Raw genomic sequence first — 144,179 nt, forward strand, 5'->3', positions numbered from 1 at the left:
ATTGGCGCAAGGCCTAATTGATACTGGAAGGCACCGTGTTGAGGATAAGCATGTGTACCACTTTTGCTCGCCTACCTCGATCACCAAGACCTATACGGAGGAGCTAGACAACGCAATGGGGACTGATTACTTTGCTTCAACTTCCCCTCTTGAGTCGCCTACTAACTCCCCAATGAATACTACAATGGTTGCTGCTTTCTTTGCTATTTTTAGTTTTCCCTTTTAGTTTTATTTTCAGTCTTTGATGTGGGTTAATCCACTTTTAGATGTCATGAGAGCAAATTTTTCACTATGCATATGTTATCCATGGTGCCTAATATGGTTTTGTTTGCACCAAAACATTCTTTTGCAGGATGTTTTGTACTGTTAATCATCCTCATGTAACATAAGTTCTTTTTGTTGATTAAAAAAAACATATAAAGGTCACAATGCAATAGTCATTATTAGTAGTATATACATGAGTATATGATAACTTGGGTAGTAATTTGGGCCTAAAAACTTGTTATTTTAGTTGAATTATAATTTGATGTATAAACATAAGAGAATGAATAGGATGGTTGTTATTAAAAAAATATTTAAAAAGATATGAATTTAAAAGCAAAATAGTATACTAACTATAGTTGCAACTTGCAAGTGATATTAACACATACCACCATCATAATCTAGATGTGCGACTTGAAATTGATTTGGATGTAACTGGGTTTTTTTGGTGAATTAGGTGAAAAATCTTCTGCAAGTGACATACAAGGACTTTTATTTTCTTCCAACGAATTCATGGCAAATTCCAAGAAGTCACTAACAAAATTCTTAATAACATATACATTGATGCTTGTATTTTGATGGATGGATAAGTTAAAAATCCAAATTTAAACAACATCTACCACCGATGTTGGTTGCTAGGCTGTAGTACTAATTATATAGCTACATAGGAGAATGATATCAAATTAAACTAGTCAAAATAGTATATAAATAGGTAGTGAATCTCTTATATAAGACAAATATTTCAAAATAATTTAATTAATTAATAAATTTATTTACTAATAGTCTTATCACTCGAAATGTAGGGGAAAATGATTTTCTACAAATCCAAAAAGAATGTAGTAGCCATTTTTTTCATCCTTGCTCTAGGTAAGTAATTTCTTTGTAATCACATATGATGCAATTAATGAGTCCATTATATTTTTGTGGGTGTTTTGATCATTATTAGATGAACTTTATCATCTAAGTACTAATGGTCCATTTGATACAGTATTTGATAATTGATGGTGGTAACAAAAATGAATTTGAGTGTAATTTGAAAAGAAATAAAGTAGCATCATAATAAATGTGTTTTTTTTTTAAATCATAAATTAAGGTCAATTGGCATTATGTACCATGGACCTTAGTGTCTGAATTGAATCTCATATAAATTTACAACACAAATTCATGTTCATTGACTTGATTTATTATTACACTCGTATACTAAATAGATCGTAAGGTTATTAACCCTACAAATTGATGCTATATGTGAAACTTTTACAGTGCAAATCATGGTTGATAAATCTGAAAGTTGCGGTATTACCGGAGAAAAATGTTCATCTTTCTTATTTTTTAATAATCGTTGTCCGGGATATAGGTGCAGCAAAGGTGCTGGTCACAAATGTGTAGAAGGTAAGTGGCAAATTATGTCATTATTTTCATATAATAATAATTAAAATTGTGATAATTTGGTTTAGATCAAATTGTTTTGAGTGAAGCTAAGTCATATTTTGACATTTTTACTCCTAATGTAATATGATTTGTAAAACTTTGTTTGTAGACCCCAAGCAACATTGCATGCTCGTGGGGGAATACTGCAACGATTACAACCCCTGCTGTGGAAAAAACAAATGTGTAGGGCCTTTAGGCGGTGTTTATGATGGCCATTGTCAACAACCATGAGTATCACCAGACTCGTTTATGTGGAGCTTTATTTCATTTGAGCTAATAAATAAGAAGTACTACAAATATAAAGTGCGTACTCCTTTATCATTGTAACACTAATTTACAAAATCAATATTGTATTACACTTGAATTTTTTCATGTAGGATTTGGAAAATATATATAAGAGTATAAACATTCGAACTAATTACTTAATGTAAGATATTGTTCAAATTTTATCAATCTATATACTATACTAAAACAAGGTACATTAGCTCCAAAGCTGATACGTGTCCCTATTTTAGGTTTTTTTTTTTTTAATAGACTATATAACTGTCAAAGGATCTTATTATTAAATATAGGAAAATTTGTCTAGAAGGGACTTATATATTCACTATTTTGTCTGGAAGGACCTTATATGTTCAAAGTGGTCTAAAAGGACCTTATAAGTTTGTTTTGTTGTCTAGAGGGATCTTGACGCCGGATTCCGACGTTTGACTTTTTTACTCCGGCGTTAACTAGTCATGTGACTCTCACATGACTTAAAAAATTACCCTCCCTCTTATTTTTTTCCCTTTTTCCGCTCCATTTCCCATTATTTGCCCAGATTTTTTCCCCAAATTGCTTCTCTCTCCTCACGAACTGGGGTTCATCAATTTAATCCATTGTGTTCCTTAAGTTTTTGAAGAAATTCAAGCAAGCATCTTTCAATTAATTCCTTTTTGCATCAGGTAAGAACATTTCTTACGGGTTTTTTTTCCCCAATCCCAATTTTTTAATATTATATTAAGTTGATTAAAAAATTAGGGTTTATAATTTAATTGGTTCTGAAATCATGTTGTTTTGGCTGTTGAAGCATGTTTTCGACTAAACGGAAGTTATCAAAGTGCAATTGTGGCCTTCCTCTTGCGCAAAGGACTTCATGGACTCTGTAATTGTATTACAGTAGCGAGTGAATGAAAATATGATGTAATAATTCCAATATTTGGATGAATTAATGAAGATTAATTTGCTTTGAATTTGTTGTGTTTTTTATTTTGTAACATTATTATAGCAATAGACAAATTCATAGTATACAAATTCATGAAACTGGAAACATATATTTTAGTAGACAAATTCATGACTAAATCCAAAACAAAGTTGACTACATTATATCAAACCTGGGCCAAGTAAGTCATATCTTCTCTGATTCGAATTCAATTAGGTATATGAGAGCAATGAATTATGGACTTCATCTTCACTCTTTCGAATTCAATTAGGTAGATGAGAGCAATTTGGGGAAAAAGTCTGGGCAAATAAGGGGAAATGGAGGAAAAAGGGAAAAAAAAAAAAAAAAAAAAAAGAGGGAGGGTAATTTTTTAAGACACGTGAGAGTCGCGTGACTAGTCAACGCCATAGTAAAAAAGTCAAACGTCGGAATCCGGCGCCAAGGTCCTTCTAGACAACAAAACAAACTTATAAGGTCCTTTTAAACCACTTTGAACATATAAGGTCCTTGCAGACAAAGTAGTGAATATATAAGTCCCTTCTAGACAAATTTTCCTTAAATATACTCCAAAGATAATATCCTTGACTTCTTAATATATTGTTTCTTAATCAATATTATTCACGGATATTCAGCATATATTTAGTCCATATTAGTTGACTTTAAATTGCTTAATTCAAAGAGAGTATATGCTCTTATTGTAGAGTATATTTTTGCTATTCTTATTAGCACATGTACAACTATTGTATATGCTCTAAACTTTTTTTTTTTTTCCAAATGAGGCTACAAATAACCAAGAAAAGGAAAAATCAAACAAGCAAAAACAAGAAAACTAAAAGAAAACAGAAACCTAAACACCTAATTACGGATGAATAACACCCTTTCATGGTACTAGAGTAGATTTTTCCTTCAACCTACTTTTTTTTATTCCTCCCCACATTATTCCTATGGCTGCCAACACCATTTCTTATGATGTTGAACCCTTTTTTTTTTTTTTTTTGAAACCATGATGTAGAACCTAATTGTGCTCTCATTGTTGTCAATCTCACTAATATTATCAAACTCAATTCAACCAATTATTTATCTAGTAAGTAAAGAAATATTCTCAAAAAAAAAAAAAGTTGAATCCTAAAAAAAAACCCTGAAATTTTCTCTGTTCTCTATTTCTTCAAACCTAGCCACCATAATAAAACTTAGGGGCTGCCATCAATTTTTAATTTTTTATCGATGGTAAGTCCCAATTTCTTCTTTAATTTAATGCTTTTAGCCTATAAAAATCACCAATAATATGGTGATTATAGTCGATCCCTCCGGGTAGGGTTTAGTTAGTCCCTCCATGTAAAGTTTAGTATTGTTTGCTAGTTTGCTTTTAGTGTGTGCAGGGATACAAATTTTGAAGATTCGTCTTGTAAATTTGTGGAAAATTGTGGGTCTATTGGTATAGGGGTACAAATTTAAAGGATTCGTCTTGCAAATTTGCATATTTTGATGACCAATCAAGTTTTATCACTTTTGCGACTATACATCAATAGAGCTTTGTCAAGAACGATGCAAGGACATCTAAAATTATCTAGGAGCAATTCTAAAGTGATGACATTAGTTTAGGGGTGTTAATTATTGTATTGAGAATTTAAATATCTTAAGGGATGATTGTAAGTGCCGAATAATTATTATTATTTAATGAAATCACCCCTCCTTATTCCATTCAAAAAAAAAATATTTATCCAGTAAAAAAAATATGTTAATTGTAACACGTTATCAAATGTTTTTTTATCCTCCACAAGTGAAAAAAAATTAGAAATAATATTTATATACATAATAAAAATATCATATGTTTATTAAATGATATGACTTTTATTCATGCTATATGGGAATATTAGAAATTTCAAGTGTATTTAGAGGTTATAGAGGAGAAAAAAGATATGATATTATTTGTGATATACGAAGTACAATATTATATATACAATGATCACGTTGGTATTATAATAGTAAATGTTTCCAAATATATATGAAGTTTACAAAGTTTCATATGTGGTTGTCCAAACTGTATGGCTGAGATTACTTGGTCAGGGGTTACTCGGTTGGTCAGGAGTTACTTTGTGAAGAGTTACTCGGTTGGTCAGGGGTTACTTGGTCAAGGGTTACTTAGTTATTATAGGGTACTTAGTTAGTACAGGGTACTCAGTTAAGGATTACTCAGTTGTTAGGGTTTACTCATGCTAAATTTGGTGTGTGTCAAAAAAAAAAAAAAAAAAAAAAAAAAAAAAAAAATCCCTTTTGTATTGAGTTATTAGTGGACATAGTTTAACCATTTTTAAAATGAGGTGGCCAGTGATACAAATAGAAATGAGAAAAAAAAAGTGCCTTATTGTAGGTATTGATTATCAATTATCGAGTTGAATTATATTTAATAACTTTACATTCAATTTAAGATTAAAAAGTTATTTTAAAGCACAATTTTTATATGTGGTTGGCCACACCGTGTGGCCAGGGTTACCTAAATTACTTGGTCAGGGGTTACGCGGTGGCCAAGGTTACACCGTGTGATCAGGGTTACCTGAGTAACTCGAGTTACACGGTCAGGGTTTACTTGAGGGGTTTGGTAAGGATTTTGGTCAAGGGTTAATTAGTTAGGGGTTATACACTTGAGGGGTTACTCGCTCAGGGGTCACTCGAGGGTTTATCTAGTCAAGGCCAGGGTTACTTGAGGGGTTCGGTCAAGGGTTGCTAAGTAAGAGGTTACTTGAGGGGTTACTTGGTCAGGGTCGGCGTTACTTGATGGGTCACTCGGTTAGGGATTACTCAAGGGTTTACTCGGTTAGGGGTTACTCGAGGGTTTACTCGGTCAGGGGTAACTCAAGGGGTTCGATCAGGGGTTACTAAGCCAGGACTAAGTAACTCGAGTAACCCCAGCCACACGATGTGGATAGCCACACAGAAAAATCCCCCATTTTAAAGTTGTATATCATTATTTTGAGAGGTGAAAAATGTATGATTAAGGGCTTGTTTTGATTTACTGAATTGGGCTGAACCTGAACAAAATTGATTGGAGCTAAACTAAACCGAACTGAATATTTTATGATAGAAGGAAATTAGGAACTGGACTAAAATGAAGAGAACAGACCCTAAACTGAGCTGAGTGAACTGAAGAACTGAACTAAAAATAAGCTAAAAATAACAGGCCCGGCCTAAGACACCTATGTAAGGGTCGCCTGTTCTCATTGACTGAACTGAACTAAACTGAATATTTTATGAGAGAAGGAAATTAGGAATTGAACTGAACTAAAAATAAGCTGAAGAGAACATGCCTTAAGACACCTATGTAAGTAAATTCATTATTACTCATTAAATTGTTTTATCTTAAAATTTTGTTAAATGAATATACGTTTTAAGATTTGTAAGTCGCGCATAGTACAGGAGCGATGCTAGTAACATAATACTAAACAGATGCCAAGAATGACACGTGTCGCTTCATGGAGCTGTCATTTCCCCAACAAAATCCCTTTTTCTGTTTTTTTTTAAAAAAAATAAACTACTCATATCTTATATAAAATATTTCACTATAATTTTTTTTTTATTAATATATATCAATTATATAATTTGAATATATTTTGATTAAAAATTTTAAAACATATAAATATCATAATAGGAAACATTATATAACAATGAATATATTTGATTCGAAATTATAATAAACTAGATGAAGCCCGTGCGATGCACGGTTTGTTTGATTTTTTTAAAATAATGTTTTTTTTTGTGTTTATGAGCCTAAAATTTGTTATATATTTAGATAAAATTCCTAATATTAAAAGATAATATATAATATTTAATTAATTTAAACTTAAAAATCTCATTCGCCAATTTTGCATACATGGCATTTAAATTATTTAATTCTAAAAGAAATTAATAATCTCTTATTTAATTGGCTACTACTTAGATTTATAATCCTACATGGCGCACTGAGAAAATTAGATCCTACGTGGCTCTCTAAAAACTTGGGAAAAAAATCCCCTTTATATATATGTATTAGATTGATTCTTTAATATACACAAGTATATAATCACACTTTATAAAAAAAAATTATAATATCATTACAATTAGGTTTTTTTTTTTTATTTAATGAATCATTACTATTAGATGGGACACATTACAAATACATTATCTTAATATCACAATATCTTTACTATAGATTCACCATGCACACACAATATCTTCACAGTATCACACTTTTATAATATAAGTTTCATAAGTATATTCTTCTAATAAAATTTTTCAAAACACTTGTAGACTCATTATTGTGTCTCCCCAAAAACCAAACCTAGTGATGAGTACCTTTCACGTGCTTGACGAGTTTGGTACAGAGCCGAAGAGTCATGTGAAGTTTCCTTGATCCTTGACCATATTCCTAACCTTACTTAATGTGTATTTAACTCAAATCATTCATTTCATGTCATCAAACCCAAAATCATCCATTTTGTGTCATTCAAAATAATTCATTTCGTGCCCAATTTATAAAAAAACGTCCAAACCTGATTATTTTGGTCCATATCTAGTTCATTTATTGTTTAACTGGATAGGGCTCAAAAAGATTTTTCCAATGATATATTATAAGCCCAAATCCGACTTAAAACGAGTGAGATATGGCCAAAATACTAAACCGAACCTAGGTCCACCTTGGCTATGACCCAATGATTATATGGAAACCAAATATTTTAGTTAGGCCCTATATGATCATATTCCCAGTCCTAAATTAGTTAGGGTGCTCTAGAATCCCTTAGAAGGTTCTAATCTATTCTTTCCGAAAAGATAAAGATAAAAGAAGTTCCAGATTGAATAAAACTTCTAATACGACAATCCTTGTTTCATTCAAATACAAAGACGTTCGGATATCTTATGTAAACATAATTACATTAGAAATCAAACTCCGTATGACTTTGCTATCTTCTGGAACCAACACACAATGTCAAAACCATGGCAAAATGGCAGTCTTGAGTCTCATGACACGGCGCGTCAATAGCCTACGTGGCACGACAATCCTGTCGCGTCGCGTCAATAATTGTTCTATTTTGTTTATAAATTTTGGTATTTTCTAATCTTCAAGACTCTCTATTTTCCATATAAATAAAGGTCATTTTCCTTTATTTTAAATCATCTCCACTCATCCAAAACCAATCACCAATAACCATCAATTATCATCAACGATCATCACGAATTAGCCACAATTAGCCTAAAAAATCCCCTCATCCCAGAATTCGAGAGAATTCTTAAACCAATGCTCTTAGCCTAAACATCCAAAAGCAAACACAATACCTCCTTCGCGTGATTCGAATATTCCAAGTCGTACTCAACATGAAAGGTTGATAGTTATGAGGGTTTGGTCCCAAATCTATATTTCAATTAATATTTTGATTTATTTACTTTATTGACTTAACTTTCTTGAATTTTACTAACGTGTGTATTGTTTTAATAGCAAGAAGGTTGGGGCATCAAAGTGAGTAATCTAGTTACCCTTATTATTGCTCTTTTGATTATTAGAAATCATGTTTAAGGTAACGTTCTGATTTCTTGTATCATGTCTAGGCTAATAATGTTTTTTATCTTGTTATTAATAACATGCTAGGAGTTGTTATTAATCTTTATAGCATCATTCCAGGATCTTACTAACGATGTTTTGATGATGATTGTGATATTGTTAATCATATGTTACTTGATTATCATGATTTATTGTTATTGCTTGATCACACTCCTTTTCTGCAGACTTAAAGAGAATTTGTACTTGAAATCATGCCTAATAAGATGATTTATAATTGAATTTAGGCTTAATAGGATTTTAATTCAAGTCACTTGTAGAAAAAAGTAAATGGAAAGCCCCAAATGACAAGCGGTTATTGATTTCCGCTTCCAAAAACACCTTAAAATAAAAAAAATTTGAAACAAGCAAATGGCAAGCGGTTTTGGTGAACCGCTTGCAAAATTGTAAATGGCGAGCAGTTTGAACATTGAACCGCTTGCCATTTGTTAAAAGAACCCTAAAACATCCTCCGCCTCCTTCTTCTCTCTCCTCTCTCCCCTTTCCCCTTCATTTCTCACGCTCTCTCTCCTCTCAACCCTCAGTTTTCATGATCTCTCTCCTCTTTCCCCTTCAAACCTCACTTTTCTCTCTACTCTCCCCACCATTCACTAAATTAAACATTCTCACACCCTCTCCTTTCTCCATCTCCTTCTCTTTCTTCTCTCATCTCCTTTCTCAGCCTTCCTTCTTTCCTTTCTCACACCTCACCACGACGAGCGATGAGCGGCGATCGACAGCAACGAGCGGAGAACGACAGCGACGAGCGAGTAGGATGAAGAAGGCATTAGGGTTCAACCACTTTTACGCTTTTGACCTAACAAAACCCTCGAATTTCCACCATCATGTATGGATTTGAAGCTATGACCTTCAACATTCATGGCGGATACTTGGAAGCCATTATTAGAGGTCACAGATCTGGATTGTTAACTTATTGCCCTTATCTTTGGAATGGTATTTTTTTGTATCTAATATTGATTTTTTTTTTCAGGTTTAATTTTCGTGATTTTGGTTTAATTTCTTGCTTTATTAATTGAATTACATTTTGATTTGATTTATTTGATCTGAATTTTCTGGAATTTCTTTGATTTTGGAATTATATGCTTGACTTTGCTAGTTTGTGCAATTTTTTTTCTTCTGGAATTTCTTTGATTTTGGAATTATATGCTTGATTTTGGAATTTCTTTGATTTTTTGGACTTACATTTTGATGATTAGCGCAATTTTTTTCCCTAAAATTTGTGCTTGTTTGGTAGATATGAGTGAATCGGGATAGGATGCTAGTGGTGGTGATGGTGATACGTGTTAAGGTGGTTGGTGGTGGCTGTGATAGGTGGCGGCTGCTAGCTGGTGGTGGAACTGGAACAAGAGAAACAACCATTTTATTAATTTATTTAGTGTATTTTTTTATGAAAATCATAAAATGTAATATTAAATCAATTGATTAATGAAAATAATTATGTTTATACATATGATATGTTAAGCTCTTGTGTAACAATTTGACTGAAAAAAAAATTATTGTTTTAGGCATAATGGGCACCGGTTTGGCGCCAAAACCGCTGCCCATTCACTACAAATGGCAAGCGGTTTTGAATCTCTTGCCATTTAAAAGGTCAATGGCAAGCCCCCTAAGCACATGCGGTCCAAAACCGCTTCCCATTAGGGGGTTTGAACCGTTTGCCATTTAGTATTTTCTACTAGTGAGTGATCACCGATATTAGACTTATTTGTGCATTGATAATCAACCAACGTAGATTAAACAGGTTAAGGGATAATTTGATGTATGTATGTTAATCGAAAAGCGTGCATGAATATCAAAAAGAATAAAATAGAGGCTTATTTAGGGTGGGTTTGATCTCTTTTAGGTTGAATTTGTAGCATCATTCCTGAACATCCAGTCATGGTTCTAGACCACTATGGAGTTATTAATCTTTGTGATAATGAATGTGGTGTAACCTTATTAATCATGAACGGTTTACAAATTTCTAAAACTTATTGGAGACTATTTCTCTCTAGTTTCTTTTCCTTGGAGCGCCGTCATATGGTTAAAAACATAACCCACATGTGGGGCATTGAAAATTCCCTACAATTTTTTAGCAACTCCACTGGGGAGGATTTTTAATTAATTCCTAATTTGTTTAGCAATTAATTAGAATGAGTGGATGAGACTTGAAAGATTCTTGATAGTCATGTTTGTAATTTTGATTAACATTGTGGCATAAGCATAAAAAAGGTACGCATTGGAAAGATCATCCTTTAATTCCTTTAAACGTAGGACATACACGTAGAAAAGATCGAAAATATATTTCACAACTAAAATCAAAATGACGCTGTGAAAATCGAAAAACAACATCAAAAAACGAAGTTTCTGCAAAGCATCAAACCAACACTAGATGACAACCCTGTCGTTTTGCGACAAGGATGTCGCCGGACATAGTCCCTGTCTTCCAGCAACAATGGTGCATATGAGATTCTTGAATTTACCAAACCATGGAGTTGAGTTTAACTCGCGGGGCCCATTCATCGCGCTAACCCTTCTAAGGTAAGGCTTCCGTGTGATGCATCCGGAGTCTTAACCATGGACCCTCTTGGACACCAAATTCCTAGACTTTAGAGAATTAGAGCCTTGGTTAGGTGGTAAACTCATTGCACCATGTTGTGATTACATGGCTATTTGTGCATAGCTTGTTTGTTTTTAAAATAACCTTTCTCTTGACTTGTTTTCTTGTACATATGACTTGTATATTCTAACCCAATTCCTTAAAGACTTTGCTCAATCAATTTGGTTGATTAAAATCAACTCATGATAAATGAATATGCTCAACCTAAAATACTTCAGGCTTAAACCTTCGAAAGAATTGCCAAAAACAGATTGCGATGACGTTCAAGTTTTGGCGAGACACATTGATCTGTGGCGCAGAATGATGGTGACCATCGCGTCGCAACAAGCTTGTCGTTTCACAATGGATCCATCGTCTTGCGACGGTTCCATAGTCACTCAAATTATACAAACTTACAAATTTATAGTGATTCGGGAGTCATGGCATCGCCCGAGCCAGTTACTAGTTTTGTTTTATTTTTAAAAAACACATTTTTACAAATCGCATATAGCTTTCTACTCTCTCCATCCCTTATCTACATGCCTATTTTTCTTTTTGGGGTTCAAAACTACATGCCTATCTATACTTCTATACTTTGTATTTAAAAACTATAACTCAAGAAAACACATGTCTCCATCCTATTACACTTCAATATCTTTTTCTCTAACCTAAATGCCACATGTCTTCTTATATTATTGTGGTACCTGGTTTTTAGTGGACAAAGATAGTCTACAAAGGTTCCACTTAAGTGTCTGATAAGACTTATTATAAACATAATTTAGAGTCGCCACCTTATTTTTATCCAAATAAGGACGGATTTTAAAACAGTCAATTTTAAGAAATAAAACTAAAAAAAAAATCAACTGTTAACTCCATAAAGATAAATAAGGCACAAGGTTCGGGGTTTAGGTTAAGAGAATCGAACGTCTAGAACTCGTCTTCCCTTCCGTTCTAAGGAACGGGCTCTTACTATTGCGTTGTTAAAAATCAAGTTTTAAGACATATTAATCACACAAAAAAACTGATATAATAATTAATATAAGGTAGGTTTGAGCACCAAAGTTGCACTATGTACCGATCATAGTGAGATTTTGAATTCACTCACAGATCAAAACCTTCGTAGTTCGAACATATGCCATGTTTTAAGTAACCAATTCCATTGGGTTTTTAATTTGGGTAGTTGACATAAATGTTATTTTTGTAAGTGGGATTTTAGTGATCTTTGACGGATTCACTCATAAAAGTAAAATGAACCACCTTGGTTGAGGAAAATCACCCCGATTAGTGATCACCAAAAATGTCTTTTGAACAAGACAATTCAACAAATGTGTCCCAATTGACGACTTTTTGGTGGGTCAAGGTATTTTTTTGAGTGAAGCTGGAAGGGTTCACTATATAATCTCACTCAAGGGTAATTTTTGTTAGGTTTTAAGGGTTATGTGTTTAGGCTTAATGGAACTGACCAAATAAAATTAAACATGACACATGTTAAGGCCTTACTTCCAAATAAAAGGGAACAATAAACTATTTAATCATATCCGATTGTCAATTAATTCATCGGGTATTTATAATGTGATATAAGCTTATTTTCATGGAGATGGATAATTGTTACAACCTTATACAACTAAATAATTAATCTTAAACCTCATGTTTGGAAATGAGGCCATAACCTCATATTAAATATTATTAATATTTAAAACAAACAAGCAAAGTTATGATTCATTCTTGTGTTACAAAAGGGTTCGAAATAAGAAGGTTCACAAAATTATAAAAGAAAATAAAGTTTGTTAAAACTTTTATTTCTGAAGTCGTCTTAAAATAAAATTAAAGTCCTTAAGACATCATTTAGAATTAAAAACTCTTATTTCTAAAGTCATCTCTAGAAAAAATTAAGACATCTTAATTAAAACTCCATAATTTAAGAAGTATATAATATAGTGTAACATAGGTTTCATACCATCATTAGCTTCATAAAAATAAATTAATACAATTTTAAAAAAACAATTAAGAGAAAAACGTGCCTATTTCATCTCTTTGATAGCTTGAACTAAAAAAAATTCATTACAAATCATAGAAAAATTGAAAAAATTATTGTGAGATACAGTTGGAAAGATTTTGAAAAGTTATATCACTTGAGCTAAAGAAATGAAACTTCTTCTGAACGTAAGGGTTATTTCATAGGCCATCTTTGGGACGTGGTAAGTAATTCTTTACTCTTGAACATCCTTTACATAAACTCTTAATTCATTAGGTCTTTAAGCTCATTTTAAGAAGTAAATCATTCTAAAAAAATAAACCTTAGTGTAGACACCCACTTGTGTCTCCCCAAAACCAAACCCAGTGATGAGTACCTTTCACGTCGAATCATAATCGAATGAAGTGAAAGTGTGGAAAGTCTAGTGTTGCGGATAGTTTTAATTTCTTTTCTCTTCTCTCTATTTTTGAAAACTTATTTTAAGAAAACAGCCAATCCAGTTTGGTTGGTCCATGATATGGGTCCAATAGTAGTGTAGTTGGATGGGGCTTGACAAGAGCTTTCCAACGATATATTATAAGCCCGATTCCGATGAATATTGAGGAAGTTATGGCCAGATTACTAAACTGGGCCTAGTGTGAGCCTTATATGCGGCCCAATGATCTAGGGGAGGGCCTAATATGGATTTATCATTCCTAATGCAATTAGAAATGGTTTTAGTCTTCTAGATTATTCTAGAAGGTTCTTTTCAATCCTAATTTAATTAGCATTGATAAATTGACTTTTGTTGACTTTTTAGAGTTTTAATTAAGATCAAAGAGCATTTTTGAGGAAAAATACGATTTTATCCTCATGTACGGCAATTTTTATCTGATTTAAAGAAAACGCATGATTTTCAGAATCAGCGCCAAACGCCATCTGTAGCGCCTGGCGCTACGCTTGGCGCCCAGCGCTAGCATTGAACCCCTAGCTTGAACCCCACTGTGTTAACGCTTGAACCCCAATGTGATCATACACTCAAGTAAAGTACTTTAGTGTATGATCACAATGGGGTTCAAGCTAGGGAATAAATTTCAAGCGTTAACCCCTAGCTTGAACCCCACTGTGATCATACACTAAAGTACGGTGGCGTCCAAAAGGGAAGAAGATAGAGCAAAAGAGTCGCCAACAAGTTTTAGGAACTTGTAAACCGTTCATAGGATGAAGGTTACACCCCTTAACGATCCAAGAGATCGTCAACTCCATAAGGTCTAGAACCAAATAAGGGTTCGGGGATGAAGGTACAAATCCAACCTAAAAGATATTGAACCTGCCCTAATAATAGGTCTCTACTTTATTCTGATCGTATTCATGTGCGCTTTTTAATTAACATGCAATCAATAGGATTATCCCTAAACCTGTTTATCTATGTTGGTTGAATATTAATGCACAAATAAATCTATTATTGGCGATCACTTGAATTATAATCAAATTAACCCTAACAAGATTATTAAATTATCTTATTAAGCGTGATTACAAGTACCAATTCCCTTTAAACACGCAATAAAGGCGTGATCAAGCAATAAAAATAAATATAATATGTATCAAGCAACATAATAATCAATAATAATATTAATCATAATCATAAATAATCATAACAATTATAATCATAAATCATAAAGTATAATCATAATAATAATCATCATAATAACAATCATAATATTAATAATCATGATAACAATCCTATTAATAATAATAATCATGTTAAAGCATAGCAAGATCCTAGGCATGATACTAATAAGATTAATAACAAACCCTAGCATGTCACTAAGCAATAAAAATCAAATCTTTAACCCTAACATGATACTAACAATCATAAATATTAGGAAGAGAATAAGAAGCATCGTAACAATCATATTTAATATTAAAGTTACCCTAGACATGATACTAGGAATATCATAATAACAATATAAACATGATTTCTACATCATAATATCAATTAAAACCATTAAAGTACTTACTTTGATGCCTCGTACCTCTTTCTAATAACAAAATACACACGTTAGTAACTTCAAGGAAAATAATAATCAAAACAATTAAATTAAATAATTGAAAGAGAGATTTGGGACCAAACCCTCATAAATTAAACCTTTCACGTCTAAGGCGAAGGCAACTTCGAATATGGCTAGGTGTTTCTAGATCTTGGGAATGCGGAATTTTGTATGTAAAAACAAAGTTTAGAGAAGAAAGAAAGAAAGAGATGAATGAATTAATTAGAAGAGAATGAGAATTGAAAACTAATTGTAGGTGAATGCTAATTAAAACTGATTGTAGATGATAACCGGTGAATGATGAGAATTGGTGAATGAAAACGGAGTTTTTAATACGTTATTTATAGAGAAAATCAGCCAAAAATATAAAATAAACAAAACAGAGTCTGACGCACAAAAAACAGAACTGGCTAACTAGCGCCAGGCACCAACACTAGCGCCAGGCGCTAGGCCTGGTTCCAGGCGCCAATGAATGGAGTCAGGCGCCAAGCCTGTTTTTTAACGCGTTTTCGTAAATCAGATAAGTTTGACGTACTGGAGGATAAAATCATATAATTTCCTCGAAAATGCTATTTGATTTTAATTAAAACTCTGAAAAGTCAACAAAAGTCAATTTATCAATGCTAATTGAATTAGGAATGAAAAGAACCTTCTAGAAGAATCTAGAAGACTAAAACCATTCCTAATTTCATTAGGAATGATAAATCATATTAGGCCCTCCCCTAGATCATTGGGCCGCATACAAGGCTCAAACCAGGCCCAGTTTAGTAAATTGGACATAACTTCCTCAATATTCATCGGAATTGGGCTTATTATATATATCGTTGGAAAGCTTTTGTCAAGCCCCATCCAACTACACTGTTATTGGACCCATATCATGGACCAACCAAACTGGATTGGCTGTTTTCTTAAAATAAGTTTTCAAAAACAGAGAGAAGAGAAAAGAAATTAAAACTATCCGCAACACTAGACTTTCCACACTTTTGCTTCATTCGATTATGATTCAACGTGAAGGTACTCATCACTGGGTTTGGTTTTGGGGAGACACAAATGGGTGTCTACAGAAGCCCCCACTTTGACTGAGTTTGGAGAAACGCAAGTTTCGAAAACAAAAGTCAAAGTATCGATTTGGACGGAGAATGATTCAGAACGTTCTGCGATCCTAAATCATTCTTGTAACGCCGATACCTGAAAAACTAGCGTTAGTTAAACAGATAAAAGAGTTAAGAAACGCGTATCTTGCACCGTCGAGCACACGTCTCTGAAAGTAACCGATTGTTTTGATGACCTCCTGCAAGCTAGAGAATGCCATCCCGCTTGAAAACCGCTATGCCCGTAACTGCTTCTAAATTAGAAGACTGCTTCTCCTGAAACGATTCTCCTCCGCTTTGATAATATTCCACATCCAAGGGAATACTATCGAAGATTGCTTCTCTTGAAACAATCCTCAGTTGCTTTTTGACAACTTTCCACAATCTATGGAACGCCATCTTGCTGCTTGTTTTGACGATCTTCCAGAATCTAGGGAACGTCGTCGATCAATGTTGCTACATCTTGAGCCTTTTCTCGAGTCATAGTGACAACCTTTCCAATCATAGCAAAAGTCGTCGAAGACCGCCTCATCATGAACCGCTCTTCTCATATCTTGGTGACAACCTCCACAATCTTAGCGAACGCCGTCGAAGACCGCCCATCTCGTCCTATCTTCTCAAATCTTGGGTGACAACCTCCACAATCTTAGCGAATGCCGTCGAAGACCGCCCATCTCGTGCTATCTTCTCAAATCTTTAGTGACAACTTCCACAATCTTAGCAAACGCTGTCGAAGACCGCCCATCTCGTGCTATCTTCTCAAATCTTTAGTGACAACCTCCACAATCTTAGCGAACGCTGTCGAAAATAACTTTACTTGAAGTCATCCTCAGTTGTTGCGATAATATTCCGAAGAAAATTACCGAAGACCAACACTTATCGATCTTTAAAGCTCGCTCGAATTTTACTTCCGTTATGCCTATACATCGGCGCTTTTGTTGCTTTGAACCTATACGTCGGTGCCTTTTCTGCTTTTGAGCCAATGCTTAGGCGCTTTAAGCTAAGTGAGACGATCTTTCATCAGGTCGATCACTTATTTGCTGTTGTAATCAAACCGACTACTTAATCATGTCAAATTGCTCATAGGGGCTAACTGGCGTACCAAGGAACCCGAAATCGCTGTATGAAGTCGAAATCACCTTTTGGAGAGGCTTCGAGCTCTGTCGCTGCTGAAATATCTCTGGCGCCAAGAATTGACTCTGTCGTCGAACGTTGTGATAGGGTCTTCCCTGTTCTGCTACACCTGTATTTATTTTAACTATAGAACTTTGCCAATCCCTTTAATTATCTTAGGGTTGACCTAAGGTTTAGCGTTGCTTGACTCATCGACTTGACACGACTCAAGGTATAAACTTGACTCTCTGTGATCGACTGACTCGAGATTGACTCGACTCAAAGTAAAATGACACGTGGGACTCATGACCCGTGTGTGCATAGTGTTGACTCAATGTGACTCAAAAATGCAAAAAAGCAAACATTTTCTGTCATTTTTGTGGAGGGTACTGACTTTCTCCCGAAAAAGAAAGACGCGAAAAAAAGAATCAAAGTTTGAAGGTGCATGTTGAATGAGCTTAGTCAAATGTCATTTGATACTATCTCTCAAGGTGCAAGGATTAATCCATCCTAGGCTATCTCAATGGTTGACTCCATGATGAAAGTATTTGGATAACTTAGGCACGGAGGCTAAGCACTTCATACTTCGTGATGCAATGATGAGTGATGTTGATATGACAAGGCATGCTTCAACTGTGATCCATGACAAAGGGTTCCTAAGGGAAGTATATTTGGTCATGTATCTGTGCAGTGTGTGATAGTGACACTAAAGCTAGGCCACAAGAGCTAAGTGTGTGGAAAAATATATTATTGAAAAAAGTCAAATGGTGGTGACTCTTAGGCTAGGTAAGCTAATGATATAAGGATCAAGCCCCCAAGTATAGTTCTAAGTGATTAGGGATGAGCATTGGAGATCCCTTGATATGATCATGGTGCAAGTGTGTGAATGTGAATATGAATGCATGTTTATTACGGCCGCACCTCGATGTGAGGTTGCCTACGTATCCGTTAGGAATCATGCCGAACGTAGCTCTAGACGAACCTCGCACAAGTGTGTATACCTCAAAAAGGTCTTTTAAGGGTTGTAACGCGGTTAGGCTAAAGGTTATAGAAGAAGGGGATAAAGGCTCAAGACCCTAGATAAGCCCCCAAGGTGTGCAACTTTGCTTTTGAATCTTTATAATTTTATGCTTGAGTTTCTACTCTTATTAGCTCTTTTTGCTTTAGCATTTATTTTTATTTTTGTAAGTGTGGGCAATCCTGATCATGCGCTCTATCACTCACTTGGCATTCATGTTTCTCAGGCACGGTACCGAGCACTCGATAAGAGACGCAATCTGAGACGTGTTCTTATCGAAGATATTTTCATATCAAATACATTGGAACACTTGCCCTTTTGTACACTTTTATTTATTTTTTATCTTTGCTTATTTTTTGCTATTGCTTTCTTTTGAATTTGCTCAAGCTTTTTTAAAATTGCATAAGTTGCACACTGTCCTATCCCAAGGTTAGATAGATGTAGGTTGAAAAAAATAAAGGTCTATCGTTAGACGAGGCTCAAAGTGGTTTATGAAGAAAGGATTGTAAATTTGAAAGGTGAAAGGAGATATGATGTGGCTACAAGGGTGCCTCAAATCATTGGTATACCTTGTGCTTAGTTCGACATGTTTTTTTTTTTTTTTTTTTTGATGCTTTAATGCAATAATAATGAAATGATCATATGCAAGAAAATAAATGCTCATTTTATTAAAAGAAAAGAAAGAGAAATAATCTAAAAATTAATCTAAGGAGAATAAAAAGGTGTCTATGCTAGACTTATTGGGGAAAGGGTAAATTAAAAAAAAAAAAAAAAAAAAAAAAAAAAAAAAAAAAGAGGTCACGAAATCTTGTCGTTGAAGCTCGTCTCTTGTCTTGTGCTGTTTCCTTTATCATCACTCGCTCTTCTTGTTAAAAGGAGGCATGGGAATCTTTTTATCATCAATAAAATGTTGGATAGCCTCTTTTAGCTTCCAACAGCTCTCAGTAGTATGACCCCTACCTTGATGGTACTTGCAGTGTTCGTCTAGATTCCAACTAGGCAATCTCTTTTCAGGTGTGGGATCTTGAATAGGTCCAATGGGAGTAATGAGTCCTTTGGCATGGATTCGATCGAAGGCAGTATCGTAGCTCATCCCAATGGGGGTGAAGTCTTTTATTAGTTGCTTCTTATATCCTTGGTTATCTATGGCTAAAACTTCACTGAGATCAAAGGTACTAACATTGTTACTAGAGTGGGCGTTTTCGGAAGAAGAAGGATTGTCGTTCTTCTTTCCTTTCCAGCCATCGTGGTTACTATTGTTAGTAGCTTTTTGTTTTGCGAGGTCATCTTCGATTTTGATTCCGATGTCATAAACGGCCTTGAAAGTATTCAAATTGTGTTGATATTTTAAGTGCTTTGAATACTTCTCTTGGAGATTCTTGATAAACAACCTCATAGACTCCTTTTCGGTGGGGACCTCAATCATCTTAGCGGAAGTTTCCCTCCACTTATTAAAGAAAGAAGTAAAACCTTCATTCTCTTTTTGTCTTAGCATCTCAAGTTGTCTATGGTCGGTTTCAACTTGAATATTGCGCTTGTACCTATTAATGAAAGCGTTTACTCTCGATTCCCAGGTAGAGGTTTTCTTCTTGTCAAGGGAGAAGTACCATTGTTGGCAAACGATTTCAAGAGATAGTGAGAATAGAGAGGGGAAAACCTTCTTATCGATACCCTTAATGTTCATTATGGTTTCGAAAGCTCTTAGGTGAAAGTAAGGGTTATCTGTTGCCTTGAATTTTGGGATGTCAGTGGCGTTGAACTTATGCGGAAGAAGTTCCTTGTCCAGCGAGACCCCTTGTGAACTCATGCACTGAAATTTATAGTCACTAGATAACTTGCTCAAACTCTCTTGCATGAGGTTCATTTGTTGTTGCTTCACGGGATCATCGATCTTGAGTGTGAGTAGCTTCAGTGTCTCAGTCACGGTAACCAGTTGGTTCCTAAGATCATTGAATTCTTCTTGAGTTGCCATTATCTTCTTAGCCTTCCTCTTTTGACGAATTGGTTTATCAAAAAGTGAGACTTGAATAAAGAGGTTGTCCTTGATTAATCGCCCTTCTCTCCTCGACCAAGTACTGTGGAAAAGGAATTTGGGGATATTCATTATTAATTATTTGACTCAAACTTTATTCAACATGCAATAGAAGGAGGATGTGAAGAAATATTGGAATAGAATGTGAAGGAAAATGATGTAGATGGAGGGATATGAAGAATTAGGAATAGAATGTACCCCCCGACTCAAATGACGGAAAAAGACCGACTCATGAATGAACCTAAAACATGGTCATGGTGACATATACTCAAAGTGTGTGCTAAGACTAGTGAGTGTAGATGGTACGTTAAGACTCGTGTCATGACCATGTGGCTAGACTCAAGTAAAGACTAAGTAAAGACTTCACGTATATACATTAAATTGGGAAAACTGTGGTATTTTAGTCATAACTTTTTATCTGTGACTCTGATTTGGATTAAACCAACGCCAAATTAAATATAAAACTCGGGGCTACAGATCCATAGGTTGTACGACTCGTAGTTCTTTCTATAACTCCAGCTATGACCAAAACAAGTTGACGCTTGTGTAGTATGCGGGAATAAAAATCCGGGTTGACTTAAAGGAACTATGACTCGATTTTAGGTATATTTGTTAGCTCAAATTAATTAATTAATTAATTAAACAAATTCCTTTAGTCATTAATCAGTTTATTTAGTTTTGACACAAGTCAAACAAACGGTTAGGAAAAATCACATAGAGTATGCACAACAAATAATGCACAATTAGTCAAGTAGGCACAATATGATGCAATGAGTTTGCAACCTAACCATGGCTCTAGTTCTCTAAGGTTCGGGATATGGTTTAGTCAATAGAGGGTCCATGGTTAATTGTCCGGATGCACCGCGCGGAAGCCTAACCGTGAAGGGTTGGCGCGAGTGGATGGGACACCGCAAGTTTTAGAAAAAAAACTCGCTTCCATGGTTTGGTGAATTCAACAATCTTGGATGTACCCTTTGTTGCACAGAGCGTTCAATCGGGTAGATGGAGCATGAATTCCCAGAGGGTTATGTCCATATGTAGAACACATATGGGTTTCGGAAAAGTGAGAAAAAATTCAATCAGGAAGTAGGATCGAGCAAACAATACGAAAAAACGGTCGAAATTAGAACGCATATTTCTGGCTCAATATTGGGGGAAATTGGCGCCAGCAAACAAAGACTGGCGCCAGTTTTTAACTGTAGCGCCTGGCGCCAATGCTGGCATCTGGCGCTACTGCTAAAAGTCTGGCGCCAAGCTCTGGCCTCTGGCGCTACTTCCCACATGCCTCAGCAGCTTTCTGTGCTCGATAAAATTTTCCAGTTTCGCGCGGTGTTATTTCGGTCCTAGTTGTGAAATACATTTCTCAAATTTCCTACATGTAAAATCCTATGTTTTTAACTCATTACGGATGGTCTTTCCAATGAGATCTTTTTTATGCATATGACAATAATGTTAATCAAAATTACGCACATGAAATACTTAGAACGTTTCGAGTCTCATCCACTCATTCTAATTCATTGCCGAAACAAATTCAAGAATTAAAATAGAACTCCTCCCCAGTGGAGTCGCCAAAAACTGTAGGAAATAAATTTCAAGCGTTAACCCCTAGCTTGAACCCCACTGTGATCATACACTAAAGTACGGTGGCATCCAAAAGGGAAGAAGATAGAGCAAAAGAGTCGCCAACAAGTTTTAGGAACTTGTAAACTGTTCATAGGATGAAGGTTACACCCCTTAACGATCCAAGAGATCGTCAACTCCATAAGGTCTAGAACCAAATAAGGGTTCGGGGATGAAGGTACAAATCCAACCTAAAAGAGATTGAACCTGCCCTAATAATAGGTCTCTACTTTATTCTGATCGTATTCATGTGCGCTTTTTAATTAACATGCAATCAATAGGATTATCCCTAAACCTGTTTATCTATGTTGGTTGAATATTAATGCACAAATAAATCTATTATTGGCGATCACTTGAATTATAATCAAATTAACCCAAATAAGATTATTAAATTATCTTATTAAGCGAGATTACAAGTACCAATTCCCTTTAAACACGCAATAAAGGCGTGATCAAGCAATAAAAATAAATATAATATGTATCAAGCAACATAAAAATCAATAATAATATTAATCATAATCATAAAATAATCATAACAATTATAATCATAAATCATAAAGTATAATCATAATAATAATCATCATAATAACACCCATAATATTAATAATCATGATAACAATCCTATTAATAATAATAATCATGTTAAAGCATAGCAAGATCATAGGCACGATACTAACAAGATTAATAACAAACCCTAGCATGTCACTAAGCAATAAAAATCAAATCTTTAACCCTAACATGACACTAACAATCATAAATATTAGGAAGAGAATAGGAAGCATCGTAACAATCATATTTAATATTAAAGTTACCCTAGACATGATACTAGGAATATCATACTAACAATATAAACATGATTTCTACATCATAATATCAATTAAAACCATTAAAGTACTTACTTTGATGCCTCGTACCTCTTTCTAATAACAAAATACTCACGTTAGTAACTTCAAGGAAAATAATAATTAAAACAATTAAATTAAATAATTAAAAGAGAGATTTGGGACCAAACCCTCAGAAATTAAACCTTTCACGTCTAAGGCGAAGGCAACTTCGAATATGGCTAGGTGTTTCTAGATCTTGGGAATGCGGAATTTTGTATGTGAAAACAAAGTTTAGAGAAGAAAGAAAGAAAGAGATGAATGAATTAATTAGAAGAGAATGAGAATTGAAAACTGATTGTAGGTGAATGCTAATTAAAACTGATTATAGATGATAACTAGTGAATGATGAGAATTGGTTAATGAAAACGGAGTTTTTAATACCTTATTTATAGAGAAAATCAGCCAAAAAGATAAAATAAACAAAACAGAGTCTGACGCACAAAAAACAGAGCTGGCGCAAACCCTGGCTAACTAGCGCCAGGTACCAATGTCTAGCGCCAGGCCTGGTTCCAGGCGCCAATACCTGGAGTCAGGCGCCAAGCCTGTTTTTTAACGCGTTTTCGTAAATCAGATAAGTTTGACATATTGGAGGATAAAATCATATAATTTCCTCGAAAATGCTATTTGATTTTAATTAAAACTCTGAAAAGTCAACAAAAGTCAATTTATCAATGCTAATTGAATTAGGAATGAAAAGAACCTTCTAGAAGAATCTAAAAGACTAAAACCATTCCTAATTGCATTAGGAATGATAAATCATATTAGGCCCTCCCCTAGATCATTGGGCCGCATACAAGGCTCAAACCGGGCCCAGTTTAGTAAATTGGCCATAACTTCCTCAATATTCATCGGAATTGGGCTTATAATATATCGTTGGAAAGCTTTTGTCAAGCCCCATCCAACTACACTGTTATTGGACCCATATCATGGACCAACCAAACTGGATTGGCTGTTTTCTTAAAATAAGTTTTCAAAAACAGAGAGAAGAGAAAAGAAATTAAAACTATCCGCAACACTAGACTTTCCACACTTTCGCTTCATTCGATTATGATTCGACGTGAAAGGTACTCATCACTGGGTTTGGTTTTGGGGAGACACAAATGGGTGTCTACACTTACTTTAATTTAAGAGCCTTCAAAACTATAATGAACATTAAGGGTATCGATAAGAAGGTTTTCCCCTCTCTGTTCTCACTATCTCTTGAGACCGTTTGCCAACAATGGTACTTCTCCCTTGACAAAAAGAAAACCTCTACTTGGGAATCGATAGTAAACGCTTTCATTGATAGGTACAAGTGCAATATTCAAGTTGAAACCGACTATAGACAACTTGAGATGCTAAGACAAAAAGAGAATGAAGGCTTCACTTTTTTCTTTAATAAATGAAGGGAAACTTCCGCTAAGATGATTGAGGTGCCCACTGAAAACGAATCTGTGAGGATGTTTATCAAGAATCTCCAAGAGAAGTATTCGAAGCATTTAAAATATCAACACAATCTGAATACATTCAAGGCCGTTTATGACATCGGAATTGAAATCGAAGATGACCTTGCAAAACAAAAAGCTACTAACAATAGTAACCACGATGGCTGGAAAGGAAAGAAGAACGACAACCCTTCTTCTTCCGAAAACGCCCACTCTAGTAATAATGTTAGTACCTTTGACCATGATGGTGTCTTAGCCATGGACAATCAAGGATCTAAAAAGAAACCCAGGAGAGAGTTCAAACCCATTGGAATGACCTATGATGCTGCTTTTGACCGTCTCTATGACCAAGGGTTAATCAAACCTATTGGCCCTACCGAGGATCCAACACCAGAAAATCAATCTTCGAGATGGAATCCAAACTCCTATTGCAAGTACCATCGAGGAAACGGTCATACCACTGATGAATGCTACAGGTTTCAAAACCTCATTCAAGATCTCATAGAGGCGAATAAGATCCCATGCCTCTAGCTAGCGAGAAGATTGGATGATGTCGGAGCAAACAACACAAGATAGAGGCGAGCTTCAATGACAAAATTTCATGACCTCTGTTTTTTATTTCTTTTTCATTTTTTCCTTTCCCTAATAAGTCTATTAGGCACCTTTCTTTTCCCTTAGATTTTTTTGTAGATTCTTTATTTCTTTTCCTTAAATAAAATGAGCATTTTATTCTCTTACATATGATCATTTCATTACATTGCAAAAAAAAAAAAAAAAAAAAAAAAAAAAAAAAAAAAAATCCATGTCGAATAAAGCACAAGGCATACCAATGATTTGAGGCACCCCTTGTAGCCACATCATATCTCCTTTCACCTTTCACATTTACAATCCTTTCTTCATAAACCACTTTGAGCCTCGTCTAACGATAGACCCTTCATTTTTTCAACCCACATCTACCTAACCTTGGGATGAGACGGTGTGTAACTTATGCAATTCTAAAAAAGCTTGAGTGATTTCAAAAGATCAAAATAAAAAATAATAGAAAAAATCAGCAAAAGCAGAAAATAAATAAAAGTGTACAAAAGGGTAAGTGTTCCAATGTCTTTGATATGAACACGTCTCAGATTGCGTCTCTTATCGAGTGCTCGGTACCGCGCCTGAGAAACATGAATTCCAAGTGAGTGATAGATCGCATGATCGGGATTGCCCACACTTATAAAAATAAAATAAATAAAGTAAAAAAAAAGAGAGCTAAAAAAGAGTAGAAAACCTCAAGCATAAAAATACAAAGATTCAAAAGCAAGGTTGCACACCTTGAGGGCTTATCTAAGGTCTTGAGCCTTTATCCCCTTCTTCTATAAACTTTAGCCTAACCACGTTACAACCCTTAAAAAGACCTTTTTGAGGTATACACATACTTGTGCGAGGTTCAGCCTGATTCCTAACGGATACGTAGGCAACCTCACATCGAGGTGCGACCGTAATAAAAATGCATTCATATTCATATTCACACACCATGATCATATCAAGGGATCTCCTATGCTCATCCATATTTACTTAGAGCTAGACTCAGGGGCTTGATCCCTACATCATTAGCCTACCTAGCCTAAGAGTCACCATTATTTGACTCTTCTTGAAATAATATCTTTCCACACACTTAGCCCTTGTGGCCTAACTTTAGTGTCACTTTCACACACGTCACACATACATGACCAAATATACTTCCCTTAAGAACCCTTTTGTCATGGAATATTAACACAACGCTGAAGCATGTCTTGTCAAAATGCCCAACATCACTCATCAGTCATAATCATCATTGCATCGAAGTATGAAGTGCTTAGCCTCCGTGCCTAAGTTACCCAAATACTTTCATCATTGAGTCAATAATTGAGATAGCCTAGGATGGATTAATCCTTGCACCCTGAGAGATAGTATCAAACAATATTTGACTAAGCTCATTCAACATGCGCCTTCAAAACTTCGATTCTTTTTTCGCGTCTTTCTTTTTCGGGAGAAAGTCGGTACCCTCCACAAAAATGACAGAAATTTTTGCTTTTTTGCATTTTCGAGTCGCACAATCAACACTATGCACACACGGGTCATGAGTCACACGTGTCATTTCACTTCGAGTCGAGTCAACCTCGAGTCAATCACAGAGAGTCAAGTTTATACCTTGAGTCGTGTCAAGTCGATAAGTCAAGCAATGCTAAACCTTAGGTCAACCCTAGGATAATTAAAGAAACTGGCAAAGTTCTATAGTCAAAATGAATACAGGTGCAGCAGAATAGGGAAGACCCTACTCCAGCGTGGCGCTAGATCTCAGTGTCTGGCGACATAGTCAATTCTTGTCGCCAGAGATATTTCAGCAGCGACAGAGCTCAAAGCCTCTCAGAAAGGTGATTTCGACCTCATACAGCAATTTCGGGTTCCTTGGTACGCTAGTTAGCCCCTATAAGCAACTTGACATGATTAAGTAGTCAGTTTAATTACAATCACAATAAGTTATCGACCTGATGAAAGATTGTCTCACTTATCTTAAAGCGCCTAAGAATTGGCTCATCACGGAGACACCAACATACTGGTTTTAGTGGAAGCAAAGTTCAAGCGAGTTTAGAGATCGGCAAGCGTTGGTCTTCTAAAATTTTTCTTCGAAATATCATCATTCAAAGCTCTTTTGTTCAGAGACGCGTGGGCATATCATCAAAGCTCTTTTGTTCAGAGACGCGTGGACATTTCTTTCAAGCTCTTTTGTTCAGGCACGCGTGGACATATCATCAAAGCTCTTTGCTCCAGAGACGCGTGGACATATTATTCAAGCTCTTTTTGTTCAAAGACGCGTGGACATATTATTGAAGCTCTTTGTTCAGAGACGCGTGGACATATCATTCAAGCTCTTTTGTTCAGAGACGCGTGGACATTTCTCTCAAGCTCTTTTGTTCAGAGACGCGTGGACATTTCTTTCAAAGCTCTTTTGTTCAGAGACGCGTGGACATTTCTCTCAAGCTCCTTTGTTCAGAGACGCGTGGGCATTTCTTTCAAGCTCTATTGCTCAGAGACGCGTGGGCATCCTATTTTCAAGCTCTTTTGTTTAGAGGCGCGTGAACATATCCAAAAAAAAGGAGAAGCTCTTTGTTCAGAGGCGCGTGAACATATCAAAAGAATATAAAAAAGAAGCTCTTTGTTCAGAGGCGCGTGAACATATCCAAAAAAAAAAAGCTCTTTGTTCAGAGACGAGTGAACATCGAAACAACAAGATGGCGTTCCATAGATTGTGGAAAGTTGTCACAAACAACTGAAGGTGATTTCAAGCGAAATTGTCTTCGATCATGTTCCCTTGGACGTGGAAGATGGTCATAAAGCGGAAGAAGATTATTTCAAGTGAAGCAATCTTCGATAGTATTCCCTTGGACGTGGAATATTATCAATGCGGCTGAGGATTGTTTCAAGTGAAGCAATCTTCGATAGTATTCCCTTGGACGTGGAATATTATCAAAGCGGAGGAGGATCGTTTCAGGCGAAGCAGTCTTCTACATTGGAAGCAGTTACAAGCGTAGCGGTTTTCAAGCGGGATGACATTCTCTTGGTAGGAGGTCATCAAAACAGCAATGCGGCAGCAAATCGGTTACTTTCAGAGACGTGTGCTCGACGGTGCAAGATACGCGTTTCTTAAATTTTATCTGTTTAACTAACGCTAGTTTGCAGGTATCGGCGTTACAAGAGTGGTTTAGGATCGCAAAACGTTCTGAATCATCCTCTGTCCCTATCAATACTTTGACTTTTGTTTTCGAAACTTGCGTTTCTCCAAACTCAGTCAAAGTGGGGGCTTCTGTAGACACCCATTTGTGTCTCCCCAAAACCAAACCCAGTGATGAGTACCTTTCACGTCGAATCATAATCGAATGAAGTGAAAGTGTGGAAAGTCTAGTGTTGCGGATAGTTTTAATTTCTTTTCTCTTCTCTCTGTTTTTGAAAACTTATTTTAATAAAACAGCCAATCCAGTTTGGTTGGTCCATGATATGGGTCAAATAGTAGTGTAGTTGGATGGGGCTTGACAAGAGCTATCCAACGATATATTATAAGCCCGATTCCGATGAATATTGAGGAAGTTATGGCCAGATTACTAAACTGGGCCTGGCGTGAGCCTTATATGCGGCCCAATGATCTAGGGGAGGGCCTAATATGGATTTATCATTCCTAATGCAATTAGCAATGGTTTTAGTCTTCTAGATTCTTCTAGAAGGTTCTTTTCATTCCTAATTTAATTAGCATTGATAAATTGACTTTTGTTGACTTTTTAGAGTTTTAATTAAGATCAAAGAGCATTTTTGAGGAAAAATACGATTTTATCCTCCTGTACGGCAATCTTTATCTGATTTTAAGAAAACGCGTGATTTTCTAAATCAGCGCCAAACGCCAGCTGTAGCACCATTGGCGCCTGGCGCCAATAGCCGGCGTTGGCGCTGGTCCAGTTTTTATGTGCGCCGGACTCTGTTTTGATATTTTATCTTTTTGGCTGATTTTCTTTAAAAATAACGTGTTAAAAACTCCGTTTTCGACAACCAGTTTTCATCAACAATCATCGATTCTCTCTTTTTTCACCAACTCTCATCAAGATTTTCTTGATTGCTCTCTCTCTCTCTCTTTTCTAAACTAGCTTCTCTCAAATATACAAAATTCCGCATTCATTAGACTTAGAAGCACCTAGCCATATTCGAAGTTGTCTTCTCCCTAGACGTGAAAGGTTTAATTTCTGAGGGTTTGGTCCCAAATCTCTATTTCAATTATTTAATTAATTGTTTTGTTTATTATTTTCCTTGAAGTTACTAACGTGTGTATTTTGTTATTAGAAAGAGATACGAGGCATCCAAGTAAGTACTTTAATGGTTTAATTGATGTATTGATGTAAAAATCATGTTTAGATTGTTATTATGATATTCCTAATATCATGTCTAGGGTAACTTTAATATTAAATATGATTGTTACAATGCTTCCTATGTTCTTCCTAATATTTATGATTGTTAGTATCATGTTAGGGCTAAAGCTTTGATTTTTATTGCTTAGTGACATGCTAGGGTTTGTTATTAATCTTGTTAGTATCATGCCTAGGATCTTGCTATTATTATTATGCTTTAACATGATTATGTTAATTATGATTAATTTTATTATTTTAATTATGATTATAATTGTTATAATTTATGATCATGATTATTTTAATTATTATTATAATTATTATTATGATTATTATGTTGCTTGATGCTTATTTATTGTTATTGCTTGATCACGCCTTTTATGCATGTTTAAAGGGAATTTGTACTTGTAATCACGCTTAATAAGATATTTAATAATCTTGTTTAGGGTTAATTTGATTATAATTCAAGTGATCGCCAATAATAGTTTTATTTGTGCATTAATATTCAACCAACATAGATAAACAGGTTTAGGGTTAATCCTATTGATTGCATGTTAGTCAGAAAGCGCACATGAATACGATCAGAATAAAGTAGAGGCCTATTATTAGGGCAGGTTCAATCTCTTTTAGGTTGGATTTTACCTTCATCCCCGAACCCTATTTGGTTCAAGACCTTATGGAGTTGACGATCTCTTGGATCGTTAAGGGGTGTAACCTTCACCCTGTGAACGGTTTACAAGTTCCTAAAACTTGTTGCCGACTCTTTTGCTCTATCTTCTTTCCCTTTGGACGCCACTGTACTTTAGTGTATGATCACAGTGGGGTTCAAGGTAGGGGTTAACGCTTGAATTATTCCCTACACTTAGGCAGACACATGAATGTATTAACCTTTTATATCTTAAATGCATTAGAAAAAAATGCAATGCAAAATGCAATAAACCCCCCTCTTTATAACCTATCACCTCACCAATAGGCTTGGCTTTCTAATGTGGAGTAATGAAAGATTTAGGGCTAATTTAGCACCTAATATCGTCATTACCCCTATTGGTATCATCACATGGAAACAAACACATTAGTTAGCATAATAATAATAATTAAGGAAATTAAGAAAGGAATAAAGATAATACCTTGAGCTAGATGTAGCAATTTTTTGGATAACCCTTCTAACTTATCAAGGATGAAAAGATGATAACTCCTTAATTAAAATGTAAAAAGAGACTAAGTGACATTTTTTGGAATTTTGAGATATGAAAAGAAATTAATGCAAAATAAAGCTAAAGAACTTTTTTTTTTATTAGAGAAAATAAACTTGAAAAATAAAGCTAAAACTTGAGAAATAAACATTTTTTTTGGGTTTTAATATAGGCTAGGAATACTTAAACTAATATTTTTTAACAAGGATAATAAAGAAAAATAATGCTTGAATTTTAAATATATTTTTTTTATAGGAATTAAAGCTAATAACAATACTTAAATAAAAATAACAATAACAATTGTTATGGGTCTTTTTGTCAACCGTTGACCAACGTTGACAGTCAAGACGAAAATATACAAGACCACCAAGTCAAGATAGTTAGTAGTGGTCCCTAAAATCATGGAGAGAATATTTGTCATCAAGAATAAGTCATAGAAGTTGTTAGACGTATATACACCCTAGATAAGTCCACGTTCATTAGAAAACCAAGTAAAGATGTCAACCGCCACCTCCTACTTTTAAGGAATTCATCCCCACTACTCTCCAACCGTCTGCTTGAAGCTCTATAAATAGAAGCGCTTCCTCTCACAACTAGGAGGCCAATCCCACGTATAATACCACTCCTGAAGTCCCAAGTCTTCCTACTATCTAATGTCTTCATCCACTTAGACATTCCACCAATTTACATATATTATACTTCACTCCCAGAAATATACTTCGTTCCGCCATGCATGATAGACCTCCACCTAACTCCTATTCCACTTGTACCTTCCATTATCCAACCTACTATATTTTAACCCAATCTTGCTCCTTAAATACAAGTGCAAAGACATACCCCTTATTACCATGATTATTACTCACTGCCATACTACAAAGTCCATACTCCCTATTTAATTGTAATTCGCTCCGTATATTCTATGATTATCGTATACATTGTAATTGTAATGTCGATGTCAGATACACGCTTTTGGGGCCTCGTAAAGGCCCAACGGAGTGGCCTTGAGCGAAGCGGGAGAGAAAACGTTTGGCTTCATGCCCATACCATAGTGGATTGGTGGACTCATTGCCACCCGCGGTTTTTACCCACCTTCATTGGGGTTTTTTGCGTCACCATATCGTGTTCCTCCTCTCTTTCTTTATTTTTCTATCATTTACTTTCCGCATCCAATGTTCCTTATTTTAATTTAGTTTATCCGTAGCCCGTATCCCACATCAAATACTACTTGACGAAATTTAGCATAAAAAACAACTTAATTATAAGATGCTTTTTATAAGCTAATAACTTAAAAATAAAGCTAAATTAGAGAGATTTTAACAAAAGCAAATATTAGAGTAAAATTTTTTAGAGAGAATTTTTAGAGAGAGAATTTGTAGGAAATTTTGGTGTGTTTTAAAACTTGAAAATTAGGGGGGTATTTATAGGAAAATAAAGGGGTTAATTTGTAAATAAAAAAAAGTAAATAAATTAAAATTCAAGGATTATTTTGGTAAATATCAAGATTTTGGTAATAATGAGAATCTTGATATTAAATTTTTTCGTTTTATATGTAACAAACTTACTTAATCTGTTTTGCAACACTTAAACTGATAAAATAAAGAAAACCGTAATAAAATTAACATCAATATTCACATAATAAAAAGGTTCTAAAATGCCATGGTATTACAAAAAAGAAAATATATTATCAAGTCATGTCACAACTCAAATAATACTCACATGGTATACGATAACAGAGTGCCTAAATTTATTTAGTGACTATTATACTCACCAAGGTACTAAAACAGCACTTATAAAATAAATATCAGCTCTGAAAGTTACACAAAGACATTAGGTTACAATACTAATAGGGTTTGACAAAATTTATATATATAATAAAAAAAATAATAATAATAATAATAAAAATGCTCTTATTAGATAGTACATAACATGCTCTTATTAGATAGTACATATAAATTTACCCAAGAACATCTAAACCAATGACAAAACCTTATAAATACGAGAATTTCAAATAATAACCCTTAAAAGTACTTCGTATAAAGTAAGGTAAATCATATAAAATCATAAGATTGACATGGTCAAAGTGAAAATACACCATGTAAAATCATACAATATTAAGTCATACAACATAAATTTAAGGTAGTCAAGAGTAAAAATATATTCCCTTAACCAAATGACCTTTAAAAAAATAAACTCTTATCTTGCCTCTACTAAAACACAAATTCATACTTATCATAGTCGTAAAAAAAGATAAAAGATACAAAACTAGATCAAAACAACAGGGAAACAAATAAAACAGAAGACCAAATTCACGTCGGCAACGCAATTAATGTAACGGAAAATACTATTTGAATAGTGTCAAATAGTGTTTGAATAGTGTCAAATAACGTTTTGAATAGTGATATGCAATATATGACGCGTATGAAATCCAACTGTCCCAATTAGCGTCAGATAAATATTGATACAATTGATCCAAATTGAAATTTATTGGATACAATATTAACCACGGGGGATAAAAAAAAGGTAACGTTATTTCACTATTGACAATTGTTTATCAAAATTGACGAAGGAATACACAAACTAGACTGAATAAACAAATCATAAAAAAAGAAAAAAAAAAAAAGAAAAAAAAAAGAAAAAAAAAACGAGAAAAAAAAAACGAAAAACGAAAAAAACCAAAAGTAAATGTCAGAATGAATTCACAGCAAAGAAAAGAAAAATCATTGAAACAAAGACAAGCACCAACCTATTTTTTAGCTGCCAACACTATTCATCTAATAATCATACGAAAATCCATACACGTATAATTATACATTTCCATCCATACGTATCCCTCTTTTACTCTCATCCATACAACACCTAAATAAAAATTGACGGGTTTGGTCCGAACTTGTATTTATCGGAACAAGTATTAACTATGGAATAAGAAGACAATGACATTTTAACAAGTGTATATAAAAGGATGTTCCTTTAGCACTACAACATGTAGTACCTATTTAGGTGTGGGAATGTTTGTCATTTCCCTACATTGGTTGGCCATGAGTCTTTAGAGTAGTGGACTCTATAGGTAAACTGGTCATATAATAGGGTATTGCACAAATCGCAAAAATCACTAGATAAAATTAAAAAATTAAAAATTAAAAAAAAATGCTCTAACAATCTAAGTGAACATACTAATATACTTAATATACTCTAAAGGAGTAAATAATGATTGTTTATAAAGAAAATGGCATACTCCCCTTGCGAGACAAAAAATATTGTACTTTATACTATACAATTATTATAAATATACGTATAGAAATACGGTCTAAAATACCTACTTTTTTTTACTATAAAAAGAAGTTTCCCTTATCCAAAATCTCCACTCACCACTTAATTCTTATATTCTTCCATCTTCCTCCTTACCCGAAAAAAACAAACAAAAACCACCATTAAACTCGGCCACCATGTTTCAAGAAAACTAGGAGGATCAGACTGTATTCACCTTTGAGGAAGACATGAAGATGATAAGGGTGTACTTCATGTACATTGTGGGGCTAGTGGTCCTCCTAATGGTTGTATTAATTTACTTGTTAATCCACAAGTAAAGCCCGAAAATTACTTTGGTGAAGCAGAGTAAAAATACATGTAGTGTTAGTTGTATTTCAATATTTTGTAATTTAGTAGTTTAGAAGTACAAATTATAACATGTATTTTGGAAATTATGAATAAAAATCATTATTATTACTTCGTTTTCTTCGTTTGAAATAATAAAACAAACGTTATTAAGTTTATAAAATTATTTAGCAAAATAATAATAATATTATTTGCAAAAAACGATAACTATAATAGTAAAAAGATAATTAATAGTGATAATTACAAAAGTAGGATCAAAATTTGGTGTCTACAATTATTAATTAATTTTTTATTACACTATATTTCTTTAATTCTTTCATTTAACTTATATGCTTCATCTTCCATGTACATTTCATCTTCATCTCCCCGCTTCAATTCAAACGTCACCCTCGAATATCTAACTTACGCTAGCAAAATGAAATACTTTTACAAATTTACCCTTATATAAAAATAAAAAATTTACCCCTTTAACCCTCACTCCCTATTCTCTCTCTTAAAAATGATTCTCTCCCTAAACCACCACCACCTCTTTTTACCACCCATCACAACCACCACCACCACCACCTCCTCTTTTAACCACCAACTCCTTTTACCTCTGGTTTCTCGATCTACATAGCCGCGGAAATGACAAGGAAGGACAAGGGGAAGGTGGTCGCAGGTGATAAGGTTTTTTTTTTTTTGATTTTCTGAAATCGGGTTCAACCGCCCGGTTTGTTCGAACGAACTAGGTGTTTGAGCCTAGGTTGTTCGAACAAACCGGGTGGTTGTCTGGCTTTGTTTTTTATAAAATTTCGTTTTTTTTTAAATCTGTTAATTCACATCTTAGTATTGAAAAGGGTGGTGGTGGTGGTGCCCCCAAATTATCAGCTCTTAACATCTTGATAAGGATGGTGGTGGCGGTGCTCCCCAAATTATCAGGCAGTGCTAGAATTAAGAGCAATTTTTTTTTAAGGAATTAAGAGCAGTATATATATATATATATATATATATATATATATATATATATATATATATATATATATATATATATATATATATATATATTTACATATACTGTCCTAACTACTATTAACTAAGGTTGGATGGTATGGGCACCCTTCAGTTAGGAAAATAAAAAATAAAGCTTTGAAATCTCCTTCAAACTTTATTGATAATAGTAGCAATTAAAAAATAGAAATTATTTAATCTTCTACTAGTTCCAAGATAAGCAATGATAATACTGATATCTCCTTTTCAAAAGGCAAAAATCTTTTACCTTCTTCATCTAGCCAAAACATTGATGGATGTATTTCTATTGGCAAGAAGATGGTATGGCTATTGATTTTCCCCAAAATGCTCCAACTGATACTTTCTCTAGTTCTCTATCTTTGTCTTCGCCTTTTATATTACCTATCCTCTCTCTCCTAACGCTATTATTCACTCTATTTCCTATTCTCAAACTCAAAATCATGCAAAACCAAAAAATCAATCCCACGGTGATGTCTCTTGCTCCTCAAGCGACAATGAAAACATCGAGCTCTCAACCTCTCATTCAACCACCTTTAGGCTAAATCACCTCTTCACTTTCCCACCCCATGACCCCTCCATTGTTGAACCAAGCTCAGCTATTGGACTTGTTCCCGTACAGGGGAAAAGCTCCGATGAAGGACCGCCCAACTTGTGCTCTAAAGAGGCTACCATCTCTTCCCTCATCTCCAACGGAAATGGAGGGAGCCTTGAAACTATTGGATTCCCTTCGAAGAATGGAAGAACAAAGGTCACTCCAAAAAAAACCATCTTGGAATCTCTTCCAATTCCAAGAAAAATGGAAGTCGTACCTCTCGTACTCGAATCTCAAGGCCACGACATGGGACGACCCAATCGCCGCCTTGCAATGTATGTTACGAAGAAAGCTGTGTTGGGTGTTCAAATAGGAGCAAAATTCTTCAACAGTCACAACTACCTTCGACAAATTTCCACTTTGGTAACGCCAATCAAATTGGAGGATCTCAGTCCGATGGGACATATGGAACAGTGGAGGAATTAGGATACTTACTTCCTCCCCCCAAATGCCAAACCGAATTATATCCCCCGTGTTACGCTCCAACGTCCGCTTCCAACATTAAATATGAAACTCATTCTATGGAATGTTCGGGGTGCAACAAAGGATGAATTTGTGCCTCATGCACGCCACTATGTGAACTCTTATCATCCTTCGATTTTCATCTTTCTCAAAACTAAGTCTAGCTCTATTCGAGCTAGACAAGTTATGATTCAACTTGGTTTTACTAATTATAAATTATGTGAACCAAATGAGACTAGAGGTGGAATTTGGCTTTTTTGGAATGGAAATGTTGATCTTCTGGATTTCATGGGAAAGGGTGATATCTTTCACTCTTTGTTTCTTTTTAAAAATAATGCTAGTGCTTTTAACCAGGTGGTTCTCATTACGGGCATGCATGTTCCTAGAAACTCGAGGGACAGGGCCGGCTAAGGGCCTGTGCAAACATACCCTTAGCATAGGGCCCCGAAATGGTAAGGGCCCATTTCAATGGAGCCTAATTCTTGAGCCTTAAAAAAATGTCCGGATTTTCTCACGTAACAGTCTGGCTTCCTCCTCAACCTCCCTTCATTACTCTCCCATTAATTCAAATTCCCAAATTCTTCTCCTCGTAAGTCGTAATATGCTTTAAATTTTCTCAAAAACTCTAAAATCATTCATCTTCCTTCTGCATTTTATATTGTCATTAATTTCTTGCTTTACCCGGATTATTAGTTTTCCAATTAAGCCTTTTTGCCTTCCTCTATTAATCACAACAGTTATAAGAAAATTTTCTCAAGAATTACTTTTAATTGAAGAATTAATTTCGTATTTTCCACAATTAAACAACTTAATTTGTGTTTTCCACAATTAAACAACTTAATTCACCCCTATATATCTCCTTTCAATTTTAAAAAATCGGAGCACCATACACATTAATTTTGAGAAAAGAGTAAAAAAAATTACTTAAACAATACATAATAATTTATCTGTTACAAAGGTTAATAAGTAGAAGAGAACCAAGGAAATCCTTCATAAGATTCAACACTTTGACATCATGTGTGTAATACTACTCCCTGTTTTTTCTTTTAATTAATACGAAGTAGAATTTCATATATTTTCAGGATATTAGTTTTCTATTAACTAATTAATTATTATTGGCAATCTATGATTATTGAAGGTAAAAAGCAAGAAATCTTTTGAAGTGGGTACTCCCCAATTGTGAGTTGCAATAATGGGATTTAAAATTTAATCATTTGGAATTTTGGACTTGGGAGTTAGGAGTTGTGGAAAAAATTTCTATGTGACTATTTGTATACCCAAGTGTTGTGCTGCAATATTATATATTGAGATACTTCAATTCATACAATTTTGCTAAAAATATAGAAAAGTTGCAATAATTTCTGATTAAAAAATTTTACTTTCAATTAGGGGCCTATTTTCAAGATTAGAACATGGCCCCAAAAACGTTTAAGAAGGCCCTGCCTAGGGAGCGACATGCAGTGTGGAATGAGATGAGGAATCCTCTTCTACCCCTTGGTTACTTTTAGGAGATCTAAATGAAGAAGTGACCTCTCAGAATGAAAAATCAGGTGGTCGCGCTTTTAGGCCCGGCCAATGCAGCGATTTTGTTGATTTTATGGATGCAGCCGGTTTGGTAGATCTTGGATATCATGGGAATCCTTTTACTTGGACCAATGTTCGTGAAGGGGTTGCTCTAATTCATGAAAGGTTGGATTGTGCTTTGGGTAATCTAACTTGGCTCGACATTTTCCCGAATACCAAAGTTTATCACCTTCCCCTTACTCACTCTGATCATTGCCTTATTTTTGTAGATATTGTTAATTTTCCCATGCATGGTCCCTTTCCCTTTCGTTGCAAATAAGTGTGGTTAGAATATCCTCTTTTTGGTGATTATTTTGTTGATAATTGGAAAAAACCAAATACTGATTTTTTGTCAAGGCTTAATAAGTTTAATAATTCAATTCATAATTAGAATACAAATATTTTTGGTAGCCTTAATTTAGAAAAGAAACGTCTCCTTGCTAGAATTATTGAAATACAAATTTATTTAGCTAGGAATTATTCTGATTTTTTAATCAATTTAGAAAAGGAGCTGCTCATTGATCTTAATAATATTTATAAAAAGGAGCGTATTATTTGGGTGCAAAAGGCGGGTATTAATTGGCGTAAATATGCTGACCATAATACTAAGCAATAGGGTGTCAATTGGGTTTTCGGTTCAATTTTGGGTTCGGTTTATCGGTTTTCGGCTTGTAACGGGTCGGTTTTTAACAAGTTAGAATTATTAACGGGTCAATTCGAGTCGGTTTTAAATAATTTTGGGTTGGTTCGGTTTGGTTTATTTTTATTACACTTTCTTTTCGGGTCGGATTCTAATCGGGTCGAGTTATAATTGGTTCGGGTCATAATCGGTTCGGGTTAAATTCGATCGGTTTAAAAACGGGGTGTGGGGAATAATTTCAAGCGTTAATCCCCTAGCTTGAACCCCACTGTGATCATACACTAAAGTATGGTGGCGTCCAAAAGGGAAGAAGATTGAGCAAAAGAGTCGCCAACAAGTTTTTTTAGGAACTTGTAAACCGTTCACGAGGTGAAGGTTACACCCCTTAACGATCCATGAGATCGTCAACTCCATAAGGTCTTGAACCAAAATAGGGTTCGAAGATGAAGATACAAATCCAACCTAAAAGAGATTGAACCTGCCCTAATAATATGCCTCTACTTTATTCTGATCATATTCATGTACGCTTTCTGACTAACATACAATCAATAGGTTTAACCCTAAACCTGTTTATCTATGTTGGTTGAATATTAATGCACAAATAAAACTATTATTGACGATCACTTGAATTATAATCATATTAGCCCTAAACAAGATTATTAATTATCTTATTAAGCGTGATTATAAGTACCAATTCCCTTTAAACATGCATAAAAGGCGTGATCAAACAATAACAATATATATAACCAAGCAACATAATAATAATCATAATAAAAATTATAATCATCAAAACAATAATCATCATAATAACAATTATAATAATCATAATCATAATAATCATGTTAAAGCATAATAATAGCAAGATCCTAGGCATTATACTAACAAGATTAATAACAAACCCTAGCATGTCACTAAGCAATAAAAATCAAAGCTTTAACCCTAACATGATACTAACAATCATAAATATTAGGAAGAAGATAAAAGGCATCATAACAATCATATTTGATATTAAAATTACCCTAGACATGATACTAGGAATATCATAATAACAACCTAAACATGATTTCTACATCATAACATCAATAAAAAAACCATTAAAGTACTTACTTTGATGCCTCGTACCTCTTTCTAATAACAAAATACACACGTTAGTAACTTCAAGGAAAACAATAAACAAAACAACTAAATTAAATAATAATTGAAAGAGAGATTTGGGACCAAACCCTCAGAAATTAAACCTTTCACGTCTAGGGCGAAGGCAACTTCGAATATGGCTAGGTGTATCTAGATCTAATGAATGCGGAATTTTGTATGTAAAAAGATAGTTTAGAAAAAGAGAGAGAGAGTAATCAAGAAAAACTTGTTGAGAGTTGGCGAATGATTATAGATGAAAACTGGTTATCGAAAATGGAGTTTTTAGCACGTTATTTATAGAGAAAATCAGCCAAAAAAGATAAAATATCAAAACAGAGTTCTGGCGCTGATAAAACTGGATTGGCGCCAACGCTGGCAATTGGCGCCAAGCGCCAATGCTAGCGTCAGGCGCTACAGCTGGCGTTTGGCGCTGATTCAGAAAATCACGCGTTTTCTTAAAATCAGATAAAAATTGCCGTACAGGAGGATAAAATCGTATTTTCTTCAAAAATGCTCTTTGATTTTAATTAAAACTCTGAAAAGTCAAAAGTCAATTTATAAATGCTAATTGAGTTAGGAATGAAAAGAACCTTCTAGAAGAATCTAGAAAACTAAAACCATTCCTAATTGCATTAGGAATGATAAATCTATATTAGGCCCTCCTCTAGATCATTGGGCCGCATATAAGGCTCAAAACGGGCTCAGTTCAGTAAATTGGCCATAACTTCCTCAATATTAATCGGAATTGGGCTTATAATATATCGTTGGAAAGCTCTTGTCAAGCCCCATCCAACTACACTACTATTGGACCCATATCACGGACCAACCAAATTGGATTGTCTGTTTTCTTAAAATAAGTTTTCAAAAACATAGAGAAGAGAAAAGAAATTAAAAATATCCGCAACACTAAACTTTCCACACTTTCACTTCATTCGATTATGATTCGACGTGAAAGGTACTCATCATCGGGTTTGGTTTTGGGGAGACACAAATGGGTGTCTACAGAAGCCCCCACTTTGACTGAGTTTGGAGAAACACAAGTTTCGAAAACGAAAGTCAAAGTATCGATTGGGACGGAGAATGATTCAGAACGTTCTGCGATCCTAAATCACTCTTGTAACGCCGATACCTGCAAACTAGCGTTAGTTAAACAGATAAAAGAGTTAAGAAACGCGTATCTTGCACTGTCGAGCACACGTCTCTGAAAGTAACCGACGTGTTGCTGCTTTACTGTTGTTTTGATGACCTCCTGCCAAGAGAATGTCATCTCGCTTGAAAACTGCTACGCTTGTAACTGCTTCCAATATAGAAGACTGGTTCGCTTGAAACGATCCTCCTCCGCCTTGATAATATTCCACGTCTAAGGGAATACTATCGAAGATTGCTTCGCTTGAAACAATCCTCTTCCGCATTGATAATATTCCACGTCCAAGGGAATGCTATCGAAGATTCGTTCGCTCGAAACAATCCTCATCCGCATTGATAATACTCCACGTCCAAGGGAATATAATCGAAGATAACTTCGCCTGAAATCACCTTCAGTTGCTTTTTGACAACTTTCCACGATCTATGGAACGCCATCTTGCTGCTTGTTTTGACGATCTTCCGCAATCTAGGGAACGCCGTCGATCAATGTTGCTACATCTCGAGTCTTTTCTTGAATCATAGTGACAACCTTTCCAATCATAGCAAAAGTCGTCGAAGACCGCCTCATCATGAACCGCTTTTCTCATATCTTGGTGACAACCTCCACAATCTTAGCGAACGCCGTCAAAGACCGCCCATCTCGTGCTATCTTCTCAAATCTTGAGTGACAACCTCCACAATCTTAGCGAATGCCGTCGAAGACCGCCCATCTCGTGCTATCTTCTCAAATCTTTTCTCAAATCTTAGAGGCAACCTCCACAATCTTAGCGAATGCCGTCGAAGACCGCCCATCTCGTGCTATCTTCTCAAATCTTTGGTGACAACTTCCACAATCTTAGCGAACGCTGTCGAAAATAACTTTACTTGAAGTCATCCTCAATTGTTGCAATAATATTCTGAAGAAAAATTTCCGAAGACCAACGCTTGTCGATCTCTAAAGCTCGCTTGAACTTTGCTTCCGCTAAAACCAGTATGTCGGTGTCTCCGTGATGAGCCAATTCTTAGGCGCTTTAAGCTAAGTGAGATGATCTTTCGTCAGGCCGATCACTTATTTGCGGTTGTAATCAAATCGACTACTTAATCATGTCAAATTGCTTATAGGGGCTAACTAGCGTACCAAGGAACCCGAAATTGTTGTTCTGTCGCTGCTGAAATATCTCTGGCGCTAGGAACTGGCTCTGTCGCCAGACGCTGGGATCTAACGCCAGGCGCTAAAAACTATTGCCAGACGCTAGATGTTTTCGTCTGGCGCTGGGGTAGGGTTTTCCCTATTCTGCTGCACCTGTATTTATTTTTTACTATAGAACTTTGCCAATCTCTTTAATTATCTTAAGGTTGACCTAAGGTTTAACGTCGCTTGACTTATTGACTCGACACGACTCAAGGCATAAAATTGACTCGCTGTGATCGACTGACTCGAGGTTGACTCAACTCGAAGTGAAATGACACGTGTGACTCATGACCCGTGTGTGCATTGTATTGATCGTGCGACTCGAAAATGCAAAAAAGCAAAAAATTTCCGTCATTTTTGTGGAGGGTACCGACTTTCTCCCGAAAAAGAAAGACGCGAAAAAAGAATCGAAGTTTTCGAAGGTGCATGTTGAATGAGCTTAGCCAAATGTCGTTCGATACTATCTCTCAAGGTGCAAGGATTAACCCATCCTAGGCTATCTCAATGGTTGACTCAATGATGAAAGCATTTGGGTAACTTAGGCACGGAGGCTAAGCACTTCATACTTCAATGTGCCATGACAATTATGATTGATGAGTGATGTTGATAAAGGCATGCTTCAGCGTTATGTTAAGATTCCATGACAAAGGGTTCCTAAGGGAAAGTATATTTGGTCATGTATGTGTGATGTGTGTGAAAGTGACACTAAAGTTAGGCCGCAAGGGCTAAGTGTGTGGAAAGATATATTGAAAAGAGTCAACTGGTGGTGACTCTTAGGCTAGGTAAGCTAATGATATAGGGATCAAGCCCCCAAGTCTAGCTCTAAGTGAATAGGGATGAGCATAGGAGATACCTTGATATGATCATGGTGTAAGTGTGTGAATATGAATGCATTTTTATTACGACCGCACCTCGATGTGAGGTTGCCTACGTATCCGTTAGGAATCAGGCCGAACGTAGCTCTAGCCGAACCTCGCACAAGTGTGTGTATACCTCAAAAAGGTCTTTTTAAGGGTTGTAACGTGGTTAGGCTAAAGTTTATAGAAAAAAAGGGATAAAGGCTCAAGACCCTAGATAAGCCCCCAAGGTGTGCAACCTTGCTTTTGAGTCTTTATATTTTTATGCTTGAGGTTTTTAATTCTGTTTTTAGCTCTTTCTTTTGCTTTAGCATTTATTTCATTTGTATAAGTGTGGGAAATCCCGATCATGCGGTCTATCACTCACTTGGCATTCATGTTTCTCAGGCATGGTACCGAGCACTCGATAAGAGACGCAATCTGAGACGTGTTCTTATCGAAGATATTTTCATATCAAAGACATTGGAACACTTGCCCTTTTTTACACTTTTATTTATTTTTTTGTTTTTTTCTTTTTTGCTATTGCTTTCTATTTATTTTGATCTTTTGAAATCACTCAAGCTTTTTAGAATTGCATAAGTTGCACACCATCCCATCCCAAGGTTAGGTAAATATGGGTTGAAAAAATGAAGGGTCTATCGTTAGACGAGGCTCAAAGCGGTTTACCAAAAAAGGATGTAGAATTGAGGGGTGAAAGGTAATATGATGTGGCTACAAGGGGTGCCTCAAATCATTGGTATACCTTGTATTTAGTTCGACATGGATTTCTTTTTTTTTTAATGCAATATAATGAAATGATCATATATAAGGAAATAAATGCTCATTTTATTAAAAGAAAATATATAATGATCCTACAAAATAAATCTAAGGAGAATAAAAAGGTGCCTATGCTAGACTTATTGGGGAAAGGGTAAATAAAAAAGAAATAGAAAAAAGAGGTCACGAAATCTTGTCGTTGAAGCTCGCCTCTTGTCTCGTGTTGTTTCCTTTATCATCACTCGCTATTCTTGTTAACTGGAGGCATGGGAAGCGTGTTATTATCAATCAAATGTTGGATAGCCTCCTTTAGCTTCCAACAGCTCTCAGTAGCATGACCCCTACCTTGATGGTACTTGCAGTGTTCGTCTGGATTCCAACTAGGCAATCTCTTTTCAAGTGCGGGATCTTAAATAGGTCCAATGGGAGTAATGAGTCCTTTGGCATGGAGTCGATCGAAGGCAGTATCGTAGCTCATCCCAATGGGGGTGAAGTCTTTCCTTAGTTGCTTCTTAGATCCTTGGTTATCCACAACTAAAACTTCACTGAGATCGAAGGTACTAACATTGTTACTAGAGTGGGCGTTTTCGGAAGAAGAAGGATTGTCGTTCTTCTTTCATTTCCAGCCACCGTGGTTACTATTGTTAGTAGCTTTTTGCTTTGCGAGGTCATCTTCGATTTCAATTCCGATGTCATAAACGACCTTGAAAGTATTCAGATTGCGTTGATATTTTAAATGCTTCAAATACTTCTCTTGGAGATTCTTGATAAACAAACTCACAGATTCTTTTTCAGTGGGCGCCTCAATCATCTTAGCGGAATTTTTCCTCCATTTATTAAAGAAAGAAGTAAAGCCTTCATTCTCTTTTTGTCTTAGCATCTCAAGTTGTCTATGGCCGGTTTCAACTTGAATATTGCACTTGTACCTATCAACGAAAGCGTTTACTATCGATTCTCAGGTAGAGGTTTTCTCTTTGTCAAGGGAGAAGAACCATTGTTGGCAAACGATTTCAAGAGATAGTGAGAACAAAGAGGGGAAAACCTTCTTATCGATACCCTTAATGTTCATTATAGTTTCGAAAGCTCTTAGATGGAAGTAAGGGTTATCTGTTGCCTTGAATTTAGGGATGTCAGTGGCGTTGAACTTATGCGGAAGAAGTTCCTTGTCCAGCGAGACCCCTTGTGAACTCATGCCCTGAAATTTATAGTCACTAGATAGCTTTCTCAAACTTTCTTACATGAGGTTCATTTGTTGTTGCTTCACAGGGTCATCAATTTTAAGGGTTAAAGCCTTTAACACCTCAGTCACATCAGTCAATTGATTCCTAAGTTCATTGACCTCTTCTTGACTTGCCATTATCTTTTTAGCCTTCCTCTTTTGACGAATTGGTTTATCAAAAAGCGAGACCTGAACAAAGGTGTTGTCCTAAACCAAAAAGCGAGACCTGAACAAAGGTGTTGTCCTTGATTAATCGCCCTTCTCTCCTCGACCAAGTACTCTGGGAAAGGAATTTGGGGATATTCTTTGTTAATTATTTGACTCAAACTTTATTCAACATGCAATGGATGGAGGAAGTGAAGAAAGATTGGAATAGAATGTGAAGAAGATTTAGATGGAGGGATATGAAGAATTAGGAATAGAGTGTACCCCCAACTCAAATGACGGAAAAAACCGACTCATGCATGAACCTAAGACATGGTCATGGTGACATATACTCGAAGTGCGTGCTAAGACTAGTGAGTGTAGGTGGTACATTAAGACTCGTGTCATGACCATGTGGCTATACTATGTGACTTAGTGTCTAGACTCAATAAATAACTTAACAAGGTGTTATTGACAGCGAAATTCAACTAAATTAATTAGCAAACTTGTTAATTAGACACACAGTGACGACTCGATCAATAATCCGAACTGTCGGCAAAATGACAGGACTGGCGTCGCACTGTGTAGTGTAGCGCCAGACGACAGAGTTGTCGCCAGGCGCCACACTCCACTGAGTGGCGCTACAGTTCAGATTTTGGCACCAATGTTGGAGCTTCAATCTGAGACTGTTTTCGGTGTTATTAATCAACAGGGGCATGCCTAAAGTCGTACTAGGTCAATTCTAATTAAAATAATTAGACTTTATTGACTCAAATTAATTAATTAAATAGGCAAAGTTCTTTAAGTCATTAATTTATTTAATCTCAACACAAGTTAAACAAACGGTTAAGAAAAACATAGATCATATGCACAACAAATAATGCACAATTAGTCAAGTAGGCACAATATGATGCAATGAGTTTGCAACCTAACCATGGCTCTAGTTCTCTAAATTTCGGGATAGGGTTTAGTCAATAGAGGGTCCATGGTTAATTGTCCGGATGCACCGCGCGGAAGCCTAACCGTGAAGGGTTGGCGCGAGTGGATGGGACACCGCGAGTTTTAGAAGAACTCACTTCCATGGTTTGGTGAATTCAACATTCTCGGATGTACCCTTTGTTGCTTAGAGCGTTCAATCAGGTAGATGGAGCATGAATTCCCAGAGGGTTATGTCCATATGTAGAACACATATGGGTTTCAGAAAAGTGAGAAAAAACTCAATCAGGAAGTAGGATCGAGCAAACAATATGAAAAACTGGTCGAAATTAGAATGCATATTTCTGGCTCGGTATTGGAAGAATTTGGCGCCAGCAAACAGAGCTTGGCGCCAAGTTTTAGCTGTAGCGCCTAGCGCCAATGCTGGCGTCTGGCGCTACAGTTAAAATTCTGGCGCCAATGCTCTGGTTGCTGACGCTAATTCCTACATGCCTCGGCAGCTTTCTGTGCTCGATAAAATTTTCCAGTTTCGCGCAGTGTTATTTCGGTCCTAGTTGTGAAAGATATTCCTCAAATTTTCTACGTGTAAAATCCTATGTTTTAACTCATTACGGATGGTCTTTCCAATGAGATCTTTTTTTATGCATATGACAATAATGTTGATCAAAATTACGCACATGAAATACTTAGAACGTTTCGAGTCTCATCCACTCATTCTAAATCATTCCCAAAACAAATTCAGGAATTAAAATAGAAATCCACCCCAGTGGAGTCGCCAAAAAACTGTGGGGAATAATTTCAAGCGTTAATCCCCTAGCTTGAACCCCACTGTGATCATACACTAAAGTATGGTGGCGTCCAAAAGGGAAGAAGATAGAGCAAAAGAGTCGCCAACAAGTTTTTTTAGGAACTTGTAAACCGGTCACGAGGTGAAGGTTACACCCCTTAACGTTCCATGAAATCATCAACTCCATAAGGTCTTGAACCAAAATAGGGTTTGGGGATGAAGGTACAAATCCAACCTAAAAGAGATTGAACCTGCCCTAATAATAGGCCTCTACTTTATTCTGATCGTATTCATGTGCGCTTTCTGACTAACATACAATCAATAGGTTTAACCCTAAACCTGTTTATCTATGTTGGTTGAATATTAATGCACAAATAAAACTATTATTGGTGATCAATTGAATTATAATCATATTAACCCTAAACAAGATTATTAATTATCTTATTAAGCGTGATTATAAGTACCAATTCCCTTTAAACATGCATAAAAGGCGTGATCAAGCAATAACAATATATATAACCAAGCAACATAATAATAATCATAATAAAAATTATAATCATCAAAACAATAATCATCATAATAACAATTATAATAATCATAATCATAATAATCATGTTAAAGCATAATAATAGCAAGATCCTAGGCATGATACTAACAAGATTAATAACAAACCCTAGCATGTCACTAAGCAATAAAAATCAAAGCTTTAACCCTAACATGATACTAACAATCATAAATATTAGGAAGAAGATAAAAGACATCATAACAATCATATTTGATATTAAAATTACCCTAGACATGATACTAGGAATATCATAATAACAACCTAAACATGATTTCTACATCATAACATCAATAAAAAAACCATTAAAGTACTTACTTTGATGCCTCGTACCTCTTTCTAATAACAAAATACACACGTTAGTAACTTCAAGGAAAATAATAAACAAAACAACTAAATTAAATAATAATTGAAAGAGAGATTTGGGACCAAACCCTCCGAAATTTAACCTTTCACGTCTAGGGAGAAGGCAACTTCGAATAGGGCTAGGTGTATCTAGATCTAATGAATGCGGAATTTTGTATGTAAAAAGATAGTTTAGAAAAAGAGAGAGAGAGAGAGTAATCAAGAAAAACTTGATGAGAGTTGGCAAATGATTATAGATGAAAACTGGTTATCGAATACGGAGTTTTTAGCACGTTATTTATAGAGAAAATCAGCCAAAAAAGATAAAATATCAAAACAGAGTTCTGGCGCTAATAAAACTGGATTGGCGCCAACGCTGGCAATTGGCGCCAGGCGCCAAGCGTAGCGTCAGACGCTACAGCTGGCATTTGGCGCTGATTCAGAAAATCACGCGTTTTCTTAAAATCAGATAAAAATTGCTGTACAGGAGGATAAAATCGTAGTTTCTTCAAAAATGCTCTTTGATTTTAATTAAAACTCTGAAAAGTCAAAAGTCAATTTATCAATGCTAATTGAATTAGGAATGAAAAGAACCTTCTAGAAGAATCTAGAAAACTAAAACCATTCCTAATTGCATTAGGAATGATAAATCTATATTAGGCACTCCTCTAGATCATTGGGCCGCATATAAGGCTCAAACCGGGCCCAGTTCAGTAAATTGGCCATCACTTCCTCAATATTCATCGGAATTGAGCTTATAATATATCGTTGGAAAGCTCTTGTCAAGCCCCATCCAACTACACTACTATTGGACCCATATCATGGACCAACCAAACTAGATAGGCTGTTTTCTTATAATAAGTTTTCAAAAACAGAGAGAAGAGAAAAGAAATTAAAATTATCCGCAACACTAAACTTTCCACACTTTCACTTCATTCGATTATGATTCGACGTGAAAGGTACTAATCACCGGGTTTGGTTTTGGGGAGACACAAATGGGTGTCTACACGGGGTTTGTCAGTTTAAAGCGGGTTTTGGGTCAACACATATCGGGTCTTAATCGTGTCGGGTTATAATTGGTTCGGGTTGAACTTAGTCGGTTTGACAACTAGTTTTGCCAGTTTTAAACGGATTTCGTTAACGTACATCGTCTAGTATATCCTCAATATTTCTTTAATTAGTTATGCCATTAGATCATACGGAGTATTAATTAGTTGTTTAACTTTATGTGCCCTTTTTTGTATAATGATTTTAAGGATCGAATAATAATAACAAATCTAGAGTTAGCTTTTGATTTAGATTTTTTAATTTTTTAAATACAATATAGTGTTCCATAAGCAATTACTCGTTAGAGGACGATAATATTGTAGCATAAAATTCCAAACCTTTTCAACATAAATACTTTATAATTCAAATTAAACCCTTTTGTTTTACTATTGATAAAATATACCAAAAAAAAAGAAAAAAAATCTACGGTTATAATGGGTTACGGACTTACGGACTATAAACGCTTCGGTTATAATTAATTACGGGTCGTAAACGGTTCGATCATAACTTATTACGGGTTATAAACGGTTCAATTCTAACCAGTTACAGATTGTAAACGATTTGGGTTTATCGGGTGTTTGTCGGGTTTAAACAGTTTCGGTTTATAATGGGTCGGGTTGCTATCGGGTTCAAAAGTACTCGGTTCGAGTTGTTCTCGGTTTCGGGTTGTATCAGTTCGGCTTGATATCGGGTACGGTTCATTAACGGTTCTCAAACATTCGGATCGGTTCAGTTTCAGGTTTTAAAAAATCGGGTCGGGTCGGGTCGGTTTACGATTTTAAAATAACAGGTTCTTAGTGGTTCGGGTCCTATGCAGAACAATTCAAAACGGTTCAGATTCACAAGTTCGGGTCGATTTTTGAAAGCTCTAAGCATTTTCATATCCTAGCAAAAAAAAAATTTTAAAAAAAAAAAGAAAAATCCTTAGCTTATAAGATAATGATGGTACTTGGATTAATGATAATGATAAGTTAAGAAAGATGGCAGTTAGTTTTTTCCACCAAAATCCCCGAAAATGCTGCTCTATCTTCTTTCACTCCAAATTATCACCTTTCGGAGAGTGATTGCTTAAGCCTCAACTGAATCCCTAATCATAACGAGATTTAAGAATGTCTGTTTAAGATGAATCCCATAAAGTGTCCGGTCCAGATGGCATCCAGCCAAAAATTTTCCAACATTTTTGGGAACATTTGCATAATGAAATTAGTGATTTTGTTATACAATGCTTTAATACTTCCAAGATTCCAGAGTGTATCAACAAATCATATATTTCCCTTATTCCCAAGGTTAATATTCCTAGTAAAATTTATGAATTTAGGCTAATTGGCTTGTCGTGTAATACCATATATAAACTCATCACTAAACTCATTTGTGACAAGTTTAAACCGTTCCTTAATAAACTGATCAATCCTCTCCAATCCAGTTTCATCAAGGGCCGAGGTATTGAAGACAATGTCATTATTGTTAAGGAGGTTGCTCACACATTTCATACAGAAAAAAAGGAAAAAATATTGTTGCTTTAAAACTCGATCTCACAAAGGCTTTCGATAGTCTAGAATGGAGTTTTATTAGGGATACTCTTAGTGGTTTTGGTTTCCCCTTAGCTTTAACTAATCTCATTATGAATTGTACATGTTCTCCTTCTATTTTGGTTTTTGGAATGGTGAAATAACGGAAAGTTTCAATCCTTCTAGGGGTATTAGGCACAGTGATCTCATGTCCTCATATATTTTTTTTTCTTTGCTTAGAGAGATTATCCCTAATGATTGAGAATAAGGTTAATAGTGGTGAGTGGAAACCAATCAAAATTAGAAATTCGGTCAATCTTTCTCATATTGATGTCTTTTTGTTTGGTAGAGTTTCCCTCACTAATGTTACTGTTATGATGGATGTAGTCAAGGATTTTGGCAGTTTGTCTGTCTTAATGTGAATGAAACCAAGTCCTCGATGATATTCCCTACTAAAATGTGTCATGTTGTTAGAAGAAGTGTGGCTGCCCCCTTTAATTTATCTTGCACTTCGAGTTTTGGTAAATATCTAGGAATTGACATTCTCCCTAACAAGCTTAAAAATTCTAATTATTTAACCTTCCTTGACAAAACTATTAACCGCATTAAAGGGTGGCAAGCCAAACTTCTTAATCTTGCGGGTCATCTACCTTAATCAAATTTGTCCTTAACTCTTACCCGGTCTATCATATGCAAACTAATCTCCTTCCCATCTCAGTCCTTAATAACTTAGAGAGAAGTTGCTGGAAATTTTTGTGGAACAAGGTTGATCATGTTCATTATTCTCCTCGGATTAGTTGGGCTCATGTCACTAAACCTATGGAGATAGGAGGGATAGGAATTAGAAGACTTAGAGATTGGAACATTGCTTTTATGTCCAAACTCGGTTGGACTATCTTGAACAATCCCAATAAGCTTTGGGTTCGCATCTTTAATGAGAAATATCTTAAGTCCTCTGCCTTTCTTGATCATATCCCTAACAATTCCCAATCTCAAATTTGGAGAGATATTTTGAAAGGAAGAGAACTTTTGGCTAATGGCATGAAGATAGGAATAGGTAATGGTTGCTCCACTTCCCTTTGGTATCATCATTGGATTGGCATCAAACCTCTTTATCTTCTCATGACTAGTGATGTCCTTCCTTCCAAAGCCCACTAGTTGGTTGCAAATATTATTCGAAATGGAGTTTGGTTTCTTAGTGATATTATCATCATCATCTTCCTTCCTCAATCATTGACCTTATCCTAGCCACTCCCATTTCTTATAATCCCAACTTTGAAGACTTCATTCAATGGCAACATCCTAATGATGGTACATTCAATATCAGATCTGCTTACCATCTTTCCATATCTACCAAATGTACCCCCTCCAATCATTGCTCCTCTCGGAAATCTATTTGGAAAATTAAATGTCCCTTCAAATACAAAATGTTAGTTTGGAATTGTATGCATGGTATCCTTCCTGTGGCTGAAAAACTTAACTCTTTCATTCCTTCCATCTCTCCTAATTGTGCTAGATGTTCTTCTCATACTGAATCTCATATTTATCTTTTCAAAGATTGCACAATGTCAGATATTTTATGGAATACAATCTTCTCCAAAATTAGTCTTCTTGACCTCTTCGATTACCTATTTTTTTATAATGCTTCGTGGACAGATTGGGTGAATTATAATTTGAAGCAGAATAAACATTGGAAAATGACATTTTCGGTGGCTATATGGCATCTATGGAGAGCTAGAAATAAAGCGGTCTTTGATCTCTCTATTGCTAGTTCTCATTCTATTTTTAATAGCTTTATTATAGATCATCAATGCACTAACCATATATTGCGGGATAATGAGAGGGAGATGGAAGCTATAACTCTAACCCCTCGTAGGAATCGGATTGCTTGGAATCCTGCCCCCCCCCCCCCAAGGGTATGCCAAGGTCACTACTGACGGGGCTTGGGTGGCTATTAGTGATGCAGCTAGAGGTGACTATGTTAGGAAGCAGGATGGCTCGTGGGTGATGGGTTTCACAAGCAAATACAACGCCCTTACCCATTTGGTTGTTGAGTTACTTGCTGTTAAGGAAGGCATTACAATTGCTAAAGTTCATCACTTCCAGAAGATCATTGTTGAAACATATGCTATTTCAATCAAAGTGATGTTTGATATAATGGGTGACACTACTCACCATGAACTTGCTGCTCTTATCAATGAAACAGCTGAATTAATGACTGAATTTGAGCTGGTTGATATGCGCCACATTCGAAGGATGGACAAAATTATGGCTCATGAACTTGCTAATGTTGGAATACATATGGCAGTGGGACACATGGATCACACCTATGTTCCTGATTGCATCAAGACTATTTTTAATGCTTAAATGCGAGAGTTCCGTGGTATTTACTTCCTTAGGCCGCTGATTATTATTTCTTAACTGAACCCATAAGACTTTCTATTAGTTGTATGTAACACCCCGTCCTTTTGGAACTGGAAGCGTTAGCGGAATTACGCCTGAACGGGAGGCTACTTAACTTTGATTGGCAAAGTCAAGATTAACCTAGGTATAAAGGTCAAGTTTAACTCATTCATACATCCAAATTAAGTTGTTTAAGATAAGCGCAAACTAAGTGAACAAAAGAAAATAACAAATGAACTTAAACTTAGGCAAATCAATTACATTCAAAAGCCAAGGGCAGAATAACCCTTATCAGCCAAACTAAACCAATGCAAATTCAAGGTATTAAATAAGCAACTAACAATAAAGGCATACAAGCCTAAAAGTTAGGTTCTAAACTCTCAATCCCCAACCCATCGTCACAGAGATCAAATAAACAAATGGAACCTGCAAATTATAACAACGTTCCACAATCAGTGGGGAGCAACTAGTGGTTCTCCCTCAAATCAGAAATAGAAGATTTTAGACTTAAATTAACAGAAAGAAACCACAACCACAAACAACTTAAAAACTTAAATGAAATCACTTAAAACCATCAAACCATACAAACAATGAAATATTTCAAAATAAACATAAAACAGGAATATCGATATTAAATCACTTAATTTCAATCATAATATATAAACTTCAAAAGTAATAATTTAATAGTTTAAATAATTCAAGCTCAAAACCTTCAAAACAGTAGAACTAGCATGGAGGGAACGCTAGTGGCCTCGCAATCCATTTCCTAAGGTTTGTCAGGACGAACCCCCAGTCATTTCGCAAAGATTGTGTCTAAGATTGGCCAACTCCCGGTTATGGGTAGATGCCTATAAGGTCTTACACACCCCCGGACGACAACAATTAACCCAGGTTGAGATACCTAAGACTCGCAATCCAGGTAGTTAGCATGTTCATTAACCATCGGGAAGCAACTCGGCCTCACACCCGACTATGGCCCCACACACAATTCAAAAATCACTTAAAATAGATAATATAATATATTTCACTGAGAAATCTGCAGAGCAGCCAAACATGGTCTTACACTCAATTCAAACAACATAAGAAAATCATATTTCTTAAATTCAATTGAAATTCCAATTTCAAAACACACTTCAACATAATAAACCACAGAAGGTATCATCTGAGTTTGGGAATATAATTAATTGTCGGAGTTCAACAGTTAAGTGCATTCACAACTCTTGGCAAAGTAATGCTAAAGATAGTGTTATCCTTCTCTAAAGCATTACGACGTCGACAATACAATTACATCCCACGCATATTCAAACACACATCGAAATATTTTACTTTAGGGGTTTATAATACCCAAAAATTCACACATCACTTATTAAAATATAAATTCAACTAACATATAATAGTTATAATAAAAATCCCATAAATTCATTTTATAAAACAACAAATCCAAACTAGAATTTCATAAAACAACCAAAACAGGACACCAACAAGTAACTCCGAAAATCATCATAAAAACTCAACCAAACATTCTTCAAATGCAAAATAAAAATTAAGGCATATACATACACTCATTAGGCATCATAAAAAACAATTCCGGACTTAAAATTCAAGAGAGAACATGCCAAATTAAAATCATATTTACATCATCCCCTACACTAATATATGCAGCAGTACCAATCACGCCAAATCTCCCAAAAACCAACCTTAAACATGAAACTAAGCTTAGACCATTTTAGTACACACTCTAAAAACATAATAGGCCATGTTAAACATGCATTTGCGCTTAGAAATCAAGGAATACACAATTGAAAATATATGAATTAGAGATATAGAGTAAAAATGGAGAGCAAAATAGCAAGAGAAAACTTAGGGCTTTCGAGTGAGGAAAATGACCTTCTCCAAACGTCAAACAAGAAATTCAAACGGCAGTCCTGACAGGGTAAATTTGTATCCCCTAATCAAAATAATTCCTAAGTCCTCTAACTAAAGCAGATAGGGAAGTAGGGTCGATCTCCACAGGGAAACAAGTCTTTCTATTTCTAATTAACTAAAATAATTTAGATTATGAAGTAACCAATATTTATAGTTGAATAAGAAACTAAACTACTAAGATTGAGAATAGGAAGAAAACAATATATGAAAGGATCTAGGGCATAGGTTCACCAATAAATAATACTCCAAGGTAAAACATAGTAATCAATCATTGACATTGCATAAATAACATGATTAACAGGCTCTCGCAATTTATTAATCAACATAGATCTAACAGGCTCTCGCAATTTACTAGATCTAAGTTCTTATTCAAAATAGCCTTTAATATCAAATTAACATCTGCTCGATTCATCAATTTAATATTGCCATACTTTTACAAGCCGCAATTGTAAAACGTTAAAACAATTCAATAAGAAATTATCATGCAATACCAATAATCAATAATAGTCAATCATCAATGCATCAATTAACCAGATTGCAAAGGGCTTTCGCTACGTATTACAATCACAGAAATAATCTACCGGTATTAAATCTCATCTCTCGAATCTCGACTTAACCATTTATAAATTAACCTGCCTATTGAAACTAGACCTAAACATCAATTCTCATCTCTTGAATCTTGAATCAATATTGTCAAACTCATGCATAAAAGATAGGCCTAATCTAGTCACAGAGCATTAAATCAATCAATAGGAAATTAATCTAGCATTAATAATTAACAACAATAAATTACCCCTTCATATTATTTATGGATCCCCATAAACCCTAGAAATAAAACTACTCACACATAATTAAATCTAAACTAATCAAAGTGATAAAGCAAGACATGATAAAAAGAATAAAGTAAATAACTAAGATTAAGAGAAGAGAAATCGTTACCAAAATAAATCTGGAATTAAGAACAAAGGTTTAAGGGAAAAGAAATATAGGAGAATAATTAAGAGAGTCAAGAAAGAGTAAAAAGAAGAAGAAGAGATACTAAAATCGTATTACGGAGGAGTATTTATACTCCGTACAAAATCCTAAATTAAAGCAAATTAAAACGACGTTAAACGTTTCCTAAGAAATACACGCGCCCGATCGGGCGCGCCTTTTTTGCTCATTACTACTAATCTCGCGCCCGACCGGGCGCGTCACCGGGCACCAGCCAAAGCTTCTCCCGCCCGGCCGGGCACGCCTCCGGGCGCCAGCCTTTTTGGCCGGGCGGCTCATTTGGGCCACTATTTGGACTTCGATTGGGCTCCAACTCTTTGGACCAATCTGGATTTCCTCTTCCGGTCTTGAATACTCGGTCCAAATGCCCCGGTATCACCTATACCGAGCCCTTAATCACCGGTTCGATGGCTCTAACCGGCCCTGGGCTATAAACTCTGGTCGTGCTTCTCCAATGCTCGTGATTGCTCCAAAATATCTCGGGAAAATACTCCAAAAGCATAAATCCCTGCAAAAGTCAACCAAATCTACGAAAACACTAGAAAACACCAATTAGTAATAAAAGTGGCTCTAAAGAGCCAAAAACACTACTAATTATGACCAAGGGACGGGGGTAAAATACTATATAAAATAGACACATCAAACTCCCCCAAGCCAAACCTTTGCTTGTCCCTAAGCAAAGATCTCATCAATGAATCAATAAATATGCTTCACCCCAAAAAGTAAAAATCAAGCATAAACGATTCAGGGTAAATCAAATAAACATGCTTTAAAGTCAACCAATCAAATCCATCCAATTACCTTTCTTCCCTAACAATTGTCAAATAGAGCAAACCACAAGAGCATATAGAATTCAAGACTAGTGCTCACACACTCGACTCTCATTTTTGTGGCGAGTAAAAGATGTACACGATCGCTCTCCATCCAACCCCCTTTATGTGAACAATGCCCTCCCAACTCACACTCTCGTGTGTATAAAACAATGAACGCTCAATCCTACTAGTCGACTCGAAATATGCCAAATCATAACTTGCATTGATAAACAACACTTTCACATTCATACAATTCTATGCACAAAGGTCGGAAGGTCTTTAAAGCTTGTAGTGTAAGGCTAGGGTAAAGGGTAGGATAAATTTGGGAATAAGTGAGAGAAAAACTATGCTTAAAGGAGCCATATCCTAATAAAACCCACGATCAAAATAAATAGTGATCATACATCTCCTACATAACCAACTCCAACAAAAACCAAATATACTCCAATCATAATAAATAATCCCAACTCTTATAATTTCACTCATAAGATATAATAATGAAGTAATAGAGTGAATAAACAAACTTTATTTCCAAACTTGAATTTTTCATTGAAGCTCTATTATTTTTCTTTTGATCAACCTCCAACTAGAACATTTGAACATTTTTTTTTCTTTCGAAGTTCACTTATTTTTTTACATTTTTTTTTCTTTGAACTTCTCTTTTTTTTTCATATCATCATGCTTTATTTTTTCAAGAAAATATAACTCTCAAACTAATAAAAAATAAACATGATCAACAACAAAACAACTTCTCAAAGTCCCTCCCAAGTTGTGCAAATAATAAGCACACTACAGACTCCCTCACCTCACTCACTAATAGCTCCCCCAAGCCAAGCTTGGGACTAGTAACCAATGGGGCAAAATAGGCTTGTAATATGGCTAATAAAACAACAAAAAGTCAAGGCAACAACATGGGTAGCAAGAAGGGAACAAATGTATCTACAATAACTGGAGGCTACCTAAAAGAACGAATGCCTTCGTCCTCCACAATGTGCATAATAATGAATCATATAAATATTACTAATAGTTGCAAACCAATACTCAAATTCATTGACATACCAGGAACTATGGAACTATCACACATTCCTTACCAAATCAACTAGTCAAGCACTATATTCACAAGTAGTTGGACAAAATTGATGCATGTAAAGGTTTCAAGGCAATCAAACATCAAATCATGATCAACTAATCCACAATGCCTATCATCAAATACCAAGAATCAAAACAATTTTCTCAAGTAAGGGGCACTGGGAAGCATAATTTATAATTCATTGGAACGTATTTTTGAATTTTTTTTATTTTTCAATTTTTTTGTATTTTTATATATAAAAGAAAGCAATAAAACTAACCTAGAAAGCAGGAAATTTAACCTCAGAAAACACACCAAAAATAAAAGAAAAGAGAAAAAGAAATATACCAAACCAAAATCTCCCCCAAGCCAGAATCAGACAATGTCCTCATTGGCTCGGGAACTAGTCCAGCATAGCTAGTCCTGATCATCCTCATCCATCAAGCCGAAACCCGCACCTCCACTGCCACCTGCACCAGAAGAGCTACCACCAAAATAATCAGCGTGAAAACTCCCTCCCCCCGCCGGTCCCCCGAAAGGAATGTCCTGGCCGTACCCGAAGAAAGAAGAATAGTCAGTGTAAATACCACGGGCAGTGGGATCCCTATCGTATCCCTGGGGTGGAGGCTGAAACCAGTCAGGGTGAATAGCGTTGTCGGGAATGTTGCCCCGATGAGCATAATCATCGTACATAGGGTAGAGAGCTCTACCCTGGTTCCTCTCTAGGTACCCTAACCTCTGGTCTAAGGAGCCTACCATCCTCCTAAGGTCAGTATGGGAATGCTCGATACGTCCTAGGGCCTGACCTATACTCTGAAGATCCCAAACAGGGTCAGAGTCAACATGAGGGATGGAGTGGGACATACGAGGTGGAGAGAAAGCCACCTCGGGCTGAGGCTGGGGTGGTGGAACTGGTGGTGGTGGTGCCTGCCCCCTAGCGTTGGCAACTAAAACATCATAAGTGTAAGAAGGTTGCCTTGGGGGAAAGGCGGTCAAGTCAGGACTGGGTAAGGGAAAAATGGACAAAGGTTGCTCGCTCCCAGTCCGAATACACCAAAAGGGTGTCTGCTCGCTATCCGGTCTAACCCACCCCACATCCTCAAAATACCTAGCAGTCATGTAGGTATCTGGTCCATAGTTGGTTAGTTGGTGGGGTCCTTCTACTACAAAACCAACCTTTTTCACTGCTATTCGAGTGATAAGGCCACCTGGACGGATAGGGGTCTTGGAAGGATGGGCTTCTTTTTAGGATCCACGGCGAGTTTGTGGACAGCGAGATCCGGGCTGATGCCTGGCATCTCCTCCACTTCAAAGGCAAAGATGTCTTTGAATTCCCTCAGCAGCTGGTGAAGGCTTTCACCCAGCTTTGCAAATGCAACCGTCCCCACCTTAACGGTCCGCTCTAGACGGCTGTCGTCCAGAGGGATATCAATGTGTTCACCAGTAGGCTGAGGATGGAGGTCATCCGACCGTTCCCCGGTCAGTGATTGCTATTGTTTTTCTTTTTTGACCACCACCAGCTAATCAGTCTTTCTTTTCTTTCCGGCTGGTGGGGCCGACTGTTCTTCCTCGACATCGTCGAGGTCGATTGTTTTCTTGCCCCGACCGGATGCTACGGCCGCGGGCTTGACGTCCGAGAGGTAACACTCTCGAGCCGTCTTTTGGTCCCCATTAAGGGAGCCGACTGTCCCATCATCCTTCTCATACTTGAGTAGCATGAGAGCAGGGATGATGACGACCTTACACTCGTTAAGAGTGGGACGGCCAAAGATGAGGCTGTAAGCTGTGAGCTCTTCAACCACTAGGAAAAGGATGGTCATGTGCCGACCGTCTCCCCTGCTTCCCAGGTGGACAGGTAGGTCAATTCGTCCGACTGGATGCACAAGTCCTCCCCCAAACCCAACAAGGGTGTGGGTGACCTCCATCATGCTATCCGGTTTGTACTTGAGATTGGATAAGCATTTGAGGCTGACGAGGTCAGAGGAGCTTCCTGTGTCAATCAGAATTCGGCCAACCAACTGGTTGGCGACCTTGCACTCAATGACAACAAGGTCATCATGCGGCCGACGGACTTTGCCTCTGTCCTGCTCGGTGATGACAACTTTAGGGAAGGTGGATGTGCCTGCCGCATCCCCTTCCTCAACAGAGTTGACCATCTTTCTCAGATGGTCCTTGGTGCCCCGAATGGTCGGGCCACCTCCGGCAAATCCGCTTGCTATGGTGTATACCGGATCTTCATCAGTTTCGGCACTCACAGCAGGCTGGGGAGTCTTTTTCTTGGACTGCCCCGGATTTTCCTTTGAAGTCACCTTGGACTTCACATAGGACTTCAGCTGTCCTTTGTCGGCCAGACGGTCGAGCTCCCGCTTGAGACTAAAGCAGTCGTTCGTGTCATGGCCAACATCCTCATGGAAATGGCAATGCTTGTTTTTGTTCCGATTTTCGGCGGAATCTTTCATAGGAGTCGGCTTTTCAAGAGTCAGCCGATCCTTAATTTCCAAGAGGATAGAGCAGCAGTCCTTGTGGAATTCGTACCTTGGGACGTACGGTTTTCACTCCTTTTTCTTCTTCTGGGCCGGTTGATCAGAGTTATCAATGGCTCAGACTTGCTTTTTCTTTTTGCTCTCTTATGGCTTAGGAGCCGGCTGAGCAAGCCGACTCTCTTTCTGCCGGTCGGACTTCTTATGGTCCGACTCTTATTGGAGGAGCAGAGTTCGGTCGCCTGTATATAGGCTTCCGCCTCTCGCAAGGCTCCTTGCAGAGTAAAGATTTGTTTGCGGACGAGTTCGTACTTAAAAGTAGACCCGTCCTTCAGACCCTTAAAGAAGTCTGTGAAAACGACCTCATCAGACAGCCCATGAATCTGGATTCGGACCAGATTGAACCGCCTGACGTAGGAACGCAAGCCTTCTCTATCTCCCTGCTGTACATTGCTCAAGTCAAGACTTGTCTTTTTGGCAGGGATGTTCATAGAGAAGTTTGAAGCAAACAAGAACGCAAGCGTCTTAAAGCTATTTATGCAACCAGCCGGCAGATTGCCAAACCACTGTTGGGCTATGCCCTTCAGGGTGGCTGGAAAGCAACGACACCATGCGGCATCATCCAACCCCTGTAAATACATGAGGTGGGTGTATGCTAGCAGGTGGTCTTCTGGGTTGGAGGTCCCGTCATAGGCTCCCACTAGAACATTTTTAACTTTAGCCGGCTGTACGGCTTCAGTTATTTCCCTAGCGAAAGCAGAGGGTTGATCTCCAAGGTGTTGCAGCCTAAGCTGCCAGTCCATCGGCTGATAGCTGTATGCCGCATGTCCTCCAAAGAGGGCAGGTTGCATGTAAGGTAAAACTGGCGCCTGGTACAATGGTTGTGCCATGTACTGGGCCGACTGAATCATATGAGGGCTAGACTGAATCCGTTGGCTGCTTGCTGGAGTGTCATGTACAGACTGGGAACACCTCACAGAGGTATTCCAAAAGCTATCATGATAAGTCGACGTTGAAGCCGACTCTGATAGCTGGGTTCTCCTCTCTTCAATGTATTGCCGAGCGTCAGATAACGTTTTCTTGCTACCATCCGGCTGTATGTGCCGGATGGGTTTTCTTGCGCCCGTTTCTGGGAAACGGGGCCGAGTAAGGTCAAATTGGGGTCGGGCCTTCTCCTTAGGGGCAGGATGAGGAGTTGGCTGACGGTTCCTGACCGACTTCTGTTTGCCAGCTTGAGTTGGCTTCTTGGCCGACTGCTCCTTTCTAGGAGCAGGCGACTTCTTTGAGGCGAGTTGTTTGATTTCACCCCTAAGGCTGCTCAGGAGTGTCATTAGTTCATCTCGAGTGACGGGAGTCGATCCTGCCGCCTGTGAAGGATCAACTGGCCGCCCCGAGGGCTTCTTTGGCTGACCAGCAGTTTTGCTTGGCCCTGCCTGGTCATGATGGCGCTCCCGCCTTTCCTTACTGCAGATGCGTTTAGAGATGAGGGATCCATTTGGATCCACATAGGTTTCGACATCAGCGTCGTCACCTAAGTCATGATCCGTTTGGACCTCTACGTCTTCTGGAGGTCGATTGGCCTATGGGTTCGGTACAGGAGCTTGTGAAGCCATTTCAGAGGTACTCTCCCCACAGACGGCGCCAAATGTTTCGGGGGTTTTTGTCCCTTGGGAGAGTTACAACCCTGAGACTGGATTCAGCAAAGGACGCATGTACCTGCAAAGCAAACGGACCGATGGATAGTCGGTGGTCCGCCTTCGAAGATTAAGTTAGTAAGCGTTCGGTAATAAAACGTGCGGAAGTAAAGTTTATCTGCTCGGATTCCAAGATCAGGTAAAGTGTTGTGTGTTCCTTGAAAACGACAGCTCTATGATAAGTGACGTGTTGTCTCGTATTGCGTGTATATTCTCTGTCTTGTCATAAATGTAAGAATGTCCCTATTTATAGGGTCCTTTTTTAAAAGTGTGCCCCTCCTAGGATCTGGTGACCTAGGAATTAGGTCACGCCGTTTTGCGGCGCCTCGGGATTTGGGCCTTTGAAGGCCGCCATCCCAGGGGCAATGCCTGAGCGACACGTGTCACTGAGCCCAAAAGGTTTTTGGGCACCTTTTGGGTGACACGTGTCGCCATCTGGATGGTCCATGCTGGATCATCAGTCTGCGTAGGACAGAGGAGTGTCCGCCCTCCACGTGTCATCATTCCATAGGTCCAAATGGCACCTCTTTGGAGGACACGTGGCGCTTTTTGATTGGGCCACCTGGCCGGGTAAAAAATACCCAAATCAGACACTATGCTTCCCCTTGTTAGCAAATCCTCTAGGGTTCCCATATTGGGAATTGTGTATCGCCATGTCTTCAATAACCTGACCTGCATCATCTAACATTAAGATTCATAAATCTCCCACTAGCTGTAGAGTCTAAAATTATTCTAGAGGAATTTCCAATGCCGTTATAAAAGGCTTGGATTAACTGCCATTGCGCTAAATTATGGTGAGGGCATTCTCTTTGTAAGTCCTTGAACCTCTCCCAAGCCTCATATAAAGATTCATCGGCTTCTTGGGCAAAGTTCTAGATCGCACTCCGTAGTACTGTTGTTCTCTCTGCAGGATAATACTTGTTATAGAAATTCAAAACAAGAGTTTCCCAGTCAGTTATACCAAGTGTAGTTCTATTTAAGCCATTAAACCACAATTTAGCTTTTCCAGTTAAAGAGAGGGGTAAGAGAATCTCCCTGATTTGGTCTTGAGTGACCCCGGCTTGCCTGATGGTGTTGCAATATTGACAATAGTCGACAATGTGAAGATTCAGGTCTTCACCCTTGGCTCCACGAAATTGCTTCCTCTCTATCATCGTTATAAATTGAGGTTTAATTTCAAATTGAACCCCATCAAGAGCCGGAGTAGGGGTGAGATGTGGAAAATCCGTAAGCTTTGGTTGTGAATAATCACTGAGCTTCTTTAGAGCCGTCATCTCTGATTCTGCATCTGATGATGCCTCTAAATCACTGGAATCAGTTGGAGGATCGCGGTGATTATTGTTATTATCACCAGAATCCGCCAGGATTTGCTTGTAGAAATTTTTCTGTCTATGGAAGGAACGTTCGATCTCAGGATCGAATGGGATGTAACCTGATCTGGAACACTTGGGCATAAACAAAAACTAGAAGCAAATATGAGATTTGTCTCAGAGAACTAACGCTCTCTAAGACAAAAGGGAAATAATCTAGACTACAAAAACAATAAGAAATAAAAATAAAACCGTTTCCCCGGCAACGGCGCCAAATTTTGACAGGGTAAAGTCGTATCCCCTAATCAAAAATAATTCCTAAATCCTCTAACTAAAGCAGATAGGGAAGTAGGGTCGATCTCCATAGGGAAACAAGTCTTTCTATTTCTAATTAACTAAAATAATCTAGATTATGAAGTAACCAATATTTATATTTGAATAAGAAACTAAACTACTAAGATTGAGAATAGGAAGAAAACAATATATGAAAGGATCTAGGGCATAGGTTCACCAATAAATAATACTCCAAGGTAAAATATAGTAATCAATCATTGACATTGCATAAATAACATGATTAACAGTCTCTCGCAATTTATTAATTAACATAGATCTAACAGGCTCTCGCAATTTACTAGATCTAAGTTCTTATTCAAAATAGCCTTTAATATCAAATTAACATCTGCTCGATTCATCAATTTAATATTGCCATACTTTTACAAGCCGCAATTGTAAAACGTTAAAACAATTCAATAAGAAATTATCATGCAATACCAATAATCAATAATAGTCAATCATCAATGCATCAATTAACCAGATTGCAAAGGGCTTTCGCTACGTATTACAATCACAGAAATAATCTACCGGTATTAAATCTCATCTCTCGAATCTCGACTTAACCATTTATAAATTAACCTGCCTATTGAAACTAGACCTAAACATCAATTCTCATCTCTCGAATCTTGAATCAATATTGTCAAACTCATGCATAAAAGATAGGCCTAATCTAGTCACAGAGCATTAAATCAATCAATAGGAAATTAATCTAGCATTGATAATTAACAACAATAAATTACCCCTTCATATTATTTATGGATCCCCATAAACCCTAGAAATAAAAATACTCACACATAATTAAATCTAAACTAATCAAAGTAATAAAGCAAGACATGATAAAAAGAATAAAGTAAATAACTAAGATTAAGAGAAGAGAAATCGTTACCAAAATAAATCTGGAATTAAGAACAAAGGTTTAAGGGAAAAGAAATCTAGGAGAATAATTAAGAGAGTCAAGAAAGAGTAAAAAGAAGAAGAAGAGATACTAAAATCGTATTACGGAGGAGTATTTATACTCCGTACAAAATCCTAAATTAAAACAAATTAAAACGATGTTAAACGTTTCCTAAGAAATACACGCGCCCGATCGGGCGAGGCACCGCCCGATCGGGCGCGCCTTTTTTGCTCATTACTACTAATCTCGCGCCCGACCGGGCGCGTCACCGGGCGCCAGCCAAAGCTTCTCCCGCCCGGCCGGGCGCGCCTCCGGGCACCAGCCTTTTTGGTCGAGCGGCTCATTTGGGCCACTATTTGGACTTCGATTGAGCTCCAACTCTTCGGGCCAGTCTGGGTTTCCTCTTCCGGTCTTGAATACTCGGTCCAAATGCCCCGGTATCACCTATACCGAGCCCTTAATCACCGGTTCGATGGCTCTAACCGGCCCTGGGCTATAAACTCTGGTCGTGCTTCTCCAATGCTCGTGATTGCTCCAAAATATCTCGGGAAAATACTCCAAAAGCATAAATCCCTGCAAAAGTCAACCAAATCTACGAAAACACTAGAAAACACCAATTAGTAATAAAAGTGGCTCTAAAGAGCCAAAAACACTACTAATTATGACCAAGGGACGGGGGTAAAATACAATATAAAATAGACACATCAAGTCCCATGGTTCTGACGGGGATGGATCCCATTCAGGGCAAGAGGTGAATGATGTGGAAATGCAAATGGTTGAGGGTGAGACTCATCAGAGGCAAGGCGATCAGGATTCGTATTTGCAAGTAATGAATGGGATTCAGAAGTCGAGTAATCCCCTATTTGATGCTATGGAAATTTATGATGATGACTCAGAGGATGATATTCCATGTGAAAATGTTGAAGATGATGATAAGTGCCCAACAATTCTTCTGTCGAAGGTGGAAAAAAGGAGATTGAGACTCCCTTGGAAAGATGCGCTAATTATCAAGCTTTTTGATAAAAAGCTAAGTTATGATTTTCTTATTCGAAAATTGAGGCTGAAATGGTGTTTGAAGGGAGATATTTCATTAACTGATGTGGGTTGTGATTACTATATTGTTCGATTCAACAATATGGATGATTATGAGTTTGTTCTGACTCAAGGTCCATGGATTATTAGCGATAGTTATCTAACTATTAGGAAGTGGATCCCCAATTTCGTCCCGGACGAAGAACCTATCAAGAAGTTAACAGCGTGGGTTTGAATTCCCAATTTATCTGTCGAATATTTCGATAAGACCTTCCTACACAAGATTGGATCAAAAATTGGTCGAGTTATGCGTATTGATAAACATACTGAGTCTAGAGATCGTGGTCAATTCGTGAGATTCAGTATCGAAGTAGACTTAACCAAGCCCTTGTTGTCCAAATTCCGCATGAATGGTCGTGTTGGGAAAATCCAATATGAAGGTTTACGGCTCATTTGCTTTAAATGTGGGAAATTGGGACATAAAGATGAGCAATGTGGTATTGTCTCTAATAAAGAAGCAGGGGAGGGGACTAATATGGAGGTTAGGAAGAAAAATGCACAGACTGATGTGCAGGATCCTTATGGGGCATGGATGATAGTCCAAAGAACTTCAAGAAAGACAAATTTTAAGGGTGCTGGAGGTAGTAATCCCAAGCAACAAGGTGGAGCTAAGGTGCAAGTTCAACCTGTAGGTCAAGTGAAGAAACCAAGCCAATGGGTTCCTAAAAGTCAACCCAGGAAAGAGGGTGTTAATAGCTCGGGGTCGAGATTTAATGTGCTAAATCAAGTGGAAGAGGGAAATAATTCCATGGAATTTTTGAGGAATCAAACCAAAGAGATTGTTGAGGAAAGTGGATCAGACAAGGAAATTTTTCCTAAGGGAACATCTGTTAACTTGGGAGAGGATCAAGATATGGCAAGTGAACAGATTTCACAAGATAATTCTGCTATGGTAGAAGATAGTCAAAATTTGGTGAATAAGTCAATTATGGACTTGGGGGATTCCCCTAAGGATGATCAAGTTAATCTTGGAAAAACGGATCTTGTTATGGGCAGCAGACTTTTTACTAAGGAAAAATTGCCTAATTTGGTCAAATCAAATAAGGAGTTTAGTCAGCGTATCCCCCTTGCCCCAAATTCAAGATTTGCTGACTAACTCATCGAGAGGGATTAAGAAAAATCACTCTAATTTTGGTACTAAATCTTCTCTTCCTTATTCTAAGCCTCGTGTTTTTGGGAAAGAAAATTTGTATGAAGGTGCTTCCTCTACTTCTTCTATTGTACATATCAAAGGAATCTCGTGTGAGATTGCGGATAGTGCAATAAGTGAGTCGAATCATGAACCCGTCGATGGTGTCATCATGCTTGGAGACTCGGATCCCCCCGACCTATGACATGTTCATCGACTACCAGACAGAGGGACCTTCAATGGTGAACATTGGCCAACAGAGTTCTGTTCCAAGTGGATTCATACCTTAATCCGAATTCTCCTCCGGATCTGATGGCTACGTTCCAAATTCCGTATGTGACGGACGGCCCGATGAGAGCGTTGAGAGATGCCTATCTCTCTCTTCTGCCTAATGTTCCGTTGAACGTTTATGACCGTTTCCCCAATTTTCCGACGTTTAATATGTCTATAAAAATTATGGTATGGAATGTTCAAGGTGCGGGGAACAAATTGACTTTAATTAGAGAGTTGATTAGAATAAATAGACCTACTATTTTGGTGCTTGTAGAAACACATCTGAGTGGGGATCAAGCACAGAAAATTTGTGACAAAATCGCTTTTTCTGGCCAAAAGAGAGTGGAAGCCCAGGGGTTTGCTGGTGGTATTTGGTTGTTCTGGAGAGCGAAAGAGATTTCAGTGACTGATTATGGCAGCCACACGCAGCACTTAACTGTTGAAATTAGAAAATTGGGTGCTGATCCGTGGCTGTTTTCTGCGATTTACGTAAGTCCCGATAGCTCACTAAGGAAAGATCTGTGGGATGCTTTAGATCAAATCAAGCGTGAATATAATGGTCCGTGGCTACTTGCTGGGGACTTCAATGATACTACCTCGATGAATGAGCGAAATGGTGTAGGGGGCTCTGAGATGATAAGAAGATGTCAAGCCTTTTCGGAGTGGATAGATAAGAATGATTTAATTGATTTGGGGTGTTCGGGCCCCGAGCATACCTGGTTCCGAGGCAACTCTGTTGAGACTTTTAAGTCAGCTCGTCTTGATCGTGGGCTGGTTAATGATGCATGGAGAATTCGGTTTGAGGAGGGATCCTTGAAAAATCTTCCAAAATCCCAAAGTGATCACTGTCCAATTCTTATCAGTACAAACGGTTTTGCGCCTATCCCTAGTTCTTTGAAGCCGTTTAGATTTCAAGCTGCTTGGATGAGTCATGTTCAATTTGATGATTTTTTAAGAGCTAAATGGGATAATAAAGAGCCGATTATCCCATTTCTTAAAAAATTTGCTAGCTTCCTTTCGGATTGGAATAGAGATGTTTTTCATAATATATTTTGAAAAAAATCTGAATTGTGGGCAAGATTAGAAGGAATTCAGAAGAAGCTTGCGGAAGGCAGAGATAGACATCTAGTCAAGCTTGAAGCAAAACTTCGAAGAGAGATGGATGAGGTGTTAAACCAAGAAGAACTCTTGTGGTTCCAGAAGTCTTGCGTAGATGCTATTAGAGATGGCGACGGGAATACAAAGTATTTCCATCTCTCTACCATTATTAGGCGCAGGAGAAATAAAATTGAATCGCTCAAAAATCAAGATGGAGAGTGGATTCAATGCCCGGAACAAATCAGAGATATGGTGTTGAGTTATTGGCAGAACTTATTCCAAGAAGAAGATTCTGACTTTACAGGTGAAAGGATGCTAGTCGATCAATTTCCGTATTTGAATCAAACGGATTGGGATCTCCTCAGCAGACCGTTTGAGGGTTGTGAAATTAAAAGAGCTCTCATGGGAATGTAAGCTTTTAAGGCTTCGGGCCCGAACGGATTTCAACCGCTTTTCTTTCAAAATTACTGGGAAATAGTTGCTCCAAGTTTGATTCTTTTGGTGAAAGAGGTGTTGAATGGGTCGAAGTTCCCGGAAGGACTAAATGATGCTTTTTTAGTCTTAATTCCGAAAGGGGATTCTCCTCAAAGTCCTAATCATTTTCGGCCAATTGGTTTGTGCAATGTTGTGTACAAAATAGTGACAAAAGTCATTGTTAACCGTTTAAAACCCCTATTTAATCTCGCCCACTCAATGTAGCTTTGTGCCTAAGAGACAAATTACTGATAACATCATTATCGTGCAAGAAATGATGCATTCGATAAGGCGTAAGAAAGGAAAGCATGGGATGATGGCTGTGAAAATTGACTTCGAAAAAGCTTATGACCGGTTGCGTTGGTCCTTTATTCGTGAGTCATTGCTGGAGATTCGATTGCCCCAGACCATGGTGGATGTGATCATGAATTGTGTTACATCGTCAAAATTACAAATCCTGTGGAATGGTGAGCCTACTGCTAGTTTTTCGCCGTCTAGGGGAATAAGGCAGGGAGACCCTCTCTCCCCTACCTTTATGTTATTTGTATGGAACGATTGGCTCACTTGATTGATCATGAAATGAAGTTTGGAGCTTGGAAACCTGGAAGAGCTAGTAGGAATGGCCCGGATATTTCTCATCTAGCTTTTGCGGATGATTTAATTTTGTTTAGCGAAGCCTCAGTGGATCAAGCTATTTGTATGAAAGCTTGTTTGGACAAATTCTGTCGAACTTCTGGTAGCAAGGTTAGTTTTGATAAATCTTGCGTTTACTTTTCCAGTAACACAGATTGTGATGTGAGGGTGTCGGTTTGCAATACCTTGAATATGGATTGTACGGATGACTTGGGGAGGTATTTGGGTGTCCCTACTATTCATGGTCGAACATCTAAGCAGGATTATCAATACCTCATGGAAAAGATAAATACTAAACTCGCAAGTTGGAAATCGAAAACTTTATCTCTTGCGGGTAGGAATACTTTGGCCCAAGCATGTTTATCTTCTATCCCTTATTATACTATGCAATTAACAAAAAATCCTAGATCTCTGTGTGATGATATAGATAAGAAAACTAGGAGATTTTTATGGGGAGGAGATGAGGATCATCAAAAGATACATCTTGTAGCCTGGGAAAGTATTACTAGGCTTAAAAGTGAAGGTGGACTTGGGCTTCGATCGATGAGACAAGCTAATTCCGCATTCATGACCAAGTTGGGTTGGAGAGTTCTTGCAAAGCCTGATGCCTTGTGGTCTCGTATCCTTCGCAATAAATATTGTGAAAGTAGATGTGACATAGATATGTTTAATAGGAGGGTGGATGCTTCGAATGTATGGAAGGGCATTACGGAAAATGTGGATGTTCTCAAGAAAGGAGTGAGTATGGCAGTGGGTAAAGGTGATTCGGTCCTTTTTTGGAAGCATAGATGGGCTGGTCACACTCCTCTAATTGAAGTGGCTAATCCTACTCCTCCTAGTGCAATACAAGAACTACCTGTTCGAGAGTTTTGGGATTGTAATACGGGTTGGAAGTATGAATTATTTGCTGATTTTTTGGATGCGGATACTCTTGACAGCATTGCTTCTCATGAGGTAATTGATGATGATGAGGCTATCGACTCAATTTACTGGAAAGGCACTTCATTTGGAGGATTTTCGATTAACTCAGCTATTAAAATTATTCGAAATCTGGATGATGCTAATGGCGAGCATAATAGTGTGTGGCGTATGATTTGGAAAGCTCCTGTGCCTCAGAGAATTCGAATGTTTTTGTGGCTTGCCTTTCGAGATAGGCTAATGACGAATTCGAATCGTTTCATTCGCAAGCTGACAAATGATCCTCGATGTAGCTGCTGTGGTATGGAGGAGAATGTTGATCATATACTCCGTCGTTGTCCTGCTGCCTCTATAGTTTGGAGAAAATTGGGTTGGAGCACTGCTGCTATAAATTCCCCTACGCCCTGTACTGAGTGGTTGGAGTATAATATGAATGAAGGCAATACTTTACTGAGTTCGAATAGAGCTCAGTTGTTTATTGTTACTTGTTGGTGGATATGGCGTTGGAGAAATGCAAGATCATTCGATAGAGAAGCTGACATCCCTCTTGATCAAATTGCATTTATCTTTGCTCATGTAGGAGACATTAATAGAGCTCTGGCTAACCCCCTTAATTATGATGATGAGCAAAACCGAAGAAGGGAGGAGATTTTCATCAGATGGGAAATGCCGAGAGAGGGCTGGGTCAGGCTTAATACCGATGGAGCTTCAAAGGGGAACCCAAGCCGAGCAGGAGCTGGTGGAATAATTCGTGGGAGTGGGGGTGAGTTACATGAAATTTTTGCTACAAACTGTGGTCTCTGCTCTAACACCAAGGCTGAATTAATAGGGTATTGCGTGGACTTGCGGTTGCCTGGAATGGAGGGCATCGTCTTGTGCAACTTTATGTTGACTCTGAAATTGTTGTACGTATGTTAGTTGATCCTTGCTCAGCTAACTCTCCTTTTGTTAACATCATCCGAAAGTGCAAAGCTATAATTTTGAGACAGGGGTGGAAGGTGACTATTAGTCACTGCTATAGGGAAGCAAACCGAGCTGCTGATTGGTTAGCGAACTTTGGCGTAAACTCTCCTCAAAAAATGGTGATCTTTGAAGCGGTCCCCCGGGATCTTCGGGCTGTTTTATTGGAGGACCTGAGTGGAGTTGCTAGAGCTAGGCTTATTCCTAGAAGGAGAGCTTAGATTCTAGCTTGGGTGTTGTTTATTTTCTGTTTTTTGTTTTGGTTTTGCTTATTTGTGTGTTTGTTTTTTTGTTCTTGTTTTTTCTTTATTCCGGGTTTTCCCCTCTCTTGCACCAAAAAAAAAAAAAAAAAAAACAATTGAAAATCACCATCTTTCACACACCTAGCAGATTAGGGGCACCAGCTATGTTGCACTAATTTAGGCACTTTAAACTATCTTAAATTATATAAATCATGCCAAATCAATTAGGGAATATCCTAACATGATGCTAATTCAAATTAGGCTATAAAATCAATCAAGGTAATTAATTTAAGAACTAAGAAGATATATTAAACATGCTGCCAGCAGTCCAAGATTTTAGAATATACATGCTTATTAAAAGATAGAATTTTGCATATAAACATGGAATTTCGCTATGATATAAACTCCTCAATTCCTAACATGATAACCTAGAAGATATATTCAATTGGTCACAAATATAAGATATATACATGCTCATAAGCTCTATCTAACATCACGTTCATATTCTCGTTGGCAGCACAGCTTGTCTCACAGAATCAGTCATTTGGTGGCCTTAAACACCTCCAAATTTTACCCATAATATATCAAATCGTTCGTAAAGAAATCCTCTACAATAATGTCAAATAAAATCATTGAATTCATGGCTCATTCACGACCAATAACCACTGCAGAAACTACAGTCTTATACGCACATAATCAGATTTTTAAGTACCCACAAGTCATCACAAAACCTAATATAATCATAAAAAATATCATACACCTATTAGGGATTGATTGTAAGATAATTAAAGCATGAAAAACATGATTCAAGCACCCAAAATAACCTTAATTGTACACGAAAATCTGACATACATATCAAGAACGAAAATCAACAAATCAATCTAACCCTAACATGATTTCTACCTATCAATTCAACCCTAAAACCTAGAATTTCTAATCCAAGGGAATAAAGGCTAGTTACCTTGATGTAGAGCATGAAAAATCAGATTAAGAAGATCAAAGAGAAGAGCCACGAGATCAGACCACCCTCGCGTAAGATCACGCCCAAAACAACCCTCTAAAAACCCTTGTTATTCTTCCAATTTTGATCCTTCAAAAGGGGATGAATATGGCACGAATTAGGAACCCTTGGTAGCAGCAACTAGGGTTCAAATCACCCTTGACTTACCCCTTGAATGCAAGAAAATATTGAAGAGAAAAGGAGGAGTTGTGCTGCGTTCTTTTGTGATGGGGAAAACTGATATTTGAACGTAAAAGTGATGGGGAATGAGGAGTCTTTTGGGCAGCCTTCATTAGAGCTTTGATTGACCATTAAGACAAACTTAAGAGGGGGTTACTAGGGTGAAAAATATCAGCCTCTTACCCTTTGATTGCTGCCGTGAGAATCATTAGGAATGGGCTCAAATTGAGCTTACGAAAAGGCCATACAAAGCTAGGATTCAAGGCAATTGGTCTTGGCTGCACTCTAGTGCAGTCAAGATAGCTACAACAAGTGAGGCCCAAAAGGCGCGGCCCAAATAAAAAATGAACATTTAGTTAAAAAATATGAACATGAAAAAAGAAATGAACATTTAATAACAAAAAATGAACACGTAGAAAAAAATGAACATTTAATACTAAAAAGTTTACATGTTATAAGGAAATGATCATTTATTAAAAATGAATTTGATTATCATATAATCATAAATTTGCTAGACCACGACCTTAAAAATGAACATTTAGTTAGAAAAATGAACACATAAAAAAAAATGAATATTCAGTAATAAAAAAGAACACGTAAAAAAATGAACATTCAGTAATAAAAAGTGAACATGTCAAAAAAAAATGAATATTTAGTATATTACAAATGAACCTTTATCATACAACCATAAAATTGGGATCATATACATTGGAAATTCTCCAACTTAAAGGCAAATTCGTTGTAATATCATATACTTCTTCATCACTTCTTACTTGTTTCTTCACTAATTCAGAGTCTTTGTCTTCTACAAATACAATTAATCTGTACTCACTAAAATATAACAAATAATCAAAATTCATAATCATCACAACATATGTTCATAATAATTATTTAGAATGTTCATAATATATAATCATCAATACAGTAGTTAAAAATATAAATAACTAGATGAAGCCCGTGCGATGCACGGTTTGTTTGAATTTTTATAAACATTTTTTTTATTTATGTGCTAAAAATATATACAAATATATAATAATTACCAGTTATCTTCTATTTCAATTGAATCTCCAACTTCGTTTACAACCATGCCAACCACATCTTGTAGGACAAAGTGATATACGAAACAAAAAAAAAAAACAATTAAAAGAAATTAGTTAAGCAAATGATAACACTTTATAAATTTTTTAAAAATAAAAATACGAAATATGTAAAATATATACCGGGGAGTGTTGCATTACTACGGAACTTATCTAAATGTTGCAATTGAACAAAATCAAATCTATACAACGGAATTTTATTATTATCTGCAACGCCTTTGACAGTTGTATTTTGAACAACACGATATTCATTCTTCAAAAAATTTAATTTTTTTCTAAATTATGATAAACATTAATATGCATGTAGGATTTTTTTTTTTTTTTTTTTTTTTTTTTTTTTTGAGGCACCACCGTAGGATCAATTTGATGAATTGGATTGTTATATTTCATCTTGACTTTTAATATTTTAATAGTTTTTATCCTATGTGGCACACATCAAATCCTACAACATAGCACATTTTATCCTACATAGCGCAAAATCATAATTTTATGTGGCACTCTATATTTTTTTAAAAATAACAAAATCCAATGTGGCACTCTAAAAACGCGGGAAAAAAACTCCCCTTTAATTTTTTTTTTTTTTTTTGAGGCATCACCGTAAGATCAATTTGATGAATTGGATTGTTATATTTCATCTTGACTTTTATAATTTTAATATTTTAATAGTTTTTATCCTATGTGGCACACATCAAATCCTACATAGCACATTTTATCCTACATAGCGCAAAATCATAATTTTATGTGGCGCTCTATATTTTTTTTAAAATAACAAAATCCAATGTGGCTCTCTAAAAACGCGAGAAAAAACTCCCCTTTATATATATATATTAGATTATCACGCTATATGTCATATGTGTTCATAATCAATAACAGATATGTTCGTAATGAATAACGAAACATATATATTCATAATAAATTGTTCAGATTTTCAACACTAAATGTTCAGATAATTTAACTTTCAACGTATTATATTTTACTTTCAACCTAATAAAAATGAACATTTAGTATTAAAAAATAAACACTTATAAAATGAACATGTAACAAAAAGTTATGAACATTTAGGATATAAAAATGAACTTGATTTTCATAAAGGTTCAAATTCATTGTATATAATTATTAATGAAAAATAAAGATAAAATAAATTGTTGAAATATGTTCATTTTTTATGTATTTAATATTCATTTTCGGTGTACTAAATGCTCATTTTGTAAGAGATGTTCATTTTTAAATTCCTACGTGTTCATTTTTTTTACAGAAATTATATTCAAGATCGATTGTAATTATTGAAACTCTAAAAAATTGAATATCTACCTTAAATCTAATCTTGATTCATCATAGAGAAATTAATTATTGATTTGTAACCTGATTAGAAATCAAAAGAAAAATGAAATTAAAAGAAAGAGAGAGAGAGAAAGAGATAGAGAGAGAGAAAGAGATAGAGAGGGGGGGGGGGGAGAGAAAATAACTACAAATTAAGCAATACAATTGATATTCATTAACAATTAAGCAATTTAATTGATATTCATCACAAACTCATAATAATTTCAAACAATCAAACAATAAATCATCATGCATGATCAACGAAATCATACAAAATACAATTACAAATTGATAAAATCAAACCTCCGTTGTTTTCTTTGACCTTCAACTTTCTCTCTCCTCCATTTTTTTTCTTTCCTCTTTGATAAAGCCAAATGATTGAATCTGAAACTCATAGATCTAGAAAGAAAGAAGTTTACCCATCAAAACACGAATTAGTAACTCAAAAATTTATATAAAGAAGAAGAAAACTTTAAAGATTGAAGGGAAATGAGGTAAAGAGGAGAGAGAAAATGTTAAATTGAGAAGAAAACTGAAGAGAGAGAGAAATAATAGGGAAGAAAACTTTAAAGATTGAAGGGAAATGAGGTAAAGAGGAGAGAGAAAATGTTAAATTGAGAAGAAAACTGAAGAGAGAGAGAAATAATAGGGCTAAGGAGGAAGAAGAAAGAGAATTAAGATATAAGAAAGAAAAAAAAAACGTATGTTCACATTTAATGGTGTTGCAGCTAGCTTGGCTGCACTAGAATGCAGCCAAGAATTTGCAGATTCAAGGCTTCCCTTTTGGGCTTGATTGAATGATTACTTTAGCTTAAGATTGGGTTTAAGGAAGCTAATAAACAAGTCTATCTTAATATATTTAGTCATGGAAGTTGTAAGGCAAAACCCGACCCATAAATAAATTCTAGTTGGCCCGAAACTAGATTAGGAAAGGAATGTAACGAGAGGCGATTTGAATGTATGTTTTAAAAAAAACAATAATATAGATTATATTATTGATAACTCAATAATAATATAAATAGTAATAATAATAATAATAATAATAATAATAATAATAATAATGAAAACAATAATTTAAATCACGAAACAAAAATATATATAAAGTTCATATTTTACAGAAAAACAATATAAAGAGGCGATATGCGAAACCAATAATATTATTCATTTATAATGACCCAATTAATAAAAGGACATTATAATGAGTTATATATATATAAATTAAAAAATAGTTTGTAAACAAGATCAATTCGACAATCAAGTTGACGTAATCGCCCATTACCACTTTATACATCGTTATTGATACGATTGAACGTAAAACGTCTTTAAAACCATAGAATCATTTTAAACCTATCAAATTGGCACTTCAGTCAAGGAATCACCCATGATGACCCGTATCAATTGCGATAAGTTAAATATTGAAATTACATATAATTTAGAAACACTTATTGAATTGATGCTTAAGCTTAAGGAATCACCCTTTAAGGCTAATATCAATTCAGACATTCAAATATAGTTGAAATGATTAAAACTCAAGTATAAAACCTTTTTAAATAATAATTTTCAATTGCTCTATCAAAATATTATAATTAAGGTTTCAAAATTTTATAATGACCCTTAAATCAAAATAACGATTTTAATAATTAAATAAAGATTTCACTTTTGAAATTGGGATTTAAATAAGAAATTAGGTTTAATAGATTTAAATGCACATAAAATAGTGGTTCGAAAATACGGGGTGTTACATGTAATCTAAGTAGTTTTATTTTGTTGCTTTTGTATGGTGGAAGACTTTGTATTCGGCATAGGAGAACTCATACACCTCCTTATTTTGCTTATTTAGTTAGCATCTTATTTTGCCATAAACTTATGAATGTAGCTAACTTTTTAATGTGGACCCTTAGTTAAAGGGCTTTCATATAATTTCTATTATGTGTTAAAAAAAAAGGTTGGATGGTGGTGATTTGTAAGTAAAGGGTGGTGGTGGTGGTGGTGGTGAAAGTTTATGGAGTGGAGTGAAATGGGTGTTAGTGAAAGTGATTGAAGATGGTAGTAACTAAAAACAATTAGGATAATACACAAGGGTAAGTTTGTAATTTTAGTTTTATTTTGTGAGCGTTTCTCGGAGATTTGAGGGCGGTGTTTAACAACCCCTTATTTAATCCCCATTTTCAATTACAATCCCAAAAATTAAATTTCTTTAATCATATTTGGCTTATTGATATTTTCTAAATCATTTTTCAATGCAATTTTTTATGAATAAATGGCTAGTTTTTATTTAAGGAACATATATATAATATTCCTTTCTTTTTGATGAGTTGTTATCAATTTTCTTTTATTTTTTTTTGTACTTTAGATATCATTTTTTTTGTCTCTAAGCCTATATGTATATTTGTACTTTTTAATAATAAATTTTAAGGAATCTTTTAAGTTCCTTAATTCCAGCAAAAAAAAAAAGGAAAATAAGTACATTTTTTTTTGAAACATAGATAAGCTTTCAAGGAAAAAAAAAGTGCGTAGATAAGAGACGGAGGGAGTACTAATTACGATTACCTAGTGACATTATTTGTGTCATTAATCAGATTTGGTCCTGGTAGATCTATATTTTCCTTTTCCCCCTTCCAGACCCTTTTTCACGTTTCTTCTGTCTCGCTTCACCCCCTCTCTCTCTCTTTCCTCCATTGAAGCGTACTCTGATATCTCCATTAAAGCTGCTTCTAAGCTTTCTCTTCTCCATTCAACCAGCTTTTGAGTTGAGGTAAAATGTGTTTGCTTTTTAATCATCGAATATCAATTTCACAATCTAGTGTTAATTTTTAATTTGATTGTCATTATAGTCAATTTAGGGTTCTTCTTATTTTAATTATTGAATTCTTGGTTAGAAATACTCAATTTATGAATGATTATAACTGACGATCTTTTTGCCGGAATTTTGCTGTTCAAATGTTTAATCAAGTAGAATTTAACTTGATTTTTGGAGCCTAATTTGATAATTGAATCTAGTTTGATTGCTAATGTGTTGCTGGCTTAGGTTTATATGACCCTTACCATGAAAATGGACTTCATCTCCTCCGGTTTAGGGCGCCTGCCTCTCCCACCCTTGCTCAGGGTCGGGCTTAGGTTTTGTCTAACATATGGCTCGAAATTTGCTGTTGCTCTATCTGTTATTCGAGCGTCTATTTATGCTTTAAGCGATTGTTTGACACCTGGAACTATTGTTGTCGTGTGCGTATTTAGGTTGTCTTGGATATCCATGATCATTATATAGCTTGTGCAAGTTGATTAATTGTTGTGGTGCCATTTGCGTTGTAGACTACAATGGCGGAGCAGCCATCTACAGAGGGTGCCAGCACAAGTGGCACACCTGATTCAACTTTGGATCTCAATATCAAGACTTTGGACTCTCAGATGTATAATTTTCAGGTCGACAAGAATGTAGGTGTCTAACTGTTTTCATCTTGACCTCCATTTACTCTTCTTGCTTATTTTCCTGTTAACTTTATTTTTTCTCTGGGGAAAGGAACGTTTATCTACATGTCATCATTGCGCTTTATGACTCTACATTCCATATTAAAAAATTAAATATTGAGATCTCATTGTGTTATTTCAATGTTGTCTTAGCTATAGGTTTTGAAATACTGTCATTATTAAACTAACTTAACGAATCAATCTGGACATAGAATTATTCTTGTAAAATAAAACCTGACTGTAGGCTTGAAAAGATTCTTTTGGAAAAGCATCTACTTGATGATTTTGCATCGATAGTCTTTATCATGCAGTTTATTAAGGCTTGGCTGTAAATTTTTGTTTGGGGTTAGGCTTGACTAATGATAATTCAGGTAAGTTTTACCCTATATTCTATTTCTGGCAAAGCTTATTGTGTACTTATTTGTCTCACATTTGAAAAACTTATTTTGAGAACGGCTGGAGTGGAGGGTTTCAAGATTGTTGTGTGGAGTATAATTATGTGAAACGGAAGGTTTTCTTAAATTCTACGCGCCTTTTCTTGCTCATGAAGTGAAAGTATTTAATGCCAGTCTTGCAAGAGCTTGTTCATTTATAACATCAGTAAATACACTATCTTATGTAATTATGTATGTAATTATCTAGTAAAGGTATTAGGTTGGTTGCTAATTTTTATATGTATATATTGATTTGGAAGCAATGTTATATGGTATGTGGTACAACCGTACGATACATTTCATGATATATGAATAAGAGCGTAATGCTACCTGTAGTGACTTGGCTATTTGGGTCTTAAAGTTTGTTTAACACATAGGGTTCACTGTGTGTTTTGATTGCACAAATTTGGTTCACGAAGCTGGTATCACGTTCCCAGTAAAACTATTCTCAGCTATTTGAGTTGGCTGCAAGACCAGAATAAGTGTGTCGTATTCAGTAACAAATTGATTGTTGATTTGTTATCATATAAGATTGACTCTATTTGAATTATTTCTGTATGTCAAAATTTTATAGAATGGTGGTTGTTCAAATTTTTTTTTTTTCTTTTTCCAAAATGGCTTATCGAATGAGAAGTCTAGATTTCTGGAATGTTAATGTTGCTTATTTATATATGTAAAGTGCTATCTTAATGTATCTAAATATGTGGTCTTTAAGATTAAGCATACATACGCAGTGATCTGATATATTTGTAATCTTGATGTTTCAGATGCTCGTGTCCTCTTTTAAGGGAATTATTGCTGATAAAGTTGGTGTTCCTGTGGGGCAGCAACGGCTTATATTCAGGGGAAAGGTTTTAAAGGATGAACACGTACTCTCTGAGTACCGTATCCTGCAATTAGTTGTAATATCTAGTTTCTATAAAATTCCATCTTATGCTAGCAGCAGAATCCCCATGACGTGTTTTTCCTTTGTTGTCTGGATAGATCCAAACATATTTTTCTTGTTGTCTAGATGAGATTTGATTGTGTGAATTTGATAAATCTATCTTTATGCTTTCTATGTATGACATGCTGTTTGATGTTTAGTATCATCGCTTGCAAGGCAAGTGTTGAAGAGTTCGTTGTGGCCCTATCGTCGGAAATCTAATTTGTGTTGCTGAGTTCACATATCTTCTGCTACGGTGTTTCCTTGACTATTTTCAGATGTGGAAAGTGGGGATACCTTGCATTTAGTTGAAAGGCAACCAACCCAACCACAAACTTCATCTGGTACTGGTTCTACTGATGCTGCTGGTAACATTAGCACTCAAGGTATGTAATGTTATTCTATTCTGCATCCTACATATTCTTTCTGTATTTCGTGGGAAGAGTGTATCTCTATGAAGCATGACCAACATTGTCGGTTCACTTTTTTTTTTTTTTTTTTTTTTGAATTATAAGGAATCGATGGTAGCGCTGGGCTTCCTCGGAATCGTGTTGGTCAAATTTCCCATAGTGTTGTTCTTGGTACCCTCAATGTTGGTGATCAAGGTGAAGGAGGTGCTTCTGATCTCAGTCGGGTGCGTATGATTTAAATAATAGTGGAATGTGTACTGTGATTACATTGCCTTTTTCCCCTCTCTTTTGGTTAGTAATCAAGAAGTTTTAAAAAAAATCTGCTCTTTATTTTGTAGGTTATTGGAGCTGTTTTGAATTCATTAGGTGTTGGCAATCAAACTACAAATGCTACATTTGGTGCTCCAAACATTGCTTCTGTGAGAATTTTAATCTGTTTGTATATGATTCTCATGAGTTTATGTATATATTGTATGAAATCCTTACTTTTAATACATCTTTGACTCTTTGCAATGCATTGCTGATGATGACTTATGTCAGGAACCGTTCTGGCAAAGGGATAATAACTTAAAGGGTTATTAGCTAAACACAGTACTATCTTTTACATTAAGAAATTAATTAACTTTTTGTGAACATAACAATTTCTATCAATAAAGAATCATGTGACAATTGGATGATATTTACATAGATGTAGATAGGTTTAAAGATCCTAATTTAGCAATTTAGTTTACAATTTCCAATTAAATTGGTTGAGTGCAATTTTGTGGTCTATTCTTGAATATTGATGATAATCAATGATATTACTTTTGTTTTTAAATTCTGATAAGTTACAAGTGGTAGAGTCTAATTCATCAAAAGCAAAAAAAAAAAAAAAAAAAAAAAAAAATGACAATCACAAATAAATATAGCAACTACTATTATGTCCAAAATCGGCCCTGATTTTCCTTTTTTTTTTTCCCAATCAATAGAGGCTAGGGTTTTGTTGGGTAAGAATACCATAAGGTGTGACCTCTTAAATCATTATCCATTCCCAATAAGTATTGACATTTATCATTCCATGTATAAGGTGATAAGTTGTTTGTATTATTGTTATTTATTAGAAAGGTAGATGTGAAAGGAAATAGTGTGGTATTAATTTGATAAATGGTAGTGGAGTATCTTTTATTCAATGTGAGAGTGTTAGAACCCTAATTTTTTATATTGGACAAATGGTTGTAGTAAAATAATAATGGGGTCTTGAACTAAAATGTAACTGTAAAAACTGATATAGGACAAATGGAAAAAAAGAAAGTGTATAAACTAATATGGGACAAAGTGATTACTTTTCTATTTGTAGTATAAATACAACATTAAATTGGAAAATTGTCTTAAAATAATACCAACTATTAACGGTGGGTGCAAAATAATACGAACTCAACTATTTGCAGTACCACCTTTTGTATTAATGTACAAAATAGTACGCCAGTTACCCAAAAAGTATTTCGAGGAATATTCTATCTATATTTATTATTATATTTTTTTATTAATTTTATGTTATCTTTTCAAAATACATAGTAATATACTTCGTATTATGCTAACAATTTCCTTTATAATCCAAATTAATATTGCCTCACCTCTTTTTTTTTTTTTAATTGTCTATATGTGTTTAAATATATTTTTTTTTTCAAAATACTTGTATTAATTTCTTCTATCACACAATAGTATATAAGGTATATAAATAGATTATTATGTTGATATAAATAGTTTTAAAAATTGTTTCAAAAATAAAATACTATTAATTTCTTTTATCACACAATAGTATATAAGGCATATAAATGGATTATTATGTTGATATAAATAGTTAAAAAAATTATTTCAAAAACCCAAAATTTCCCACATTCACCAACCAAAATAATGTGGGGAATTTTTTTTTTGGATTTTTAAAACAATTTTTTAAACTAATTATGTCAAAATAATAATGCATTTAAATACCCTATTTACTATTGTGTGGTAGTAAAAATTGATACATGTATTTTGAAAAAAATAAAATTAATACATATTGGCAATTACAAAAAAAAAAAAAGCCTAACAAAGGTGTGGGGTATTATTAATTTAGATGGCACTGTAAAAGAAATTGTTAACATAATATATAATTTGAAAAGAAAACAAAAAATTAATAACAAAAAATAATAATAAATATAGACGGCTCGTAATACTTTTCCGGTGACCGGCGTATTATTTTGCACATATAGTACAAAAGGTGCTACCACTAATAGCAAACAGTAAAGTTTGTATTATTTTGCACACGCCATTGATGGTTGGTATTATTCTAAGCCAATTAACCTATTAAATTTCAAAAAGCATAATATTACTTTTCTTCCTTCTTATTTTTACTCTTCCTCATTTGTTAACTTATTTTTAGCTCTTTACACTTTTTCTTTTTTCATTTTTGGTTATGATATTCAAATTTTATTCTCCTATCCTACACCGAATGACAATTTACATGTAATCTTTCGTCTTCATCTAATTCTTATGCAAAAAGTATTTTTCAAGGACATTGTGAAATGGGGGGTAGTATATAACTACATATGTAGTGTTATAGTAATGTATTAAGATCTGTGACATACTATGATGTTGATGACAAGTAAGATTATAAGAAATATGAGGGACATAGTCATTTCTAAAAATATTAAATTTTCATTATTTTCCCCTTCTTTGAGCTTGTATAATCTCCTCTTGATAGTTCTAAAATTTATGAAATATTGCAATCCAGTTATCTTTGGCAGCATATATTAATTAGAAGTTTTAGAACCTATCATTGGCTACAAGGGATTACTTTGGTGAAACTCGAGACACACTTAATTTATATAGATGACATGTTTAGGTCAGGAAGATATCATCTTTTGAATTGCTTAGTAAGTTGGGGGTTAATTCTACTACAGTTACTTCATGCCAAATATATATATATATATATATATATATATATATATATATATATATATATATATATATATATATATATATATATATATATGTTTTTTTTTTTTTTTTTTTTTTTTTTTTTTTTAAAAAAAAAGAATGGTGGTTAGATAAAGTAAAAGAGAGAATGCAAAAGGATTGGTGGGTGTAAGATAAAGGTGGATAAAATAAGAGAGAGTGTGAAAATGTTTTGTAATTGTTGGGTAAAAGGGGTAAGATTGTATATGTGGTAGATCTAAAATAAAATAAAGCAAGTGAGTAGACTTTAAAGAATGGAGGGAGAATTATGATTAAACGTTTACATTGGCAAGCATAAAAACAAAAAAGGTTTAGTATAAAAATTAAAAATGAAAGGAACGGTTGAGTATTTATAATAAAAAATTTGCATTGGCAAGCATTAAAAGATATAGTGTAAACTGGAAAGTACAAAATGGATCGGAGCTATTCCGTTGTACTAAATTAAGTGATTGAATTTAGTATTAGGAGTATTAATTCACACTGAATTAGCTATTTTGAAACAATAATTTCCTTTTTAGTTATTATAGTAACAATTATATTATCAGGTGTAATAAATATAGTGATAGTATTATACCTAAATATAGTGATAGTATGATAATTTCCTTTTTAGTTATTGTATATAATATATTAGTATGATACCTAAATATTATTAGGTAATAAGATTAAAATTTTATTCTTTCTGTAAAAATAAATGAAACAAAATGTTAATTTTATTAATTTGATAATTTTGGGTACAATCTCTAATTTTGGTCCTTTGATTCGATCTACACTTTGTCTTTGACGTAATTCACGGATTGACTTGATTCTCGAACAAGGGCCGTTGAAGCTTGATTTCGATCAAAGATTTGATGCAGAACTTTGCTTACGTTGATTTAGACCTTTGACTTGTTGTTGATGTAGACCTATAACTTGAATTCTTGATTGAGGGACATTGAGGGCTGATGAGGCTTGATCTCGATCAATGACTATTTGATGTAGAGGTTGAACGGATGTTCTTGATGATTTGAATTCCTTCATTCCTTCGTGATGAGGCTTGATATTTTCCACGGGTGTCTTCTAGAGTAGAACGACACGTCGAATGCTTATTGTTCTTCTTTTAGGTTTTGAAATATTTTCTCTAGAAAGGTTTAGAGTATTTGATGAGAGGTTGTCTCTAGAGAGGTTTAGACTATTTGAGAGGCTTTCTTAGTATTTTGATTCTACTTATTTTCCTCTTCCCTCTAAATGAAATAGAGAGAGCTTTATTTTTAGAGTGAAGATACCCTAGGGTTAGGGTTTGATGTACATTAGAGTTAGGCTTTTGACCTGGTAATCATAACTTATTTATAAAAGCTTAACCCATTAGTTGGTTTTCACTATTAAATAAACAATTTAATTAAAATAATTAAAATGGGCTAATTTAATATATTTCATCCAAAATAATTGAATTTAATTAATAGTTAAATAAACTTTATACAATATTTTGACCTTTATAAGATCCAATGTGGCACTTACATAAAATTTTCGTGTCTACACTTTCATTCTTATTTCTATTTTATACTTGCAACAATTTTGTTTTTCCCATTTGCTATCATTGAGACAAATCTAATAAGATCCAATATGACTATGTTGTTCCGTAAGTATAAATTACGAGATGGCGGGGGTGGGGAAGGGGTGGCGTTCAGGTGGGGGAATGAGAAGGGAGGGTGGTGTGGGACAGGGTTCACTGTCGGTTTTTTGTTTTGTTTTGTTTGTTTTTTGTTTTTATTTTTTTTTTATTTTTTTTTTTAATTCAATCATCAATCAAAGCCTTAATCCCATAAATAGGGTCAGCTACATGAACCAAAAGTGATTATTCTGTATAGTCCTCCACAAAAGTCTTCTTCCTCCATCCCTTACGATAAAATACCTCATTCTCATGCAAAACCATTTGCTAATTAAAAAGAGGATTAGAAGGTGACACATAGCAAGTCACCTTCTTAAACTTGGTACCAACTTTTAAGCCTGTGAAGGGACGGTTTTGAAAAAATAGGGGGCAAAGATGAGATTGTTCCCTCATTACGTAAAGGTTGGCTCATTTTGAGCACGCCGAACCAGGTGGATTATTCGTCAAAAATATCTCCATTTTTTTTATTCATTTTCTCCTTTTAAGATAATCACATTCATTTGGAATGAAATGGAAGATTGTTTTGACATTTATCTCTCCTTTTCTTTCTTCCTCACCTGATTTTTTTTTTTTTTTTCTGATCTCATCTTAAATTGCTATCATCATTAATGGCTGACTTGTTGAGTACTTGTAACTTCACAATCTCAGACTGTAAGATTAAAGACATTTTCCTGCCATCTTATTCAAATGAAAACCCTAAGAAAAATGATTGAAAGAGTGGTTTTGGCTAACCAAATTGGGAAAATGGTGATTGAAAATGAGAAAAATAAAATAAAAATGGTGATCTAGAAGTTGATTTTGGGGTGCAGCTTGCGAAAGACATGGGCATCTGAAGTTGATCCAAGCTCTTCGCAATCGGGTGGCTAGTTCCAGCTCCTTACATATAATTATTGAGAGTATCCTTGCTTTGTGTAATAGTTTTGATAATGTGTCTTGGTCTTTTGTTTAGAGAGGAGGGAATAGGTTTATACATGAATTGCTCACCCTTGGGAGGTTGGCCGACGATCGTGATCCCAACTCGATTTCTGGAGCTTGCTATGCATGATCTAAGTAATTAAACTTTTATTTTTTTATTTATTTTTTTTAAATTCCTTCTATAGCCATTGCCATGGACTCACAGTGGCTAACAAATATTCATCATCCTTCATGGACATCTAGAAAGCACACATGCCACCTCGGTGGCTCGGTCACCAGATTTACTACCTTGAGAATTAATACCAAACTCTTTTTGCTATATTCTGCTTACATAGAATTATCACAATCATCTCCTTGTTTTACACTAGCACTACACATCCATCCAAAGTCAAATTAGAGGGACAGGCGGAAAGGAATGAAGGTAGAGGGATAAGTACATATCGGAAAGATGGGGAGTGGACTCCATGGAGGCTTGAAATGAATAAAAACATTAGAAGTTTGATAAGGGAGACAAGATAGTCGGGATGGGGTGCAGGGAATAGGTTGATTTAGTTTCTTTATCCAACTACGGCAATATAGTATTATCACAATAATTTGTTAGCTGATTGTATAAATAGACTTGGGTGTTATTTTGAAGACAGCAATTTAAGCAAAGAGGTTCAAGATTATTCCTTTTTTTTTTTTTTTTTTTTTTTATCATTGTATTTACCCAGTATGTTGTAGGTTTTTCGTTGGATGTTTATTGCTTTAGTCCCAAAATGTTTTAGGATAGCTAACATTAATCGTCATAGGAATCATCCGCAAAATTTATAACAAAGAAAGAATGTATTGAAATGAAAGTAGACTAAAAGAAAGACAAACATAATGAGCAAAGATTGTGTTACTATAACTTACTAACTAAAATTGATTAGTTGAACAATAGTGATTTGTGAAAGATGAGGAGTAGCGACTTACAAAGTCTTTACACCAGGCTTTTCGCTCTTTCCTTGTCTCAGTGCCAGTTAGGTGGTAGCTCTTGTGTCCTGTTCTTGTACTAGGTCTTGCAATACCTTTAATTAATAGCCACGCAGCGATGTGACTGACATGCAAATGGAATATAATTTTATATTTAATGTCATAGAGCATGATTCATTTGAAAAGTTAGTTGATTATTCTGTTTAACTGTAGGCAAATCCTTCTGGCCCACTTCCTCAGGGAAATGATACAGAACAAAGCCAAGGTGGCAATGGGAGTCAAAGCCAAGCCGGCAATCAAACACAGTTTGGGCAGCCATTCTTGAGCCAACCATTCCATGTTCCCTTAGCCGGAATCTCAATCCCACCGCCTTCACTAAACATGGTACTCATTTCTCTGTTTGTGCTATCTTTTTGTGCCTGTTTAGTTTTATCGCTCGTTACCTTGCTTTTTATTATTATTACTACGTATTTTATTTTTATAGACTATATAATCTTGCTTGTTTTAATTGGTGTCTCAGCCAATTCCAGATTCACTCAACACACTTTCTGAGTTTATAAGTCGCATGGAGGGGTTTCTCTCTCAAAATGGTGACTTTTCAAAAGACCTTTTGCTGAATTGTTTCTCTTTGTTTTTCCATTTTGGTTTTCCTTGTTAACCTTGTCTCATCATAACTGTAGGATATCAACCCTCTGCATCTCCAAGTGGCCTGGCAGATCAACCAGCTACGGAATTACCCTTGAATTCCAGAGGATTGCCTACACCCGAAGCATTAAGCATAGTTTTGAGACGTGCAGAACGGCTTCTGAGTGGTCTAGCTGCGGCATCACTTTCTGTACGCTGCATACCTTAGTACTCTTGTTTGCTTAAAGTTGTGCATATACTAGTATATTTTTTCTTATTGAGAATAGATTAGTGTCGTGGGCTAAGTTGATTGAAAGATGTAGGATTTTTCAATGAAGAAGGTGGCTAATTGTAGTGATATATTGTCTTATTTTTTATTTCCAAACTTTTATGGACTACAATGTTGCCTTTTAAATAGCTCATCAGTTCACCATACACATTTGTTTTTCCCTTTACTTTTTCTATTAAACACATGCTATTACTTGCTAGGATGATGCTTCATGTAGATAGTAAAACAATTAATAATGTGATAGTGAGCAGCTTAACACACATTTAACATTTTAAATTCTAAATTACCCATACATTGGATGAAAGATTCCACATAATGGATCCACTATTTCCTAAAGCACACATATCACTTGTGTTCTTATTATTGGTGGATGAAATGGTATCCATTGAGCTTCCCTGGAAACAAAAATGTGAGAAGATTGATAGCTTAAGTCATTATGGGTTGTATTATCATCTTTTTCCCTTCAGCAGGGTGAATATATTTTTAGCCCCCCCCCCCCCCCCCTCCCTCCCTCTCTCTCTCTCTCTCTCTCTCTCTCTCTCTCTCTCTCTCATCCACCCATCCCACGCAGAACATTAGGTTGCAGTGATTTCTGGATGTCTGTTTCCTTGATTTGTATTCTAGATGTGCCAAATACACAGCTTCAGCTGATTTAAGTTTGAGGGTTGAATAACGTTCCCTTGCTGCTCTCAGTTCTCTCTACCTTTTTCCTAAGGCAGCTTGTTGTTTCCCTGCTTTATTTTCCTCTCTCTTCCATACAACTTTCTTTGCAAGCCATGTGAAGAATGTCATCTTGTGTGATGTCGATGTATTTGTATTGTAATTACATTTTTATCTTTTTGGCTTTGTGAACTTTTGAATTACATTTTTGATGAAATTTAACTGCTGTGGCACTGGTTGTTTCTTGCCTTCTCTTGATTTGGTGTTTGCTAAGTTTCTGTATATCTATGTGCAAGATTGATAAACTGATGAAGTAATGATTATAGATGTGACATGTTTGCCTTCTTTCTATGTGATCCAACTTGTTACGCTGATACCAGTTTGTTGCAATTGTATGCATTTAGCACATTGCAGGACGGTTGGAGCAAGAATCTGGATCAACTGATGCTTCTGTGAGGAGTCAGATCCAGAGTGAGTCAGTACAAGTAGGTCTAACAATGCAGCATTTAGGTGCTCTTTTGCTAGAACTTGGTCGGACCATATTAATGTTGCGAATGGGGCAGTCTCCTGTACGTGCTCTCAATCATATACACTTAGCTGATATTACAAATATAATTGATAGAGTGCTTTATCCTCATTTTTCTTGGTTTGGTTTACAGGCAGAGGCTGTGGTTAATGCTGGACATGCAGTCTACATATCGCCTTCGGGACCTAATCCTATAATGGTTCAGGTTAGTTGTTTCAATTATTATGTCTTAAGATGGTGACTCTTCTAGTGAAACTGGTTTGATAAGAGGACAGAACTGGTGTTATTTTTCCTGGCTTATCACGTTAGGGTTTTACTTCTTTGGAGCTGATCTCTGCTAAGATTGAGTGAAATAATTTATTAACTTTTATATTTTTAAGTTGATTTTTCAGTAGTAGTTGGTGATATAATGATGTGTTCAGAGATGATAGTTGTCGATTAGTTATTCCTAAAGTGCTGGGTTTGCTTGTTTGTCTTTTGGTGCTTTATGCTTGTAAAGGAATGCCTCAGATTAAAATTGTTATGCAAAAGCATTCCACCACTACTTGCTAGTTGCTACATTTTGTTCGTCTATTTATCTATGTAAATTGCTTGGATCTATAGTTTTCCTGCTGCTTGGAATATTTTTTGTTTAGCTGGATGCTGGCAGGGCTGTTGTATGTTGCTAGGATCTTCCATTAAATAATTTTAATTATTATTATATATATGCAGCCTTTTCCCCATCAAACCAGCCCACTTTTCAGTGCTCCTGCTGTTGCTGCTCCAAATACGGGAACTTCTGTTCCAGTTGGGATAATTGGAAGTGCTCCCAGGCAGATTAACATTCACATACATGCTGGTAAGAAGATTCCTATTATTTTATAAAAAGGCTGCTTGAGATTTTGATCTGCTGCAGTACATAAACATAATCTAGGTTGGTTAATATGGGATTGTTCATGATACAGGGACATCACTCTCTCCAGTAGTCTCTGCGGTTGGTGCAAGAGCTGCTGGTGGAGAAGGAGCACAGGGTGAGCGTGGTGGTGTTAGTGCCTCCGGTGATTCTGGTGCAACCCGAGTATTCCCTGTGAGGAATGTTATTGCTGCTACTGTACCATCTCGTACTGCAACTGTTGCTGTTTCCCCAATTCCTACTACGTCACAACCTATAGGTGTTGTTTCCACATCCTCATCTCCAGATGCTGCTTCATTTTCATCAGTTATTTCTCAAGTAAATTCCCAGATCAGAAATCTCCTTGAAAACATGCGCAGAGACAATCAGACTACTACTGGTAACTTTCTTAATACTAGTTATTGTACTGTTAATTGTCCGTATTAAGCTTGGCTTAATAAGGTGTTTTCTTTTTTAATTATTATTTTAACTTTTAGGACAGCAAGAGAATCCTGTTGTCCCAAATTCTGCTGCTGGATCAGGTGGAGATAATGCTGATACTACTGATCCATCTCAAACCATTCATTCTGAGAGTAGTGGGGAGTCGCATGAATCACACCTGGGATCTGTATCTGGACAACAGGCTGAAAAGGTATCATGATTCTTGACTGTCTCTTTCAATAAAATGTTCTAGATATTGAGTTGAAGCATCTTAAAATTTTCATCAATTAAATATAATAGGAATGACCCTCATGTATTGTACTCGTGTCTTTCCTTAAAACCTATTTTAAATACAGCCTTCATGCAATTGTATGGTTAAAGCTCCTTACATTAGTGTCTACCTGGTCTGGAGCTCCGTTAAAGGAATTTTAGTATCCGCTGGCATTGTTTAGATTTGTAAATGTGAGGACTTTCGAGGTTTTATCAAAGTTGATTTATTATTTGTGTGTTTTAGGATCTAACTGAAAGGAGGGAAAGTGTTCAAAGTGATTCTTCAAAATCAAATGAGGAATCTGCGTATTTGGCTGAACGCTCTCCAAGTTGCAAAAGTGGAGAGCTAGCTGACAAGTCTACTGGTGCCAAAGAAGTTCCACTTGGTTTAGGTGGAGGTCTGCAGCCCAAGGTAAAGTGCTCATTTTTTATTCATTTGAAAGGAAGTGATAACTTCTCTTTCTCGAGTGATGAACCAATATATTGAATGTCAATGCCAGCATCTGAAGTATTTGCTAGCAATTTCACCTTTCTTGCTATTTGTTAGCTTCATTACAGATAAATTTCTACAGTATACCTTTTCCTGTAAAGAAAAGTATCTCTTGCAGAGTTTGTTCTTATCTTTTCAATTTATGCTCCAAAGAACTGATGAGTGATACATAAGCCTTTATTCCATAATTTGGATTATTAGCTGAGCCTTCTTTATGTATTAATGTATTGTTGTATAAGATAATGACCTTCAACTTTAGATTCAACCTTTGCTGAAATAAATCTGGTGATGTGTGTTAATCTTCCATGCTGTCTAATTCAGCTGGTTTTAATTCATAGTAACATGAAGTTGAGACCCAAGGTGCATTAAATATCAGAAGATGTTATCTTGTATCTTGTGCTGATCAAAATGTTGGATCAACTAAATGTTTGAAAGTTGGTCAGTGAACTAACTTTGATGTAGAAATTTATCTTTTTTTCTATCTACAGCAGAATTGATTTTTTTGATGCTATCTTGTTACTGTCTGTCGTTAGATTTGCGTTTTGTCTGTGCCAATGTCGCTTTGACAATGTTAATGTGTAACAGATTATGATTGATGGTTAGTCTATGATGCTATATCAATCCTAATGCCTTGGTATCTTATGACTTTTATTTTGTTGGCAGTGAGTTTACTTAGAGTTTCTGACATTTTCTGTTGTAGTTTTTTGAGCTTTTTCTCTTTGGTTAGGAACTATAGCATGTTGCTTTAGATATATTTCTGACATTATTAATTATTACTTTGATCAGAGACGAAGTCGGCAATCACAGATGCATCCTGTGAGTGGTGAAGCTGGAACTTCTAGTAGTCCTGATCAGAGTGAAGAAGCTAGAATCAGTGGCCAGCAGATTCTTCAGTCTCTTGCTTCTCGAAGCATTGCTGGTAGGAGTAGCTTAGCTGATCCTGGTAGTGGGCAGACTGGGCAAGGATTTGAGCCGTCCATGACTGGCATGCAAACTAGTGCACAGGGCTCTGATGGGCAGTTAGATGTGACTGGCACCATGTCACAGCTTCTTCAGAGTCCAGCTTTAAATGGACTTCTGTCTGGGGTTGCTCAGCAGACAGGGGTTGGTTCTCCTGATGTTCTGAGGAATATGCTACAACAGTTCACACAAAACCCAGCAATGAGAAACACTGTCAACCAACTTGCTCAACAAGTTGATACAGAAGAAATGAGGAATATGTTTTCTGGCATGGGGAGTGGTGAAGATGGTACTCTTGATTTCTCTAGTATGATTCAGCAAATGATGCCGGTTGTTTCTCAAGTTCTGGGTGGTGGTTCGGTCCAGAATGAACAGCTGCGAAACATGATGCCTCAACTGATGCCACAGCCTAATGATAGAAGTTTAGAAGACAGTTCATTTCGTCCAGTATCTCGGGTAAATCTTCTTTCAAGTATAATCACAAGTTGTCAGTGCATTGTATCATGCATGTAATTGTGATTTATGAGCTTGATTTCAATTAAATTAAATTTTTAGATTTTTTTTTTTCCCATTCAGATTATGCCATAAAAGTCTTGTATTTTTTAGTGACACTTGTTATATTTGTGATTTATGTGGAATTTGCTCAGTTCTTGTAATGTTTGATGAGTTTTAAAGCTTTATCTGAATTTGTCTTCCAAGTTGAGTTTTTCTTATTATTGTGTTGAAATTTGCAGTTTTTGAAGTTGTTTGCTCTTTATTCCTTTCAAAATTTGGTTTCATGCTCATTTATTGGTTCTGGTGGGGTAGAACACTTCAAATCTTCACACCTTTGAAACAATATTTTCTTTTGTATAGAGTAAAGGCTTCGGAGCTTGCTGCATTTTTTATTTTTATTATTATATTTTTTTCCTGATACCTATCAGAATAATATTCAGGAGGCGGTACAGAGGATTGACCTTCACAGTCCATCTCAAGATGTATTTCGTTCCATGGCTCAGAATGCTGCTGAGATTGCTGAAACTACTGGAAGAAATGTTATAGATGAATTGTGTAGCAATCAAGACCTTGTTAATGTAAGTACCATTTTATTAATTATTCTCTAGCATTTTCTTAAGAAGTCAAAATTCTAGTATATGTTGAATAGGGTGGTTTTATTTTATTTTATTACCAAGAAAATTCAGTATTCTAGCAAGCCAATTTACATCTATTCTAGGAAATTCTAGTATATGTTGAATAGGGTGGTTTTATTTTTATTTTATTACCAAGGAAATTCAGTATTCTAGCAAGCCAATTTACATCTATTCTAGGGGGTTACGTGGATCATCCGAGAGAAATTATTTAAGGTTTATCTCAATTAGCTTCTTTTAATGAATAAATTGTAAAGAATCTCTCTGACCTTCTACATTGCTAACATGCATTTGTGGTTTAGGCTAACCTTTATACGAACCTAAGAACTAAGTTGCACCAGAGGCAAACAACTAAAATTGTTCACCAAATTTTGACTTTTATAAAGCATTATCGCATAAATGAAGTGCTTAAAAATAAGGAAGGATCCCTATTACCTCAGTATGTGTATGTATTCAGTAGTTTTGTACTCTAGGCAACCTGTCCCTTCCGCCTTTTTATAATGAGCCAACTTGGAACCATTGTCTTGTTTGCTGCGATGTAGAATCCATTTTGTTTTGTGTTTTTTTCGAACTTTATGTTTTCTGTTGCATTTTTTTAATTAAATCTATGGATGGTCTAAATGACACTTTGCTTACCTGCAACATTTTCCTTTTGCAGCAATTTGTGGAAATGCTTCGCTGCGATTTGCGTCGCCGTCTTCAGGATGATTCTGCTTGAGGTGAGCTGGGCTTCAGTCAGTTTGTGAAATACTGTCAATTCCTTTTCCCCAAACAGTGGATGTGAATTTTGATGTTAATTGAAATTTCGCTGATGATATCAGTGAGAAAGTCTTTCTTTAGAATAGCTGTTCAAAACTTCATACAAATTCGAGTACCAAAGTACATGCAAGCTAATTATAGATCATGTGTATATCCATGAGCGGTAATTAAATATTAATATTTTGATGAACAATTAGCCTTTGTTGAATTTCTAAATGAGTAAATATGCTTAACCCCCCCCCCCCCCCCCCCCCCCAAAAAAAAAAAAAAAAAAAGTAAATGTTTTTTCCCACTAGTTCGTCTTGTTGAAGGTATCTATCAAGTATCAAGCAACACATTGAAGGTACGGCTTGGGATGATTTGTTCTCATCAATTTTTTTTTTAAAAAAATCTTGTTGTAATTTATTTATATAATTTTAACATGGAAGCAAATGTTGCTCTAAAAAATTTGTCATTGATCAATTGTTCCTATGTTAATGTTTATAATTATTGGCCAACCTTAATAATTTTGACCCAAAATTATAACTAATATCTAAAAATAATAAGTAATAAGAAAATCATTTTTAATGGACGATTTAGTTGATTATATTTAGCATATAAACTTGTTGACTATTATATTTGATCACAAAGTGTAACTAATTTAAATTAAGCAAAACTTGAAAGTTTTTATCTAATGGAACATAGTTTTCAAAAAAAAAAAACTAATGGAACATAAGTATTCAATCTGGAAATTAAAAAGATGTTATAGTCTAAGAGCGTCATAATATTAAGTTTTGAATTTGAATCTTCTTTCCTTGAGCTTGTTCTAGTAGCAAGTATACTCGTGCTCGTCGTCTTTCTGTTTGTCAACCAAAGCGTGACGCGGGAAATTTGAGATTAGATATGGCACAGCAGGAGTTTCAAGGAGAAACGCATCAGCCCAAGAGTAAAAACGTTTCTCAAATTGGTAAACCACTTGTGTTGTTTCAGTTTCCAAGTTCTACGAAACAATCATTCCTTGAAAGCCAAGAAAAATATACACAATGGCTGAATAATCAGGGTGAAGCATCAGCAGTTCAGCACTCTACCAAACTTGATGCAATTGTTAGCCAATGCATAGTTCATGAATGTCCGATAAACTAACTCGTCTTTGGAGAATCCAATAGTACTGATTGACTTCATCTTGTTTAAGCCTCCATATGAAGAAGGTAAGACTTGTGTTGTGCAGAGAATCCCACAAATAACCGCGAGAACAACAGAATCCATCTAGACACTCACGATCCTCGTAGGGAAACTCCTTTGGTGGATCAATGTCAGCATGAATCTTATAAGTGTTGTAATATAAGAAGTATTTTCAAGGCTATATTCTAAAATAAGAAGATTGAAAAAATGATCTCGTGACAATGAAAGAGTACGGTGTGTCGTGATACAAATCACTGAATTGAAAACGAAATTCCGGCGCAATCGGGGTGCACTATTGTATTCGCCGGCAAGTTCCCTAAGGTTAACACACCACTTCCACACAAAGGCACTTTTGGGTAGAAGGTTGGAGCCAAGTAACTTATGTCGAGTATGTGTTTAAGCAAGCTTGTGTTTGATATGTATTTCTTGTGTATATAAAAATCAGAAAACATCCTCCAATTTATAGAGATGAATAAAGAAGATGAAAGATCATGGAGGAATCTTCTATGAACAAAGAAGAGAAAATCACAAATATTATGGTCCTTAAAAACACCATAATCAACCTCTTAAATGGGGGGTTACAAGAAATCAAACAAGAAGAGGAATCCAAGGGAACCGTTGGAGTCCAACGGACAAACACGCGCCCGATCCATTATCGGGCGGACACTCCCTTTTTCCAGACGTCTTCTCGCGCCCGATCGGGCGCCTGATCGGGTGCCCATATCTGACCCTTTGAATTTCCTTTCTTTATTTCCAACAATAAGTGTATGGATCATAGTATTCATAGAGAACAGCACTTAGTCCTACTTGCAAACAAAGCTTCCCATCATGTACAACACGTGTGCTATCGTAGCTTTTTAAGCCCACAAATTCGCATTGACGAGAGATCTCCGTACTTGTCCATTTCCTCGGTCTCCGATGAGAAGATGTCTATATTCAATTCAGCATCAGATATCCAAGAAGATCCAAAAGCTCGTATGATCCTAAACCTGGAATGTAGCGATTTCATCAGTAACATATTAACATTGGACTATATATATAACCCATTAACTGAATAAAATTGCACATGATTTAGCTCATCTTCAACCTTGGGAAGTCGGCCAACGTGTGTGGAACGATGTGATCCCGTCTCTCTTGCTGCCTCTGATTTAAGTAATTAAGCTTCCCCTTTGTGGGTTTTATCAAAAAAAATATATAACCCATTAACTAGAATAATTAATTACTGTAAACATTACCAAACTAATTTGCGGATTAATATTAAAAAGAGAGAAATTAAGAAGTAAAACTGCAATTAGCATTCAAGTGCCCCCTTGTCCCCTTGATCATCTAAATGATAGTTACAAATCCAATGGGCGTATGAGCGGTGCTTGAATAACTGGAAGGAAGCCGGCAAGTGGAATCGAGGCCCATTGTTTGGCGGCAGGGTTACAAAGATAATACTACATCCGCTTCATTTACTCGCAAAAACTTTCTAAAACGGCCGCTTCACATTACTCGCAATAAAGTGATTTCTTTCTTTTTTAGTAAGTTTTTATTTGAATGATTTTACAAAATTACCCTTACTTTTTTTAAACACCCTAATTAAAAAAACTGATTTTATCTTATTAACTTAAACTCTAACATTAATTAACTTAAGAAAATTTTGTCAAAAACTACCAATTAAAGTGTGTGTTTTGAAAACAACTACCTATTAAAAAAAAAAAATTAAAAGAACTACCACAAAGTTGTAACAAGTTTAAGTAGCACTACCACTTTAATAATTCCAACTAGAATATTCGGCATGTAGGCTCTACTTTTTACCTTTACCTCATAAAATCATCATCTAAATTAACTAAATTACCCTTCATAAAGGTAAAAAGTGAGACCCAAATACCAGAGATTTTAGCCAAAATTGTTACAGTGGTAGTGCTAGTTAAACTTTTTATATCTTTGTGGTAGTTCTTTTAAAAAAATAATTAATAGGTAGTTGTTTTCAAACACGTGCTTTAATTGGTAGTTATTGACAAAATTTCCTTAACTTACTATTTCCACCAAAGACAAGAGATAATAGATATTTTGGGGGTCAGGGAAGTGGATCGTCATGAGAAGTATCTTGGATTACCGACTATAATTGGGAGATCAAAGAAGGCAATTTTTGCAGGATTGAAAGAGAGAATCGGGAAAAAGCTACAAGGATGGAAGGAGAAACTACTTTCTAAGCCGGGGAAGGAAGTTCTGATTAAAGTTGTGGCTCAGGCAATCCCAACCTATATGATGAGCATTTTTAAGCTCCCGGATGGTCTAATTGATGAAATTCATGCTATGTTCGCGCGGTTTTGGTGGGGCTCTACAGAGACGACTAGCAAAATGCATTGGCAAAGATGGGAGCTATTATGTTGTCCGAAGGCAAGTGGTGGACTAGGATTTCGTGTTTAAAATGCTTTAATAAGGCATTACTTGCGAAATAGGTTTGGAGATTGCATCACAACCCTGGTACTATTATTCACACAATTTTGAAAGCAAGATATTTTAAAAATTGTGATGTTCTTGAAGCTAGTAGTGGTTATGACCCGAGTTACGCTTGGAGGAGTATGTGTGGTGCCAAGGAGTTGCTCCTTGAAGGTCTTAAATGGAGAGTGGGGACGGGGTGTGCTATTAGCGTGTGGAGTGATGCGTTGCTACCTGGAAATTCATCGGCTATTGTTCCAACTCCTATGCCTACGAGTGATATGACCTTGAGAGTGTGTGACTTAACTGACCATACTAGTGGTGTGTGGGATATGAGTGTCATTAACTGCAATTTTAATGCTGATGATGCTGCTAAAATTCTTACCATACCATTATCTCCTAATAGCCCCCCTGATAGAATGTATTGGTGGCCCTCGAAGTGTGGAATATATAGTGTGAAGTCGGGGTACTGGTTGAGTAAACGTGATCCTAGTAGGGAGCAGAATATGAATATGAATGAGGTGTGGCGGCTGATTTGGTCTTTAAGGTGTCCTCCAAAATTGCAGCACTTCTTATGGAGAGCTTGTAAGGGCTTTCTTGCTGTGAAGGAACGCCTTTTCTTTCGCCATATTACACCAGACAAGACGTGCTCAATCTATTCCGACCACGAGGAGTCTATAATCCACGCCACCTTTGAATGTGTTGCAGAAAAAGAAATATGGGCTGCCAGCCCCTTTGTCGATCGTATAGGTGAGGCCCCTTTGGGTAGCTTCTGCGAAAGGTTGGTGTGGTTGGCTTTAAAGGTGTCTGATATATCCCATTTATATAGTGTTTTACCCCCGCCCCGCGGTCCTAATTAGTAGTGTTTTTGGCTCTTTAGAGCCACTTTTATTACTAATTTGTGTTTTCTAGTGTTTTCGTAGTTTTAGTTGTATTTTACAGGAAATTGCACTTTTGGAGCATTTTCCCGGGTTTTCATGGATCAACTACGGAAGCTAGAAGGACACGGCCACTCTTGAAGCCCAGGATCGGTGAGAGCCGATGATTAAGGGCTCGGTATGAGATACCAGGGCTATTGGATCGATTAATCAAGACCCGATGAGGAAACTTAGATTGGGCTGGGGAATTGAGCCCAATCGAAATCCAAGCCTCGAAGAAGAAGACCGGGCCCGATCGGGCAAGCATACGCCCGATCGGGCGGCTGCGCGCATAAGGACCCTCAAGGAAGAGGCGCGCCCGATCGGGTGAGCGTAAGCTCGATCGGGCGCGGCACACCAGCAGCGGGTAAGGCAAAAAGGCGGGCCCGATCGGGCGCGTGTTTTTCTCAAAGCTGATTAGATTAGTTTTAATTTTTGTTTTTGAGGAATGTTTACGTACGAATTATGTACGTAATTTTGGATTACCTTCTTCTTTAGATTTTCTCTCTCTACTTAGGATATTTCTCTCTCTTAACTTCTCTCTCAACATTTGTTCTTAATTACTTCCATTAATCCAGATTTCTTTTGGTAACAATTTCTTCCCTTTTAATTTCAGCTATTTTACTTACTTCTTTGATTATGCTTTGCTTTATTTATTTGATTAGTTTAGTTATGATGATGCTTGAGTAGTTTTATTTCTAGGGTTTATGGGGATCTAATAAATGATATGAAGGGGTAATTTTGTGATTGTTAATTATCAATGCTGGGTTAATTTCCTATTGATTGATTTAATGCTATGCAATTAGGTTTGGCCAGATTTAATTGTATGAGTTTAGCAATATTAATTCGAGATTCGACAGATGAGAATTGATGTTTAGGCTTAGTTTCAATAGGCGGACTAATTTATAAATGGTTAAGTCGAGATTCGACAGATGAGATTTAATACCGGTAAATTAACTCTGTGATTATAATACGTAGCGAAAGCCCTTTATAATCTGATTAATCAATGCTTGATGATTGCTTATTATGATTTGCCCTTGAATATTGTTTATTAGTGAACCTATGCCCTAGGTCTTTTAATATTTGATTTTCCCCTACTTTATTTCTTTCAACCTTATTCTTCGTAGTATAGAATTTATTCCCAAAAATATTGGTTACTTAGATAATTTAGATTATAATAATTAATTAGGAGTAGAAAGACTTGTTTCCCTGTGGAGTTCGACCCTACTTCCCTATCTACTTTAGTTAGAGGACTTAGGTAATTACTTTTGATTAAGGGATACGACTTTACCCTGTCAGTGTCGAAGGAGGAGCTTACTACTATGGCTGCTCTTGCTTGGGCTTCGTGGCATTGCCGGAATATGACCATTTTTTAGCAGGTTTCATTGAATGCTATTGAGGTTGCAAAAGGATGGGTTAACTTGGTCAGGGAGAGCAACGAATATGGTGTGAAAATAGGCAGGTCTGCCCCCTATGTATGCAGGTCCCCTAACAATTGGAGCTGCCCCAATGATGGTGTGGTGAAAATAAATGTTGATGTGCATTTGGGGGCTGTAACTGGGGCTTGGTGTTGTGCTGAGAGCCGACCAAGGGGGTCTATTGGCTGTTGCTGTACGAGCTGAAGGTGCAGGGTGGGGAGTTGATTTGGCAGAGGCTGCTGCGTGCCGATTTGGGCTGCTACTAGCAAGGAGGTTGGGGTATCCAAGGGTATAGCTTGAGTGTGATGCAGAGACCGTGGTGAAGGCTATGGTGTCGAAAACTGTAGGCTTTTCTCCTATTTTTCTGATTTTTGATGATATTAGTAAGTTAGCGTCTAGCTTTGTTTCTTTTTCGTTATCTCATATTAAATGTGCGGGAAATACTCTAGCCCATAGTGTTGCAAGATGGGATGTTAGAGATTGTAATGAACGTGTTCTTTTTGGTCTTTTTCCCCAAAGCTTGATTACTTTGGCGGAAATTGATTTACTTTAATGAATTTCTCGCAACGTGTTTTCAAAAAAAAAAAAAAAAAACTATTTCCACCAAAATCAATTCCCTTCCATCTAAATTCATCTATCATCCCAGCCACCTTCGTTTTCTTCCTCATTTTTCATCTTCTTCCTCATCCCCATTATTTTTCACTCTATTCCTTCATCATCAAATTTCTTCATTTTCTTTCTCATTCCCATTATTTTTCTCTTTCCTCCTCTAACCTCATTCTCAAGGTATTTTCGAGATTTGAGAGTTTCGTGAGTTCACGGGATCAGTGGGTTCGTTGGGTTAGTGGGTGTGCTAGCTTGGTGGTATCGCGAGATCGGTGGGTTCGCTAGTTGGTGGTGGTGGTCTTGAGTGGTTTCGTAGGTTGGTGGGTTCAAGGGATCGTGGTTTTGTGGATTGGTGGTGGTCGTGAGTGGTTTCGCTGGGTTAATTGGTGGGCTCAAGGGCGAGTGGTGATGCTGGGATCGGCAGGTTCACTGGGTTGGTGGTGGTGTGGTGGGTTTTAATTTCCAGATCTGTGGGTTTTCGTAGGACTGTTGGTGGTGGTTGTGGTTTTCGTGGTTTCGTTGGGTTGGTGGTGGTCATGAGTGGTTTCGGTGGTGGTGGTAGCGTTGTAAGTGGTGGATTAACTATTTTAATTATTGTTAACTTTTTTTTTTGGATTGGATTAATACTCAAGTATATTCCCTTATTTTTTAATAACTATACTTAAGATCTTTGCCTAGGAGTCCGCGCGCAACAAGTTTGTTGCGAGTAATCTGAAGCGGAGGTAGTACATTGATCTATCACATTCGAGGCGATTCGAGCATAATATCAACCCATTGCTGGAATTGATTATGCGATTGTAAACTCCTTTGTCTCTTTGAAAACAAGGTAGGTAATCTAGTGATGTATCGATATTAACATTCGCCCGAGTTATCACAAATTGCTTTTAGTATAAACTAAATACTCCCTCCATATTTTAATAAGTGTTACAGTTTGACCAAACACGCATGCCGAGACACAACTTTGACCATTAATTTATCAAATTATATGTTAGTAAAATTATAGGAAAATTGATATTTTGAAAGTATAAATTATAACGAATCCAACAATGTAGAAATTCAGAGTGGAGGAAAGAGAACTGTGAGCGTTTACCTTTCATTTCCAATGGAAGGTACGAGAAGCAAAAAACAAGGAAATAAGAATGAGGTTAATAGAGAAGCTTTAATCGAAGAAGAGCCATGACAATTGCAGCCTTCATAAACTCATTCGAGTTTATCGCCGCCGTAGGTTCCGCCATTGACGACGATGTGGTTTCAGCCACCACCTCTCCTCCTCAACTACCACCACCACCCTATTCACTAAAATCCTAACGCAAAACCTAAACCCCCTAACACTAGTAGAAAATATAAAAAATGCACCCCCTAATTGGCACCAGTTCAGTCCAAACCGGTGCTAAAAATGGGCTAAAAAATTGGTGGGAAGCTAAACCAGAATAAAAGGCACCGGTTCACTTCAAACCAGTGGCAAAAACATAAAGGCCCCCGGTTTGAACCGATGCCTTTGTGAACCGGCCTTTTAATTATTAAAATAAAAAATAAAAAAAAAGCGGCCGATGCTTTTCTATTTCTTCTCAGCCCTAACCCTAATTTATTCCTCTTTCTCTTTATCTCTCCTCTCATCTCCTCCTCCCTCCTTCTCCTTCTCAACTGCATTTACCATTACCATTACAGTTAACCCCATCTCAATTTTCAAAATGAACCCTTAAAAACAACCCCCATTTCACCCGCAACAACAACCACCGTCACAAGCACCACCTCTGGCCTAGCCTTGCCCACAGAAATGTCGATCAAAGGGCCCAAATCAACAATAGAATCGAGTCAGCCGCCGTTGTTTTCCTCCACTTCCTCGCATTTCTCCCACGCGCCGCCCAGCGTCCCCGGTCTCCTCCTTCTCTTTCTCTAACTTTCCCGATCTCCTTCTCCCTCACCTCCTTCTCCCTCGTGTCCTCCTTTCTTTCTATTGAAGACCACCACTTGCACCACCACGAAGAGCACCACATGCAACACCAATTCGAGGTTATTCGGTTTTTTTTTGGGGATTTTGTTTTAATCGATTTTTTTTATGTTAATCATTTGAATTCGTTTTTTTTTCTGGGTTTGTTTTTTTTAATCCAAGGTTTTATTTTATGATTTCTGGTTTTTTGTCTTAATCGATATTTTGATCGATTTTTTTTTTAAATCTTAATTCGTTTTTTTTTTTTTAATTTTCTGGCTTTTTTTTTTTTATATAATTTTAATCGATTATTTTCTTACTTTAAGCGATTTTATTTCGTTTTTTATTTTTATTTTCTGAGTTTTGTTTTTATCGATTTTTATTTTTTATTTTCTAGGTTTTAATTGGTTTTTTGTTTTTTATTTTAATCGGTTTTTGTTTTTTTTTCAGGGTTTATTCGATTTGTTTTTTTTTTGGGTTTATTCGATTTGTTTTTTTTTTTGGGTTTATTCGATTTCAATTTTTTTTCGTTTTCTGGGTTTATTCGAATACTGGGTTTTTTTCCTGGGTTTTTTCAATTTCAATTTTTTTCTGGGTTTGAATTTTTGGGAATAAATTTCTGGGTTTGTTTTTTGAAGCTTAATTATATTAATTGATTTTTTTTTTAATCGGTGCAGGTATGTTATTTAGATCTGAAATCGAAGAAACAAGATACAAGAATATTGATTTAGATGTGAATGGGGTTTTTTTTTATTATTTATATTGTAATTTTTTTTTAATTTATATTGTAATTTTTTTTTGTACTTATACGTTGTAATCGAACTATTTTATTGATGTATATTGTAATTTTTTTTTTATTATATATTGTAAATTTTTGATGATATTGGCTTTATGTTTTGATGTTGTTATTTATTTTAGTCTATTTAATTTTTAAGTGGAAAAAAACAAATATATATATATATATATATATATATATATATATATATATATATATATATATTAGGCACTTTTGGCACCGGTTAACCGGTTCAAGCTAGGGGTTTGACGCTTGAAATTTATTCCCCACAGTCAATTTTGTCCAACTACTTGTGAATATAGTGCTTGACTAGTTGATTTGGTAAGGAATGTGTGATAGTTCCATAATTCCTGGTATGTCAATGAATTTGAGTATTGGTTTGCAACTATTAGTAATATTTATATGATTCATTATTATGCACATTGAGGAGGACGAAGGCATTTGTTCTTTTAGGTAGCCTCCAGATATTGTAGATACATTTGTTCCTTTCTTGCTACCCATGTTGTTGCCTTGACTTCTTGTTGTTTATTAGCCATATTACAAGCTTATTTTGCCCCATTGGTTACTAGTCCCAAGCTTGGCTTGGGGGAGCTATTAGTGAGTGAGGTGAGGGAGTTTGTAGTGTGCTTATTATTTGCACAATTTGGGTGGGCTTTTGAGAAGTTATTTTGTTTTTGATCATGTTTATTTTTGATGAGTTTGAGAGTTATATTTTCTTGAAAAAATAAAGCATGATGTTATGAAGAAAAAAAGAAAAAAAAAAGAGAAGTTCAAAGAAAAAATATGTTGAAAAAAAAAAAGTGAACTTCAAAAGAAAAAAAATGTTCAAATGTTCTAGTTGGAGGTTGATCAAAGAAAAATAATAGAGCTTCAATGAAAAATTCAAGTTTGGAAATAAAGTTTGTTTACTCACTCCACTTCTTCATTATTATATTTTATGAGTGATATGTAAGAGTTGGGATTGTTTATTATGATTGGAGTATATTTGGTTTTTGTTGGAGTTAGTTATGTTGTTGGAGATGTATGATCATTATTTATTTTGATCATGGGTTTTATTAGGATATGGCTCCTTTAAGCATAGCTTTTCTCTCACTTATTCCCAAATTTATCCTACCCTTTACCCTAGCCTTACATTACAAGCTTTAAAGACCTTCTGACCTTTGTGCATAGAATTGTATGAATGTGAAAGTGTTTTTTATCAATGCAAGTTATGATTTGACATATTTCGAGTCGACTAGTAGGATTGAGCGTTCATTGTTTTATACACACGAGAGTGTGAGTTGGGAGGGCATTGTTCACATAAAGGGGTTGGAGGGAGAGCGATCGAGTACATCTTTTACTCGCCACATAAATGAGAGTTGAGTGCGTGAGCACTAGTCTTGAATTCTATATGCTCTTATGGTTTGCTCTGTTTGACAATTGTTAGGGAAGATTGGTAATTAGATGGATTTGATTGGTTGATTTTGAAGCATGTTTATTTGATTTACCCTGGATCGTTTGTGCTTGATTTCTACTTTTTGGGGTGAAGCATATTTATTGATTCATTGATGATATCTTTGCTTAGGGACAAGCAAAGGTTTGGCTTGGGGGAGTTTGATAAGTCTATTTTATATAGTATTTTACCCCCGTCTCTTGGTCATAATTAGTAGTGTTTTTGGCTCTTTAGAGCCACTTTTATTACTAATTGGTGTTTTCTAGTGTTTTCGTAGATTTGGTTGACTTTTGCAGGGATTTATGCTTGTGGAGTATTTTCCCGAGATATTTTGGAGCAATCACGAGCATTGGAGAAACACGACCAGATTCCATAGCCCAGGGCCGGTTAGAGCCATCAAACCGGTGATTAAGGGCTCGGTGTAGGTGATACCGGGGCATTTGGACCGAGTATTCAAGACCGGAAGAGGAAACCCAGATTGACCCGAAGAATTGGAGCCCAATCGTAGTCCAAATAGTGGCCTAAGTGAACCGCCCGGCCAAAGAGGCTGGCGCCCGGAGGCGCGCCCGGCCGGGCGGGAGAAGTTAAGGTTGGCGCCCGGTGACGCGCCCGACCGGGCGCGAGATTAGTATTAGGGAGCAAAAGGCGTGCCCGATCGGGCGGTGCCTCGCCCGATCGGGCGCGTGTATTTATTAGTCGACGATTAGGGTCGTCTTAGTTTGTTTTAGTTTAGGATTTGTACGGAGTATATATACTCCTCCGTAATACGATTTTAGGATATCTCTTTTTCTCTCTCTTTTTCCTTTTACTCTTTCTTACTCTCTTAATTGTTTTCTTAGATTTCTTTCTCTTAAACCTTTGTTCTTAATTCTACTTTTAATTCCAGCTTTATTTTGGTAACGATTTCTCTTCTCTTAATCTTAGTTGTTTATTTTATTCCTTTAATCATGTTTTACTTTATTGCTTTGATTAGTTTAGTTTTTACCATGTGTGAGTAGTTTAATTATAGGGCTTATGGGGATCCATGAATAATATGAAGGGGTAAGTTTAATTATAGGGCTTATGGGGATCCATGAATAATATGAAGGGGTAATTTATTGTTGTTAATTATCAATGCTAGATTAATTTCCTATTGATTGATTTAATGCTCTGTGACTAGATTAGGCCTATCTTTTATGCATGAGTTCGACAATATTGATTCAAGATTCGAGAGATGAGAATTGATGTTTAGGTCTAGTTTCAATAGGCAGATTAATTTATAAATGGTTAAGTCAAGATTGGAGAGATGAGATTTGATACCGGTAGATTAATTCTGTGATTGTAATACGTAGCGAAAGCCCTTTACAATCTGGTTAATTGATGCATTGATGATGGACTATTATTGGTTCTTGATATTGCATGATAATTTCTTATTGAATTGTTTTAACGCTTTACAATTACGGCTTGTAAAGGTATAGCAATATTGAATTGATGAATCGAGCAGATGTTAATTTGATATTAAAGGCTATTTTCAATAAGAACTTAGATTTAGTAAATTGCGAGAGCCTGTTAGATCTATGTTGATTAATAAATTGCGAGAGCCTGTTAATCATGTTATTTATGCAATGCCAATGATTGATTACTATGTTTTACCCTGGAGTATTATTTATTGGTGAACCTATGCCCTAGATCCTTTTATATATTGTTTTCTCCCTATTCTCAATCTTAGTAGTTTAGTTTCTTATTCAAATATAAATATTGGTTACTTCATAATCTAGATTATTTTAGTTAATTAGGAATAGAAAGACTAGTTTCCCTGTGGAGATCGACCCTACTTCCCTATCTACTTTAGTTAGAGGATTTAGGAATTATTTTTGATTAGGGGATACGACTTTACCCTGTCAATGAACCGGTACCAATTTCATTTTTTCATGTAGTGTAATAAGAAGAGAACCCCAACCTCGAATGTGAATATAATAATGGGGTAGATGGTAGATCTGGACGCCATGCAGAAGAGGGGAGAGAAGAGCGGCGCGTTGCTGCCATCCTAGAAACCGAAGTACCTATCGCAAAACTCGCTACCATAGTCGCTAGAACACCATCCCAACACTAGTGAATGAGGAGATAGAAGAAATAGAGTGGGCCAACAGCGGTGGGAGGCGACGGTGGAGTTAAGAGAGAGAGGGAGTGCAAGGAGGAGAGATAAAGGAGAAATAGCTAAATGAAAGAGATAGAGTGAATGAGTGCAAGGGTTTATTTATTTATTTTTTAATATTTCCATTTATATGTTATGGCAAGCGGTTTGAACCGAAAACCGCTTCCCATTAGTATCATAATCATTTTTTTAAGCTAAATTGGGTTTTTGGGAAGCGGATTTCATTAACCGCTTCCCATTTGTGGCTTCCCATTAACTTTTCTACTAGTGGTGGAAAACCCCTTCGATGTGAAGGATAAAAACCATGGGGCCGTTTAAGGAGTCCATCCAACCTTCTTTTATTGATAATTGAGGGTAAAATAAACCCAAATCTGTCTACACAAGGTTTACACACCCACCAACCACAACAAACAACAAGAGATTGAAGTTAGAGAGCAAAAGAGTAGAATGCACCTTAAAAGATAGCATTTCTGTCCGGAGACGATTATGACTAAACCAAACCTCAAAACGATGATCCAACCTCCGGCAATAACTAGTTTTGTAAAGGCTACCTAGAAAACTCTGAAATTGAATGCTCTTCACAAAAACCCTCACTCTCTCTGTATTTTGTGTGTGTGAAATGCTCAGCTACAAGCTGCTAACTTGGTCACTTATTAGCCACAAGATATCCCATCTAAAGCTTACAGGAGAGCCACAAAAGTCATCCCGAAAACTTCTAGGAGAAGTCACAACTTAAGTCCCTAAATTGGACATAATTAAAGCTAGTAAAATGTAATAAAAATGGACTGAATAAATAGACCAAAAACAAGATACATTTTATTTCAAATGGACTACTGGACCTATAACAATGGTCTAATGAAATGGAGATATAATAAGGATTTACCATCACTATCTCACTCTAAGGGGTTGTTTGGTTGACAAAATAATGGGATTTTGTAATTTGGGTAGTTGTTTAATTAACACAAAAGCAAAATTGGAGGAAATTAAAATTCATGGGAATTTCCACTTCCCACAAAATGTAGGAAATAAATTACCTAAGCCCTCCTTGGTCATTTAAAATTCACGGGAATCCCAACTTTCCATTGTCACAACCAAACAACTCGAAGAAATTCCTAAAAATTTAATTTGGGAAATAATTTACCATGAAATACAACTTTTTATGGGAATTTATTTCCTATGTCAACCAAACCAGGCCTAATATTCTCCCTTTCCCCGTGATAAATATTTAAATTTGGTAGTGAAGCTGTAATCAGAAGTATTTCTTCAGCTTTCGGTTGTCGCCGGTGAGACGACAGAGGAAATGGAGGCGGCGAAACCTAGAAATGGCGGAGCTAAGCTATGTTTCCTTTGTAATCAAAGAAAACCTGCTCTTAAACGCCCTAAAACCCTCCAACAGGTTTTTCTGTGATTTCCCTTTTTTTTTTCAATTTCTTCGTTTTTGTTTGCTATGATTCTTAGATTATACCCAATTTTCCAAATTATCTACATTTTGTACATTTTGCAATTTTTAATCTAATATATTGTTGTATATGCAATTATACGTTATGCTAAAACCCTATTTTTTATTTTATGGGGGTCAAAGATTTGCAGGGAATGCTTTTATACTGTATTTGAAGAAGAGATACATAGTTGCATAATTGAAAATCAGCTGTTTAAGCCGGGGGAACGTGTTGCAATTGGCGCTTCGGGTGGAAAAGGTAAAATACTTATTAGAATGTAATTGGTACTATGATCATCAACTATCTAATTGCAAATTTAGCATGTGGATGATTAATTAATGTTAGAAATTTCGTTAATATTGGTGTTTATGATGTCTGAAATTAATTGGCATTGAAGTGAATGGATGATGTTTGTTGGGTCAATTTCTCATTTAACAAACAAGATTGCTATTGCCTGAAATTTCCTTTGCATCGAGGAGCTGAACTTTGTTTTGATTATCGTTGTCATTTAATTGAACTAACAAGTAGCTGTATAAACTGTTGCAATGAAGGTAATCTTATATATCCCACCATATATTAATATAAAGCGATTTTCATTCGTTATACATAATTTAACATTTTAAGTCAATGCCAATTAGCTTGCTAGAGTTCCCTTTGGTTAGTTGTACAAGTATGTTGTAGTGAATACTGCAGTTCTCTATTTTCTAGCAGTTGATAGTCTATGTAGTAATCTAAAGCAGAAACAATATGATACGGAATAGTTGTTTTCGTTTGTTGGGTTTGTAGATTTTTGTAAAACATCTCTATTTTAAGTACTGTCACTCTTCTAAATAGCGGTTTGCAGTAGTTGAATTTGGGCATTAATTGGCGATAACTTGTTATAACAGTCTGAATTCTTGTTGGCACTAAGTGAGATGGATAAAGGATCATGTTACCTGCTATAGCACCTAGAGATTTTACAACCTTTTTAAAATACCCGCTATAAAACTCAAACTTCAATCCATTTTTTCACCCCTGATATGCTGATAGCAACTGGATGTGTTTCTGATCCTGACGTTTAGTTGCTTTTCAGATTCCACTGTCCTTGCATATGTGTTGTCAGAGTTGAACCGTCGCCACAACTATGGCTTGGATCTCTTTCTATTATCTATAGATGAAGGCATCACTGGTTACAGGGATGACTCGCTTGAAACTGTCAAGAGGAATGAAATTCAAGTGAGTTGGTAAATTTTTTAGTTTCAATGAAATTTCAGCTGTAAATTGAATATGCCTTTAATTCAGTTTAAATTTTTTTTAATTTTTTTTCTAGTGAACATGATTGACAAAGTTGTTGTAGCCAGTCAACTGCTTTACACTTCTACTAGTGATTAGCAGTTTTATTATTAGTTTATGTTGAATCATTTGAATGTTAGTTGTTACCCATTTGTGGTCTAATTAACTAATTGAAGTTAAGGAATTAGAAATTGAACTTTTGTTGTAGCGATTGTATGGGGCTTGACACTCTGACAGATAAATGGTGAATTTAGAAAAAAAAAATATATTATGAAATGCTACCTTTAGTCACCCAAAAGCTAGATTAGTAGCTTTCACTTACTGTACCCATGTGTCTAATCTCTATCTAAAATCTACCTTGTGAAATTCCTAACATCTAGTCATTAGTAGCTAGTACCATTTACACTCACATAGTTTTACTTTTATACAAGTTTAGCCTTTCTTTTGTCTTTTTTTTTTTTTTTTTCCGGAGTGAGGCTGTTTAGGAAGAAAGAGAGGTAATGTGATGTGTAGGGAATGATCTTGGGGGAGACTTAAGAATATTAGATCATATTACTAACCAAGTTTGGCTGTTGCCAGTCTCCAGTTGAAAACAGAACTTGTGGATTGTTGATCATCATTCATTGTTAGTATATTTACCTCCTTTTTTGTTAATTGTCGTTGTTACAATAGGAAAGGAATGTTGCTGGGTTATTTGATCTCTCTTGTTTTATCTTGGTCTTTATCCAGTTCTGTCATTATTTTTTGTCGGCACAAGAGCGACAGAGGTGCAATTGATAGGCTTATAAATATTACAGGTATGAAAGAAATAATAGAATGAAAGCATTAAAACCATCTACACCTGGAGCTTTTGCATCTTCAATAGAAAAAAGCGCAGCATCTATATTAGCATTGGTAATGGAAGCACATAAAACCTCTCTTGCCATTAGGCTAACTCTGTTGCCTTTCCTCGTTATAGGCACATCAATGCCAACCTGCTAGGTAGATAAATGGCAGTACTTCCCAATAGTTTCTAATAGAAATTAGAATATTAGATATATACCACTATTTTTGAATATCATCAGCATCATTGATAGGATTCCCTTGATAGGTTTTAGTTTTGAGCTTTTAATAGAAGCAATTATAAAAATATAGGATAAAACGATTAGTTATTTAGATCCACAAACCAAGGAAAGCAAGACAAAGGTGGTGAGTGTAATAATGTAAGGAAGGGAGAGTAGAAAGGGGGTTGTTACTTTAGAGGAATACTACAAGAGGGGGGTGAATTGTAGTTTAAGAGAATTGAGCTAACTTTTTGCGGAATTGAAAAATACTAAGCTACAGGAACTCAAAGTGAACACAGAGAGATTTTACGTGGAAAACCTCTTGGCCCTAACAAGAGGAAAAACCACGACCACTTGGGATTTTAGGAAAGATTCTCCACTATAACAGGGCAAACAACCTATTACAAGCTAAAGAATCAATCTTCAAGTTCCTCTATGAACTTGAAGTTCCCAGCAGCAAGTCCCACTACTTGCTACTCTTCTCTTCTCTATTCTCTTCTCTCTCTTTCTCTTCTAACTTCTCTTAGAGTTCACTCAAACTCCCAATTCCCAAATTACAATTCAATGATAAACTCTAGTGAAAGTAATTAAGAAAAACACTTAAGTGGAATGCGACTCTTGACTCGTTTATGAACAAGAAAGAAAGATAAAAGTATAGAAAATAACTTCGATATTTATAGGAAAATATTGCTTGGAGAAAACGCCACACTTTCCACCACTCACACCACCACTGCTGCATATCAACGCCACTACTCTACACCACTTCCAAAACTTTCAATTGTGTCCTAAAAACCAGGGCACGTTGAGCCTTAAGGAAGCAGCATGTTCGTGAGTGGAGAAGACTAAATCAACAATGAGTTTCGCAAGCTTAGGAAGTTGGTTTTGCAAATATATTTTTCCGAAAATAAATTATCAGCTTAAAAGATAAAATCTCAAAAGATTTTCTTAAACAAACTATCCTATTTTTTAGCAAGTCAATACTTATCCTTTTTTCAAACGCATTCCACTTAGCATTAATCCTAATTATTTTTCACTTACATAAAATCTAAAATAGAAAAATACTTCAGACTTTATGCTTCTCTAAGAAGTCTCTGCTTCGAGTCTTCTTTCCTTAGCTTCTGCTCCGAAGCTCTAGTTCCTTCACAGGAACTCTTCAGCTGATCTCTTTGACTACCTTTGCCTTGAGTGATTCCTGTAACTTATAAACAGACTACAAGGAACTCTTCAGCTGATCTCTTTGACTACCTTTGCCTTGAGTGATTCCTGTAACTTATAAACAGACTACAAGACTGACAAAATACATTAGTCCACTTGTTTGACTTGTGTTATCATCAAAACATCAAGGGCAACAGGGGTATTGTAAGAAAAATTGTGGGGTAAGATAGTAAAATGTGTTAACCAAAATCAGAATACAGTAGAAGTTGTTGGAACAAAAAAGATAATAAATGTGGGTAGAACTAATAAGATTAGAGGTAGTATTAAAGTTTACTTTTTTTCGCCAACTATTATTTATTTTGAGAAGTTTTTTTATGGAGTAATCAAAATAATTAATCTTACATTTAATTTAAGCAACACTCTTTTTGTCCTTGATTAATTAATAAAGTTTCCTTTTCATATGCCCATTTATTTTGTACATTTCTATTTTGGAAAATGCAAATGTATAATTTTATTACACCTCTCTTTTTCCACTAGTCCAATGCTATAAAGTTGAAATATACTCTTGTAATTTTTTTTTTAAAAAAAAAAAAAACTCATAATCACCTACTTTTTCAATAGACAGAATACCCCCATCATCCTTTGTCACACCTATATTGTCAATAAACTGGTAATTTAAAAATCAAACAAATCATCACCTAAAATTACGTGCCTAGGAAAATGTCAAAACTAATATGGACCAAGTATTAGTTGTATTAATTTGACTTGCTTTGTGCCTGTGTGCCCAAATTCACGTCAAATGTTGGATGTTTTGTAGAACGTGTCATTTGAATTTAATCGATCCATATCTAATTCTGACAGCCATATCCAATTGTTGTGCAAGAACTCATTTGTACTTTTATTCCATGCTTAGTGAATTTAGTATATGTCTATTGTTTATTTTCCCGTTGGAATTTGTTTGGTGATGTTCATGATTTGTGTACTTCTTGTTCTTAGTACGGGCTACCCTTGAAAGTTGTGTCGTACAAAGATTTATATGGGTGGACTATGGATGAGATAGTGAAGATGATAGGGTTGAAGAATAACTGCACATTCTGTGGAGTATTTAGGCGTCAGGTATGTCAGCACTAATTGCACTCATATGTTGATAATCGAATCTCCTTTGTTCAGTGAAAGTTTATTTCAATGAGAAATTCCTGCTCGGTTATTTCATGTTTGAGAAATTAGTAAGTTATTTATTTGTATTACCTAACATGCTTATTCATCTCTAAGGCTCTTGATCGAGGTGCTGCAATGTTGAAAGTAGATAAGCTTGTTACTGGACATAATGCAGATGATATTGCTGAGACAGTGCTCTTGAACATATTACGTGGTGATATTGCCAGGTATAACCTCTTATTGGTGTCTTTCCCAGCTTTATGATTTCTGTAACCCTCCTCCCCCCCCCCCCCCCCCCCCCTCCTCTCTCTCTCTCCAAACACATGAAAGAGGAATTTGCTCTGATTTAGGTAGACTGAAAAAGGGAACTAGGAAGCCATTACTACAACTCTAGCTTAAGCTGCTTGTTGAATTTCCACATGGTTAACTAATCAAGCCTTGTATTTGTGTTTTTCCTCGTTTGCTTTTTCTCCTGCCTATTTATGGCTGAGTCTGGTAGCTTTTCACTTGTAGATTGAGTAGATGCACCTCAATAACAACCGGTGAAGATGGACCTATTCCAAGATGCAAGCCGTTTAAGTATACTTACGAGAAGGAGATTGTTATATATCTTTTTTTTTGCTAAAGTCCTTATTTGTTTATTAGCTTCACTTAAATTTTACTGATCTGGCTGTGACATTTGCTACAAAGTGTTGATTTTTTACTGTGTATTTGCTATGTATTGGTTAGATTTTTTCTGTGAAACCTTGACTACACCATTTACGTATGCTTATTTCAAGAGGCTCGACTACTTCTCCACTGAATGTAAGTATATACTTGTGTTTTTCTGGCTGGTTTCTTTCAGGATTCCTTTGTCCTTGCTTTTCATTCACATGTTTTGCTCCAAAAGTTACCGACCAACTTAACTGAACTAAAGACCAAAATAGTTTCATAGGAGGCGGGGGTATAATTTGAATGGGAAGTAGCTTATTCTTGTATTTCTTACTTTTGCAGTTCTTATATTAATCAGGCCTGATTAAAATGCATAAAGACTAGAAATCATTGATTGGCACAACTCTAGATTTCAAACTATATTATATCTAAAGCCCTAATCTCTAAGGTTGTATGACAACTCAAGTATTGCTAATATAGGAAGTTTCGACTTACTTTTTTTTTTTTTTCAATCCACTTCAACCATAGCTAAGGATCCATTCAACATCAGTCACTGTTCATTTTTTGGTTTTATGATTTTAGAAGTCTTGTGATATAGGTGTGTAGAACTCTAACTAAATCTCTTATGTAATAAGTTATCATGTTGATTTCGAAAATTGTCCAAAAAAAAAAAGTTTGGACATTACTTTTTGTGGTTATCATATTTTCATTAAATTTCAAATAAACTGGATAAAAAATGGTAATGAACAGACCTGAGTTGTGTGATGTTTATCAGTTATCATAGCTTTTAGTGGAGGCTGATTTTAGTTATCTTGAAAATTTCTACATTTCAGATTCTCCATGATGTTTTTGTAAAATGTTGCTCCTTGAAGACTCTTTATCATTTTGAATATACTCACTCTGTGTTAATTGCAGGTATTTACTCCCCAAATGCATATCGTGGGTTTGCCCGGGAATTCATCAAGGATTTGGAGAGGATTAGGTTTTTATTTATCGAACCTTTTCTTTCTACTTTCTTTTCTGGTGACATCAAATGTGTACTGATTGATAGAATGTTGTCATCCAGACCTAGTGCCATACTTGATATCATTAAATCAGGCGAGAGGTTCAGGATTGCCACTTCAACAAAAATGCCAGAGCAGGGAATATGTGAGCGTTGCGGTTATATATCAAGCCAGGTATCATCTGCCTTCTCCTTTTGAACATATACCTCCGATGTCTACATGTTACAGCTAGAAGTCTAGAATCCTATTCTCACCATTAGTTGATTATTAAAACTGTTGATAGTTTTATTGGTGTCTATATCATTTACTCCAAGACTTATGGGTATATCTGTGAAGTACCTTTTTCGGTTTTAGTCTCAGGCATGCATCTCTTTCTGTCATCACTATGTTACAGTAGGTCTGCCACGGACTGGTTTATCAGTGAACTGCAACTTGATTTCCCAAGGGAAAGAGAGGAACTTATTCCTGTTCTTGAATAGTTTGAAATCCTTAAAGCTTAATAATTCCCTATATCTAGTCTTGGCAAGCTTCATTGTTCTCTCATTCCAAGAATGCTAAGAGTTTTTTGGGTCTTATGTGCAGAAATGGTGTAAGGCTTGTGTGTTGCTTGATGGACTGAACCGTGGTCTTCCTAAGTTGGGAATTGGAAGGAGTCGTGTTCATGATAATGACGAGTGTAAAAAGGAAGCTAAACACTTGACTGGAAGCAAGGAGGTCCAAGGAAAACCATGTGGAAATTTAGACTTTTGATGCAAATACCTTTGCATGAATGTTTCTGGTATGTATAGTGTGCTCCTCAGGTTATTGCTGTTAAGTATCTTGTCTCTTCATGATAACATGAGAAGTGTACTGAAATATTTTTATTTTGTTTGGAGATGTATTAACTACTACAACTTACTACGCTCTACGTATAAAAGCAAAGATGGATTCTGTGTTAAAACTGTTGAGTCCTTCTCATGGTTAACTATAATGATCTTAAGCATTTTATACAACTTGACAATGAACCATAATCATTTGTGATGGAATCTGTCTGTTTAAGTTGAATTGTGTATATTCGTTATATCAAGTTGTGGTTTGGTCTGCTTGTTTTCCCTTTGCCTTGAAATTTTGGTTGAATTTATTTTTAGTGTTGATATTTCTTTCTTTTGGCAGTTTGTCTATTACGGGGTACCAGTACCAGCGTATGAGATGACAAATTGTGACTTTTGTGGCATTGTTGCCTTAGCTGTTTAGTCATCTCCCTAAATCCCATCTGGAATTAGGAACCAACTCATTGCAATGTCATTAGATTCTCTTTGTATTTCCTGATTGCTTGCACAATTTTTGTCGTTTTACTGCTATAGGCTTTTAAGGTGAATGTTTCTTACTTTTCTCCTGTCTAATAAAATTAAACAGGATCGTTTATTTCGCAGGCAAGCCAGGAACAAGCATTTTTGTACCAAGTGACCGCTGTTTTTTTTTTTGGTAAATTCGTTTTGAGCAAGAGAGTTTGTGGCTAGAAATGCAACATTGCAACTAGGTGATCAGATCGAAACCTTTTGGTGCAGCAGTTCTAATGCGTCACTTAGCTGTTGCTCTTGTCTTTGGGCATACTGCAGTATGTGTCCAATATGGGGAATTAATTCGCCATTCGCCAATTTACAGTTTCTCAGCTTTAAATTATGTTACTTCACTATATTACCTCACTAGTTTTTTTTAGTGGTTGCGTGTAATTTTAATTTTAAATTGAAGATAGTAGTATTACATCTAATTATCATCTTTGTATCGCTGTTTAAAGTATACAAAAGTAATTTGTACAACAAATTAATTTTTGAAAATTTTTCCATAGTCATAGTTATCTTTGTTGAAGCTTAGAGCATTCCCATCAGTGAGGAGAATTTTGCTCATGAGCAAAATTGATGAGCAAAATTGCTTTATTTGCTTCCCCACCAATGAGCAAAGCAAAATATGCTCATGAGCATAATTAAATTTGCTCATCCTATGAGCAAAAATGAAAATGAACAGTGAAATCGTGGGGCCCAGCAATAGCACTAACCGTCATTTTTTTTTTTGCTTTTCACACCCTCAAAACGACGAGTTTTGGGGTTTGGTCTGAAGAACTATCCCCCAAAACACGTCGTTTTGTAGGCAGCAAAGCAAAAAAAAAAAAAATATAGCTGCTGACAGGGCGCGTTAGTCCAGCGAATAGGAAGCTGACACGCGTCCCTGTCAGCTTGTTCCTCCAATCAAAAAATGTTACCGTTTAGCAACGGTAATTAAATTTAAACGGTAATTTGGCCGTTTTAAATTTATTAAAAAAAAAAAAATCATCAACGGTTATATATATTTTTTTTTTCTCTACAAATAGAGATCCATTTTGACATATTTTGGTATAATTTCAAAAATCACAAAAATACTCAATATTACACTTAATCCCATTTCTAGTGAGATTTATGTTATATTTTCTAATATAAAGTTGAGAAAGGTTAATTTTTTTTTTTTTGGTTTATTATTTTTAATTACTGTTTTTAGTACTTTAATAATTTTTCAAAACGTTATTATTGATATTTTAAGTAGCAATTTTTTTTTTTTAGTTTAAAAAATCCAAAAAACTCTTTATTGTTTTAACTCCCAAGTTTAGTTAGATTAAATTTTCATTTTCTAATATTACTCTTTATTTTTTAGTATAACTACTTTTTTTCTCAACAAAAAAAAAATATATATATATATATATATATATATATATATATATATATATATATATATATATATATATATATATATATATATATATATATATATATATATATATATATATATATATATATATTTAATTACTTTTTGTAGCACTCAGAAATTATTTAAAACGTTATTAACGTTATTTTATTTTAATTTAGGTGTGCCTCTTAAGTATATATTGTTGTTTTTAATTTATTACACAACATAATGGATCCAAACAACCCTAATTACAATCAACTTGCTCAACATTTTTCTGATTTAGGTGATGATTTCATAAGTAGTCCAAATTTTCAATTATTCCTAGAAAGATTAGGCAACCCTTCTTCTCAAAATTCCGTTCATCAACCAATACCTCCACAAATTCCCAACAATGAAAACACTTTTATTGAGCAACAAACTCCTTCCGTTACTGAAGGGAGCAACTCTGAGTACGATGTCAGCCAAGAAGAAACTGTTCCGGAGACACCACAGTACCCTCCATCACCTCCAAGGATTCCGGCCAATCAACCACTTGCCAAAGCGAGTCGCATTTGGTCGGTTGCTGAGGATGAAGCTCTAATTGGGTTCTACCTAGAACTAAGGGATGATGCGCTTCGTGGTACGAGCCAAAAGGCATCCGAACTATGGCGAAAAGTTCATGCAGCTTACTGTAAACTACAAGCCGAGAAACCGCATATTCTCCCGCCAAGACCTATGAAGAGTTTGGAGACACATTGGAGAAGAATGGCAGCTGATTTGCTACAGTTGACTAATTGCTATGAGGAGGCGGGCAAACTCCCTAAAAGCGGAAGTGGTTACAACGAAGCCGATCGAATTAAACACGCTTCCAAGTTGTTTTATATCTCCTCTAATCCACAACATAATTTTGCATTTCCACATGGAGTGGAAATGGTTAATAAAGATCCGAAGTGGAGGACTAAACTAAGATGGGGTCTGTCAAAGGAGGAAAGAAAGGGTTGCGATGTCGATGATGAGGAAGATAGCAGTGGAAGTGGGAAAAGGTCTAGGGCGGAGAGTGAGAATGAAATCCGTACTGATGGATTTATGTCCGGAGGATTACCACGACCAGACGGTGTCAAAAAAACAAAGGCTAAGCGTAAGGGCAAAGCAGTTGCTTCCGAAAGTGCAATATTGAGCATTAGTGAGCAGATAAAGGCGTGTACTGAGGTTAGAGAAAGGGAGGCGAATTTACGACAACAACGGTTGGAACTTGATAGAGAAAAGGAAAAGAGGAAGCAAAAACAAGTTGATTTAGCAGAGAAGAAGATGAATTTTGATATGCTTCAATCACTTTTAGCAAGGACAACACCACTCACTCCAGCTGAAGAGGCCCACAAGGACGAGTTACTTCAATTAGTCTACGGTAGAAATTGACTGTATTTCCTTAATTAGTTTATTTTTAATTAGTTGTATTATTTGGTTAGATTTGTTTAATTAGTTTATCTTTTATTAGCTTATCTTTATGTTGTTCAATTTTAATTAGTTTATTTTTAAGTAGTTGTATTCTGAGTTTAGATTTGTTTAATTATTTTATCTTTAATTAGTATATCTTTATTTTGTTCAATTTTAATTAGTACTATTTTGAGGTTAGCTTTCTTTACTTAGTTAATCTTTAATTAGTTTAATTTTTATGAGTTGTATTCATGTCCCTTGTCTTATTAGACATTGAGTAGTCATATGTATTTCATGTCAGTTGTATAATTGTATTTTGAATAGTCAAGATTCTTTTCTGTCTTACTATCTTAAGTGTCATTGAATTGTCAATCATGTTTCATCACTCATTGAATTGTCAATCATGTTTCATCAGTCATGGAATTGTCATTCATATTTTGGACTTGTCATTGATTTTTCATGCTTATAAATGATAGTGATACCATCTTACGCAAATATAATCCAACTCCTCAAAAATATCCAAACACCCAAGGAACCAGCAAACACAATGTTTTCCATTAGCTCAACCTCCAGCTCGTCTGATTCTGATCAATACGTTGAATTTGTGATACGTGTCGTTTTACCGTATTAAATTAATAATTTAATTACCTAACTTAGACCTTCAAAAATATTTATAAGTAGTAAAAAGGACAAGCAAGGGTCGATCCCACGGAGAGATTGTTAATCTACTATACTCAAATAACTCATAAAATACAATAACTATTTACACTATTTACATATAATGGGGGGGTTTAAAATGAATCTAGTAACCAAATTAAACAAGACTAAAAATACTAATCTACTATTTACAATAGACGACACAACTGATCGATTTAACTCTCACCTTTGCCAGAATTAAGCATTAATACAATAAATAGTCGACTTTAAGGAATTATTCAATTGATATTATTAGACTAATTGTAGAGACTTTGGTAACAAAGGCTCCCCGTCTTCCCTTATTTTAAACCAATTTTGAACTAAGCCGAAATCGATTCTAAGCCAACTTAATTAACACAAATATAATCGCAACATGTCTTAATTAATATTGGGAGCATTAATATCTAGGAGACATCATTAGTCCTAATTACTCTAATCATATAAATGCTTAAAATAATCAGATTGAACTCACTTTCTAATTTATACCAAAACCATAATCGCAGACCTTGGGTAAATTAGGAGTTACTTGACTATACAGTCTAGACTAAGCCAAACCACATAGTTAACAATAATTAACAATCATACATTCACTTAGTAATATGCATAATCGTAATTTAATCAATGAGACACAAGCAAGTCCAAATAACAATTGAATTGCTAAATTACTCAAAGTAAACAATAATATCCAAACAAACTAATCTAACAATGTAAATCTGACAAAGTACTAAATCATATTGAAAGAATAGCAATTGAGAACAATAAGTACGAGAAGAACTTATGAATTATATGCCCAAGAACTCCGTACAAGACCCGGATTCGACCCCGCGAATTGTCGTGGCTCTCGTTCTACCTTGGGTTCGAGACTAAGCCCTCCTCCAATGGCGGTCTCCTCTTCCAGTTGCTCAATCACGAACTCGATCAAAACCCGATTTAGTCTATGATTTCTTTTGGTTGTAGTTGTGTTTTTTTATTGGAGAAATACGAGTTGTATTTATAACCAATTGCATGAACTGATTTTGCGAATTTTTCTTGGCCAAAACTCTATCTTGTGAATCTGATATATTCATCATACTACTCTTCGAAGGATTTAGATGGAGTTGCGAAATTACGGGCATTAGTTAAGTATTTGTTGCACTGGTCTTTGCCTTTTTTTGGGGTTCTTCACGCCAACTCCATCCTTATCTCCTTTTTTATTATTTTCTTTGCTTTTCTTTTATTTGATGATGAAAGCACGTGATGCTTCTGTTGCTTGGAGTTAGCAAAATGGGCTAACTTCTTTTTATTTGATCAAATCTACTCTCTTTAACTCTTGCTTTCCTACCAAGAACAAACATTATAATATTAAGTATCAAATATTATAATAATAGCTATAAAATAGAATACTAATATAATATAAGAACTAAAAATATTAAAGTGATTAATTTCATAAAATAATTAATAGAAAACGACTATAAGACTAATACTAGGGACTAAATATACAGTATATTATGCACTTATCAATTTGATCATTTAGTTGACGAATTTGTCACAACCCATCTACCAACTTTGTTGTATAACAACCAAACACAACCCCAACCCGTATCCGATGTTGAATGTGTTCCAGAGCGTAGAGGGGATACGGATAGAAGAGATAGGGAAAAGGGGCATGTTCAATTATTTAATGATTACTTTGCAAGTAATCCAGTTTATAGCGACAAACAATTCCGGCGTAGATTTCGAATGCAACGACCTTTGTTTTGTAGGATTATGAACAAGGTGGTCGAGGGGGATCAATTCTTCCAGCAGCGTAGGAATGCAGCTGGAAGGCTTGGGTTATCACCGTTGCAGAAATGCACCGCTGCGATTAGAATGTTGGCGTACGGTACCTGTCCAGATGCGGTGGATGAGTATCTGCGCATTGGCGAAACTACCTCCAGATTGGCTTTGCAACATTTTTGTCAAGGGGTTATTACACATTTTGAAGCTGAATATCTCAGAAGTCCCACCGACGAAGATTTAAGGAGAATCTTGCATCAAAATGAAATGCGAGGTTTTCCCGGTATGATAGGTAGCATTGACTGCATGCATTGGGAGTGGAAGAATTGTCCTATGGCTTGGAAAGCGCAATACGCAGGCCGTAATAAAAATGCAACCCTCATTCTGGAGGCCGTTGCAGATCAAGATTTATGGATTTGGCATGCATTCTTTGGGATCCCGGGATCTTGTAATGATCTTAATGTCCTTTACCGATCTCCGGTCTTTGAGGATGTTCTTCATGGTCGGGCACCTCCAATTCATTTCACCGTGAACGACCATGAGTACAACTTGGGCTATTACTTAGCAGATGACATTTACCCAAAATGGGCTACTTTTATTCAAGGTATAACACTTCCACAACTTCAAAAGGATAAATTATTTGCTGATAAACAAGCTGCAGCTCGGAAGGATGTTGAATGGGCTTTTGGGGTTTTACAGGCTCGGTTTGCCATTCTACGACAACCCTCCCTTGCGTTTAACGAAGACATATTGTGTGACATAATGAAAGCTTGTATCATTATGCACAACATGATTGTCGAAGATGAACGACACAACTATGCTCGGGCCGAAGTTTTAAGAAGGTACTATGAACAAGATTGCCCGCAAATTACAAGACCCACTACAAGTGCTACAGTTAACAACAACGAGCCTTTTGAATTCAATGTTGGCCGACCACCAAACGTTGATTTCGACACGTACGTCCACAGAAGAATGTCACTACGTGATAGAGACACTCATGTTCAATTAAAAGCGGATTTAGTGGAACACATTTGGCAAAAATATGGTTCTATTAATGAGTAAAAAAAATAAATTTGTCGTAAGATGACAATTTAATAGAGTATCAATCGTACGTTTAAAATCTAGGTTCGTTATTGGTTTGTAGTATTAAATGTATTCGTACGCTAATTAAATTTTATGTTGTATTAAATTTATAATTAATTTGCGATTAAATTTCAATATTATGAATGAATATTTAATAATTGTATTAAATTAAATAAAAGTATAATTGTAATTAGTACCCATAAATATTCATTTAACCAAAACATAATAAATATTAATAGGGTGATGTGTAAGGGAGAGAGATATTGGTGGGGTATGTGAAAAAGTAGGAGAGAGATTGATGAACATTTTTTTTTTGCTCACTAGTGGGATAGATTTTGCTCACTAAAAATGCTCATGAGCAAATTTAGTTGGGAAGAGAGAGAAAGTGGGTAGAGAGAGAATGAAGAGAATTTTTTTTGCTCACTAGTGGGGATGCTCTTATGTCCATTTTATTTTAGTCATTGCTTAAGTGCTCTTGAACAAACTAGCTCGAACATAAATTTCATATTCGTTTAGTGAACGGGCCTAGCTCGAACCATTTAGTACTTGACTCATCTAGGCTCGTGAACAACTTGTTCATGTCCATTGTTTGTTTATATGATCATTACAACCATTGTTATATTTTAGGATAAGAATTATTTAATAAGAAATTTGTAGTAAAAATCACAAAAGGTAACCAAAACATTATTAACAAAATTGATTAAATAATATTTATAATAAAAAGTATTTGTCTAAATTTGATCTTTCTCGTTTAGTAATAATAAAAATCGTTTATATTACTATATCTCAATCAAAGTTTGAGATTGAATTAAACAAGCTACTCATAAGTTAAGCTTGAACATTTGAAAAAAAAGAAAACACACCTAAATGAGCCAAGCTCGAAAATGTACGATTAAAGCTTGGCTCGAGCTTGAGCTTATGGAGCTTGTCCACGAGGGCGCCACCAAATTTTGCACCTGACCAAATTTAGTCTGGACAAGATAATACTCGGCTCGACTCTGTTTGGGACTTTGGGTCATCCCAAACCGTTACAAGTAAAATTTTACTACTGTAGTACCATTTCTATCCCAAGACCAAGACTTCCAACCTTTTCTCCTCCCACCTCATATCAACAGTCGAAACTTGTTCAGAAAAAGCGAGAAGAGCATCCTCCTTTCCATCAATGGCGTCTCCTCCACCCTCTTCCTCCATTGGAGCAGAACCTCCAAAGACCAAACCAAGAGGAAGCTTATTCAGAAACGCCATGAAAAGGAAGCATCAATTCATCCAATTCTTCGCCATGTCTGGAATTCTCCTTCTTAGTATGCGATCTTTAGGTCAAAAGTACCGCATTCATGACCTTCTTCAAGATACTGCTGCACTTCAAGACGAACATAGTTCTCTTGTTAATCGTATGGACCACATCAAATCCAGTCTTCGTCATGAAGCTTCTCTCGATTCTTCTGGAATCTTCGCTTCTCGCCTTCGTCAACTCTTTGGTGATGATCAGTAATTTCTTGATTTTACTATTTTGATGTTTCAATTTTGCATCTCTAGCTACTCTTACTGCTAGTGTTGAGAAATTTGGATTATACTAGGATTTAGGGTTTATATAGCTTCTATTTATATGATATGATATGATGTGTTTTACATTTTATGGAATAATTTGTGCCACTGGATGGTGATTGCGCGAAATGCTAATGAAGTTGTTTGCAAATATGCTGTTAGATTTTTATGTGATGTGAATATGTTTTGGTTTTAATTATTTTGTTGAGCTCTAAATTGAGCTAAGTTTTAGTGATTATGTAGCATCTATTGCAAAATGTAGATGATTTAAATTTGGAACACCTATGCTTTGTGCAAAATTGCGAAATTGTAAATGGAGCTACATGCAAATTTGAGATTGCATTTAGATTTTTTTTTTTGAACATCAGTTGATTGAATTGATGTGTGTAGAGGTTATAATTTGTTGAGAGGTGGCTGAAATTGATGTGATTTGCCTGTGATGGATAATGGAGAAGTTAGTTTTAGTGATTTTTTGGCTGTTGAAGATTGATTTTACAAACAACGGGTGCTGGAGGACGAAATAAATAGACAATTAAATTGGACCAAGATGAAGTTCAAATCTTTAGTGTTCATGGTAGTGATCTTGAGCTACATTGTATGGGTAATTTGATAGTTGATGTGGGTCATTTGCATTTACATGGAGAATACCCAACCCAGAAGTTTCGAACAGACACACTTCATGAGTTGGTATTAACTATGAAGTACATGTAGTATAGGCATATATGAATATATCTAGAGCCCAGATGTCTTTAGCTGTTATGCCTAAGAGTGGATATAGTGTATAGAAAGTTTCGTATGATACTATCGTGTATAAATGATTCATTGCCACTTCCACTGGCTATGCATACAGGGAGGGGAAGGAGGGGGGGGGGGGGTAGGAAATATATGCAACACTGAATAGAGGGCTGAGATAAGTGTACTAATTGCTTTTTATGCAGGGGAAGGAAATAATGAGCGGCTGTATGGTGTAAGGATTAAGTCTTTTGAGTGGCTCCACGGTTTAGGGACAGTGAGTGTGTATTCCGTTGTTTGTAAATTAAGCTAGCCCAAAGTTTATAGAAGTCATGAAGAGGGGTGGTGTTTGAAGAGTAGGTATAAAATCTTTTGTTTCTTTCTATCATTAAATTCTTCTGACAAGGGGAATCAAAGAGCATTGTAGGATGAGTAGTCTTCATCTAGAGATTGTCAGGCTCAGTCTGATGATTTAAGGACTTTGGTTTACTCTTTAGGATTCTGAATTCATTTACTAAAGCTAAATAATTAGTATCGGTAGATACCTTTACAAGTTACACATTTGATGAGATCCCATAAGATCAATCATGTCTGAATCTCTGATATGTGTATCTTTTCTCAAAAAAAAATTCAGTCTGTGTAGATTTTACATGTTAAAGGACCAGGAGACTGGTCGAGACAAGCCTTGTGGCATGGAATACTTTCTCGATTCCTAAAATGAAATGGTGAAGGGTAAGAAGGTTGAGATGGTTGGTGTTAGATATATAGGATGGAAAGAATTTGGTTAATCTGACATTGTAGTCCCTTTTAATCTGACATTGTAGCTGTGGTTTTGTTAAAAGGAAGAATTACTTTTGGCCATTTCTGCTATAAGAGGGGATGTATGGCTGTTGTAACTTTGTAATTGATGTTGAGGTTAAAATGCTCTTGAGAAATGTGCCTCACGAGAATAATTAGAAGTGTTTGGGGAAGCTGCTAATCAAAGTTGTAAATGTAGGAGTGGCAAAGTTCCTTTTTTTTTTTGTGTTGTGGATAAATATGGGATTAAGGCTTTGATTGATTGATTGATTTGTCGTGGAGAACTGAAAGTAGGGCAGAGGAAAGTGATTATTTGATAAGGCTTTTTTATTCTCAAGGTCTTCTTTGTGATATCTGCAAAATAGGTGAAGAATTATTTCCATGTGCTCTTGGCAACTGGTATGATCCATGGGTTGGGAATGCAGGTGGTGGATTAGATGCTTCTTTATTATTGGCTGAAAAGTTTGATACACAAATTTTGTTTGTGAGAATTACAGCTGTGTCTTATATTGATTATTATGTTCTGTATAGGTAGAAAATCATTTGAATTTCAGCAATGTTTCTTTGACTCTTCTGTGGCGCTTTTTTTTTTTTTTTTTTTTTTTTTTTTTTTTGGGTGGTGAACTTCTAATATCTAGTAGTAGAATAATTGTAACACTTGTAGAAGCCGTAGGATTTGATGTGTAGGGGTTGAGTATTCGAGATAAGTACTCTTTATGGTATGGGTTTGTCTGCTATTCTCAGAAGAAATTGTGTGCTTATATATTTTATGCTATTTTACAACACATGGCAAGTTAAATATTAGCTTGAAGCTGAATATGTAATATGCTTGTGTTTGTTTGAGCCATAATTCCATTTAATTGGAGTAGTTGTCCATATAGTCTTGAGAGAAGACAATCCTAGCTTAACCAACCGAAGCCCTTTAGAGGGTAGGGTATTGAAAGGAGTTCAGAAGTTGAAACATTGTTTTGATCTGTATGTAGCACTTTGTTGAAATTCACAAGCTTATTACTTAACACACAATCAAATTCGCGAAAAATAAAGTATGCTGCTCTGTATAAGAAATCTTTAGGATGATTGTTTGTAGCATATGTTCAGATCCTGTTGGCTGGTATTCTTGTGTAGACATGGACAGGTGAACATATCAACGAGTAAAGTTATAAGTTGAGAACTGAGTTTGAAGTTGTATAATTGAGGAACACCATTAAGTAGACGAGTGTAAGGGATCATGTTACAAGTATCCACACATAGTCCTAATGTTACATTCAAATTATTGATATGCTTTGAGCTATTAAATTGCTGGATTGTTTGTGACACCAAATGGAATATTCGGTTTCTAGTATGCGCAGGGTGTAGAGCAGTACTTGTAGGAAATGACTATGTGATTCTGTTATGGGATAGCTTGAGAAAGAAGAGAGTATCAGTCAGGGAATCATTTGGTCTATACACAAAGGAGATAAGAGAGTAAGAAATCAATGAAAATGATTGTCGAGTGAATTGTACTCTAATTTGTAGTTGGGAGTGTCCAGCTGCCACTCAGAGGTGTAATATTATGAACACCATTTTATGATTAATTGACTTTTTGGGATACGTAAATGTGCAATTATTAATTTTATATACCTTAAATTTTGATTGTGAGAGTTAGAGCTGTGTCTCCTACTGTTTACTATGCCAGGCAAGAACTTGTTTTGAATTTCAGCAATGTTTCTTTGACTGTTCTGACTTCTGAGATGCATAGGTGTTGATTATTGATAAACTTAAATCTTGGTGGTTTGCTAATTCCTAGTAGTAGAATAAAAGTAGAAGTCATAGGATTTAGTGCAGAAATTGAATATTCGGGATAAGTAGGCAGTGGTGATGGGTTTGTCTACTTTTCTCAGAAAAAGTTGCTCTCCCCCTTGTATATATATAGAGTTGGTCTATATATAGGGGAGATCAGAATGTGAAATCAATGAGATGAACGGCAAATGCCCAGCCACTCGAAGATGTGGGATTGTGTAAACCAACTGACCTATTACAAAAATCACTTTATGGTTTTAAAAGAGTTGATGGTCAATCATTCTTATGTTTAGTGTGGACCTGGGCGACTGATATGGATCTTTCACACCAAGAATTGTAAAGTTCTGCAGGGTCATGCTCATGCCAAGTGAAATATGTGGACTTTGGTCATGAAAATTAAACAAGGCCATGTCCATTTTTGCGTATCTTTTGATCTTACCACCTAATTAGTCTAAACTAAAGTGTGATTTAGCTGATGATGAATGAATGATTCATCTAGGATAGAGACATTGCAAACTCAAAAGTAGCAGGATATAAGATGAGACATCAAGTGGAATGTCTTATTGCTACTGATGGCAATCTGGCATGTTTTGTGGGAGTTTTAATCATACTGTAATACTCCATGCTAAAAGTGGACAGTAGTAGACAATTGTGAACTCTGCTACATTTTTGGCTGGGTTTTACCGTAGCTAACTATGCCACTATATGGTATGTGAATGGCTATGAGCCTTAAAGCTTTACTAGGTGTCAACGGCTCAACGCTTTGGACCAAGTAGATTCAGACTTGGTTGTTTATCATAGCTATTTACAGACTGCTTGCAGGGAGGAACCATAGAATTAGGAATTATCAGGTTCATACATCAGACAAATAGTTCTAGAATAAAACAAAGCAATAATTGATTGCTACACCTGCTTTTGCTTTTTGAGTGAGATTAATTAGAGAAAGTTGGATGAAAATGACTGAATTTATTTAAAGATACAAATAATTTCCTTTGTCGTTTCCTTGACCCGGAGGGCCGGAGGTGTTTATTAAGAGCTTGATAGGGAGGGCTACACAGAACACATGATGTCTCAGTGCTATACACCCTTTAGAGTGGAAGTAATTGAGCAACTCACATTTCACCTACTAAAAGTGGGTACAGTAGCTGTTTCGAGAATATCGTAGATTATCTGGTACCCGGACTCATCATTTCAACTCAAATATATGTGACTTGTACTCTAGTGACTTGTACTCTAATCCAAATAGGGTTGGACATATGTATCATGACTCATGAGTATATTCTTATTCCCGTTCCAAGACTGTTAAAAGTGTTAATGTTCACACCTGATTCTGACTGTGCTAGGTTAAGCCTTTACACAAAAATGGTCTTCGGTTTAGTTAATTTGTGTATCATTTGAATCAATGTCCTTCATCTCACTTTTTGAGTATTATGGTATGTGTGACGCGCCTTAATTATTCATTTTTTTAATGGTGCATGTTAACCATGGATGTTAAACAATAATACAATATAACTGGCCTACATAATTTGGTTATTAAAAAACAAAAAAAATTGAGATGGAAGATTTTGATGGATCTGTTGTCTTTTGTTTTCGGTTTCTTTTACTTTTTTGTTTTTTTTTTTTTTTCATACGACTGATTTAACAAGGCCTTTTCAATTTGAACATAATTTTTTCCCTGCATAAAATTAAATTTGCTTGTCATTTTCGTTATTAGTATAAGTGACTATTGAGTTTTTAAAAGAGAAACCAGCATTCGCCTCCCTATTCAACACGGCCTCTGTATTCTCTTTGCATAAATGGTGCAACGAGTAGTGTGTGCATCATGTACACGGTGGGCACTGACGCACTGTATAAGTAGCTCATTGCACTTGCTTGCATAGTTGCGCTGTACCAGTATATATTTTCGGTGTTTTTTTCTTCAATTTCCCAGTTACTTGGTACACATTTGGGTTTCAAGATCATTACATCGAAGAGCTATTTAATCCGATAAACTGAGATTTTATATTATCTGATGAGTGAGATAGTACCAAGTTAAAATATATTGTACGATAAAAATAGATTCAATAATCATGCAGTAATAATCCAATAAATTTGTGGCCATTTTCGACATTTATAGTGTCGGTAGACTGGTTGTTTCACCTTTCACTATTTGACGCTCTGATTAAAAAAAGCACAATTATAAGAGTAATTTTTTTTTTCTTGTTGAAAAGTTTGACTACTTTTTTCTTGCAAAAATGTTGGTTTATAAATTTTAGATAAATTAAAAAAAAAAAAATGGTTTGGGGCTTTATTGGCAATAACTCTGAGCTTTTTCCCTTTGGTTTTTCTTAATGGTGTTTGTTGGTATGGCCTATTGAGCCCGTAATTTGCGTGTTGGTTTTGTGCCCTTGAGTTTTTCTAACATCTAATTCATATCTATTTGATTTCTTTGAAAATTCCAAAAAAAATAATAATTTGATTTTGTACTTATATTTTCTTTAAAAAAAATCACTAAATTAAAAAAAAAAACAATTAATAATTATTAGAATGTAAATAAAATTGTGGCAAAGATATACTCTCTAATAAACCAAACTCATTCATACCTTAGAAACCAATTATTTGTGTTTATTGTCAAAATACTAAAAAGTACAAGAATTAGATATTTGAATAATAAATATAGACGAATTAAAGTCCTCATTTGATATATTTTTATTTATTCGTACAAATACAAGTCAATGTTTAGTCAAGTTAGAAAACGGAAAAACCAAATCATGTCATATCCTAAACAAATCAAACTAAAATACCTTGTTCAAGTGTACCAAAAAAGAGAAAAGAAAAAAACCTTGTTCAAGTATAAAAGCTAGAGAACATAATCTTATACCAAACTTAAGAGAAACAAGTTGCGTCTAGAGTGTGTAATTAAAATATAGTACAAATGTACAATGCAATAAAATTGCTTGGCTTGCGGGGTTAGTAAACAAAGCATGGGGTTTAGGTGTTTCAAACACACATACCGACACAATTTAATTTAATTGACCTTTTTGACTTTACTTAAAGTCATGGACAATTAAGTACAATTTAATTGTTATTCTTTAAAGATAGCATCTGTTTAATTTATTTATATATCATGCAATAAACTTATGGTTGCAATTGCAATTTGCAAATTAAGTACAAAAACCCTTGAAAAATAAAGACATAGGTTAGGAAATGGGTAACCATGTGATGCATTTATTCCCTTACATACGGTGCCACATTATTCGCATTCTGTTGGGGCGAGGAAAATGGGTTGATTGGTGCATTTTTGGGCATCTTAAGGAACATTTTGCAGTAGTTTTACAGTTGATGTAGCAATGTTTGAGATTTTTGGAATAACCTTAAAGATAGATAGATAAGGAGTATTATTGTATGGAAAGATAAAGGGTGATATAATGGTTGTCGTTTGAATCACAATTTAGATCTTAGAATCTTCTACGACCTTAAATACTCGAGGGTGATGGTAATTTTAAAGATTGATCGGTGCATTTTTTTGGCATCTTTTTGCAATAGTTTTGTAGTAGAAGTAGCTATTTACTCCTCATAGCTTTCTGGGATAATCTTAAAGACGAGAAATATTATTGAATGAAAATATAATGATGAAGTCATGGTTGTTTGAATCGCGATTAATACTTTGAATCTTAAGATCTCTATATACTTGATTGTTATTTATTTTAAGTAGGAATTCACATTGTATTTCATCTGTTTCTTTTTATTCGTCTCATTTGACATATTTCATGACTTTTACGGTATATTTTTAAACATAAAAACTCTTAAAATATAAGCATACTCCATTTTTTAAAAAAAATTATGAACATTATATTCATAGTCAAGATAGAAATATTCAATATCCTCTATATATACTTCCTTTGAAAGACAGTTGAATGAGATTTGAACCTATATCTAGGTTAAGCTAGCTTTAATATTATGTCAAAAGATCAAATCAACCAAAAATTTAACCTGATAGTTAAGATTCAGGATAGGTTTGATACGTATATATACTCTATCAACCTAGACTCCTAGACGGCTAGAGTAAAGGATTAGGGCTACAAAAGTAGATATAGAAATACAATGAGAATATAGGTCTAATAATGTTGTATACGTACACGTATACACACGCATAATGCTTGCATGCATGCATGATCGATGGCGTGAATGATGCAACTACGGCAGTCAGTAACATTCTACTGGAAAAGATTGGACGACAATTAAATTAAAGTCAATCTCAATTCTCAAGCAATTTAAAGACTTCTAAAATTTTATTAATAGAAAGACTAATTAATGTCTCTAATTAAGAATTTTAACAATCTAAAGATATTGGTGTGTGGTGTGGGACCAGTCCACTTATGATTTATCCTGAATCTTCTGATCACCGCTACTCAAAAAACTGATGGTTTACTTAGCTTTGATGACATTGACTTCTCTCTCAAGTTACTATTCTTCCATGGCCCCATACTATATACTAGTGTAGTGAAGATAAGTTTAGGTGGACTCTAATTCATAGCCATTATAATTTGCTCGTACCAATTACCAAATAGTGTTTTTAATACTTGTAAAGTTGTAATATGATAGAGTAAAACGTATAAAACATATTTCTGGGCCTCAACCATCAGGTTAAGCTTTTGGTTGAGTTGGTCCAATAACATGGTATCGGAGTCAGCGTGACATAAAGGTCACGGGTTCGAATCTCATCCACCCCTCCTTCAAAGTGGAATTAATTCGCGCCAGGTATGGGTGGGCCTGTGTTGCATCCACATTTCAAGCCCAAAGGGCCTTTCATGTGAGGGGGAGTGATAGAGTATAAAACGTATAAAACATATTCCTGGGCCTCAACCATCAGCTTAAGCTATATATATATATATATATATATATATATATATATATATACATATATATACATATATATATATATATATATATATTAATAAACCTGCCTTTGGATTATTATCAAATAATCCCACCTTTATATGACATTTACTTTTATTGGTCCTTAATCTGTTGGTAATCGATTTTAATAGGTTTTGATGCTACATGTTACTTTGTGATTGGTTGAAAAAAAATTAATTTAAAAAAAAAAAGAAAAACTTAAAAATTAAAAAAAAAAAATCAAAAGAAAAAACCCGGCCATTCCCAAGTTCCACAATGCCACCCAACCCCCCACCCTAAAGCAGCCTCTCCTTTCCACATCCCCACAGTTGGGTGGTGTGGAACCAACTTCTAGTGGGACATTGTAGCTGCTCCGCTAGTTAGGTGTTCTCTATAGGTTGGCATGGCTAGGCACTTCGCTTGGCTGCACAACAAGATGATGCTCTTGCTAGGCATGGTGCGCAGTCAAGCTACTCTCGCGGAAGGACAAGTTGGTTCAACGATCCTGGCCGCTATCTTGCTGGTCTAAGTGTGTCAGTCGGCGCTGTTGAGGCTGGGCTTCATCCAGGTCGCCGCGGCAGGATGTTATGGTGGCCGTGCTGCGTGTCTAGCTGATGTAGTGGCAGTAACATGCATGTTCCCTTATTTTTAGGAGAAGAGGGGCGAGAATCGGGGTGGTTTTAGGGGACGAAGGGGAGATTTTTTTTGCTGGGTAGGGAGGGCCGAGGGGTGATTTCCGGTTGTAGGGTTGGGGAGGTGGGGTTGACAGAGGGTTGGTTGACAAAAGTCGATGACCTATTATATCAGGTCACTTGACACGTGTCAAGTCCTAATTGGTCTAGAAAAATTAAATAAATTAAATTTTAAAAAAAAAAAGCAAAAATTACAAAACACTAGCCAGCCTCTCCTTCTCTATTGGCCCACCTTAACACCACCAGCCCGCTGCCGAGACCACCGCCTATTCCCTTCTGACCAATCGCCCCCAACCAGCGCCGACTTCACCCCTCCCCAAAACCCCCTGTCATTCCCCCAAACAACCACGAAGCAAACTCTCCCCAACTCTAAAAAACCCCGAACTGCCATTCCATTCCCCACCCCGAAACCCTAGTGGCTAGGGTTTTTGATGGTGGGGCAGGGGTGTTTGGGGGTGTTCGGGGGTTATGGAGGGGTTTAAAGGGAGTTTCAAGTGGTGGTAGTGGCTGGAAAAAGAGAATTTATCAATGGCTAGAGTTAGCGTTTTAAGGGAGATTGCTAGTAGAAAAGGAAATGCGCTAACGGAAAATGAGGGAAGGAAGATGGGTCACATCACCGGCGTTGAGGGAGGGGGAAAACCGGCGCTGGGGGAGGGGCAAGGGTGGAATTTTGTGGTTGGCCGGGTTTTGTGGCTGGTGGGTGGCGTCTTTGGCTAGTGGCCGGTGTTAAGGGTTTGGCTGATTTTTTGTAATTTGTTTGTTTATTTTTATTTTTTGGTTTTTTAATTTTTTTAACCGATTAACTTGTGACACATGTCACTTTTCAAAAAATTTTAAAAAAATCCTATTCAACCGGTTACCTGTTTTAGGGATTAAAGAAAATCAACAACCACCAAAGTTTGGATCGATCATTCCAGAATAATCGTTTTCATACATATTTATTCTCTTGCAGTTCACAACAACTATTGCATATGAGCGCCACTGGATTCAAGTTACAATTCCAGATGCTAAACAGGAAGATGTGAATGCCTATATTGGATGCAGAAAACGCCGTGATAATGTGGAGACTGTCAAATTCTATTGCCATGTATGCAGTGCTCAATGCATTGCAGATAAGAGGTACATGATTCCAAGCATAAAGCATTTGTTCTGCAATCCTTCATATGATTAACTAGTGTTTCTTTTTCAGATGTGTTAGCTTCACTGCAATTTATGACACTGGTAGTATCCGCTTGACTGCATATGGAAAGCAATGCGAGACATTACTTGGCCTTAAAGATACGGAACTTGTACAGAAGAAGGTAAACTCTTGTGATTATTAGTCCTAGAGTATGCAGTAACTACCTTGAATTGCAATCTTAAATAGCATGACAGTTCATCTTTGAACTAACATACTGTCTCTTACTATGTAGATGACAGGATGGCCTGAATTTGAAAATATAGCTGCTAGATTAAAAGAAAAGCCACTCAAGCTTGAAGTTGGGCTAAGTGGTGCAATTAAGAGGGTTGGCTATCTCAAGTGGGTTGTGAAATCAGTTTCTACTGAGTGAAGTTATTGCAGCTTATGCTTCGGGCTTGTGGTAGGAACACAGCTTCTTAGGTACGACTATATAGTCATTTTGGATGTGTTCCTACTTGACACCTAGAGTTATATTACTAGCACCCGTTTCATATCTTTAAACCTTTCTCCAATGTTATGTAATTCTAAACTACACTATCATTGCTACTATGTTGTATTTTGAAACTTGGGAGGTCACTTTTGCATGCTTATTACAAGTACTTGTACTTGTGGTTATTCTTATTACTGTGTACTAAATGATGTGTGCTTGGAGTAATATACATCACCACTGCAATGTTTATTTATATTATGTGCCTTTAACAAACAATTTATAACTTAACTCCTCTCTTGATCAAAAAAGGTCACTTATGCAATATTTTAATAGTGTAAAATGCATCTATCTCAGTCCCTTTATGCATATACTATTTTCTTATTTATTTGGAGTACATTTATTTCATCAGCATTTTTACTTCTACATAGTTGGAATACAATTCTATGAAATACCAGCTCATTAATAATGGCTTTAAAACTATCATGCTTCTGATTTGCTGCACAATTTACATATAATCATCTATTAAAACACTAATACGCGCATACAAGACTCGCTAGACATGGTCAAAATGTGACATATTATGTGTGTGCTTTGATAGTGAATGTGAGTGACATACTTAGCTTTGGCTCTTGTGTGATACCACGGGACTATGTTCCTAAACTCAATTTAGGACTTAATATGATTACTGTCATTAATAAACCGATTAAACCGTTTTAGCAAATTGATTAGTTAGACTCATTGTGAAGACTCGAGCAAAAATATGGATTGTCGTCAGACGATAGGACCTCGTTGCCAGACGCTAAGGATCAGCGCCAAACGACAACATTGTCGCCTGACGCTAATAACTAGCGCGTGGCGCTACAGTCTAGACCACTACACCATTGCTGGATCATTGATCTAGGACTATTTCCAGTATTTTACTCTAAAGGGACAAGCCTAAAAGTCGTACTAAGTCAAGTTTGATCAATTTATTTAGACTTTAATCATTATTAATTAGTTAATTAAATTAGCAAAGTCCTTTAGTCATTAATTAATTTATTTAACTCATTCACAAGTCAAACAAACGGTTAGGGGAAACAGATATAGGCTAAGATATGCACAATAAATAATGCACAAGTAGTCATATAGTCACAATATGATGCAATGAGTTTGCAACCTAACCATGGCTCTAGTTCTCTAAAGTTCAGGATATGGGTTAGTTAAAGAGGGTCCATGGTTATGAGTCCGGATGCACCGCGCGGAAGCCTTACCTTTGGAAGGGTTGGAGTGAATGGGACCCCGCGAGTTAAACTCGCTTCCATGGTTTGTTGAATTCAACAAACTCGGATGTACCCTTCGTTTCCAGGAGCGTTTGATTGGGTAGATGGAGCGTGAATTCCCAAAGAGTTATGGCCATATGTAGAACACATATGGGTTTCATAAAAAAGGGAAAAACTCAATAAGGAAGTAAAACCGAGCAAACAGTTTTAGAAAACTAGTCAAAACAAGAAGGTAGAATTCTGGCTCGGTATTGGAAGAATTCGGCGCGAGAAAATAGCGTATGTCACCAGACGATGCTTTTGTCGCCAGACGACAGGTACTGTCGCCAGGAGACAGCGCCATCGCTCGGCGCTGACGCTGTTTTCTCAGCCCTAGTTCCTACATGCCTCGGCAGTTTTCTGTTATTGAATTTTCTAGTTTTCATTGTGTAATTTCGACTTTAGTTGTGAAAGATATTTCTCTAATTTCCTACGTGTAAAAATCCTATGTTTTTGACGCATTACGGATGGTCTTTCCAATGCGAACCTTTTTATGCTTATGCCAATAATGTTAATCAAAATTACGCACATGACTTTCGAGTCTCATCCACTCATTCTAAATTATTGCCAAAAATAAATTTTAGGAATTAAAATAAAAATCCTCCCCACCGGAGTCGCCAAAAAACTGTAGGGAATATTTCAAGCATCCCACACTTGAGCCCCACTGTGATCATACACTTAAGCATGGAGGTGTCCAAAGGGAAGGAAGCTAGAGTAAAAGAGTCGCCAACAAGTTTTAGGAACTTGTAAATCGTTCACAGGGTGAAGGTTACACCCCTTCACGATCTAGGAGATTGTTAACTCCAATAGGTTTGGAACCATGACTGGAAGTTCGGGGATGAAGATACAAATCCAACCTAAAAGAGATTGAATCTGCCCTAAAAATAGGCCTCTACTTTATTCTTCTCATATTCATGTGTGCTTTCTGACTAACATGCAATCAAAAGGTTATCCCTAAACCTGTTTAATTCATGTTGGTTGAATATTAATGCACAAACAAACCTATTATTGGCGATCACTTGAATTATAATCATATTAGCCTAAACAAGATTATTAATGATCTTATTAAGCGTGATTACAAGTACAAATTTCCTTTAAACATGCATAAAAGGCGTGATCAAGCAATAACAATAATAATAAATATAACATCAAGAATCATAACAATAATAATCATCATCATAATACTAATCATGTTAAAAATAAAGCATAATAATATTAGCAAGATCTTAGGCATGATACTAACAAGATTAATAACAAACCCTAGCATGTCATCTAGGCAATAAAGATCAATTAGCCCTAACATGATACTAACATAATATTAGGAAATAAATAGGAAGCATCATAAACATACATGATATTAGAAATTTTAGTTATTACCCTAAACATAATACTAGGAAGCAATAAAACATCCTAACATGATACTAGGAATCAACAAAATAATTTAAGCATGATTTCTATATCAAAAGATCAATAAAACAATTAAACTACTTACTTCGATGCCTCGTACCTTTTTCTAATAACAAAATACACACGTTATTAACTTTTAGGAAAATAACAAATCAAAACAACTAAGTTAAATAATTGAAATAGAGATTTGGGACAAAACCCTCATAAATATTCAACCTTTCACGTCTAGGATGAAGGCAACTTCGAACTTGGCTAGTGTAACACCCCAATAATTCTCTCTTAAAAACCTGTGAGAAACCTGTATATAATCTGAACAATTTCAAGAGAATTACTGGCGTGCTACCGCCACGTGTTCAAATGTTAAGGCTATCTCATAAATTAGCAGCGGAAAACCAAAACAGTTATAAATAAACCTCAAAACAAAGGAATTAAATCAAAATAAGTATTACAAGTTGGAACCATTAAGGCCCTTATTCAAAACCCAATAAAAGTAGTAAGTGATTAAATTCAGTGTTCAAATAAATTCAAACCCAAAAGAAATAGTGTCAAATAAAATCGAATTAAAATAAATTCAAACTTGCAAAAGAAATAAAATCCAAACAACCAACTCTCTACTCAAGATCACACAACCCTGATGAATGCTGCATGTGTAAGAACCTGTGGTTATTCTGCTCCCCAATATTACAAATGTAAAAATTGGATCGTCGCAGGGTCATTGAAAGGCAAAGGCCATGACCAAGAAAGACACACACAAAAGCACGCAGTCAGCAAAGTTGAGTACATACAAGCTGCGAAATAAATTAAGAAAATACCTACCACGCTACTATTAATCAAGCACAAGCATCATAAAATACAGACTCAATTATTAAATTTATTAAGACTTCACTAATTGATATTGATGATGTGTCTATTTTATATAGTATTTTACCCCCGTCCCTTGGTCGTAATTAGTAGTGTTTTTGGCTCTTTATAGCCACTTTTATTACTAATTGGTGTTTTCTAGTGTTTTCGTAGATTTGGTTGACTTTTGCAGGGATTTGCACTTTTGGAGAATTTTCCCAAGATATTATGGAGCAATTACGAGCATTGGAGAAGCACGGCCAGTTTTTATAGCCCAGGGCCGGTTAGATCCATCGAACCGGTGATTAAGGGCTCGATATATGTGATACCGGGGCATTTGGACCGAGTATTCAAGACCCAAAGAGGAAACCCAGATTGGCCCGAACAATTGGAGCCCAATCGAAGTCCAAATAGTGGCCCAAGAGAGTCGCCCGGCCAAAGAGGCTGGCGCTAGGAGGCGCGCCCGGCCGGGCGAGGGAAGCAAAGGCTGGCGCTCGAAGTCACGCCCGACCGGGCGCGAGAAATGTATCTGATGGAAAAAGGCGCGCATGATCGGGCGGTGCCTCGCCCGATCGGGAGCGTGTTATTGTTAGATGTTAATTATTTGACGTTTAAGTTTGTTTTAGTTTAGGATTCTTACGGAGTATAAATACTTCTCCGTAAAACGAGTTTAGTACCTTTCTTTACCTTTTTTTACTCTTTCTTAATTATTCCTTAGATTTTCTCTCTCTACTTAGCTTTTAGATTAGTTTCTCTCTCTCTTATACTTTTGTTCTTAACTCTATTCTAAATTCCAGATTTATTTCGTAACTGTAGACACCCGTTTGTGTCTCCCCAAAAACCAAACCCAGTGATGAGTACCTTTCACGTTGAATCATAATCGAATGAAGTGAAAGTGTGGAGAGTTTAGTGTTGCGGATAGTTTTAATTTCTTTTCTCTTCTCTCTGTTTTTGAAAACCTATTTTAAGAAAATAGCCAATCCAGTTTGGTTGGTCCATGATATGGGTCCAATATTAGTGTAGTTGGATGGGGCTTGAAAAGATCTTTCCAACGATATATTATAAGCCCAATTTCGTTGAATATTGAGGAAGTTATGGCCAAATTACTGAACTGGGCCCGGTTTGAGCCTTATATGCGGCCCAATGATCTAGAGGAGGGCCTAATATAGATTTATCATTCCTAATGCAATTAGGAATGGTTTTAGTTTTCTAGATTCTTCTAGAAGGTTCTTTTCATTCCTAATCAAATTAGTATTGATAAATTGACTTCTGTTGACTTTTTAGAGTTTTAATCAGAACGAAAGAATGTTTTGAGGAAAATACGATTTTATCCTCCTGTACGGCAATTTCTATCTGATTTTAGAAAACGCGTCAATATTTTAGTCAGCGCCAAACGCCAGCATTAGCGCCTGAAGCTAAGCTTGGCGCCTGGCGCTAGCGTTAGCGCTTGACACTAATGTCAGCGTCTGGCGCTAACCTCCGTTTTACGCGTCAGAACTCTGTTTTGATTTTTTATCTTTTTGGTTGATTTTCTTTATAAATAGCCTTCTAAAAACTCCGTTTTCAATCATCAATTCTCATCAATTTTCACAAATTCTCTTCATTCACCAACTCTCATCAAGATTTTCTTGATTACTCTCTTGATCTCTCTCTCTATTCTAAACTTACAAAATTCCGCATTTGCAAGACTTAGATATACCTAGCCATATTCGAAGTTGCCTTCGCCCTAGACGTGAAAGGTTTAATTTCTGAGGGTTTGGTCCCTAATCTCTATTTCAATTATTTAATTTAATTGTTTGTTTTATTATTTTCCTTGAAGTTACTAACGCGTGTATTTTGTTATTAGAAAGAGGTACGAGGCATCCAAGTAAGTACTTTAATGGTTTTATTGATATTATGATATAGAAATCATGCTTAGATTGTTATTTTGATTCCTAGTATCATGTTAGGATGTTTTCCTTAATTTGATGTTTAGGGTGACAACAATAAATTCCTAGTATTATGTCTAGGGTAACTTTAATATCAAGTATGATCATTATGATGCTTCCTATTTTTCTTCCTAATATTTATGATTTTTAGTATCATGTTAGGGTTAAAGCTTTGATTTTTATTGTTTAGTGACATGCTAGGGTTTGTTATTAATCTTGTTAGTATCATGCCTAGGATCTTGCTATTATTATTTTGCTTTAACATGATTATGCTTATTATTATTATTATGATTTTGATTGATTATTATTATGTTGCTTGATTTATTGTTATTTCTTGATCACACCTTTTATGCATGTTTAAAGGGAATTTGTACTTGTAATCACGCTTAATAAGATAAATAATAAACTTGTTTAGGGTTAATTATGATTATAATTCAAGTGATCGCCCATAATAGTTTTATTTGTGCATTAATATTCAACCAACATAGATTAAACAGGTTTAGGGTTAATCCTATTGATTGCATGTTAGTCAGAAAGCGCACATGAATACGATCATAATAAAGTAGAGGCCTATTATTAGGGCAGGTTCAATCTCTTTTAGGTTGGATTTGTACTTTCATCCCCGAACTACCAGTTATGGTTCCAGACCTATTGGAGTTGACGATCTCTTGGATCGTTAAGGGGTTTAACCTTCACCTCGTGAACGGTTTACAAGTTCCTAAAAAAACTTGTTGGCGACTCTTTTACTCTATCTTCTTTCCCTTTGGACGCCACCGTACTTTAGTGTATGATCACAGTGGGGTTCAAGCTAGGGATAATGCTTGAAATATTCCTTACAGTTTTTGGCGACTCCGCTGGGGAGGATTTCTATTTTAATTCCTGAAATTTATTTCGGCAATGATTTAGAATGAGTGGATGAGACTCGAAAAGTTCTAAGTATTTCATGTGCGTAATTTTGATTAACATTATTGTCATATGCATAAAAAAGATCTCATTGGAAAGACCATCTGTAATGAGTTAAAACATAGGATTTTTACACGTAGGAAATTTGAGGAATATCTTTCACAATTAGGACCGAAATAACACTGCGCGAAACTGGAAAATTTTATTGAGCACAGAAAGCTGCTGAGGCATGTAGGAATTAGCGTCAGCGAATAGAAATTAGCGCCAATATTTTGACTTTAGCGCCAGACGACAGCTCTATCGCCAGGCGCTAAAACCAAAAGTTGGCGCCAACCTCTGTTTGCTGGCGCCATATTCTTCCAATACCGAGCCAGAAATATACGTTCTAATTTCGACCAGTTTTTAGCATTGTTTGCTCGATCCTACTTCCTGATTGAGTTTTTTTCACTTTTATGAAACCCATATATGTTCTACATATGGACATAACCCCCTGGGAATTCTTGCTCCATCTACCTGATTGAACGCTCTGAGCAACAAAGGGTACATCCGAGAATGTTGAATTCACCAAACCATGGAAGCGAGTTTTTCTAAATTCGCGGTGTCCCATCCACTCGCGCCAACCCTTCACGGTTAGGCTTCCGCGCGGTGCATCCGGACAATTAACCATGGACCCTCTTTGACTAATCCATATCCCGAAATTTAGAGAACTAGATCCATGGTTAGGTTGCAAACTCATTGCATCATATTGTGACTGCTTGACTAATTGTGCATACTCTATGTGATTTTTCCTAACCGATTGTTTGACTTGCGTTAAGACAAAATAAACTGCTTAATGGCTAAAAAGACTTTGCTTAATTAATTAATTAATTTTGGTAATTAGAGTCTAATAATCTAATCAGAGTTCACTTAGTACGACTTTAGGCATACCCTGTAGAGTAATAATACCGAAAGCAGTTCCAGATCAACGCTCCAGCACTGGCGCCGAGATTTGGACTGCAGCGCCACTCTGTGGAGTGTAGCGCCTGGCAACAGCTCTGTCGTCCGGCGCTACACTATACAGTGCGGCGCCAGTCCTGTCGTTTTGGCGCCAGTCCTGTCGTTTTGGCGACAGTTCGGTTTATTGCTTGAGTCACCACTTTGTGTCTAATTGAACAGTTTGCTAATCAATTAGATTATTTTTAATAATATACCTTGTTAAGTCATTAATTGAGTCTAGGCACTAAGTCCCATGGTCTTACACAAGAGTCAAAACATGTCACCTACACTCACTAGTCTTAGCACACACTTTTTATATGTCACCATGACCATGCCTTAGGTTCATGCATGAGTCGGTTTTTTCCGTCATTTAAGTTGGGGGGTACATTCCATTCCTAATTCTTCATATCCCTCCATCTACATTATATTTCTTCACTTCCTCCATCCTTTGCATGTTGAATAAAGTTTGAGTCAAATAATTAACAATGAATATCCCCAAATTCCTTTTCCACAGTACTTGGTCGAGGAGAGAAGGGCGATTAATCAAGGACAAATTCTTTATTCAAGTCTTACTTTTTGATAAACCAATTTGTCAAAAGAGGAAAGCTAAAAAGATAATGGTAAGTCAAGAAGAGGTCAATGAACTTAGGAATCAATTGACTGACGTGACTGAGGTGTTAAAGGCTTTAACCCTCAAAATTAATGACCCTGTGAAGCAACAATAAATGAACCTCATGCAAGAAAGCTTGAGCAAGCTATCTAGTGACTATAAATTTCAGGGCATTAGTTCACAAGGGGTCTCGCTGGACAAGGAACTTCTTCCGCATAAGTTCAATGCCAACGACATTCCAAAATTCAAGGCAACAGATAACCCTTATCTTCACTTAAGAGCCTTTGAAACTATATTGAGCATTAAGGGGATCGATAGGAAAGTCTTTCATTCCTTGTTTTCTTTATCTCTTGAAACCGTTTGTCAACAATGGTTCTTTTCCCATGACAAAGAGAAAACCTCTTCTTGGGATTCCATGACAAATGCTTTCACAGATAGATATAAGTGCAACATCCAAGACGAAACAGACCACAGACAACTTGAGATGTTAAAACAAAAAGAAAACGAAGGGTTCACGTCTTTCTTCAACAAATGGAGGGAAACTTCCGCTAATATGGTCAAGGCTCCTACCGAAAAAGAATCTGTGAGGATGTTTATCAAGAATCTCCAAGGGAAGTATTCAAAGCACTTAAAATACCAACACAACTTGAATACTTTCAAGGCTGTGTATAATATAGGCATTGACATTGAAGATGACATTCTGAAAGATAATAGTGCAAGAGGAAAGAAGAACGACCATCCTTCTTCTTCCTCTCCCAATAATGAGGTACATGCTACGAATGCCTCTAAATCGTGAATCCAAAGGTCAAAAAGAGTGTTCACTCCACTTGGTATGAGTTATGAAACAGCTTTCGAGAAGCTACATCACAAAGGACGAGTCATGCCCATAGGGCCCATCAAAGATCCAGTTCCAGAAGCCAGGACACCCAAGTGGGACCCTAATAAGCACTGCAAATATCACCAAGGAAAGGGTCACGACACTAAGGAGTGTTGGAAACTCAAAGAAGCTATTCAAGATCTGATTGATGACAATAAAACTTCAAAGGTTCTAGTCATCGCAGAGAATCAAACATCCTTCGATCCTTCACTCCTTATCACACTTGTAGGTGAGCCCATGATTGAGACAGCTTATATAACCTCTCTTGATGAAGTGGCCATGATTGAGGAGGATGAAAGTCTCTTCTTAGATAATACCAGGGAAGACTCGTCAAGTCTAAAAGAGGACGTCCAAAAACTGCAAGATGTCATTGCCATGCTCTTGAATGTGGTAGAAGGACTAGCAAATCGGGTGATGGTTATCGAACAAAATTCTCGCCAAGGATTTAATGAAGAACTCAATGCTCCTAAGCCACGGGCAAAACAGATCATTGAAGAATACACACCAATAGGAATGACTTACAATGAAGCTCTTGACTATTTTCACGATCAAGGTCTTATTCACCTCATTGGTCCCAGTCAAGACCCTCCGCCTGAAAAACGGTTTCCCAATTGGGATCCAAATTCTTATTGTCGATACCATAGAGGTCGTGGTCACACCACTGAAGTATGTCTCGCCCTCAGAGATCGTGTTCAAGATCTCATTGATTCAAATCTCCTTCATGTTTCCCCGCGCGACAAGAAGGCCAAGATTAGGAATAATAACAACAGTGGCTGTAAAGGAAAGAAGAACGACTATCCTTCTTCTTCCGAAAACACCTACTCTAGTAACAATATTGGTACTTTCGACCTTAATGAAATCTTAGCCATGGATAATCGAGGATTTAGAAAGCAACTAAGAAAGGATTTCACCCCTGTCGGAATTAGGGTTACGACGATGCTTTTGATCGACTCCATGCAAAGGGACTCATTACTCCTATTGGACCCATTCAAGATCCCCCACTTGAGAAGAGATTGCCTAGTTGGAATCCAAATGTACGCTGCAGGTACCATCAAGGTAGGGGTCATACTACTGAGAGCTGTTGGAAGCTAAAGGAAGCAATCCAATATTTGATCGACAATAACGGGTTTCCAATACATCCAGTCGGCAAGAACACCAAGTGATGATAAGCCGAGGGACAAGACGCGAGCTTCGACGACAAGATTTCATGATCTTTTTTCTATTTTTTACCCTTTCCCCAATAAGTCTAGCATAGGCACCTTTCTTTTCCCTTAGATTAATTTTATAGATTATTTCCCTTTTAATAAAATAGGCATTTATTTTCTTGCATATGATCATTTCATTACATTGTAAAAAAAAAAAAAAAATCCATGTCAAACTAAGCACAAGGTATACCAATGATTTGAGGCACCCCTTGTAGCCACATCATATCACATTTCACCCTTCAAATATGCAATCCTTTGTTGGCAAACCACTTTGAGCCTCGTCTAACGATAGACCCTTCATTTTTCAACCCATATATTATTTACCTAACCTTGGGATGGGATAGTGTGCAACTTATGCAGTTTTCAATATCATAAAAAGCTTGAGTGATTTCAAGAAAAAAATAAAAATCAATACAAATAAAATTAATATATATATATATATGAAAGTGTACAAAAGGGCAAGTGTTCCAATGTCTTTGATATGAACATGTCTTTGATATGAGCACGTCTCATATTGCGTCTCTTATCGAGTGCTCGGTACCGTGCCTGAGAAACATGAATACCAAGTGAGTGATAGACCGCATGATTGGGATTGCCCACACTTATAAAAAAAAAATTAAAAATAAAAAAGAGAGCAAAAATAAATAAAGCAAAAAAAAAAAAACAAACAAACAAACAAAGCTAAACCTCAAGCATGAAAATATAAAGATTCAAAAGTAAGGTTGCACACCTTGGGGGCTTATCTAGGGTCTTGAGCCTTTTATCCCCTTCTTCTTCAACCTTTAGCCTAACCACGTTACAACCCTTGAAAAGACCTTTTTGAGGTATACACACACTTGTGCGAGGTTCGGCTAGAGCTACGTTCGGCCTGATTCCTAACGAATACGTAGGCAACCTCACATCGAGGTGCGGCCGTAATAAAAATACATTCACATTCACATTCACACATCATGATCATATCAAGGGATCTCCTATGCTCATCCCTATTCACTTAGAGCTAGACTTGGGGGCT

General features: G+C 35.9%; 3 protein-coding genes and 1 non-coding gene across 6 annotated transcripts; all 4 read left to right on the forward strand.

Annotated features, from left to right (window-relative positions):
- The first annotated feature begins 61,994 nt into the window (after positions 1-61,994).
- On the forward strand, positions 61,995-62,101 carry LOC145641070 (small nucleolar RNA R71). The gene has a single exon (XR_014115142.1). It is a non-coding gene; the product is annotated as a small nucleolar RNA R71 (small nucleolar RNA).
- Positions 62,102-76,742: 14,641 nt separating this feature from the next.
- LOC145638824 (uncharacterized) lies at positions 76,743-93,096 on the forward strand. Of its 3 annotated transcripts, none has more exons than XM_081689864.1 (18): positions 76,743-76,917; positions 77,472-77,594; positions 78,829-78,946; positions 79,265-79,372; positions 79,502-79,620; positions 79,735-79,815; positions 86,100-86,270; positions 86,407-86,476; positions 86,567-86,721; positions 87,864-88,028; positions 88,119-88,190; positions 88,697-88,823; positions 88,930-89,256; positions 89,354-89,508; positions 89,812-89,979; positions 90,844-91,473; positions 91,941-92,090; positions 92,803-93,096. In XM_081689864.1, the coding sequence occupies exons 2-18, from the start codon at positions 77,478-77,480 to the stop codon at positions 92,860-92,862; spliced, it is 2,793 nt and encodes a 930-aa protein (XP_081545990.1). In that variant the 5' UTR covers positions 76,743-76,917; positions 77,472-77,477; the 3' UTR covers positions 92,863-93,096. The 3 variants fall into 3 exon arrangements, with proteins under 3 accessions (XP_081545990.1, XP_081545991.1, XP_081545992.1); XM_081689865.1 differs by having other exon boundaries at positions 91,953-92,090; XM_081689866.1 differs by having other exon boundaries at positions 91,956-92,090.
- A 13,849-nt stretch (positions 93,097-106,945) lies between these two features.
- On the forward strand, positions 106,946-115,279 carry LOC145640802 (cytoplasmic tRNA 2-thiolation protein 1-like). Its single transcript, XM_081692036.1, has 11 exons — positions 106,946-107,120; positions 107,307-107,421; positions 108,236-108,378; positions 111,630-111,749; positions 111,906-112,018; positions 112,305-112,397; positions 112,555-112,595; positions 113,358-113,424; positions 113,509-113,620; positions 114,029-114,224; positions 114,859-115,279. The coding sequence occupies exons 1-10, from the start codon at positions 107,025-107,027 to the stop codon at positions 114,194-114,196; spliced, it is 1,068 nt and encodes a 355-aa protein (XP_081548162.1). The 5' UTR covers positions 106,946-107,024; the 3' UTR covers positions 114,197-114,224; positions 114,859-115,279.
- Positions 115,280-119,998: 4,719 nt separating this feature from the next.
- On the forward strand, positions 119,999-121,606 carry LOC145639891 (uncharacterized). Its single transcript, XM_081691215.1, has 3 exons — positions 119,999-120,368; positions 120,573-120,963; positions 121,549-121,606. Exons 1-3 carry the CDS (start codon positions 119,999-120,001, stop codon positions 121,604-121,606), a joined length of 819 nt encoding a protein of 272 aa, XP_081547341.1.
- Positions 121,607-144,179: the final 22,573 nt, after the last annotated feature.

This window comes from Chenopodium album, chromosome 7 (assembly GCF_948465745.1).
Source record: "Chenopodium album chromosome 7, dcCheAlbu1.1, whole genome shotgun sequence".
Taxonomy (NCBI): domain Eukaryota; kingdom Viridiplantae; phylum Streptophyta; class Magnoliopsida; order Caryophyllales; family Amaranthaceae; genus Chenopodium; species Chenopodium album.

Coding starts and splice junctions, on each gene's coding strand:
- LOC145638824 (XM_081689864.1), top strand. CDS start 77,478: ATGGCGGAGCAGCCATCTACAGAGGGTGCCAGCACAAGTGGCACACCT. Junction 79,816..86,099: donor GTGCTCCAAACATTGCTTCT/GTGAGAATTTTA, acceptor GTTTAACTGTAG/GCAAATCCTTCTGGCCCACT. Junction 88,191..88,696: donor CTAATCCTATAATGGTTCAG/GTTAGTTGTTTC, acceptor ATATATATGCAG/CCTTTTCCCCATCAAACCAG.
- LOC145640802 (XM_081692036.1), top strand. CDS start 107,025: ATGGAGGCGGCGAAACCTAGAAATGGCGGAGCTAAGCTATGTTTCCTT. Junction 112,398..112,554: donor TACGAGAAGGAGATTGTTAT/ATATCTTTTTTT, acceptor TACACCATTTAC/GTATGCTTATTTCAAGAGGC. Junction 112,596..113,357: donor CGACTACTTCTCCACTGAAT/GTAAGTATATAC, acceptor TGTTAATTGCAG/GTATTTACTCCCCAAATGCA.
- LOC145639891 (XM_081691215.1), top strand. CDS start 119,999: ATGAACAAGGTGGTCGAGGGGGATCAATTCTTCCAGCAGCGTAGGAAT. Junction 120,369..120,572: donor GAAAGCGCAATACGCAGGCC/GTAATAAAAATG, acceptor GCTATTACTTAG/CAGATGACATTTACCCAAAA. Junction 120,964..121,548: donor CCAAACGTTGATTTCGACAC/GTACGTCCACAG, acceptor ATTTTATTTTAG/TCATTGCTTAAGTGCTCTTG.